Below are 143,026 nucleotides of genomic sequence, written 5' to 3'. Positions count from 1 at the left end.
TGGAGATTTTGATGTCAAAATAGCATGTATCATGATTTCCAGGTGCTGTGACTTTTCCCTATTCAAGTAATGTCCTGGCAGGGTTCTATTTTTGGTAGTGATTATTTTAATTACCTGTTCTATGGCATTTTCTTTCTCTGTATCTCACTACTTATAAAACTGCAGATTTTAAAATAAAAAATAAATGAAATATTTCCAATACTTCTAGGGTATCTGGTAGTTATTTGGGGAAAAAAAATGAAAACTTGAGATCTGTCTTCTCCTTGTACCAGAAAAGAAATTCCATCTGGTTTGAAGCTTTAAATGTTAAAGAAAAAAAAAAGAAAACTAAAGGAAAGAAAAAGTCTTTGAAAGTGATAAATTAAAACAAGGCTGAATATTTTTATAATTGACAAATCAGATGTCATGAAAGAAAAAATATTGATAAATTAAGCCTCCTAAAAATATAATTATTTGTGTGTGCTTCTGGACATCTTGCTATTCTTATACCAACGTAATTTTTTTAACAAAAAATGAGATCAGTGAATAATTATTGCTCTGCAACTTATTTTTATTCACTAGGCAATAAAATAAAGGCATCTTTCCAAATCAGTGCCTTTGTTTTAATGAATGTGTAAGTATCTCATTATATGGAAATCTATAATGTATTCTCTTTTGTATTCTTCTCTTTTGTTAATATCTTAACTAACTAGGTTATAAGAGGAACGAAGAGTAAGCCTATACCAACACTTATAACGCCTAGAGATTCTTATCAAAGGGTTTCAAAGCACCTAATCCAATGCTTTCATGACTTCCTCTACTCCAGCAAGTGGCTGGAGATAAGTGATTCTGAAAAGAAAACTGCTGAGTCATGGAGCATAAGTTTTTTACACCACCCACAGGTGGATATGAAGTTTAATATTTTTAAAAAGTAATTCAGATTCTGAAGACTATAAAGTTATAGATGTTGAAAATTACATAGTTTTGCTTTTCAGAGTGATGATAAAATGCACCATGTTAGTAGTTAACTTTTAAACGGGGAGGGAGAAGGGTAAGCTGGGACGAAGTGAGAGAGTGGCATGGACGTATCATATACTACCAAATGTAAAACAGACAGCTAGTGGGAAGCAGCCGCATAGCACAGGGAGATCAGCTTGGTGCTTTGTGACCACCTAGAGGGGTGGGATAGGGAGGGTGGGAGGGAGATGCAAGAGGGAGGAGATATGGGGATATATGCATATGATTCACTTTGTTATAAAGCAGAAACTAACACACCATTGTAAAGCAATTATACTCCAATAAAGATGTTAAAAAAATAAATAAACTTAACACACCAATACATCTCAGGTGTTGCTAACAAAAAGGAGAGGAAAAATTAGATTTCTAATTTCATGATATAAATATTGTATCTTCCAAGCAGTTTCCAAATTGTATACAAAATCAAATGTATACTTAGTTGTTTTCTTTGGTTCTCAGAAAAATTTTTCCCTACCTTCTCCTTGGCTTTTTTCCTTCCAGAAAGTTCCCTGGATGGAATTTTGCACATAGCCCAGCAGAGGGCTCTGTGTTCTGAGCCACAATCAGGCATACATAGAAGACGCTGCAGACACCAGTTAGGGAGTCAGGAATGAGGGCTCCTACCTCCCACACGCCACCCACGGGACTATCAGCTTCCAGTTACAGCTGTTCAGCGAACAACAGATGGTGTCTGCACTTCCTTATTTGACCAAGGAGGCAGAAGAAATGGTTTCTAAGAATAACTAGCAGCTCAGAAAAGTATCCCTATTATGTGAATTGCCATGCAAGTGTTTTATATTGCAGCTTTTATTCCCCTAAGATTCCTATTTTAATTTAAAAATGTATTTGAAAGATATACAGACATATAACATAAACACTCAGGAAAAATACATTAAAAAGAAATACATCACTGTGGTAAACAATGGTTATTAACGAAGAGATTATGGACGATTTTGCTACATTCTTTTTTTTCCCGGATTTTACAGTTTGTGCAGTTCTTTTGTTTTGAATACTCCATTTTCAAAACGGGAAAATATAGAAGAATGAAAAAGCAAGAGATAGGAAGTAAATAATGTTTATCAAAAAGATTCTAAACATTTGGAGCAACTTTGGGAATTCCCTGGCAGGCCAGTGGTTAGGACTCAGTGCTTTCACTGCAGGGGCCTAGGTTCAGTCCCTGGTTGGGGAGCTAAGATCCCACCATGCAGCCAAAAAAACAAAACAAAAAAACCCACAAAACAAAACAAAACCAAACCAACTGGAGCAACTTTAAGCAATCTTTACTGAAAGAGTTTTTAGAACAGTATAAAGTGGTGTACATGAAAGTGATTCATTTAGCCTTTATCTAATTGGTCATTTTTATCCTTTTAGCGAAAAAAAGTAGAAGAATATACTTATTTGAAGAAGGAATGGATCTCTTTTCCAGAAACAAAGTTTAAAAACTGCTGTTGTTTTTATCTCGATTTCAAGGAGGGGGGAAAACCCTGTCTGATGACTTTCTGTCATTAAAGTATATTTTGAATTAAAGGATCATTTACTCTTTTATTCCACAAATATTTAGATTCCTTTTATGTGCCAAGCACTTTTCACACCCTGAATTGCTCCCCCATCAAACCCACAAAAAAGGTTTGCCTCACTAATCTAGATCACAAGCCCTTGTTATCAGGAAACTAGAACTGTTACTATCTTATCCCCTCTAGGTAGGTCCCCTATCTCCCCAACTCCAACTGTGACTTAGTTAGGCCTCCTTCATTCTTAAGTTCTCCAACTATTCTTTTTTTTTAAATTGAAGTATAGTTGATTTGCAATATTTTATTAGTTTCAGGTGTACAATAGTGATTCAATATTTTTATAGATTATACTCCATTTAAAGTTATTGTAAAATAATGGCTTATTTCCCTGTGCTGTACAATATATCTTTGTTGCTTATTTATTTTATACATAGTAGTTTGTACCTCTTAATCCCCTACCCCTATCTTGTCCCTCCCCCCTTCCCTCTCCCCACTGGTAACCACTAGTTTGTTCTCTATATCTGTGAGTTTGTTTCTCTTTTGCTGTATTCATTTGTTTGTTTTATTTTTTAGATTTCACTGTCTAACTATTCTTCTGGGAGATCTTCTTCCCCCCACTGCAACTGGCTTCTGCCCTCTGGACATTGGCTTCCTCAGTATTCTTGGATGCGTGCCCTTATCAAACTCCTTGCAGATACCACCAGGTCATTTGCTGAACTGTGGGCACCAGGAAGGAAGGACCAGGAAACCCTTGAGCCAAACCTGCTGACATGGAAGTCCCATGTATGTGTAAGTGAACTGTACTTATAGAATAAGTAGGTTTGTAAGCATTCTCTAGTTCTGATATGGGGTCTTTCTTCTCTTTCCCACTATATTTTATTTTACTTTTTAAAAATCAAAGTATAGTTGATTTACAACATGTAAATCAGGTGTACAGTAAAATGATTCAGTTATATACATATATATATAGATATAGATATTTCAGATTATTTTCCATTATAGGTGATTACAAGGTATTGAATATAGTTCCCTGTGCTATACAGTAAATCCTTCTTGCTTATCTACTTTACGTATTGTAGTTTACATCCATTAACCCATACCTCCTAATTTATCCCTCCTCTTCTCCCTTTCCCTTTTTGTAACCATAAGTTTGCTTTCTATTTTACATTTTTAAATGTTTATTTTGAAATTATTTCAAACTTCACAGAAAACTTGTGAGAATAGTACAAAGAACTCTTGTATACCCTTCATCCAGATACTTCACTTGTTAACATTTTGTCCCATTTGCTTTATCCTTCTCTCTTTCCACCCCCGCCAATTGTATATATAATATTTCAGCATGATTTCCATTTACCCTTAAATTCTGTGGGACTGTAAAGAAAATATTTTCATGTTTCTGCATAGTTAGGGTTTTCTGAGAAAAGAAATTTGGGCTAAAAGACAAGACTTGGAAGCTAAAGGGTGAATAGATAGTAGGAAATCATAGGGAGAAATTTGGCATCCCAAAGGTATGTGTTTACATTTCAAAGTGAGATGAAACCCAGAGCCAGTTGTTTACGTTCCAGAGGATTCTGAAAGACTGGGACTATGGTGCAATGGGTTCTCTCTGTCTCTCTTAGAAAGGAAGTGGCTGGGCAGCTGTCTTATTCCTATATAAGCTCCAAGATTCCTAATTTTGGTGCGCCTCCCTTAGAGTCCAACCCCTGTGTTGCAGGTCTGTCCATCTGGTTCTGAATGCATTGCCCCAGAAGGGGGAAGGAATGGGGCAAAGGGAAAGTGATGTAGTTATTCTTGTAAGTAATAATAACCTGCCTGAAATCTTATATTTACTTTCAGTATAATACGAATAAATACAAATATTAAAATTTTATCAAATACTTCAGAGTGTATATCCTATTAACAAGGGCATTTTCTTACAAAAATCACAATTCTATTATTAAATTCAGGAAATTTAACATTGATACAAATATTATCTAATCTTCAGTCCTTATTCAAACTTTGCCAATTTTCCTAATAATGCCTTTTAAAGCAATTTTTTCCTGGTCCAGGATACAATCCAGAATCACACATTGCATTAATTGTCAAATTCTTTTTAGCTACTTTTTTATTTTTTATTTATTATTATTTTTTTTTTGCGGTATGCGGCCTCTCACTGTTGTGGCCTCTCCCGCTATGGAGCACAGGCTCTGGACGCGCAGGCTCAGTGGCCATGGCTCACGGGCCCAGCCGCTCCGCGGCATGTGGGATCTTCCCGGACCAGGGCACGAACCCATGTCCCCTGCATCGGCAGGCGGACTCTCAACCACTGCACCACCAGGGAAGCCCTTTAGCTACTTTTAATCTGGAACAATATATTTGTTGCAATATTAGCTTTGATCACATGGGTAAGGTGATGATTGCCAGGTTTCTCTATTATAAAGTTACTGTTTGTCTCTTCCTAATTAATAAACATCTTGTAGGGAGACACTTTGATGATGAATAGGATATTTTGTAGACTCAAAGTCCTCCCCTCCCATTTAGTATTCATTGATTACTCTTGCCTAAATCAAGAATGGTTGAAAATGATGATTTTCTAACTCTGTCATTATTTTTCTACATTTAATAATTGCTTTCTAATGTAAGGCACCTGGTATAGATTGAATGTTTGCATACCCCTAAATTCATATGTTGAAAACCTAACACCCAATGTGATTGTTTTAGGAAATGGAACCTTTAGGAGATGATTAGGTCATGAGGGTGGAGCCCTCATGAATGGAATAAAAGAGACCCCGGAGAGCTCCCTCTTCATTTCCACCGAGTGAAGACACAGAGACAAGTTGGCAGTCTGTAACTCAGAAGAAGGCCTTTACCAGAACCCAACCATGCTGGCACCCATGCTTGGACTTCCAGTCTCCAGAATGGTGTGAGATAAATTTCTGTTATTTGTAAGCCACCCAGTCTGTGGTATTTTGCTTTAGCAGCCCAAACAGGCTAAGATAACATATATATATATATATACACACATATACACACATAATATATATGTTATATAGTATGGATTCATGGATTATATATATAGTATGGATTCATGGATTCTTATTTTATTTAAATGGTTATAATCTATTACGATGAGCATCTATTTTGATGCTCATATGATCCCATATTTGCTCAAATGATCCCATATTTGGTCCATGGGAGCCTCTGCAAGCTGGCTTTTGTGTCCTTTTGACATGTCTTCATCATTGTTTGAGCACATCCTTACTTAATTGCACAACAAGATGTTTCAACTTCATTTGTTTCCCCTTCCCCGGGTTCCTTTTAATGGGGAATGAAATTTAGAAATCAAGATTTGTATGCACATTAAAGCTCTTTATTTATAATTTGTCAGTTATAATTTACATTTTCCTTTTAACAGTTAATATTGAGTATTTTTGAAGCAAATAATTTTAAATGTAAAAAAAGTTTTCTTTTTCCTATTTCATTTAATTTATATTGTGATGGAATATACATAAAATTTTGTACACTTATTTCAATTGCATTTTATTTTTATTCCTTTCGTTCATTACTATCAATACAACCAAAATTTCACAAAATCTTGATTTTAGTATTTTTGCTAAAATGAAGGAAGATAAATTATATGGAAGGTACATGTAATAATTTAAACATTTTATGTGAATTCATATTTTAGTATTCATCCAAATATCAGCTATCCATCAACAGAATACATATGGGCAATGATAATTACATTTAGTCACCTATAATATTTTGCTGAATTTCAGTCATAATAAAACTACAGCTGTTCCAACCTGTAAGAACTGGAAGACATCTCTCTCATACAACAAGAAAAAAGTTGATCAAACTGAAAATCAATGACTTTTCTTAGATCCATCAGAGAACTGAAGTCACAGGACAAACTTCCACCCCCCAAACTGGAGAGACCCATGAATACAGAGAATTCAAGTCAGTTTACCTGAAGCAGAAGCCACTGGAGCAAATAAATAATTTGTGTTTGGCCAGGGGAGGGCAAAAAGTAACCATTCAGAAATAACCCCAGAATGTTCTCCCATGAATGTTCTCCCATAATGTTAATCCCATAGCGAAGAACTACCCCACAATGGAAAAGTCTTTGCCAGAGCCTTATCCAACTTGGAGGAAGGGAAATTACCCAACTTTAGTCCCATCCAGGCTTTGTGTCTCAACTAAGGGTTGTGGGGGAGAGCTGAGAAACACTTGTGTATGTCACAGGTCAGGGGCACAGGGGCACTAAAAGACAGAGACCTAATCATATGATCATAGAATGTTTCTCTTCCTCCCACACCTAACCACCACATGAACAGCATTCCTGTTTAATAATAGTGAATTAAGCTGAAAGAACTTCGAGTCTTAGTCTCCATTTAAGAAGAAGTTTCTAGGGAAACCCAAAGGCAGCAGGAGAGGTAAAACAAGGACACTAGAGGAAATTGAAGACACTGAAACCTGAAGCTACAACAAACTGTAAACACAGCTTACTTCCTAGCCAGAGCAACATAAAACCTCACATTAAAGATGTGTCTAACTCAGTTCCTGAGTACAATTACGCATTATATCTGTACGGCTTTTAGCAAAAAAATTACAAGTCATGCTAAAAGGCAAGAAGAAACATGGTCTGAAGAGACAAAACATGCAACAGAACTAGACTCAAATATGGCATAGATTTGGAATGATCAGACCAAGAATTTAAAATAGCTCTGATAACATGCTAAGGACTCTAATGGAAAAAGTGGACAACATGCAAGGACAGATAGGTAATGTAATCAGAGAGATAAAAACTGTAGAAGGACTCAAAAGGAAATGTTAGAAATCAAAAACATTGTAATAGAAATGAATTCCTTTGACACACTGATCAGTAGACTGGACAGGACCAAGGAAAGAAGCAGTGAGCTTGAAGATATGTCAATAGAAACTTCCCAAACTGAAATGCAAAGAGGAAAAAAAAGAGTGAGAAAAACAGAACAGAATATGCAATAACTGTAGGTCGATTATGAAAGATGTAAGATAAATGTAATGGGAATATCAGAAGGAGAATAAAGAAGCTGAAGAAATATTTGAGATAATAATGGCTGAGAATTTCCCAAATTTATTGATATGAACCAGACCACAAATCCAGGAAGTTCAGAGGCTACCAAGCAGGATAAATACTCCCAAACATTTATACCTAGGCATATCATCAACCATGCAACCAAGAAGAGAGTGGAGTGAAATATTCAAAACCTCAAAAGAAAAAACCCATTAACCTAGAATTCTGTATCCAATGAAATTGTCCTTCAAAAGTGAAGGAAAAATAAACTTTATTAGGTAAACAAAAACAGAGGGAATTTGTTGCCAGTAGACTTGACTTGCAAGAAATGTCAAAAGAAATTCTTCAGAGAGATGGAAAATTATATAGGTCACAAATTTGGATATACATAAAGAAATGAAGAGCATCAGAGAAAGAATAAATGAAGTCAAAAGAAAATATTTTTCTTATTCTTATCTAATAGATAACTATTCAAAGTGATAATAGCAACAGTGTATTAGGTGATTAAAGCATGAATAATAAGTGAAAGGAATGGCAGCAATGCTATAAAGGATGGGAAGGAAAAATTGGAAATACTCTTATACGGTACCTGCACTACCTGTGAAGCACTATAGCTTTATTTGAAAGTGGACTTGGACTAGTTATAAGTGTATATTGAAAACTGTAAGGTAACCACTAAAATAAAATTTTAAAAAGATGCATAATTGATAATGTGAAGAAAGAGAGAGAATAGAATCATATAAAATGCCCAACTAAAACCAGAGAAGGCAGAAAAAAGAGGGGAATATTTTTAAAAAAGAAACAAAGAACAAGTGCAACATATACAAAAATTACAAACATGGTAGGTATTAGTCCAACTACTTCAATAATCACTTTTAGGTGAATGGTCTAAATATACCAATTAAAAGAATGTCAGAATGGATGAAAAAATCCAAGACTCCACCATATGTTGTCTAAAAGAAACTAATTTTAAATATAAAGATACATACAAATAAAAGTAAAGGGATGGAGAAAGATAAATCAAACTAACACTATTCAAAAGAAAGGTGAAGAAGCTATATTAATTTCAGTCAAAACTGACTTCAGAGCACAAAAAGTTATCAGGGACAAAGAGGGACATTACATAATGATAAAGGAGTCAATTCTGTGAGAAGATATCCTTACTGTGAATGCTCCTAAGAACAGAGCATCAAGATACATGAGGTAAAAACTGATAGAACTGCAACGAGAAATAGACAAATCCACTATTATAGTTGAGACTTTAATACCCTTTTACCAGTAATTGATCCAGCAGGCAGAAAATCAGTAAGGACATAGTTGAACATCATTAATCAACTGGATCTAATTGACATCTTAGACTACTTCATCAAGCTACAGGAGAATATACATTCTTCTCAAGCTCACATAGAACATTCACCAAGATAGACCATGTTCTGAGCTACAAAACACACCTGACCAAATTTAAAAGAACAGAAATCATACAAAGTATACTCTCAGGCTACAGCAGATTAAAATAGAAACAAATAACAGAGATAGCTAGAAAATGACAAAATATTTGCAAATTAAAAAACACACTTCTACATAACACATGGGTCAAAAAAAAGAATTCTCAAGAGAAATTTTTAAATATTTTGAATTAAATGAAAATGAAAAAACACCTTATCAAAATTTATGGGATGCTTTAAAATCAGTGCTTAGAGAGAAATTTATAACATTAAATGAATATATTAGAGAAGAATAAAGATCTAAAATCAATAATCTAAGCTTCCATCTTTAAAAACTAGAGAAAGAAAAGCAATATAAACCTAAAGCAAGTAAAAGAAAAGGAATAATAAAAATTAGAGCAGAATTCAATGAGATTGAAAACAGTAAGGCAATAGAGAAAAATGACAAAACCAAAAGCTTGTTCTTTGAAAAGATCAATAAAATGGATACATCTCTAGCCAGACTAAGAAAAAAAGAATAAAAGAAACAAATTACTAATATTAGGAATGAAAGAGGGACCATCACTACCAACCCCATGGACATTAAAAGGGTAATAAAGGAATGTTATGAATCACTCTATGCCCACAAATTTGATAACTTAGATGAAACGGACAAATCCCTTAAAAAACACAATCGGTATACCGCGCTTCCCTGGTGGCGCAGTGGTTGAGAGTCCGCCTGCCGATGCAGGGGACACGGGTTCGTGACCCGGTCCAGGAAGATCCCACATGCCGCGGAGCGGCTGGGCCCGTGAGCCATGGCCGCTGAGTCTGCACGTCCAGAGCCTGTGCTCCGCAGCGGGAGAGGCCACAACAGTGAGAGGCCCGCGTACCACAAAACAAACAAACAAACAAAATAACTCACAATCTACCAAAACTCACACTAAGTGAGATAATCTGAATAGGCTCTTTCTATTAAAGAAATTGAGTCAATAATTAATAACCCTCCAAAACAGAAAGCAGCAGGCCCAAATAGTTTCCCTGGCAAATTCCACCAAACATTTAAAGAAGAAATGACATCAATTCTCTATCATCTCTTCGGGAAAATAGAAGCAGAGGGAATACTTCCTAATTCATTCAGCGAGATAATCAGTACCCTAATACCCAAATCAAATAAAAACATTACAATAAAAGAAAACTATAGACCAATGTCTCTCATAAACATACATGCTAATACCCTCAACAAAATATTAGCAAATTGAATCCAGGAAAGAATTATACACCATGACCAAGTAGGATTTATGTCAGGTATGTAAGGCTGGTTCAATATTTGAAAATCAATTAATGTAATTCATCACATCAACAGCCTAAGAGGAAAAATCATATGACCATATTGCTAGATGCAGGAAAAGCATTTGACAAAACCCAACACTCATTCATGATAAAAGCTCTCAGCAGGATAGGAACAGAGGGGTATTTCTTCAACTTGATAAAGGACATCTACAAAAACCTACAGATAACATCATACTTAAGAGTGAGAAACTAGAACTTTCCCACTAAGATCAAGAACAAGGCAAGGATGTCCCCTCTCACTACTCTTTTTCAACTTTGTACTGGAAGTCCTAGCTAATGCAGTAAGGAAAGGAAGTAAAAGTTATACTGATTGGGAAAAATGAAATAAACTCTTTGTTCACAGATGACATGATTGTCTATGTAGAAAATCCCAAAGAATCAACAAAAAAACCCTGGAACTCATAAGCAGTTAAACAAGGTCACAGAATATAAAATTAATATATAAAAGTCAATTGCTTTTCTATGTACCAGCAATGAACAATTGGTATTTGAAATTAGAAACACAATACCATTTACATTAACATCAAAAAGTACTTAGGCATAAACCTAACAATATACAGACAGAATGTATATGAGGAAAACTACAAAACTCTGATGAAAAAATCAAAGAAAATATAAATAGATGAAGAGATATTCTGTGTTCATGGATTGGAAGAATCAATGTTGTTAAGATGTCAATTCTCTGCAACTTGATTTATAGATTCAACACAATTTTAATCAAAATCCCTGCAAGTTATTTTGTGGATATTGACAAACTGATTCGAAAGTTTATATGGAGAGGCAAAAGACCCAGAATAGCCAACACAATACTGAAGAAGAACAAAGTCAAAGACTGACTCCCAAACTTTAAGACTTAATATAAAGCTACATTAATTAAGATAGTGTGGTATCGGTGAAAGCATAGGCAAATTGGTCAATGGAACAGAATAGATAGAGATTCCAGAAGTAAACCCATACAAATATAGTCAATTGATCTTTGGAAAAGGAATAAAGGCAATTCAATGGAGAAAGGATAGTCTTTGCAACAAATAGTGCCAGAACAATTGGACATCAATAAGAAAAAAAAAATCTAGATACAGTCCTTATACCTTTCACAAAAATTAACTCAAAATGGATCTTAGACCTAAGTGTAAAATGCAAAACTATAAAACCTCGAGAAGATAACATGGGAGAAAAATCTAAGTGACCTTGGGCCTAGCAGTGAGCTTTAAAATATAATACTGAAAGCACAATCCATGAAAGAAAAAATGGAGGACTTCCCTGGTAGTCCAGTGGGTAAGACTCCACACTCCCAATGCAGGGTGCCCGGGTTTGATCCCTGGTCAGGGAAATAGATCCCACATGCATGCCACAATTAAGAAGCCCACATGCCACAACTAAAGATACCATGTGCCACAACGAAGACTGGGCACAGCCAAAAATAAATAAATAAATGAATAAATAAATAATAAATAAAATATTTTTAAAAAGAAAGAAAAAATCGTTGTTGGGCTTCATTAAAATTTAAAACTTCTGCTTTGCAAAAGACACTGTTAAGAGAATGAAGAGACAAGCCACAGACTCAGAGAAAATATTTAAAAAACACATATCTGATAAAAGACTTGTATCTAAAATATACTAACAACTCTTAAACCTCAACAATAAGAAAACAAACACCTCAGTTAAAAATGGGCAAAATACCTGAGCAGAATAAAGAACAAAGAAAATACATAGTTGACAAATAAGCATATGAGAAGATACCCAACATCATATGTTATTAGGGAATTGCAAATTAAAACAATAGTGAGACACCACTACATACCTATTAGAATGGCTAAAATCCAGAAACTGACACCATCAAATACTGGTGAGAATGCAGAACAACAGGAATGCTCATTCATTGCTAGTGGGAATGCAAAATGGTGTCACTTTGGAAGACAGTTTGGCAGTTTCTTACAAAGGTAAACATAGATTTACCATACTACCCAATTGAGTTGAAAACTTATGTCCACAGACAAAAAAATCTGCACGTGGATGTTTTTAGCATCTGTAATTCATAACTGCCAAAAACTAAAAGGAATCAAACTGTCTTTCTCTAGGTGAATAGGCAAACAAACCATAGTACATTCATATAATAGAATATGATTCAGTGATAAGAATAACTGAGCTATTAAGCCATGAAAAGACATAGATGAATTTTAAACACACATTGCCAAGTGAAAGAAGCCAGTCTGAAAGGCTACTGTATGATACCCAGTATGTGATATTTTGGAAAAGGCAAAACTACTATAGAGACAATAAAAGATCAGTGGTTGCCTAGGGTTCAGGGTAAGGGAGGAAAGGGATAAATAGGTGACACATGGGGATTTTTAGGGTGGTGAAATTACCAAGTATGATGCTATAATGCTAGATACATATCATTATGCATTTGTCAAAACCCATAAAGTTATATAATACAAAGAGTGAACCTTAATGTAAGCTATAACTTTTAGTTATACCTATGTATCAATATTGATTTATTACTTGTAACAAATGTACCACATTAATGCAAGATGTTAGTAATAGGGGAAACTTGTACCAGTGCCAGTAGGGATGTGGAGGCCATGGGTATATGAAACTCCATGCTCAACTATTCTGTAAATTTAAAACTAATTTTTTAAAAGTAAAAAACCTGTAGTTGGTCATTATGAAGTTTATTTGTCAAGATTGGAAGAGACAACATGTTTATTTAAATGTTTAGTTTGATTTATAACTTTTAAATATATATACATATATGTATATATATGAATATATATATATGTGTGTATATATATGTATACGTATGTGTGTGTGTGTGTGTGTGTGTGTATGCATTCTTGCTTTAGGACCTGCTGGAGGTGGGCTTAGATTGTGTAGATGATCATTTTGAAGAAAAGCAAGTTTGGAAGACTTGTTCCACCAGATGTCAGAATGTATATAAATTAGGGCAATGTGGTAATAGTGCAGGGATAGGCAAGCAAATAAATGAAGTTGAATGGAAAGTATAGCAGTATGTCCAATACAGACCCTTGACCTATGATCAAGGTGTTATTACAGAGCAATGGGGAAGGTAGGCCTTTTCAATAAGTGGCTCTGGGCCAATTGTGTATCTACATGGAAAAAGGCTGAAATTGGTTCCCTATTTCACACTATCCACTAAACATCAACTAACAGGGCATTATAGCTAAATAAGAAAGGCAGAACTATAAATCCTTTAATAGATAAGACATGGGGATAGCTTCATGACTTGGTGGTAAGGAATTTCTTTTTAAACAAAAACTTCAAATCACAAAACTTAAAATGAAAAGTGTGATTTATTTTACTCTATTAAATTAAGAAATTTGTTCATCAAATTATACTGTAATTAAAATAAAGAGACAAGCCACAGAATGGGAGAAAGTATTTGTAACATAGCTATGAAAGTTCTCTTATCCAGAAGGTGAAAAGAGTTTTTGCAAATCAATATAAAAATGGGCAACCCGAATGAAAAGGGTCTATACAAGCATCTCATAATTGAGGAAATTCAGATGGTATATAAACATATGAAAAAGTGTTCTATTTTACTAGTAGTAGGGAAATTGCCAATTAAAACCACAATAAGATGTTAGTACACACCCAACAGATTGTCAAGCATTTTAAAGTGTGATGGAACTGTAAAAGGTGCACATTTATAGGAAACAGCTTGGCATTATCTAATGACATTAAGGATATGTACTCTCTATGACACAGAGGTGCAAATACATGTCTGTCTGAGCCATCCCTCAGGATAGGCTGGCTGCAGTTTAATCTATACCAGTGCAGGGATTTTCCTAAATAGTTCAGTTGGTGTATATATCCTGAACCTCAGTAATCTGACCATTGAAAGCCCATTTTTAACATTCACAAGCTAATAACAATCACTAATTTTGCAATTGAAAAGACATTTTAAATGTTCATTATACAAATTAGCAAAGCTTCAAGTGTTGATCAGAGATAATATAGATGAACAACCAGAGTGAGGCCTTTCCGAACAAATACTAGCTCACTGTCCTTGCTGTGGGAATTCTCAGTTAGAACAACTTGTTGTCCTAGGTGTCAATTAAAATCAACCCACCTATGTTGGTCAAAAGGTACATACTTACAGTTATGAATAAATTCTGAGAATCTAATGAACAGCATGGTGACTATGTTAATAATACTGTATTATATACTTGAAATTTCCTAAGAGAGTAAATCTTAAATGTTCTCACTATTAAAAAAAATGCCAACTCTGTGAGGTGATACCTGTGTTAAATAGCTTGGTTGTGGTAATCATTTTGTAATGTATAGGTATATCGAATCATCAGGTTGTACATCTTAAATACATATAATTTTTATTTTGTCCATTATGCTTCAATAAAGCTAGGGGAGAAAAAACCAACCCACCAATGGTAGACACTCTGATGTGGTACCTAGATCCCCCTTCAAGCAAGGACTTGTGGACCCAGCTGCTGGGAGCACTGGGAGCGCAGTCCTCAGCCATCAGTCCCTTCAGAGAGGCTCCTTGCACAAGGCCATGCCCTCCCATGGTGGTCCCCACCCAGTCATTGACCAATGCAGGATGGGGATAGGGGCATAAAGGCCTGGCTACCTTCAGCCCAGCTTGGGAAATCACTGATGGGCCAACCTATCTCCAGAGCTTTCCTGTGTAATCAGCCAAGGCTATCTTAGGGACTGCATGTAACAACTCGACATGTCCCTCTGTCCAGTCAGGCCTCTGCACCTCCCCTCCACAGGCACTGATACCAAGAACATTCCAGAACAAACAGTCTGAACACTAAACTCCATCGTGGGGTCTGCTTGTTAAAGAGCCCCACCTGCAATACCACCTTCCTATCTTGCTGCCTATGCTGTCAGGTTTTAAAGGAAATGACAAACATTGCAACTACCAGGTCAGATGGATGAGTCTTTGGCTTCAAGGCATATGGTTTCAACAAACTTCTATATATAACATAGCTAATATTATACAGCTAGACTACACCTCAAGTTGCAAAGCTTTGGCCTACTGTGAAACGTGTGCATTTTGAAGATATAAATGGAAAAAAATCCTTTAACTCATCTTAGATTTCAACTAGTTTGTACGAATACTAAGGCACTCAGATTCTTGGATTAAACCTGAAAACCTGCCCATTAATTGGAAAAAAAAAGAAGAAGAAGAAGAAAGAAAGAAAAAGAAAAGAAAAAATCTGGTGATCTAGAAATGTAAGAATTTTATCTGAATTAAAACTTCATATTGAGGATGAAATGTTTTTTTACCATCTTAGCTTTTTTTGTTTCTTATACTTTAGTGTGACATAAATTTTAAGATTAATCTGAACAGAAATATTTGAACTCAGAGCAAAATATTTGCATCCTTTTACAACCTTGTGTTAGTTTCAGATGTATAGCAAAGTGATTCAGTTATATATATATACATATATATGTATATATATACACACATATATTCATATATATATTCTTTTTCAGATTATTTTCCATTATAGGTTATTACAAGATACAGAATATAGTTCCCTGTGCTATACAGCAGGTCCTTGTCGTTTATTTTATATATAGTAGTGTGTATCTGTTGATCCCAAACCCTTAATTTATACCTCCCAGGCCTGCATCTTTTTGAAATAGACATTTTTAGTGCAGTATAAATGACTAAGTCTCTGTTGAAATCTTTCAGCAGTGCCACTAGAGGGCCTGCACCTTAGGAAACACTTGGTATAACAGAGGTTGCTAGGTTTAGCAATTGCTGATTTTAAGAGCCTTAAAAACTTTAAGATAGAAAATAACTTGCGTGAAGAAAATGAGAAAGAGGGAGACAGAGAGAGAGAGGTAGACAGTGACAACAAAGCATTAGGTGTTGATGGGTTACAGGAAGAATCTTAGATGTCCTAGGGCCTAACAGGGCCAATACTGCTCTTCAGAATTAAGAAGTACCATTTCTCATGGGAGCCTGAACTTTTAAAGAAAAAAGGTTAAAAGAAACCCTTCTATGGCATTCTTAAAAGCTTTGACACCGTTTTTAGCATCAATTAAATTTCTTCTAGTATTACAATGCAAATTACATTATTTTAGGAGCAAGATTGGGAATAAAGGAGTGGACACAGGTTTAGAGAGCTAGGCTAGGCCCTGCTGGGAAGGGTGGGTCTAGGCCCCCTCATTCTGTCCCTGGCAATTTTAGCCCCCTCATCCTTAGGACCAGGGAGGGAAGAAAGGGAGTCTTATTCTCCTTACTTGTTCCAACTTCATGTTTACCAGCCTCTGCCTAGACTGTCTCAACCTTTGGGCACCTCACTCTACATTAATGCCTTAAGACATCTCTTTTTCCTTTTGCATTGGAAGAGGTTTCGCATGAGACAGAATGACCTTTAGACTGGAAAGTTAGGCATTATCTATAAAATTGTAAATATTTTCAAGTGAGTGTGCATTTCTGAATGCCAAGAATTGTTATTTTTCAGTGATTTCTCAAGGGAACGCTGATAAGAAGATGTTTTGAATATTTTCCTTCCATGCCCTTTGCTAACATCATCTTTGCTCACATAGTTGTTGAGAACATGAAACTGAGACAAAAATGTTGTGTAATCTAGAGGAAAGAAATGTTCCCAGATCCTTATCCTTGAATGAGAAATATGGTGTATTTAGCTTTTGGAGTTGCCATAACAAAATACCACAGACTGGGTGGCTTAAACAACAGAAATTTAATTCTCACAGTTCTGGAGGCTGGAAGTCCAAGATCAAGCTGCTCCCAAAGTAAATTTCATTCTGAGACCTCTTCTCTTGATTTGTAGGCAGCTGCCATCTCACTGTGTGCTCACCTGACCTCTTCTTTGTGAAGGGGAGGGAAGTGAGAAGGAGAGAGGGAGGAAGAGAGGGAAAGAGGGAGAGAGAAGAGAGAGAGAGGGATAGAGAGAAAGAGAGAGAGGGAGATGGAGAGAGGGAGAGAGAAAGCTCGTGAGCACTATTTGATGTCTCTTCTTTTAAGGACACTAATCCATCAGATCAGGGCTCCACCCTTATGACCTCACTTAACCGTAATTACTTCCTTAGAGGCCACATCTCTAAGTATAGCCACACTGGGGGGTTAGCCACACATGTGAATTTTGAGGGGACGCAACATTCACTCCATAACATATGGTGAAGATGCCTTCATTCTCTTCCATAAATAACGAGCTGAATGTACTGGATGTACTTGTTCCCCATAAATATATTGGTAAAATCTCTTTAAATATTAAAGCTAAAGATGGAATTCCACAGCATAGTAAAATTTTTTCAGAAGACTCAGAGAATATTCTCTCTATGCCTGAAGGTATTTATGTTTCCTATAAAATATCTGATTGACAGAAATATTGTGCTGAAGCATATTGTATACCTAGACTATTTCTATATTAAGCATTTAACTGCTAACCTAGAATTAAATCCAGGAATAACAGACAGGCCTTTTCAAGAGGAAGGATGCTGTGTGTAGCAAAACGTCTGCCACTGTGAAAAAAAAAAACAAACCCCAAAAGTTTCAGGGAAACAGCAGCTTTTAAAGAGACTTTAGCCAGAGTTATATCATTATTTTGGAAAAAGCACCTAAGGTCTTGGTTTGGGGGATTGTGTGGAGTCATTAAGAAAAGGAGCAGGCACTTCTGCTTCCAGCCAAGATGAAGTAACAGGTAACAGATATAACCTCCCATCTGAAAGAACCAAAATAAATTAAACAATATAAATGACAGTGGACAATATAAATGAAACAATGGTTTTTTAAGACACTGGATATCAGGCAATGAAGGATAATGATCCCTGAGATATGGAACATAAACAAGATGAGACCTGTGATTGCCCCAGCTTACTGCCCTGAGAGAGTTTCCATGCCCAGCAAAGTGTCAGAGAATGAGATGAAGCCCAGTAGACTCCTTGAGTTGAGAAGATCTCCTGGTTGTGATAGTGTACTACAGTTCTGCGAGATGTTACCATTGGGGGAAATTTGGAAAAGGGTACATGGACTTCTCTGTATTATTTCCTACAACTGCCTGTGAGTCTACAATTATGTCCAGATGAAGTTTTAAAAAACCTTAACTTTAAAAATAAGAGAAATAAAGGTGCTTTCAGATATAGAAAAGCTGAAAGAATTAATCACTAGTAGACCTGCAGCCTGAGAAATGTTAAAGCATGTCCTTCAGGCAGAAAGCAAATGATAACAGATGGAAATCATGACCTACACAAAGGAATGATGAGGGACTTCCCTGGTGGTCCACTGGTTAAGAGTCCGCCTTCCAATGCAGGGGATGCCGGTTCAGTCCCTGGTTGGGGAATTAAGATGCCACATGCCACGGGGCAACTAGGCCCTCATGCCACAACTACTGAGCCCACATGCCATAACTAGAGAGAAGCCTGCATGCAGCAATGAAAGATCCCGTGTGCCACAACTAAGACCCGATGCAGCCAAAAAACAAATAAATAAATTAAATATTTTAAAAACCCCAAAGGAATGATGAACACTGGCCTTGGAAACTACATATGTAAATATATAAGATTTTGTATATTTAATCTCTTTTAAAAAATTGCCTGTTTAAACAAAAATAATAATAATGCATTATGGGGTTTATAACATGTAAAAATATAATGCATGACAACAATAGTATAAGTTTCAGGAGGGTAGAAATGGAAGTATGCTATTGTAAGGTTCTTATACCATATATGAAGTGGTATATTGTAACTTGAATGTAGACTATGATAAGTTAAATATGCTTACTATGAAACCTAAAGCAACCACTAAAATAACAGTTATAGCTCATAAGTCCACAAAGGAGATAACATGGAATCATCATAAAAATATCAATCCAAAAGATGGTAAAAAAAGAGATAAAAGGGCACAAAGAACAGACGGGACAAACAGAAAATGAATAGCAGGATGATAGGCTCAAACCTAACCATATCAATAATCACACTGAACATAAATGGTCTAAACATCCAAATTAAAAGGCACAGATTGTCAGATTGGATAAAAAGGCAAGACACTACTATATGCTTCCTACAAGAAACGCTTTAAATATAAAAACAGAAATAGGTTAAAAGTAAAAGAGTGGGAACAGATACACTGTGCTAATACTAGTGAACACTAGTGGAGTGACTATATAAATATCACACAATGTTGATTCCAGAGCAAAGAATATATCACAGAAAAGGTCATTTCATAATGATAAAGTAGCCCATTAATCAAGAGGACATAACAATCCTAAACATTTATGCACCTAATAACAGTGGATCAAGATACATGAAGCAAAAACTGATTGGACTGCAAGAAGAAATAGAGATTTCAATACCCTTCTTTCAAAAGCTGATGGAACAAGTAGGCAGAAAATTAACAGGGATATAATAGATGTGAACAACACTGTATTATTCTGTTCAGACTGCCATAACAAAAAAGACTGGGTGGCTTAAATAACAGAAATTTATTTTCTCACAGTCCTGGGAGCTGGAAGTCCAAGATCAAGGTGTTGGCAGATTTGGTTTCTCCTGAGGCCTCTCTCCTTGGCTGCAGATGGCCACCTACTCACTGTGTCCTGACATGGTCTTTTCTGTGTGTGTGTGTGTGTGCTCCTGGTGACTCTCCCTCTTCTTAAAAGGACATCAGTCATACTGGATTAAGACAAACCCTTATGACCTCATTGAACTTTAATTACCTCTTTAAAGGCCCTGTCACCAGATATAGTCATGTTGGGGGTTAGGGCTTCAACATATGATTGTGGGGGAACACAATTCAGTTTATAACAACACTACTAACCAGCTTGACCAGACTGACACTTATAGAACAATCCACCCAATGACAGCAGAATATATTCTTCTCAAGTGCACATGGAACATTTACCAATATAGACCATATTTGGGGCCATAAAACAAGTTTCAATAAATTTATAAAGATTAAAGTCATACAAAGTATGTACTCTGACCAAAATGAAATTGAATTAGAAACCAATAACAGATGAATCCACTATTGTAGTTGGAGTCTTCAACACCTTTCTCTCATAAATGGACAGATGCAGCAGGCAGAAGCCAATAACAAAAAGATCCTTGGAAAATCCCCAATTATTTGGAAACTAAATAACCCATGGATCAAAGAGAAATCAAGAGAAAAATTTAAAAATCTTAGAATTTGTGGGATGCTGCTAAAGCAGTATTTAGGAGGAAATATCTATATTAGGAAAGAAGATCTCAAATCGATGAGCTTAGCTTCCACATTAAGCAACTAGAAAAAGAGGAGAAAATTAAATCCAAAGTAAGCAGAAAGAAGGAATTAATAAAGACCAAAGCAAAACTCAATGAAACAGAAAACTGAAAAACAATAGAGAAAATCAATGAAATCAAAAGCTGTCTTTTTGAGATCAATAAAATGAGGAAAATGAGGAAAAAATGAGGATGAGGAAAAAAAGGTACCACTTACCAAAATCAGGAATGAAAGAGGTGACATGACTACAGATTCTACAGACATTAAAAAAGATAATTAGGGAATATTACGAACCACTTTATGGTAATAAATTTGACAACATGGATGAACTGGGCAAATTCCTTGAAAGACACAAATTACCAAGGCTCACTCCAGAAGATAATCTGATTAGCCTTAAAGAAATTGAAATTGTAGTTTAAAATGTTTCTACAGAAAAACAAAAAACAAAAAACCTCAGGCTGTGGCTTTACTGGTGAATCTACCAAATATTAAGGAGGAAATAATAACAATTCTACACAAACTCTTCCCCAAAATTGGAGAGGTCGCAATACCTCCCAACTCATCCTATGAAGCCAGCATTATCCTCATACCAAAATCAGACAATGACATTACCAGAAAACTACAGACCAATATCCCTCAGTAATATAGATATAAAATTTCTAAACAAATTTTTGGCAAATCGAATTCCATAATATATTAACATGATAATACACTGTGACCAAGTGGGATTTATCCCAGTAATGCAGAATTGGTTTAACATTTGAAAAGCAATTAGTGTGATTCACCACAATTACCACAATGACAAAGTAAAAAAGAAAACCATATGATCATCTAAATAGATGCAGAAAAGCATTTCACAAAATCTGATACTCATTTTGACAAAACCCCCAGAAAATTAGGATAACAGGGAACTTCATAGGGTATCTGGGAAAGGGAAAGGAAAGGGAAAAAAAGGAGCAGAGCTCCTCAAGGCCATAGCCCTGGCTGGCGAAGCTGGGTACCTGCAGGCCACCAGGATTGCTAAAACATCTGTCAGTGCTGGGAATGAGCCTTCTGAAATGAAACTAGCCTTCGTATTGGATTCTTTGAGATGTTTAATCTCTCGTAATCCTGTCAGTGTCCTTGAACTTGGATCATACATCAAGTTCTGCCAAGGAACATAGATCTTTGCTTTGATACTTTATTAATATCAGTGGTGATGATAGTGATAATAGGAATAGCTAACAGCTACTGCACAGCCACTATGCATCAGGCACTGTGTAAAGTTTGATATAGATTAGTTCACAGAATCTTACAACCACCCTATGATGGAAGTATTTAAAAATATATATATTAAAGATAAGGAAACCGAGACACAGAGAAAGGAAACAATTCGTCCAAGGTCACACAGTTACATAGCAGGACATGGGGATACTCACACACTCTAACTAGACAAAAGGTCAACTCTTAAGACATTCTGGGTAACTTCAGAATTGATTTTCTCATACTACATGATGGTACACAACATGTATGTGGGCGGCCCAAAAACTATGAGGAATTTTTATATATACAAAGGACTAAATATAATACATATATAATATGAAGAATGATATAGCAAAGACCACATGTGGGTCATTTATCCAGAAATAGTGAAAATTTATTTGGGGCATATTTGTCTGAAATCTCATTTACAATGGTTTTACAAATTGAATAAAAATTTATTGAATATGTGTGAAGTAAACCAACAGATTTTAAACTTTTTTTTTCACCTTTGATGGACCTGTGGGTCAGTGTACATGTGCTTGGAATAAATATGTTAACCTTGAGAAATTTTTTACCAAATGCATTTCTGATCAAAACCAAAAGCAAACATTTCAGAATCACTTCCTTTGGGGAAATTGCTTTTTGTTTGTTTAATTAAAAATTTTAAAATAATTGCTGAACATATTGAATTGCAATCCCTACCAAAGGAGCTGGCCCAGGGAGGGCCAGAGGTGTGTGTCACTGTTCATGGCATTTCAAAGATGGTTCCACTGATCAGTTTGTAGGTTTATATTGATCCCTTTGTTTGACTATTAAATATTTTCATATTCGAGTTTTGCTTTATTTCTAAGAAATAAACATAGCCACCGAAGGATTTCCTCATCAGAGTAAACTTTAATAACAGAATTACAGGACCTGTTATTTGGTTTAATTTTTTTTTTCTTTTTTCCCCCAGCTTTATTGAGAAATAGTTGACTTTTTCTTTTTTTTTTTAACTCATCTGGTCCTTGAGTTTGGAAACTGAAAATATACAAAACCGCGCGTTTTATGAAAACATGGAAGTATCATATTTAACATATAAGGAACTTAAAAAAAATTAATTTAAAACAAAAGAACCCTGTCTGTTGGTTTAATGGTATGCTTTTCATCCATTTGGATCACAGGGATAGCAAATTCAAATTACCACCCAATGCATCTTGTAGGACAGACTTTTTAATAAGGAATATTAATGTTACAGGTAGTGTTTCGGTTCACTTGCAAATTTCCCACACTTCTGACCCCTGGGTTGTATATTAAAAATGTCTTCAAGAAATATTCAGAAATGGAAACTTCTATACTCTGCTTTAGATGGAACAATTACAGTTGCACTGGCACTCATCTAAGAGCAACATTAAAGCTGGTTTGCAGCAAGTCTCAGGCCTGCACCACCTCTCATTGGCTGGGACGGCCCAAAGACCACCTGGGCTCAGAGTGACTCCCTGCAGACCACTGCAGTGGCCTAGAGGAGCCGATAATTGAGGGCGATGAGCCAGGACTGTGGGACTCCCGGCTAAGTCTTGGTTTGTCACTCAGCAAAATGTGTATACGCAGTCCCCTCCCGCAGTCATCTCTCCTGTAATGGGTTGCTGAGCGGGAGGCAGGGTGATGGGGTTTCAGAGGTGGCGTTAACCTGGCGGCCACGGGGGCGAGCAGTGGCCTTGGGAAATGGCAGTGGCGGGTTTCAGAGGGGAGCCTCAGGCACGCAAGACTGCTGGGGTAGATCCAAGATTCCTTAAGGAGGTGTCCCTGGCTTTCATCCTTGTTCAACATTTTTTGTTAACCAAACGTTTATTCCTGGGGCTCCCTCACCTCTCTCCAGTAAGGGCAGCCTGAACCTCAATTTGCTCAGCTGTAAAATGGGTAGCCTTACAACAGCAGTCGGTGAACACTTCAGGTTTTGAATGTTTCTCAGAATTTAAAATCAACACTAACAAAAATCAACAACGAGTTTAAAATCTTTTAAAAGTTTTAGGTGGATAATTTCGAGGGTGATGTCTGAAAACCATAATCAGCTAGTTTGGGTTTTAATTTTTGTTTTAATACATGGTGCTTCTGATGATTTTAATGTGATGATGATGATTAAAAACCCAAATCCCTTTAATGGCCTTCATGGCTTGTCAGGTACCTGTGAGGTACATGGCTGAAGTCGTGTTAGTTGGGATGGGTTTTGAGTGAGTCTATGAGTCTTTGGAGAGAACGGATTGCCTTTGAGTGAGCCTCGCCCCCCCCAATCCCCCATCCCCCTGCCCCATCCTTCCTCTTCTCCACACAGCACTGTGCAGTGAGCTTACCCTGAGATTTTGCTCATCTTTTTATAAACGTTGTGCAAAGGAGTCAGAAATCTGTCTTCAAATACTGCCTAGAAATTAAAGTTTTTAATCAAATTAAATAATATTTAAATGAATTGAAATTTAAAATACACTATCCCCATCCATGAAATTATTGTTTCTCCTGGTGAGCATTTTGGAGCCCCTCACTGAGCTCCAGCTGGAGTTGTTCCTTACCCCACGTGGCGCTAAGGTGGCCGCCAGGGCTCCTGCACTGGGAGACAGGCATGCCTGGTCCAGGGATCCAATTTCAGAATAGATAATTTGTTTTTTAAATCCTCTAATCAATAAGAATTCATAAGAAATCAAGTATTCAGAATTACGTTTGAAGCCATTTTTTGCCATGCATTTAAAAAAATCAAGGTACATTTTACATACAATAAAATATGCCCATTTTCAGTATAGACTTCAATGAATCTTGACAAATGCATAGAGAACGGCCCAATCAACCTCCAAAATTCCTTCATGCTCATCCCAGTCATTCTCCCCCAAGACAACAACTAGTTTGATTTCCTTCACTACAGATTATTTTTCCTGGCTTAGAATTTCATACAAATGGAATAATTACAGTATTTCTATTTTGTGTCTGGCTTCTTTCACTCAACCTTGTGCTTATGAACTTCACAAACATATGAAGTAGTTTGTCCCTTTCATTTGCTAAGTAGTATTCCATGATCCCATTGTTGTGTTTCTTTGTCAATTCTTATGTTGTTGGACTCCTGGGATGTTTCCAGTTTTTTTGCTATCATGAAGAAAGCTAATGTGAACATTTGAGCACAAGTTTTTTGTGTGGACATATTGCGGTAGCATGCTGTGGCTGGCTCACCAGAGCCAATTTTGCAAATCTCTTCTCAACTCTGGTTCTCTGACGTCATATTAGTACACAGTTTGAAATAAGCCATGATGGGAGTATTTACACCATAGTTGACAATCACTACAAATTAGAGCTTTTTCCCCCCCGGAGAGCTGGTTGGTAAACATTTACTAGCACACCATTGGACATACGTTTTCTTATTTTTTTTTTTGGAGTAAATACCTAGGAGTGAGATTGCTGGATTGCATGATATGTCTGTTTACTTTATATGAAGCTGCCAAACTGTTTTCAAAGTGGTGTAACATTTTACACTCCCAGTAGCAACATATGAAAGTTCCAGTTGCTCCACATTCTCATGAATACGTGGTATTGTCAGTCTTTTTAATTTTAGCCATTTAATGAAGATCTGAATAGAAGAGGGGTGATGGGAAATGGAGGTTATATGGCAGCCCAGTAAGCTGTACATTTGTCTCTCTCCTTATAGACAGAGAAAGTCCTCAGTAAATACAAGTTGAAGCATGTTGAGATCCCCTCACATAATGCCCTTTCCCTGATCTTTCCCATTTCATCGCAGAGGAATGCTGAGGCTCCTAATGGGAGAAGGTAGTCACTTCAAGCACAACAGGCCGCGTTCATACTGTTGGGGAATAATTAAAAATAAAATCTTGTGCCAACCCAGTGAATTCGCTCAACAAAGGTAGAAAAGAACGAAATAGTTTTATTGTCGAATAAGCATTAAACCAGCTCGTGATGTGCATCACAAGCAATTCACTGAACAGATTTCAGAGAAGGAAAGAAACCTCATCCTTTTATATAGCCAGGCAGATACAACCCATTGCATACATGTTCTTAAGACAGATGATAACTTGCCCTCAAGAGAACTTGACAGCACCATTTACTACACACAGGTCATCTCAAATTCCCTGGTAATCGGTGTAGCTATCTGCCTTTAGGCAAAGGAAGAATAAAACACATATCTCTTTGACAAGCAGGTGACGACTTGGAACCAGCCTCCTAGGTCAAATTCCTAGGGTCGTGGAGATAGGGCACTATCTCTGCTGACGTTTACATTTCAAAGAGATGGCTCCCAGGCCCTCAAGAACAACATTCCTGAGTTGTAAAACTGGCTGGAGGCCTATTTAGCTTTTTTTTTTAAGAGTTACATATATCTTGAAGGTACGGAGAAAAAATTTACACGTTTTCTGAAGGAGATACTCCAAGAAAAGGGAGGATGGAAAGTCTCTTTCACTTGTGACACCAGGAAAACTTCAACTTTTAAAAACTTTGTGTCTACCCTACGATACTTCCACCCTCTTCCCTGAGTTATGCCCTACTCCAGGTCCACAATTTCCCCTGACCTTCTACTATTAGTCTTTCAAAATCCTTATCAACTCCATTCCTAAAGGAAGCCTCCCCAAACAGCAGGCCGCTACTCCTAGAGCCACAGCCACGGCCACACTAGAGACTCGCTGTTATCAAGGGCTATGACTACAGTCTCTTAGAATTGGAAAACTTTGCAGATATTTGGTCTGATTCTAACCCATTTCAAAGACGGTAAAACTGAGACATAGGAAAATCCCAAACGGGTACTTAGGGCGCTGGGTCACACTGGAGCAAAAAGGACGCTTAAGGATCCTCCGCCCAAATTCGGGGATCCCTAAAGTCAGCCCCAGGTGACCAAAAAAAAAAAACAAAAAAACCCACCCTGCTTGATTCCACTACGGCACGATTGGGGTTAAAACCCATGGAACGCTGGTCTCCTCCCGACTGCGCCTGCGCGAGTTAGGACGTGCGAATTTGCCCTGGACCCTGACGTTTCAGGCAGCCCCTCCTAATGCGGAACACGACCCACATTCCGCCGGTCCTGCCTTGACAGGCGTGACCCTAATCCAATAAGAATGGAGGGCTGAGTCCTCCGGAGCCAATAGCCAAAGCCCGAGGGGCGGTGGAGGCGGACTCTGTAAGGAAACAAGAAGACAGGCCCAAGATGGAGGCGGCGGCGGCTGTAGCGGCGTGACAGGTGAGGGCAGGCCCGGCAGGGTTAGGTTTCTGGAGAGACTGCTGGGCTCGGGTAGGGAGCCGGGACCGAAAGCTCAGCTCCAGGATGGCTGCGCCTGGGCCCCGATGCCCCCCGCCCGGAACCGGAGGAGTGGTTTGACCCGGGGTGAGACCATCTTCGACAACGCGGGGGGGGGTAGACTGGAATAGGGGTGCAAGGCTGCGGGGGATGGTTTCGCCCATCGCGTGTGGCAGCGCGCCTGCGCAGAGCTGGAAGGCCCTCGGTGGGCGGGGTCAGGCCGAATGGGGCTTGGGTGTCTTGTCATGTGCAGTCCCTCTTAACCTCCTTGTGGTGTCTTGTCATGTGCAGTCCCTCTTAACCTCCTTAAGGTATCTGATGACCCTTGCTTACCGACAACGGGGAATGCGTGAAGATGAAGCTCACTTCTCGCTTTCCTTATTCTGGATCAATGTCTAGCTCACTAGGAGAATGTTTGAGGATTCCCCCATTCCTCCTCTTTAACCCTCCCCAGCCTCCTTCCATTATCACCAGTAATATTACTGCGACCCTTTCATTAGTTGTCAGGGAGAATTTTGGAGCGCCCTCCGCCCCACCCGCGCTTTACCCCCATTTATCTCATCTCAACCATGTCTGGTGATGCTCCATTACCCTCCTTTCCCCCATGACAGTGTCTGGTGACACCCGTTATCCACTCTTCTACCCATTACAGTCCCTAGTGACCCCTGTTACATCTCCCCGCAGCGTAGTGTCTGCTGAGCCTCTATGAACTCCCCATCATAGTCTGGTGACTCCCATTAGCCACCTAACACAGTATCCATGAACCTACCATCATTACAGTTCAGGGCTTTGGGATGCCCACAGTGCCCTTACGAACACTGTTTGGTGCAATTCCCATTTCCCTCAAACTAAGGGCAGTATCTGATGATCCTCTGTTAGTTCCCCATCACCCTATCTGTGACTCACCCCACACCACAGCATCTGAACCCCCTTCTCCATTAGAAAGCCAGGGCAGCCTGTTCATGTCCATTACGTACCTGACAGGCCCCAGTGCAGTGCGTGCTGACTTCCCCGTTAGTCCCTAGCACGGAGACTTACGTGCTCCTGTGCCCTCCGGGACAGTGTGTGTACCTCTCACTATGTCCTACCCCCCACCCCACCCCGCCCTACGCAGTGAATCCGAGACCTTGGCACTTAAGTGTGAGACAGACAACAGGAGCGGCTGAGCAGAGGAGGAACTGGATCCCTTGGGCTGTGTGGAAATTAGGCTACAAGGGGTGACGTGGAGCTGGGAGATTGCTTCCAGACCATCATTATGGGACCTCTGAATTTTACCTCTGTCTTCTAGGAGCCCCATGGCACCTGCCCAGCCCCACCTTAGCCCGTCTTGACAAAGTCCTAGGCTCCATGGAGCCACCACGGGGCCCCCCTGCCAACGGGGCCGAGCCATCCCGGGCGGTGGGCACCGTCAAAGTGTACCTGCCCAACAAGCAACGCACGGTGGTGAGTCTGACGGGAGCAAAACTGGCAAGGGGTAGGCATGGACCCGGTTGTAAATCTTGGATCAGAAAGGTGACAAGGGCTGGGAGAGTCAGCTGGGGACTCCACTGAGAGCTGACTCCTCACATCTACACACACACAGGTGACTGTCCGGGATGGCATGAGTGTTTACGACTCATTAGACAAGGCCCTAAAGGTGCGGGGACTCAATCAGGATTGCTGTGTGGTCTACCGGCTCATCAAGGGGTAAGTGTGGCACTGCCATCTCCAACTGGGCGCGCAGCCTTCCAGCCCCTCCTCAGAGTCATGGGACTCTCCACTCTGCTGTGCAGTCTCCGTTAGTCTTCCCTTCATTCGGTGACTCCGTGAGTGCATCCAGCTTTTGTCTCATTACTTCATTAGTTTATTGGCCTGTAAGGTCAGCAGCTCATTTTCTTCTTGCACCCCAAATCCTCACCGTGCTCCGTCATGTCCTCCCGGAATTCATCTGTTTCATCTTTCACTGTTTTATCAATTTGTCAGCCCTCTCCTTCCTCTGTTTCCTTGTTCTCTGTCTGCTGTGTGGGCCTCGCTGACCTTCCATTTATTCCTGTTTTAGAGTTCCTTAACTTTTTTGTATTCAATTCACGCATTGCTTTTTATTTGTTATTTCAGTGCCTCACCAGCTGCTTTGTTGGGGGCTTGCTCAGGACTTCTAAGATTTAGTTGTTTCTTCAGTCTCATTTGCTCCTCGTCTTGTGGCTAAGAGCATGGACTCTTCGCACTGTCCTGCCACTTACAATCCCTTGTGGCTCTGGACAAGTCATTTCATCCCCCTGAGCCTCAGTTTCCCCATATGTAAAATGGGGACAAGGATAGTACTAGTTCCTAGAGTTGCTGTACTGAGAATGAAACATGCCATCTATTATTGCATGGATGGCAAGCTTGGAGGGACTTTTGGGGGGTTCCCTTCTTCCCCATGGCCCCATCCACCCTCCCACTCACTCCCTTCCATGCCTTCTGCAGTCGAAAGACAGTCACCGCCTGGGACACAGCCATTGCACCCCTGGATGGCGAGGAGCTCATTGTGGAGGTCCTCGAAGACGTCCCCCTGACCATGCACAATTTTGTGAGTGCAGGGTAGAAAGTGGGGGCAGACCGTGGGTGTGGCGGGAGGGTCCCTGACCAGGCCTCAGTCTTCTCTACTCTGTGACAGCAGGTACGGAAGACGTTCTTCAGCCTGGCCTTTTGTGACTTCTGCCTTAAGTTTCTGTTCCATGGCTTCCGCTGCCAAACCTGTGGATACAAGTTCCACCAGCATTGTTCCTCCAAGGTCCCCACAGTCTGTGTTGACATGAGTACCAACCGCCGACAGTGAGCCTGGCCTGGGGTGGGCAGGGGGATGGGGAGGACAGAGGCCCAGCCACAAGGCTCTTACAGACAGCTGACCCATGTTCCCTTGCTTTACACCCTGAATGCCCTCAAGGTTCTACCACAGTGTCCAGGATTTGTCCGGAGGCTCCAGACAGCATGAGGCTCCCTCGAACCGCCCCCTGAATGAGCCACTCACCCCTCAGGGTCCCAGGTAGGGAACGCCTTAGCTGAAGGGCTGCTGTCAGAAGAAAAAGATCTGGAGGCCTCTGTAGAGTACAAGCCATACTTAATTCATTTGTTTACTCCATGAACATTTATTTAGCACCTACAAGTGTGAGTAAGGGCATGGAGCTCTGGGGCCTTGGGTGATTCCCCTGATCTCTCTGGGCCTTAGTTTTCTCATCTGTAAAGAGCAGATAATGACCACATAGGGTTCTGGTGAGGATTAAATGAGTTAAGACATGTCCAATGCTTAGAACAAGATCTGGTATAAGATAAGTTCTTATTAATTATAATATATATCTGTATATATGCATCTAACTACTTAGTTAATTCTACCATTATAACCATGCTCAAGCCTGTCCACTTTGAAATACATATTATTTTATCGTAAATTCCCTTTCAATTTCAATGTTGAAATATATTATTGCTCTAATATATCATGTTCATATAATATGCATTTTATATATCTATATTTTATAATGTCAATATTTATATGATATATTTTTGCTATTGTATTATGTGTTATGTTGATAATATTTTCATATAATGTAGAACATCAAACATTTTTATGTAATGTATGAAATAGTAAAGTTAGAGCATTATATTATTTTTAATTATGGGTATATGTGAATAAATTATCTATGAATAGCATTTCAGGATAGTGAAGGGACCATTAAGAAATATTTTTGTAACATTATAATATATTTAGTATATATCATGTATAACAGATGTGTATGTATAACATATAACATTATTATAATATGTGTAAAGCATTGTAATTTTAATATAGATAACATACTGTATGTTATATAATACATAATATATTTGAATAGTACATATAGTTATACAATATTATATATTGCTCTTCCCCCACTATCTGCATGGCTTGCTGTCCTTCCTTTAAGTCTTTGCTCAAATGTCACTTGCTCAGAGAAGCCTTTCCTGACATCACCAGGGACACTTCCTGTCTCCTTATGTTGCTTTAGTTTTTGCTTTATTGCACCTGTCACCATTGGACATATTAAATATTCTTTGTTTTTTATTTCTCTTTTTTCCTGCTGCAGTCAGCCCCATGAGGGCAAGAACCTTTATTTGTTTTTTGTTTCTTTGGTTTTTTTTAATTTTAAAATTTTAGTACAGTTCAAATCAGCATGCGTGTAGAACCTTTATTTGTTTCGTCCACAGTTTTATTTCCACTACCTAGAGTGGTATCTGGCACATGGCAGGCACTCAGTCAATGCTTCTTGAACAAATGCATAATAGTAATGACAGTGGACGTTTACTCTGTGTGAGCTAAACACACACTTAGGACGGGGCGGGGCATGGGCGGTGGTGGCAGCTCTACTGGTTTTCTCATTCACTCGACAGTGATTTCACAGCCTTTCCCCTGCCAGCTCCTGCACCCAGCACCGCGACCCCAAGCACTTCCCCTTCCCTGCCCCGGCCAACGCCCCCCTCCAGCGCATCCGCTCCACATCCACCCCCAACGTCCACATGGTCAGCACCACGGCCCCCATGGACTCCGGCCTCATCCAGGTTGGTGTCGAGGCGGGAGGTCACAGGGGAGCACCGGGCAGAGGGGAGGGCCATTCCTGTTGTCTTCCATGTCCTCTCTCTGACGCCCAGCCCTCTTCTTCCAGCTCCCTGCCCAGAGTTTCAACACTGACGGTGAGCCCCCCGCTACCTGCACCCTGAGTCCCCCACCCCACCCCACCCGGCTCCACTCACATCCTCTCCGCAACTGCAGCTGCCGGGAATAGAGGTGGTGGCGATGGAACCCCCCGGGGGAGCCCCAGCCCAGCCAGCATGTCCTCGGGGAGGAAGTCCCCACATTCCAAGTCCCCGTCAGAGCAGCGGGAGCGGAAGTCCTTGGCCGATGACAAGAAGAAAGTGGTGAGCTCCAGGGGGCACCTTTGGTGGGGGCACTGCAGGCCGAGTGATGAGGGGTGTGGGCAGGCCCCTGAGATGCCGCCCTTGTGGCCCGCAGAAGAATCTGGGGTACCGGGACTCGGGCTATTACTGGGAGGTGCCACCCAGTGAGGTGCAGCTGCTGAAGAGGATCGGGACGGGCTCATTTGGGACCGTGTTTCGTGGGCGGTGGCACGGCGATGTGGCCGTGAAGGTGCTCAAGGTGGCCCAACCCACAGCTGAGCAGGCCCAGGCCTTCAAGAACGAGATGCAGGTGCTCAGGTGAGATTGCTCGCGCGCAGGGATGGGGGCAGGGGCGGTGGGCACCGCCTTGGTGCCTCTCTGGGTAAAGGCCGTACTGAAGGCATTTCCTGCACATCCCCTGTGTTTGTGTGGTGTTATAACCATAATGGTAAGTTTCTTCTCTATCAGAGAAGCCCCTTTCCCCTCTGGGAAGGGGTATGTTTGGAGGACTCTGGTCACATTGGTGTTTGTGTTTGTGTAAATACTGATATTAATTAATGGCTCTGCCTCCAAAATGTGGGTCTTTTCAGTTGTCTGCTGTGAAATGGGTATCACCAGTGTTACTGTGGTACTTACATCAATAGCATAATGTGAGTTAACTGCATCACCAGGCAGCCTGGCGTCCTGGCCTCTCGTCTGCTTGTTCTGCATCATTAGTATATGTTTATTGTGTTGCCTTCTTGTTATTAATTATAACAATACTGTACTTTAAAGAACAGTATTAGAACTATAATCAGAACCATAATTTAATCATTGTTTGATTAATGATTGTGGTTGCTCTACCTAATATATCATTCATACTATATTAACTCATTTGTGCTAAGAAACCCTGGCGCTCCCTTTTTGCTACCCTAGTTCCTACCACTCCTGGGGTTGCCAGTGTGGGCTTTCCCCTCTGACAAGTGGGCACAATTATGTTGCAGAGTTGACGTTATCATAATTCCTTGTGCTATTTTAATACTCATCCTCATAATGGATGCCACAGTAAGGAAATTTTCAGTCTCTGCTCCTCTCTATGAAATGGCAATGATTTGAGCGGGCTGTGAATTTGCGTTGTGTTCGTATTGAAACTATAACCTAACTGCTGTGAAGAATACTAACGCGCTGTGAGCAAAATTGCAGAGCGTTGTTGATGTTCTTTGCGTGTAAGTTACCATTGTAACTGCAGTTAATACTTCTATAAGGAATGAAAGTTTTCTTCTAAATGAGGGTGGCTCCATTCATACAGGACAGTTTCTGTCAGGTAACCTAGGTACCCAGTAGTGATAACAGCAAGGACAGTGATGTTTTCAGGGTGCTTGCTTGTGTTCAGCTGTTCTAATAAGCACCTTACAGGTTATTTACTCACATATTCCTCCCAACACCCCTGTCAGGTAGCTCACAGAATTATCACAGTTTTTCAGTTGAGGAAAATGAGGCACAGAGAAGTTAAGTGTCTTCCCTGAGATGGTACAGTGAGTACCCAGGGAAGCCTGGATTGGAACTTAGGATCTAATTTGAGTCCAAATCCCAAGCTCTTTACCTCTAAGCCTCTCATGGTTAACAGGATATAGCCACACATCACTGATATTTTTACCCAGCATTTATCAATATTATGTTGATATATCACTGATGAAGGTTGGCATTCCACTTTCTCATCTCAAATGGTCACAGGCTCAGGTCATGGTCAGGGTCAGAGGTATGGCAGGTATTGATGATTAAGACACTTCTGGTCAGTAGAGGGTGAGGGGTAATCTCTCCCTCCTGCTTTTGTTGGGAGACTTGGATGAGGAAGCCCAGGACATAAGCGCCCAGCGTGGAATCATAGCCCAGCAAACATGTCTCACAACTTCATTGAATCTGGCCATAGTCTGGCCCTGAGCCTCCTGAAAGCCAGGGTGGGAATGATGGCAGAAGGCAGCAGTGAACAGCGCCATTCCCAATGCTCAGGAAGTTGCTGTTTACCCTCCCTGCCCTGATACCTTCTGCCCTGCCTGCAGGAAGACACGTCACGTCAACATCTTGCTGTTCATGGGCTTCATGACCCGGCCGGGATTTGCTATCATCACACAGTGGTGCGAGGGCTCCAGTCTCTACCACCACCTGCACGTGGCCGACACACGCTTCGACATGGTCCAGCTCATTGATGTGGCCCGGCAGACTGCCCAGGGCATGGAGTGAGCGTCCTGGCCCGGGGACTAGGGAGGGGGCTGGGGGATCTGGGGGTGGGGAGATGAGGTAGCCCCCAGACAGTCTGACACCTGCTTGTATCCCAACAGCTACCTCCATGCCAAGAACATCATCCACCGAGATCTCAAGTCTAACAGTATCTACATGTCCCTCTCTGAGGGCTGGGCTTGGGTGGGGGGCATCAAACAGGATGAGGGCTTAGAGGGATGGCTCTTGTGGGAGGCTTTCTGGGGGCAAACAGGGAGGGGCACATGTGGCATTTCTCTTTGCCAGGTGCCAGAGCTGTGGCTGGTGAGGGGCCTTTAATGGGAGTCTCTTGGTCAGGAGTCAGGGTTTTGACTGGTTCAGGTGCTGTTCTTCAGGACTCTGGTCAGGGTCTGAGGAGCGGCAGCTGTGGAGGGCGTTAGGGGGAGCTCCTGACCAGTGTCACAGGCATGGTGAGTGTGGGTGCCATTAGAGGAGCTTCCTAGTCAGGAGTCACAGGAGGGCCAAGTGTAGGGGGCATTCATTGGAGCTCCCCACCCAAGTCAAGGTTGTGGCTAGTTTGTGTGACATTGCGGGGCTTCTGGTCAGGGTTAGAGGCATGACTGGCGTGGAGGCGTCAACGAGAGCCTCCCAGTCAGGGCGAGAAGCCTGGCTATTGGGAGTCCCTGTAGTGGCCCTTGACCCTGGTGGACATCTTCCTACACGAGGGGCTCACGGTGAAGATCGGGGACTTCGGCCTGGCCACAGTGAAGACGCGGTGGAGTGGGGCCCAGCCTTTGGAGCAGCCCTCGGGCTCTGTGCTATGGATGGTGAGTTGGGCCAGGCTGGAATGGGGGCATATAGGGACATGGGCTGCTGGGCTAGGATGTGGGAGGCCGAGTGGGGCCGGGGATGCCTGCACCCCGAGGTGTGGGTGTCTGGACTGCTCATGCTTCACCCCGTGTGGGTGGCTCTGAGTTACACCCAGTGTGGCTGGTGGGCCCTGGGCCTATGGGCCAGTCATTTGCTGACCTCCACATTCCTCCTGCCCGGTCCGGCCTATTGAAGGCAGCTGAGGTGATCCGTATGCAGGACCCGAACCCCTACAGCTTCCAGTCGGATGTCTACGCCTATGGGGTTGTGCTCTACGAGCTCATGACCGGCTCGCTGCCTTACAGCCACATTGGCAGCCGTGACCAGGTGAGCCCCATGCCTTACATCTGCTATCTCCCAGGCCAAGGGATCCCCTCAGCCTCCAAACCTCAGACCTCCACCTTTGCATAGACCAAGAACACCACACTTCCCCCAGAAACCCCAAGTTTTCTGAGCTGAGGATTCCCAGATTCCTCTGGGTCTTCCGTACCCAGAATTCCCTCCTTCACCCACATCTACTCCTCTGGGTCCTCAAAGTCCAGAATCTCCTGAATCCCTTATACCCAGAATCCCCCTAGGCCCCCAAAAGCCCAGAAGCCCTCTGGATCCCTAGACACACACAGTCCTCTGGCCTGGTTACTCAAACTCTCCAAAGTCCCCAAAGCCCAGAATCCCATTTCTCCCAGAAACAATCCCTTTGTACTTCTGGAATCCTCACAGATACCTACAACCATTCAGGCCTTAGGTATCTGTCAGACTTCAGGGCCCTTGCATCCACAGTACTCTAGGCCCCAGACATTTCTCCAGGTTCAAGGCCTGGGATCTCCCAGACCCTCAGAAACCCAGGATCCTGTAGGCTTCACGTACCAATAGTCTTTGGGTCTTGAGCACTCACAGTCGTACAGACCACGTGGACCCATAGTCCTGTAGGCCCCAGACCTCTACAGAAATACAGACTACTGAGAGCTAGAATCCTTTAGCTTCCTCCAGACCCAGAACTTCATGTTTCCCCCAGACTCAGTACTTTCTAGGCCCCTAAGCCCCCTAGAAACCTGTGGACCCATAATCATCTGGGCCCCGGACACCTACAGTCCTTGACTTCCCCCAAGCTTAAATCCTTCTGTTTTGTAAGCAGAGAATCCTTCTAAGTCCTCAGAGACCCAGAATCTTTAGATCCACAAGATACCCACAATCTTCTGGGCTCCAATACCCAGAATACCCCAGTTCTCCTAAAAGGAGCCCTCCAGGTCCCTCAAGACCCAGAATTCCCTGGGCTTCCCAGCCCAGACCCCCAGATCACCCCATTCCTGTCCCCCCTCCCAGATTATCTTTATGGTGGGCCGTGGCTATCTGTCCCCGGACCTCAGCAAAATCTCCAGCAACTGCCCCAAGGCCATGAGGCGCCTGCTGTCTGACTGCCTCAAGTTCCAGCGGGAGGAGCGGCCCCTCTTCCCCCAGGTGGGCCGAGGAGGAGGGCTGGACACCCTGGGGAGGGAGCCTCTGAGGAGAAGGACTCTGAGGTGTGAATGTGAACTGTGTTGTGTTCAAGGCTCCGAGGTGTACAATGTGTGTGAGTGTGTGCTTCCCCATTAGGCTGGGGTCTGGGGGTGTCGGGGTGCCCACGCGGATCTGGACACCCTTCCTCACCCGCCCCTGCCCCCAGATCCTGGCCACGATTGAGCTGCTGCAGCGGTCACTCCCCAAGATTGAGCGGAGTGCCTCCGAACCCTCCTTGCACCGTACCCAGGCTGATGAGTTGCCTGCCTGCCTACTCAGCGCAGCCCGCCTTGTGCCTTAGGTCCCACCCACAGCCACCAGGGAGCCAATCTCAACCTGCCACGCCAAGGAGCCCTGCCCACCAACCAATCAATGTCTGTCTCTGCCCCGTTACTGCCTCAGGATCCCCCATCCCTGCCCTGGGAGATGAGGGGGTGCCCATGTACTTTTCAAGTTCCTCTGGAATTGGGGGACCCTCGAAGACCGAGACCCCTGCCTCCTCCATAATTCGGTTTCCTCTTGGCTTTGGCGATACTTCTAAATTCGGGAGCTCCTCCATCTCCAACGGCTGGGATTTGTGGCAGGGATTCCACTCAGAACCTCTCTGGAATTTGTGCCTGATGTGCCTTCCACTGGATTTTGGGGTCCCCAGCACCCCATGTGGATTTGGGGGGTCCCCTCTGTCTCCCACCATTCAAGGACTCCCCTCTTTCTTCACCAAGAAGCACAGAATTCTGCTGGGCCTTTGCTTGTTTATTTTTCTTCCCGACTCTTCTCATGGGGTTCAGAGCCGCTGAGGGGTGAGGGTGAGTCCAGGCAAGGGTTGGAGGTTGGGGGAGGTGCGGACCACACAAACAGCGCCACTGCACGCATCACCACAGGCGGCACGATGAACGAGGACCACATATGCCAAGCACGGCACGAGAGGAGGCCACGTCAGTCACAGACACAGACATCACTGCAAAGGTGGGGAAGTGGGGGACCACTGGCCTGTGTGCAAAGGATTCTGGGAGGATGGGTGGAGTTTGCATATTTAAGACAGCTGTCAGAGGCAGGAGAGTGGGGCAGGGGTCCCTGGGGAACTGAGGGGTCCTAGCAGTGGGAGGAGCTCCCAGTGTGTTGAGTGGGGTTGGTTGGGGGGGGGTGAAGGGAAATCCTTGGGGAGCTGGGTGGGGGCAGTTGAAGAGGTGGATCTCCAGAGATGGGAGATCCATAGAAAGGGTCTCAAAGGTAGGGGTTTCTTAAGGATTTGGGAGATTTTGATGGGGAACAAGGTGTGCTTGAGAGCTCTGGTACCAGGAGTGGGGTTTTCCAGGAATTTCAGGGCTCCGGGAGGGGTTGCCTGGTGTTTGGGAGAGCTTCCAGAAAGGAAAATGCACTCTGAGGGCACCAGGAGTGGAGGTCTTCAGGGATTTGGAGGTTCTAGAACTGAGAAGTAGGTCTCAGTTTTTGAAAGGACTTGGGAATTCTAAACATGAGAACTGGATTTAGGACCGGGAGTGAGGTTTCCCCAGGGACTTGGGCATTCTGAGGAGTGAGAAGAGGGATCTTGGCGATCCAGGAGAGGGCTTCTCAAGGGATGAGATTCCAAAAGTGAGAAATAGATTCAGGGCCCAGACAGGGGTTGCCCAGGGGTTTGGGGGCTCTCAGGGTGGGGTGTCAGTCGGAGAAGAGGCTGGCGAAAGACTTCCTCAGGCTGCGGATGGTCTCAGCTTTCACCTCGTCCTGGCTAAGGCTGGGCCTGGGCGGGGCTGGCTCTGGAAGGTTGAAGGCATTGGTCAGAGACTGGGATTTGCTAGAGAGAAACAAGGTGGAGGCGTGGGAGGAAGGGGGGAGAGGAAGGGAGGAGGGGGAGAGAAACACAACGTTACCCCAGGCCCGGCCCCAGCCCTGCCCCTCTGGTCCTGGGGCTGTGCCTGTGACCCTCCCACCCCCCAGCACGGGCCTGGACCCTGGAGGGATTCTCAGGACGAATGGAGGAGCCCTGGGCCAGGCTGGGAGGACTTGGATCCAAGGTGAAGAAGCCTGGGATTGATGGGAAGAGTTCTGGGCTGAATCTTCTCTTATAATTCTAGCCTAGATTGGGAGGAGTTTGATATAAAGGTGACGATGGGCAGGGAGGTTTCCAGTGTAAGGGTGAGGAGTCCAGAAAAGGGGGTGGTGGTGCTTGGACCAAGGACAGGCTGGAAGGGGCAAATCTAAGGGGGAGCAGTTGGGTGGGGCAGGACAGACTTCTGAGCTAAGAGAGGAGGTCTGGAATGGACCAGAAGAGGCAGAGAGGATGGTGTGATTTGGGAGGAGACTGAGATGGGCTAGAAGGGAGCCTAGACTGTAGGAAAAGCATGAGGACGACTGGGAAGAGTGAAGTAACATAGGAGGACTGTGGATTGGGCCGGGAGGAGTTTGTGGGTTCGGCTGGGGGGAATCAGGTGGGGCACAAGGAGGATGGGTTTGGCAGGGAAGTACTGAAGGAGGGTCAGCAAGGCGCCTGGGGTGGGCCGAGAGGAGCTGGGCTGGGGGTCTTTCCCAGGGCCTACTGGGAGGATTCTGCACTTCAGAGGGGGTTTCTCTGGGATGGAGGGCAGGAGCCTCTGTGAACTGGGAGGGGTCTGGCCCAGACTGGAACTGGAGAGAGAGCTCTCAGGAGCCGTGTACAGGACCTGGGTCTGAGGAGCCTGGGAGCTGGGGCTGCCCTCCAGGTGCAGGAGCGCATTCTGTGAGCAGCAAGGCGAGGGCTGCTGTGGGGTCCCCTTACTTGAGCTGGGGGTGTGGGGGTCCCCCGGCAGCGGCAGTGGCAGGTGGTGGCACATCCTGGCTGGGTTTCTGGGCCAGTTGTGGCTTGGTGGGACGTCCAGCAGGGCCGGAGGCACTGGGTCGCGGCTGCTGCGTGGTGGGTGGCCCAGTGCGGGGCATGGGACCCGCCTGGCTGGCCTGGCGTGTGGGGCCGGCAGGGCCTGGGGGCTTCTGGGGTGGGCCCTGGCGCTGCTGACCACCCGGTGGAGCCCCTGAGGCCTTTGGCGGAGCCTGACCAGAGGCCGATGTCTGACGAGTAGCCTGTGGGGGGCCTGCCTGGCGCTGGGGAGAGGGGGAGGCGGGTGGGCGGGCTGCTGGAGGTGCCCCGGGGCCTCCCGCCACTGGCCGGGATTGGCGGCCTTGACCCTGGGGCAGCGGTGTGGCCTGGGACGCAGGCTGCTGGGGCGCTGATGTGGGACTCGGAAGGCGCTGGGGCAGGGGGCTGCCAGCTGGGGGTCCAAGGCCCGAAAGGTGCTGTTGGCCCTGCGGGGTCGGGCGCTGCTGCAACGGGGGTCCCTGGCGTTGGGGGCCTGGGCCCGGCTGTGGAGGGCCGCCTGAGGGACAGAGAGAAAGTGCACACGTGAGAGCAAGCAAGTGAGAGGTGGGGGGCTGCCGGCGGGGTCGGGGCCGAGGAAGCTGGCCCCTCACTTACCCTGTGGCGGGGGTCGTTGCTGAGCTGGGGGCCCCGCGGGCTGCTGGGAGGTCTGGCGGCCCAAGGGCAGGGCCCCTGGGGACGGAGTCTGCGGCAGAGGAGTGGAGCAGGAGAGGTTAAAAATAGTTACCAGCCGGTGGAGCATCAGCCAATCAGAATGACATGGGTTCCCTGTGTGCTGGGTGTTGCCGCATTTGTGGCTGAGCTGAGGGGATGGCAGGTTGTGGGGTGCGGGACTCATTCCCAGGGGAGGGGTCAGGAGGCACTCAGGGAAGTCACGGTAGCAGCTATTTATCATTTTTTAAAATAGTTGGTAACTGCTGCGACACGGGTGCGTCATGGCGATGCCCTTAGCCTTCTGATTATCAGCTCTGTGACACAGTATGACCAAGGGCTGGCCTGCCCACCACTAGCCTCCAAGGGCCAGAGCCAGGGGCCTGACCTGGCTGTGGGAGCCCCTGCCGGGAGACGCATCCCGCTGCCGCTGCCGGGGCAGGACCTGGGCCATCTTGTTGACCACAAGCTCTACGATGAGTTGCTTGTCTTCATCCTGGTGGTCACCGATGAGCGGCATGGAGGAGCCCACCACCTGGGGGAGGAGAAGGGATCCAGTGAGGAGAGAAGCAGGAAGTGCACGGGAGGGTGACGATGACGAAGTGCTGTAAGTTGGGAAAAGGTATGACTGGCGGCTGCCCAGGAAACCAGCTTCAGTATGAGAAGCACCTATTACGCAGTGTGGGGAAGGCTTGTCTTTTACAAGATACCTTACAGCTTAGGACATACTAGCAGGGGTGAGCTAATGAAGGCCTACCGGCCAAATCCGGCCCAGCACCTGTTTCTGTGCAGCCCCAGGCCCCGGAGCTAAGGATGGGTTTTACATTTTTTAATGATTGAAAAAAAAATCAAAAGATTTCATGACGTGAAAATTATATGAAATTTAAATTTCATTGTCCATAAACCAAGTTTCATGGGAACACAGCCACCCTTACTTTCTTGCCATATTGTCTGTGGCTGCTCTTGCAGATTGAGGAGCTGCAGTAGAGACTGTACGGCCCACAAAGCCTAAAATACGCACCGTCTGGCCTCGACAGAAAACGTTTGCCAATCCCTGCTTTATAGTTTGCTAGGTGCTCTGTGTTTTACAAAGAACTCTGTGGTTTACGTGGTACTTTACAGTTTACAAAGCTGTAAACTGTAAAGTTTACTTTGTAAACTTTGTAAACTTTAAAGTTTACAAAGCTCTTTGCCCTTTACAAAGGACTGTTACATATATGGTGTGTTTAGACTTTGGAAAGTGCTTTGCAAAGGGCACCACTGTTTACAAGATGCTTTACCATGTATAAAGTGCTACCATTTACCATGCACTCAGAAGTTTTAAGGTATTTTACAGTTTGCAAATTGCTTTACTGTTTACCGGGGACACTGCTGCTTATAAAGAGCTTTAGAATTTTGAAAGCGCTTTGCTTCAATAACGAGGATTTCCCAGTTTACAGAGCTCCTCTTTAAAATAATTTTATAAAGTACTTTGCTGTTCACCAAGCAGTACCTTCCTAAGGTACTTTACAGTTTACAGAATGCTTTAGTATCAACCGCCGCTCTCTATAACGTTCTTTATAGCTTACAAAGTACTTTGCTGTTGGCCAAGTACAAATTCACAGAACACTTTAAAGATTACTAAGTGCTTGGTCATTCATCAGAGTGTCTCAGTTCACAGAGGACGTTATACCTTAACAAGTGTTTTGCCCTTCAGTAAAGATGTCCAAGTTCACAGAGCAGTTTAGAATTTAGTAAGTATTTTGCCATTTGCCAGGGATGTCCTGGTTCACAAGGCACTTTACAGTTTTACATTTTGCCATTCGCTGAGGGCTTTCTAGGCCCTGGCGTGCTTCACAGTGTTGCTGCCCTGCACCTGCTCCCCCCTCTGTGCCCCCACAAAATTCTGGGGTGCTCCTACCTCAATGATGTGATCCCTTCCGTCCTTGCCATGCAGTGCTTCCACTGCGCAGATGTCCAGTCCCCCAAAGATCTCTGAGCACGTGTCCACCCACAGCTTGTACCTGCCAAGACACAAGGCAAGGCAGCCCGTCAGTGCCTGGTCTGGGTGGCCACACTTCTACCCCCCACCCCCGAGTTCAGGCCGCCCACCTGTCAGACATGGCAATCTGCTCAAGCATCGCAGAGCCGGTGTTGGTCTTCCAGTTTCCTGACACTGACGTCCTCCTGGAGAGTAAGAGGAGACAGGAGAGAGGCTTGGGGGGCCTGGGCTGCACAAAGCAGGGCAGGGGACCCCTACCCAGGCCTTCGTCTCCTTACGCACATGTAGGCCTTGTAGTTCTGCCCAATCTTCTGGACGCGCACATCGTATTTGGCATCAATGAAGGGCTCGGCAGTGGCATATGTCTTGGTCAGTGCCACGACACTTGCGATGTCCTGGAAGTCGTGCTGGTTGTCCACCTTGACCTGTGGAAGTGGGGTGGGGAGCAGGGCCCGGTCAGGAGGGGGCGGCAGTTGGGGTGCCTTAGGGCAAATGACACAGGTGAGGTGAGTGCACAGAAATTCGGTGGACACCCCAAGGCACTCAAGCATGCATTAATTCTGGGTCTCCTGGTTTTTACATGTACACACAGACACCAAATTGGGTGTCTACAACTCTGTGAACACACAAAACCCGATTTTTAGACTTGTTTACTTTAAATGGTTAAGTTGTATGGTATGTGAATTATATCTCAATAAAGCTGTGGGAAAAATTGTGTGTATATACAGTATATGCATGTGGGCACCCATACAAAATCAATTGTACACACAATATATAAACATACAGAAGCATGGACACACTCAAACATACAAATTACAAGTCTTCTTTCTATGGACATACAGACAAAATCGGATGGACAGCATACAGGACCCCAAGACCCTTGAATGTAAAAGATGGTGTAGTGTGTGTTCAACACAGAGGCCTGCCTATATACAGACACAGTGCTGGATACACTAACAAAATAACAGGACACACAAAACTGGCTGAAAATAGAAAATTGGGCCACCAAAATGTAAGAATATGAGGAAAAATACAAATAGATAAAGGACACACAATTATACAGAATTATTGTGTGCACTGAATACACAATATACTTCTAACAGGCATACCTTCTCGGAGATACTGTGGGTTCAGTTCCAGACCACCGCAATAAAGCGAAGGTCACAATAAAGCAAGTCACACAAATTTTTTGGTTTCCCAGTGCGTATAAAAGTTATGTTTATACTGTAATCTGTTAAGTGTGCAATACATCTAAGTGTCTAAGAAAAACAATGTACATACCTTAATTTAAAAATACTTTATTGCTAAAAGATGCTAACCATCATCTGACAACGCAGGGTTGTCACGAACCTTCAATTTGTAAAAAAAAAAAATGTAATATCGGGCTTCCCTGGTGGCGCAGTGGTTGAGAGTCTGCCTGCCGATGCGGGAGACACGGGTTCGTGTCCCGGTCCGGGAAGATCCCACATGCCGTGGAGCGGCTGGGCCCGTGAGCCATGGCCGCTGAGCCTGCGCGTCTGGAGCCTGTGCTCCGCAACGGGAGAGGCCGCAACAGTGAGAGGCCCGCGTACAGCAAAAAAAAAAAAAAAAAAAAAAAATGTAGTATCTGTGAAGCGCAATAAAGCGAAGTGCTATAAAACGAGGTATGCCTGTACTTATATCCGCACGATGCCAGGAACATGCATCATTTACAAGCACGCAAATACAAAGCCCACCCGGGGACTTACCTTACCCATCCCAGAGTGTGCGTGCCCCATCTTCACAACCACAGGGTACGTTGTGCTGCTGAGCTGGTAGGGTGGAAAGGGAGAGCATGGTCAGGGCAGGAGGGCTGACAGCCATGGCTGGGGGTGGTGCTGAGGGGAGCCCATCCAGTGGGAGCCACACTGAGAGCGATTTTCCCAGAAGAGGTGGGTCAGAGACAGCCAGCCACCAGCTGGGGGTCACACAATACCCCAGAGCCCAGAATTGAACCCAGAGCCCTGCCTGCCTATCCCTCCCTCCACCACCCACAAGTCCCAGACTTCCTGCCTCTGCTTTCCTGGGAAGAGGCGTGGGATAGGGGTGGGGGACTTTTCCAGAAAAGGGAAAGTTTGTTTTTACAGTGAATGGATGACAGAGAAGTGAGTGTGTGCATGTGCGTGCGTGGGGGTGTAGTGGCGAGCATGTAGCAACTGGACCCCTCAGCCAGGCCTTGTGTGTGTATCCTCCACACACATACACAACCCAGAGACACACAAACCCTCAGAACTCAGATCTACACAGCCAAACCCAGAGCTTCCCACACATGCTGAGACCCACGCGATGGAAAGATCCACCACCAACACCGGTTCCGGAGGATGCCTTGCTGTGTGGCTGCACGGAGACACTCACAGCCAGCCATCCAGCCCAGCAGCACACACTCAACACTCGTAGACACGCAATCAACACTTTTGGGCAGAGACATACACACAGCCCTCCTCCTCTCACCCAAATCCACGTAACAGAGGGACACACAACACGAAGGTTATCCATGCAACACAGAGACGAACAACCCTCAGAGGCATAGCCACAGAATGCAGAGGCACACACAACTCTGACAGGCACACACAACAAAAATGGGCACATATTCAGCACTGACAGATACACATGCAATGCTCCTAGGCATACACACAACAAACAGAAGGACCCACACCACATGGACAGGTATACACACTTCCAGGTATTCACACTTCTAGGTATTCACAAAACCACCGAGACCCACAACACAGAGACTCATACTCCTGGGCACACGCAAAGTGTATGTAGGGACGCACACACAAAAAACGTGCCTTGCCATATATACAGATGGAGAGGCGTGCACACGACCAGAGACACCCACAGCCTCCTAATTACATGGACAACACCCCGGGGTGTGTACATGCACACACACTCACATTCAGGCATGGGGATACCTCAAGTCTCCCCCAACCCTGGGTGGAGTAGAGGGGGCCTAGTTGGCCGACCCCAGCGCCACCATACACGGATGAACATGCAGGGCTTCACCCTCCCTCCTCTGTGCGGACAGGGGTGACAGGGTAGAGGATGGCATCCCCAGAGGGGCTGCTGGGGGCGGTGGTGGTTCCCAGTTCCCGACAGGCGCAGGAAGCCCGCAGGGTCAGGGTGACCAATTGGCCTTCAGGCCTCACCCTCCCTCTGCACGCCCCCCCACCCTCCTCATTTCTCAAATGACTGGCGTCAGGATGGGGCGCTGAGAGGCACTGAGTTGTTACCGGGATGCTCTGATTAGCATTCCAGGGAAACCAGGCTGAAATGGCAGGTGACGTAACACAGGCACACACACAGCTCACAGAGGTGACAGCACATCCTCAATTCCATTCGCAGCCCAGACCTGTTTTACATGGGCAGGCACAACTCCAGAAGCAGCACAAAACATACTGGGTTTGGGACTTCCCCGGTGCCGCGGTGGTTAGTCATCCGCCTGCCAATGCAGGGGACATGGGTTCAAGTCCTGTTCCGGGAAGATCCCACATTGCCGCGGAGCAACTAAGCCCCGTGTGCCACAACTACTGAGCCCACGTGCCACAACTACTGAGCCCGTGTGCCACAACTACTGAGCCTGCGTCCACAACTACTGAAGCCCGTGCGCCTAGAGCCCATGCTCCGCAACAAAAGAAGCTACCTCAATGAGAAGCCCCATGCACCGCAACGAAGTGTAGCCCCCGCTCGCTGCAACTAGAGAAAGCCCGCGCGCAGCAGCGAAAAATAATAAATAAATAATACAATTAAAAAAAAACACTAACAAAAAAACCATACTGGGCTCAGGTACACTCAAGTACACACACACACACACACACCACAGAGGGGCACACACCACCTAAAGGCACACACGCAACCCTCAGAGGCAGAGACACAGCAGGAAACTGTGTGCAAGCACACATGCACACCGCCCCCCGCCCCAAGGTTTTTAGGCTCTTTTCACAAACCTTCCTTATTTTCTCTGGACCTGAGCCTGAACACAACACTGTGTATATGTGTATGCGTGTGCCCACACATGTGTGCATGCAGTGAGCTCTGAATACTGGGATCCCCTGGCCAACCCGAGGTTTGAACCTTGGCCTCTCCTCTTCCTAAGGCCATGTTCAACCCCAGGCAGGTCACTTAACCCTCTCTGGGCCTCAGTTTCCTGATCTGTATAAAGGGTACAATCAGGCCCAAGCACTTGGTGTGTGTGGGGACTGCCAGGTGTCTGCTGTGCACACCCAGCTGGACCCTACGCCCCCCAAACCCATCCAGCTCGCCAGGTGGCCATACAGCCGGACACCCATCCATGAAACCCCACCAGTTTCAAAACCTGCACAATAACCCGGGTCCACATAACCCCTCACATGTAGACAGTGGGCAAAACTCTGTGCTGACTCAGGTTTCAAAGTCATGATGCTGCAGCAGGACTTCCCCTTTGCACCCACCACCAACTTAGCCCCTGTCTCATTCACTCTCATTCCCCACTTTCACAATCAGCTTCTCCAGATTCCTGGTTTACTTCTCTTCCCCCTTACCTGGTCCTGCCCGCCCCCCCCAAAAGAGTCACTTCTTCACTCTCCTTCCTGGGGAGATCACTTGACCCCTTTGTGTATCTCATTTTCCTCATTGGTATAATGAGAACATGAACAGTCTCTAACTCACAGATGCTGTGAGGAACACATTAGTTATTTTGGGCAAAATGCTTAGCACAGTATCTGGCACACAGGAAGCCTCCATCCTCAAAAGGTGTTGGGTACTATTATTATTATTGGTTTAATATCCCTAGGTTAGTCAATATTAATTAACAAGGAGGTAATCGGGATTGACTGACAGATAAAGTACTTCCAAAGATTTTAGAGCTGTGTTTGATGCATAGTAATAGTAAGCACTTCACAGTGCTGGCGGTAGTTTCTGTTGTGGTGGTAGTGTTGGTGGTGATGGTTGTGCTAACCACTCTGAGTTAATCAAGCTTAATTAGCAAGGGGGTAATGGGAATTGGATGAGAGAACTACACAAAGGCTTCAGGGCACAGTACACAGTAAGCGCTCCATAAGTGGCTCCTATCATCACTACCATCATCATTATTATTATTGGCCTGTCCTCCCTGACCTAACCAAGGATGTTAATCGGCCCTCAGAGCCCTTTCCCAGGACCCCAGGGAAGATTCAGGCAGCATCTGGAAGCTGGTGGACAGAGATTGCCTCACGCTGACCCCCACCAGGGGCGTGGGAGGGTTGGTGGGGAAGGGGCAGGGCAGGATGGGAGGGGATCAGTTTTCTACTGACTCACTGGCCTCTTTCACCACCATTCAACTCCCCCACCCCAATGCTCATTCATTCACCAGCAACCTCCCCGCTTGCCAGGACTGTGCCCAGCCTGGGTTAAGATCCTGGTGCCAGTTAGCCTAGGTTCAAATCCCAGCCATGCCCTGTGGTCCTGGGAAAGTTCTTCAATTCCTCTATGCCTCGTCTGGGAAATGGGAATAATACCGATAACCATATCAGAGGCTTATCGTAAGCTTTAAGTGAGATAAATTATGCCGAGTGCCGCCCGGTACACAGTTGGTGCTATATAAATGCTGACTATTTGCCTGTGTTTTGTTTTTTTTTTTTTGAGAAGGGGTAAGACCCAGGCTCTGACTCCATCCAGGCCTCCTGAATTCCAATCCCAGTTCTGCCACTTATTAACTGTGACCTTGGATAAATCACTTAACCTCTCTGTGCCTCAGTTTCCCCACCTTGTATCCTTCCTCCATTCACCTGCCCTATCTCCCTTCACTGCTTCTACTTGTTTGCTCTGCCGCTCACCGCCCCCCCCAAAACAGTAGGTGCACAAGAAATTCTTATTGAAGGAATGAACTAATTTGGGCTTTAGCCATGGGGATTTTCGGGAATGTGGGTGATCGGATAGATTTTGGAGTCTTTAGGGAATTGCACTGGGTGGAATCCGGTCTGTAAGCCCTCCGTGAGACCGCCTGGAGGGACTGGTGCCTGACGTGGAGACGGGGGAGGGGGATGGTCAGGGCAAGGCTCAGGGGGAGGGAGAGGAGGAGGGTGCATCTCCTTTTCGGCAGCCCAGGGCCCGCCCCTTGGCCTCCACGGATGGTGGGCGGATGAGTAATGCATCCAGGAAGCCTGGAGGCCTGTGGTTTCCTACCAGCTGCCACCCCGCCCCTCGCTTGGATATTTATCCTCCGCTGCTCCGGCCCTGCCGCCATCGCCGAAGACCCAGCGCCCAGAGAGGCTACACCAGAGGTAGGCAGGGGCTTGGGCGGCCCGCAGGGCCTGGAACTGGGCTGGAGCTTTCCTGCCTGATGGTACTCGGCTGCTCAGCCTGGCCAGCGGGTACCGGGAGCCTAGGCTGGTCCAGGGGAAGAGGGTGGGGGGCTGGAACTGCTCCCCCAATCCCGACACTCCAAATTCCTTTGAACCCTTGACATCCATCCTCAGCTCCCCGAAAGCCATGAGCCCCTAACATCAGATGCCTCCCAAGCTGCCAACTCCTCTAAATTCCCTCCCTGTCCCCCAGCAACCCAAACCCCTGATGCTCCCTAAACTCCCCCAGCCTCCCAAATCTCTAAACTCAAAGCTTCCTCTGAACCCAAATCCCTCAGGCACTCCCACTCCCTTAAGCCCCCAAACTCCGTCAACTCCTTAAATCCCCAACCTCCTCCAAATTCCTCAACTTCCCTCAACTCCCCCACCTCTTCCACCTCTCAATATGCACAACCCCCAAACTCCCAGCCTCCCCGAAAACTCCTCCAGCTCCCCAAAGCCCAAATTCCTCAGCCCCCCACTTTCCGACTTCTTCAACACTCTTAAATTCTCAAACTCCCCAGCCCCCTTATTCCCCAAACGCTACAGCCCCATAACTCCCCCACTCACCTAGTCCCCTAAATCCCTCAAACTCCACAACTCCTAAACTCTCCTGACTCCCTACCCCCCTAGACTCCCCTGGGCTCTCAAATCCCCAAGCACCTTAAAATCCCCAAACTCCCCAACCCGGTGTGTGTGTGGGTAGAATGGGGTGGGAGGCCTGCCCAGGTACATGGATCGGCTGAGCTGGGGGCCCTCTGAACCCTCCTCCCCACCCCCACAGAACGCACCATGGCCCCCTTTGCACCCCTGGCCTCTGGCATCCTGTTGCTGCTGTGGCTGACAGCCCCCAGCCGAGCCTGTACCTGCGTCCCACCCCACCCACAGATGGCCTTCTGCAACTCTGACCTCGGTGAGTGTATCCGCCCTACCCACACACTCTGGGCTTCGGTTTCCCTCTCAGTCCAGTGGGGTTCACAATGGTGCCTACCTCTAGAACAATTCCACTCAGCCCCACACTGACTCTGCTTTAGCCGCTCTGCCACCCTCACACTTTCTTGATTACTCAAGGCCCAATCCCACCTCAGGGCCTTTGTACTGTCTACTTCCTCTGCCTGGTATACCCGTCCCCCCAGGTATCCACATGGGGATATCCAAATGTCACCTTCTCAGGGTGGCCTTCCCTGACCACCCTGTTCAAAACTTGAGCCCCTGTCCCCTACTACTCCTGATCCCCTCACCCAGCTCTGAAGTTCCCCATCACAATACCATCTAACTTCCTATATACTTAATTATTTTGCTTGTGTTTAGTCTCTCTTCTCCTGGCTAGAATGTGAGCTCCACAAGGAACGGATTTCTGTGTTTTGTTCACTGTTATGTCCCTGACACCAAGAACAGTGCCTGGCACAGAGCAGGCACTCCAAAATATTTGTTGAGTGAACGAACACATGATGAATATGTGAAAAAAGGCTTGAAGCAGTGCTTGGCTAACAGTAGGCACCAACATACAGATGAAGCAATTAACAAATGCATAAGTCACTAGGGTGCTGTCCGGCATTCAGCAATCCCTATTTAAGTATGTGCTTTGCTAGTATTATCATTGTGATTATTCTTATTGGCTCATGCAGTCCCTTTTACTCGTTTTTTTCCCCTGTTCTCCTGCAGTCATCAGGGCCAAGTTTGTGGGGACTGCAGAAGTCAACCAGACCACCTCATACCAGCGTTACGAGATCAAGATGACCAAGGTATCCCTCCTGCCCCTTCCCCCAGCAGTTCCTAAAATCTTCCTCCCTGTCAAAATAAAAGCCTTTGGCCACTGGTTTGGCGAGGAAATTAGCTGTGATATCAGAGTGCTATACGACTTCAGGGAAGAATGTGGAGTGGGAGGATTATGTCAGTAAAAGATTCTTCCCCTCATCCATTGACAGATGTTCAAAGGGTTCAACGCCTTGGGGGATGCCTCTGACATCCGGTTCATCTACACCGCCGCCACAGAGAGCGTCTGCGGATACTCCCACAGGTCCCAGAACCGCAGTGAGGAGTTTCTCATAGCTGGTGAGGCCCCGCCCCATCGCCCTGTGCCACGCCACCCCTCCGCTGCTGCCTGGCAACTGCAAGAGGGAGGGGAGGCTCTGTGGGAATGGTCCCAGTTGAAATGGGGACCGCCCCAATTTCAGCCTATCAGAAGGCTGGGGCTTTGCCCAGCGGGGTCTGTGGTCCTGGGACACCAATCTGGCGCCACTCTGTCCCTGGCCCAGCCAATCAGAATCTGCCTGTTGACCCCCCCGCCCCCACCCACGCAGGACAACTGTTGAACGGGAACCTGTACATCACCACGTGCAGTTTCGTGGCTCCTTGGAACAGTCTGAGCTCCGCTCAGCGCCGGGGCTTCACCAAGACCTATGCTGCTGGCTGTAAGGAATGCACAGTGAGTCCCTGGACATTGCCCGCCGCCTGGAGAGTAGTCCTTGGGGTCTTCCCCAAACCATGGCTTGTTTTTGGTTCCCTCTGACTATTCCTTGTCCCTATGGCTGCTTCCCAAACCCTAGGGATGTCCTTGATCTCTCTTGCTGTTCCCTCAAATCTGAGACTGTTCCCCTGGACATTCTGCTTGTTCCTTTGCCCTGTGTCTGATACCTGGGAATCCGCTGTTTCCTGGACTTTCTGGCTGCTTCCTGTCCCTCTGACTCCCCCTTGTGACTGCTCGGCCACTCTGTTCCAAGACTGCTCCCTGATGGCCCTGAATGTCCTCTGACCCCAGTGACTATCTCTGAGCCCCACGTCTCCTTATGCTTAAGTTTCCTGCCCACCGATTGTTCCCTGTTACTGCCAGCTGTTCCCTATCCAATGGGACAGGTCCCCAGGAGACCTGCCTGACTGTTCCCGCAACACCATTCCGGGAGGCTGATCATTTCCCTGGATTGCTGTCACCTCCTCAAGCCCAATGACTGTTCCCCACAATGGGAGGGAGTGTTCTTGAGTCTGTACCCAGGTGGGGTGACACCAGGTCTCCCCAGCAGCTCCAAGTTAAAATCTGAGGAGCAGAAAGTTATCCTCTGGAGGGGAGGTAGGGGCAGGAGGAGAAGCCCTCAGAGATGTGTCTCCCTCCCCTCCTCCAGGTGTTTCCCTGTTCATCCATCCCCTGCAAACTGCAGAGTGACACTCATTGCTTGTGGACGGACCAGCTCCTCACAGGCTCTGACAAGGGCTTCCAGAGCCGCCACCTTGCCTGCCTGCCCCGGGAGCCAGGGTTGTGCACCTGGCAGTCCTTGCGGCCCCGGATGGCCTGAATCCTGCCCCCAGCAGAAGCTGAAGCCTGCACAGTGTTCACCCCCATTCCCACTCCCGCCTTTCTTTCTCCAAGACAATGCAATAAAGAACTACCACTCAGCAGGCAGTGTCCCTGTGTAGTGTCTGGGAACAAACCTATGTCAGACGACCTGGTGGGAGCACCCTGGGACCAATGCTGAGGGGGTGTGGCATGGGGTCCAGCTCCATGGGTAGCCTGGGGGCTGGCCCTACCCTCACCCAACCTTCAGTACTTCTCCCTGAAAAATGGGTCTCACAGTCCCTACCCAGAATCCTTCCGAGGTCTGTGCTAGGGTTGGAGGATGATTAATGGGTGCATTCATTCATTGGGTATTTGGGGGGGGGTCAAAACACATGAAACTCTCATAACAATAACTTCCTGTGTAAGATTACTAACAGTGATTTTAATTTCTAGACTGGCAGTGTAGTGTAGTGGTTAAGAGCCTAAACACTAGAGCCAGGTCATTTGCAGTCAAATCCTGCCCCTTCCATATACTAGCTCTGAGACCTTGGGGAGATCATATTACCTCTTTATGCCTCAGTTTCCATATCTGTAAAGTTGGTATAAAACGAATGCCTAACTCCTAGGGACAATGTAACTTTATGTGTAAAGTGCCTGGAACTGTGTTAGGCACATAGCACTTACAAGTATTAGTTAGTAGTAGTAAGATAAATGTAATTTAATGTGTAACTTTAGTAGTGATCATTTTTCTCACTAATGATTATTTACAATATTGAAAATTACATTAAATGTCAGGAATGATAATTTACAATTTGGAAATGATGTATAATATCAGTAGTAATAATTGAATGCACCCTGGAAACTTTAGTTTAACTCGTGATCCTGATAATCTCCCCCACAGATGTTACAAATATTTAATATGCTCATTTGTTTTTTCTTATTACTATGAAACTTTTACACTGCTTCCCAGTGTGCAACTCACCCCACTTAAAAATACCAACATTTAAAAAGACTTCTGAGGACAACCCCTTCCCCAGTGATAACATTCCCCACTATAAAGTCCTCACTGTGGACATATCACCACATTTATAAATCTCTATTGTTGCCAAAACTACAGGTGACAAATCTCTAAGCCCTTGGTAAATGTTTCCTTTGAAAAGTCCCCTCTCTTCATTGTACAAATACCTCTTTCACAAATATCCCACTAACAAATACCTCTGTTGAGCTACCCTCTTTATTCATAAATATCCCATTGACATATCTCCATTGAAGACCCCCCCATTGACAAATATCCCCATTCACAAATACCCAGCAGTAATCTATCACCCACTCATGGACCCCAGTGACAAATATCTCTCTTCATCATTACCTAATCCATTGGCATATCTCCTATGACCACTCAGTTGACAAATCTCTCTATTCATAAATTCCTTTCTATGACATAATTCTCATTGACAACCTCTATTGACAAATCTTCCCATGTATTCTACTGGCATATCTCCCCATTCAGACATGCCCATCAAAATGCTCTCATTGTCAATCTTCCTATTCAGAAATACCCACCATTGATATCTACCTCATTGATAAGCCCACTTTAAAACCTTTCCATTCATAAAATCCCATCCATCCATATAGCTCCTCTTGATTGACTCCCCCCATTGACACATTTCCCCATCCTTAGATATCTCTAGTTGGAAAATCTCCCTGCTGGAACAGCTCCCAATATATTACCCTATATGTTGAAACATCTCTCCACACCCCCCAATGACAGATGAAGAGGTAGATTTCTATACGAACAACCCTTCCTTTTTATCAATACTGACACCTACGTCTCACTCTCCAGCCTTGGACACTTACTATGCCAGTAGTGGTGAAATCTGAGGACCAACCCCAGTTATACTGTAGAGCGCCCACCAAAGGAAATGACTAGGGCACAAGTTCTCTCTGGATGTAGGGGTGAAGGTGGAGTTTAAAAAAGAGATTAGTTGAAAGTCTGCATGAGAAGCTGTGAGAACCCCAGACACACCCCAAATACCAATCCCCACTCCAATAGAAGGCTGAAGACATGATCTCTTATAAGAGTAAAATAGAGGGTTCAAATGGGCAGGAATGCCCAGGCCGCACCTCCCTGTTGTTGACTATTTATCCACCACTGAGCTTGGGCCTCCTGCTGAACCTCTGTGGAGAGCTACAGCTCTGATGAATGGACGTGGGGCCATTGGTACCAGAGGCCCAGTCTCAGTGTCCTTTCCCCGCCACCACACCATGGGGCCTCCCCTGACCCCAGGCCCCTGGAAAGTAGTAGTGTTAATTAAATGTTCCCTGAATCTTCTCTTGACTGGGGGTGAGCTGGGCCAGGGAAAAGTCATGCTTCAACTCCCCCCACCCCTACTGTGTCTCCAGGTCCTTGCCATGAGTTCCGACTTCCTGCTGGTCCCTGCTTTGCTCCTGGCTCTGTCCCTGACCACCCTTGGGCTGGCCCTCATACTGTTTATTGTAACTCAGACGTGGGTAAGTCTGGGTAGACCTCAGAGAAGCCTCCGACGCAGGGACTCACAGTGAGGTTCCAGAAGGGTGGATAAAGCCCCTTGAGGTGGTTGAACCTGGATGGTAGCTGCTCTGCAAACCCTTTTTTCCCAAGAGTCTTGGGGACAGGGAAAATCTTGAATGTTTGAACCCCAAGGGGTCCCCTGACACATTTCTCCCACCCTTAGTCCTTGTGGCTTAATTCCTGGGTCTTCTCACTGAGACCATGAGGCATTATGAGTTCAAGTAACCAGGGCTCCCTGCTCACCTCTTCCCTGTACCCACCTCCCCACCAAAATACAAGCCCCTACCTTGCTCTGACTGAGGGAATAGGGTGGGTCTTTGAGATCCAAAATCTAAGGATGCGATACTAAGACCCAGCCCCTCACCCCATAAATGCTCCTCAGTCCCAGTGTCCCTCTCTCTTTTCCCCCCTCACAGACAATCAACATTCTGAAAGGGGTCCTGAAACTCTGGGTCATGAAAGTACCCAAATATAAAGAGCAATGTGGTTGTATCTATCTACACACCCACCAAGAACAGTGGTGGTGACATCCATGGGGAGAAGTTTTCTTCTATCTCAGGTCAGCCAGCCTGCATGGACTCCTCATCCTCAGACTTCTGGCTCTGTCCCAGTCCTGGAACAAAGTGTCCCTCCCTGGGGCATTCTTCCACCAAATACACCCAACCTCAGGATACTGTGCTCCTGATTTCAGCCAACCACAGCAAATTCTGTCCCTGACCCATAATGCCCTGGATCTTTGGGACTGACCACCTGGGGATCACAATCTGTCTCAGCCAAATGACATCTGGTCCACACTTTACTGACCATCAGGATATGGCATCCATCTCCTCTAGGCTCTTTGAGGGTTGGGAACCTGCACTGAGTTGTGTAGCCTTGGAAGGGGCTCGGGGAGGAGTATATCAGGAAGGTATCTTGAATATCTACAGGTAAGGATGCCAGGGCCTTGAGTGTGCCCCTCAGGTATGCCTGCAGCCACAGCTCCACCCTGTTCTTTCTGCTCCCTGTTCCTGTTTGCTGGTCCCTACTTCCTCTCCTGATCTCCTTCCCCTGCTCCTTCTCTGTGTTCTATCCCTCCCCCTGCTGCTGTGCCCTCTTCTCGCTCTCTTCTTTCCTCTCTGCTCCCCACTCCTCTTTGTTTCCTCGCTGTTTGCTATTCCCTTTCATGGGTCCCTGGCTCCCCTGCCTATCCTTAGCGTCTGTGGCCCTTCTCTTCCAGGAGCAGAAGCTATGAGGAGAAGCGAGTGGAGGAGTGCCCTGCCCAACCACCCCCAGATGCCTCCCTGCCACCCCCGCAAAGCCACATACCTGAGTCCCAACCTTGCACAGTGTCCGTGGAGGGACCTCTGTTTATCTGAGCACTGGCAAGAAGAACATGAAGCCATGAACTTGGCTGCCTTCCCCGGTGACCTGATATCTGCTATTGAATCTTCCTGTACAACAGCCTCTGGCCTTGGACCCAGACTTCTCTTCAGCCACAGTGGGCTGGGGACGCTTCACCTCCTTCAACATCACAAACAAATCTAAGCCCATCAACCTCCCCCCACCACCCCCTCAAGCCTCCCAAAGACCACCAGCTTCTAACTGTGCTAGGGATCTATCTGGTTTGTGTTGTGTTTCTTGATCTGGGTGCAGAAGACAGGAGTGTGTTCACTTTGTGAAAATTCAATGAGCTGTACACTTATGATATGTCCCCTTTTCCAAACTTGTTATACCTCAATGAAATTGGCCCCTCAAAACAAAACCCCATAAGCTACAAGAATATACTGTACAGCACAGAGAATATAGCCAATATTTTATAATAACTGTAAATGGAGTATAATCAATAAAAATTGTGAATCACTATGTTCCACACCTGAAACTAATATAATATTGTAAGTCAACTATACTTCAATAACAAAATAATAAGTTAAAAAAAAGAGAGGAAAGAAAAAGAAACCCCCACCCTCTTGACATATCTCCCTCGCTCTTTACTTCAATTGCTCCCTCACTCCTGCTCTCTCTCTTTTCACACAATCCCCACATCCCTGACCCTGTTGATTCTCACCCCAAGGCACCCTCTCTTTCCTCATAGCACAGGGACCATGAATCCTGGGCCCAGAGAGGGGACTGGATCCAGAGAGACCTTGGTGTTGGACTCCACCCGTCGCATCATGAACCCTCTGCAAATATTTGCTGAGCCACAAATCACTCGGAGTGTAGGTAGCAAGGGAAGGGAAGTCCTTATTCCCATAGCACCCCACCCTCTAGGTCTGCATGACCAAGTTGATGTAAGTAGATCACCAGGCTAGGAAAGTCGGGGTGAAAAGAAGTCAAACTGTGCTTCACAAGATCTTCCCTGTGCCCCACCCCTGACTGGTGACTATTTAGACACATTGAGCTGAGTATCCCTGAGGATTCCTGGTGGTCTCCAAACTGGATGGGAGTAGATGGGGTAGGGGGGCCAGAGTCCTGATATGTGTCTTCCAGCTTCAAAGTACGGGGTGGCGCAAGACTGCTCCCACAAATCCAGGCCTAGCTTTTGCCCCTCCATGCTGCACAGTGGGGTTGGGGACAAAAGAGGAAACAGGGGAGGCAAGCTGGCCTGTGGGAAGTCTAATGCTTCTGCCACCACTCGCCACCATTACCCACCATTAACTTTGTCTTCTTCCTGGCCTCTGAAGTCCTGTTCTTTCTGTCCCTTGACAAAAATAGCCTCTGCACAGCTACAGACAGCCAGGAGGTGCATCTGCCCTACTAGATATCAGGAATTAATGAGAAAATATAGTTATTAAGACAGTACTGCACTGGAACAGGTATAGAGAAAGTGACCGACGGAGTAGAACAGAGAGTCCTGAACTTGCCCCACACATATATAGGATTTTAGGATATGACGGAGGTGGCATACCAGATCAGTGGGGAAAAAAGCGTTGCCTATAAGGAAAAGGATGAAACTGGATCCCTACCTATCTCACACTGTATGTGAAAATCAATTTCAAGGAACACATGTAATAAAGATGTTTGGAAGAGTGCTACTTGATTGCTACATTGAGAACAGTGTAATGTAAGTGAATGGATGTGATGACCCCTCTGTAATGCATGTAGAGAAGCGTTAAAGAAAACATGTAATAAAGATGTTTGTAAGAATGCTAAAAAGAAACAGAAAAAGAAAATCAACTTCAGATGGATGAAGAACTTAAATGTCAAAAACAAAGCTTGCCACTTTTATCATCTACTAAATTTCCATATGTACATGGATCTAAATCTGGGTTTTTAATTTTTCTTCTTTTACTCTGTTAGTCTATCTATTCATGTGTCAGCATCATATTGTTTAAATTAGAAAAGCTTCATAAAATGTTTGCTGGCAAATGCATTAAACTCCTTGTAGGCTGGTAGGGCTAGTCCCCTCTCATAGCTCTTCTTTTTCAGGGTTTTCCTGGCTATTCTTGCATGTTTTCTTTTCCATATGAACTCTACTATCAACTTGTCCAGCTCCAGATAACAGTTTATAGGTATATTTTGGGGGATCACATTATATTTATAAATTAAAAATAGAGACCTAAGAAGGGGAACTGACATCTGTATGATGTTAATTAATCCTATCCACAAATAAGGAATGCCTTTCCAGTTGTGTAAGTCTACCTTTGAGTCTTTCAGGAGTGTTTTAAACTTTTCCTCATATAAGTTTGCACACCCCTTGCTAAATTTATCCTGAAATACTTTATCATCTTTTTTGTTGTTACCTTAAATGGGGTTTTCTCTTCTATCTGGTTGTTTGTGTATATGAAAACTACTGATTTCTGTATGTTGACTTTATATTCTGCTATGTTATTAAGTTATTTTATTGTTTGAATTTGTTATTGGTTCTCTGGGGGATTTCCAGATATACTATCATATCATCTATTAACAGAGACATTTTTACATCCTCTTTACCCATTCTTGCATCTATAATTGCTTTGCCTAGTCTAACTGCATTGGTCTAATACCTCTAAGTATTGTACAATGTTGAAAAGGAATGGAGACAGTGGGCACCTTGCTTTGTTCCTCACCTTAGTGGAAATGCTTTCAATGTTGTCCTATTAAGTTGATAATAACTTTCAGATTGAAGTATACAAATTTGATTATGTTAAGAAGGCATGAGTTGATTTCTATTTTTGAATGATTTTATCATAATGGGTGCTGAACTTTGTTAAAGGCTTTTAAAATATCTATGGAAATGATCATATGACTTTCTCCTCAGATCTATTAATATGTTGTATTATATTAATACATTACCTATAACAAACCATCCTCGCATTCCAAGAAGGAAACTTACTTACACAGTTATGCTATCTTATTTTCTTAATTTAGTTCTGGATTTGTTTGCTAATATTTTATTTAGGATTTTTGCATTGATATTTATGATTGAAAATGGTCTATGCTTTTCTTTTTGTGTTATCAATGTTATAATTGCTTTAGAAAAATAATGTGGAAGTTTCTCTTCATTTTCTGTTCTTTGTAACAATTTATGTGGCATTGGGATTAACTGGTTTCTAACAGTTTGGTAGAATTCCCCTGTGAAACCATCTGGGCCTGATGCTTTTTTAGGGGGTAGTTCCTTAATAACTTTATTGCTTTTATGGAAATTGACCTGTTAAGCTCAAATGGGGTCGATTTTGGTAAACTGTGTTTCCCTAGAAAATTATCCATTTCCTGTAGGTTTAAAATTTTATCTGTGTATGCCTTTTATTTTAACTTTTGGAATCATGCTAACATATTACATTTAAATGCATAAAATTAAGTCAGTATAGATGGGAAAAAACCTAAAATTTAATATAAAGGGAAACAAACTATATTTGAAATAACATGAGTAATATAACCATGTTGAATGACAAAATGAACTAGACCATGTAACGTTTGAATACAGTACTTTGTATATCCTCATCTAAAGACATAAAAAGGGCAAACAAATCTCAAGTTATACCTTACTACAGTTGTTTTTCACAGTGGTACGGGTGTTGAAATTCTAAAAATACTTTCTGTGTATTGTAGGATTGAGCAAATGAGTAAATATATTGATGATGCTGGAAGCTAGGGTTCTCAATGTTAGAGAAGAGAAATATAAATATAGAAAGGGGGAAGGCTAGAAGGAACCCTATGTTGTGTCGGATTAGAATTGAAAGTATCGGGGATCCCAGCTCAAAGAGAAGAAACTCCTCCCAATTCCCTGGTCCAACTGATTGCTGGTCACCAGGATCCTGTGAGTTTCTGCCCAGAGTGAAAAAAACAGTTTTCATCAGATACACCACACTAATACTGGTAGGAATGCTTCCCTCCTGCTGTTCCAGTGACTTGCTGATCTGCGCCCTTTCTCCTTCAGTGGAGCCAACCTGCACAGTGAGACAATGTGGTGAGGCACCTCCTGTGGATAAAAGGCGTGTAAATCCAGACCCTTCTCCCTCCATTTTCCTGCGTGTGATCTTGAACCAGTCAAGGGCGACCCTCTCTCCATGACTTCTGTTCCTCTCAGGCTCACATCCCCCCGTCTCCCAGAGATGCAGGAAGGAGGAAAGTGTGTGAAGTAAACGCTGAAGAAGTCCCAGATGAAGTGACACAGCCAGGAAATTTCAGACTAACAAAACTCTGGGGGAATTTCATGACATTGGAAACACAAAGGATCCAATGTGGAAGGCTGATCCAAACTTGGCAAGGAGGATGACAATTTACAAAGCATAGAAATAATGTAGGCTCCCTGTCATCAGGTATGCCATGAAAAGAAGGCAGTCACTGCTCACACTACTGTTGATAAGTTTATTATAAAGAAATAAAACAATTTAATTCTAAAAAAAAAATAGAAAGTATCAGGGGAATTCCCTGGCAGTTCAGTGGTTAGGACTTGGCGCTTTCACTGCTGGGGGCCCAGGTTTGATCCCTGGTTGGGGAACTAAGATCCCACAAGCCGTATGGTGTAGCCAAAAAAAACCCCCAAAAAGTATCAGTATGAACACATTTCATATAATTTTATATATATGTATATATAAAATTTCATATATATATTTCATATATATATAATGAAATTTCCTAAGCTCTGCACAATGAGAGGATCTAGAAGCAAGGACATTCCAGTAGCAATGAGTACATCTAGCTCCCAGATCCTGGCTTTGAAATACCGTTATCCTAGGGTTGTGAAAGAACAAGATATGCCTGGAGGTGACGTTGGCCGAAATGCCAAGTAAGGGCCTATAAAAATCCTCTCCTCCATAAAAGCAATGAGAATATTGGTAAAAATTGCCACAATCAACTTTATCAGAACTCTGGAAACTGACCAGAGGTTTACAATAATTCAGGAAGCATTTATTGAAGAAAAAGGCTGAATCTCACTAAGAACAGTAAGTTTTGTGGCATTTGAACTTTTCCTCTTCCCATTCTCTTCTTCCCACTTCCACAACAGATTTTAAAATCAACACCCTTGCAATTCTGATGAAAACACAGCAGGCTGGCTAGCAGCCAATGGAGGAAGCAGAACAGGGTAGGAGTTCCTCCAAAGCCCCATTCCCAGAAACTATCTTTATTTGACCTGTATGGCACTTCCCCAGAAAACTCCATTCGCAGGACTTGTCTATTTGACCTGACTCAGAATTCACCTGGTGTGAATAGTTTTTCTTGGGGGTGCTTTTCAAAAATAATCAGCAGCAATTGTTTAACACAGCAGCTGTTTGAGGCAACGACTACAGTTAAGACAATCAACAAGCTGGCCAAAACTTAACAGAAAAATCTGAGTAATAAGATGTTCATAGGAGGTTTTGAAAAGTTCTGACATATTCCTAGGAATCTAGAAAGCCATAAATATGCATAATGCTGTGTGCATGCCTAGGATCTCTGGCTGACCTTGAGGCTCTGCACAAGCAGGAAGTAAAGGTTAAGGCAAAGTTGTAAACAGCCTGCCTGAACATTGAAGGCATGCCCCAACGTGCCCTCAGAGCTCATCAGCAAAGGCTGAGAGACTTACTAGATCCAAGTGTTTAAAGAAATATCTGTCCAATCATTAGTTGACCACTAAGCTAATAAAGTAGAGACTTCAATGACCATATATAACAAAGAATATAGACTTTACAGAATTAGTTCAAGAAAGTCCCTAAAAAAACCCCCAAAGAAAAACAAAAGCAAACCTTGGGGAGGAGGGGGAATCTGATTTCCAGAGTTGTCGCATTATATTATTTAAGATATTCAGTTTTCAACTAAAATTTATAAGACATGCGAAGAAACAATAAAGTATGACCCAAACACAGAAAAATAAAGCAGTCAGTAGACACTGTCCCTGAGGAAGTCCAGATGTTGGAATTAATAGACTATAAATCAACTACTTGGAAGATTTTCAAAGAACTAAAGGAAACCATGTCTAAATATCTAAATGAAAGTATAAGAATGGTGTTCTAACAAACAGAAACTATCAATAAAGAGATAAAAATTATAAAATAATAGAAATTCTGGAATTGAAAAACACAATAACTGAAATGAAAAATTCATTACAGGGGCTCAACAGTAGATTTGAGCTGGCAGAGGAAAGAATCAGTGAATTTGAAGATAGGCCGACTGAGATTATCCAATCTTAGGAGCAGAAAGAAAACAATAACCAAAATGACTGGAGCCTCAGGGGCCTGTGAAACACCACAAGCATGTCAACACACACATATTGGGAGTCCTAAAAGGAGAGAGAAAAGAGAAAAGTGAAATAAAGAATATTTGAAGGAATAATGGCTGAAAACCTCCCAAATCTGAAGAAAAAGATTAATCTGTACATCCAAGAAGCTCACTGAACTTCAAATAGGATAAACTCATAGAGATCTACATCTAGGTGCATCATAAACAAACCTATAAAAGTGAAAGACAAAGAGAGAATCTTGAAAGTAGTAAGAGAGAAGTGACTTTTCACATACAAAGGATCTTCAGTAGGACTGACAGCTGATTTCTCATCAGAAACCTTGGAGGCCAGAAGGCAGTGGGACAACTTATTCAAAGCACTGAAAGAAAAAGACTGTCAACTAAGAATTCTATATCCTTCAAAACTATATTTCAAAAATGAAGGAAAAGTTAAGACATTCACAGATAAGCAAAAACTTAGATAATCTGTCACTAGCACACTTCTCCTACAAGAAATACTAAGAGAATCCTTCAGGCTGAAATGAAATGACACTAAACAGTAACTCACATACACATGAAGAAATAAAGAGCACCTGTAAAGGTAACTACATAGATAAATATAAAAGACAGTGTGAATGCATTTTTTATTTGTAATGCTTTTTTCCTCCTATCTGATTTAAAAGATAACTGCATCAAGCAATAATTATAAGTCTATATTCATGGGCATATGATGTGTAAAAATGTAATTTGTATGACAATAATAGCACAAAGGCAGAGTGAGGGAATAGAGCTATAAAAAGGCAAAGATTTTTTTAATACTATTGAAATTAAATTGGTTTTAATTAAAATGAGAGTGGTATAAATTAAAATGTTAATTGTAATCCCCAGGGAAACTACAAAGAAAATAATTTTTTAAAAAACATGGAAAAAGAAACAACAAGAGAATTAAAATGGCACACAGGAAAATATCTATTTAACACAAAAGTATGCATTAATGGAGGAATACAGGAACACAAAAGGCATAAGAAATATAGAAAACAAATAGCAAAATTACAAGCATAAATTCTACCTTATCAGTAATTACATTAAGTGTAAATTAATTAAACACTCCAATTAATAGGCAGAGATAGGCAAAATAGATGAAAAACATGACATAATTATATGCTGTCTATAGGAGACACACTTTAGATTCAAAGATACAAATAAGTTGAAGGTAAATGAATGGAAAAAGATTTACCATGCACATAGTAACCCAAAGAAAGCTGGAATGGCTATATTAACATCAGATAAAATAGACTTTAAAACAAAAATTGTTACTAGAGATAAAAAAGGACATTTTATACTGATAAAAGGGTCATTTCATCAAGAAGATATAACAATTGTCAACATATATGCTAACAACAAAGCCCCAAATACATGAAACAAAAAAAACAGGCAGAACTGAAGGGAAGAAATAGACAGTTCAATAATAATTGTTGGGACTCTCCTGGTGGCACAGTGGTTAAGAATCTGCCTGCCAATACAGGGGACACAGGTTCAATCCCTGGTCCAGGAAGATCCCACGTGCCATGGAGCAACTAAGCTCGTGCACCACGACTACTGAGCCTGCACTCTAGAGCCCATGAGCCACAACTACTAAGCACATGCACTGCAACTACTGAAGCCCGTGTGCCTAGAGCCCGTGTTCTGCAACAAGAGAAGCCACTGCAATGAGAAGCCCACACACCACAATGAAGAGTAGCTCCCGCTCGCTGCAACTAGAGAAAGCCCATGCACAGCAACAAAGACCCAATGTAGCCAAAAAAAAAGCAAAAAAACAATAATTGTTGGAGATTTCAATACTTCACTTTAAATAATGGATAAAACAACTAGACAGAGGATAAACAAGGAAAGAGAAGACCCAAACAACACTATAAACCAACTAGACCTAACAGACATCTATAGAACATTCCATCCTACAACAGCAGCATAAATATTCTTCTCAAGTGTACATAGAACATTCTCGAGGACAGACTATATGTTAAGCCACAAAACAAATCTCAATAATGTAAAAGAGCTGAAACATACAAAGTATGTTCTCTGACCACAACTGAATGAAATTAGAAACCAATAACAGAAGGAAATTTGGGAAATTCACAAATATGTGGAAAGTAAACAACACACTCCTAAATAACCAATGGGTCAAAGAAGAACTCACCATGAAAATTAGAAGCTACTTTGAGATGAATGAAAATGAAGACAACATACAAAAATTGCTTAGAGGGAAATTTTAGCTGTAAACATCTACATTTAAAAATAAGAAAGATATCAAATCAATAACCTAATCTTCTTAAGAAACTATACAAAAAACAAAAACAAACACCAGAGAAAGCAGAAGGAAAGAAGTAATAAAGATTAGAGTGGAAATAAATGAAGTTGAGAATAGAAAAACAATAGAGAAAATCAATGAAACCAAAAGTTGGTTCTTTGAGAAGATCAACAAAATAAGCAAACTTTTAGACTAAGATTTTATTTTATTTATTTATTTATTAAACTAAGATTTTAAAACAGAGAAACTAATTACTAAAATCAGGAATGAAAGAGACATAACTACTGACCTTAAAGAAATAAAAAGGATTATAAGAGAACACTATGAACAATTCTATGCCAACAAATTAGAAAACCTAGTTGAAATGGACAAATTTCTAGGAAGACACAAACTTCCAAAACTAATTCAAGAAGAAATGGAAAATCTGAATAGACCTACAATAAGTGAAGAGATTGAATTAGTATTTAAAAAAACAAAAGAACTTCCTACAAAGAAATACCCAGGACCAGATGTCTTCACCAGTGAAGTATGCCGAACATTTAAAATAAAATTAACACTAGGGACTTTCCTGGAGGTCCAGTGGTTAAGACTCCATGCTTCCACTGCAGGGGGCGCGGGTTTGATCCCTGGTCAGGGAATTAAGATCCCACATGAGCACGGCACAGCAAAAAAATAAAAAAAATTAAAAAATTAAAAATAAAATAAACACTAATCTTTCATTAACTCTTCCTACAAATAGAAGAGGAGGGAACACTGTCCATTTCATTCTATGAGGCTACTATCACCCTGATACCAAAACCAGACAAAGACATCATAAGAAAACTACAGATCAATATCCCTTATGATTATTGATACCATAATTTTCAACAAAATACTAACTGAATCCCATAGCATATAAAAAGGATTATATGTCAGACCAAGTGGGATCTGGCCGAAGAATGCAAGTGTGACTCAATTTGCATGAAAATCAATTAATGTAATACACCATATTCATAGAATAAAGGACAAAAAGCCGTATCATATCAATAAACATAGAAAAAGCATTTGACAGAGTCCAGCATCCTTCCATGATAAAAACACTTCAACAAATAAAGAATAGAAGGGAACTTCATCAACACTTAGGTAGCAGTTAATAAATGTCAGATGCACTGTTGTAACCACTTTATGTTCATTAAATAATTTAATTCTCACATTAACTCTGTAAGGCAGGAACTATTATTAGCCATATTTTACAGATGGGAAAACTGAGGCACAGAGCATTTAACTAACATTTCTTATGTTCGGAAGCTAATAAGTTGTGGAGCTAGGATTACAATACAGAAATTCTGACTCCAGTGTCCATGTTCTTAACCATAGTCAGCTATACTGTCTCTCAGTGAATGTAAAATAATAATAATGATAAACAAACTTGGTTTCCTAAGAACTAATGATTTGATCTTCATCTGTTAGTAAACTTAATTCATAGTACTGTTGACTTATATCAGTGACCATAATTTGTAATACTTGTAAGAATTTTTAACATTAGTACCAATGTTTATTTAAGTTGGTAAAGCTGGGTCAATATTGATATTTAATTGTAATTTAATTCATAAAACTGGTGATGTTTATTTATATAAGTAAACATAATTTGTAACATTGTAAAAACCTTGTCAAATTAGTTATAAAACTTGATGGCATTGGTAATGGTGATTCAATTTCTTTTTTTTTCCAATTTCTATTTGTAACTAAAACCTGATTCATAACTGTGGTACTCATAACTTATACTAGTAAACATAACTTTAATATTAGTAATTATTTATGATATCAATTGGATGTTAACCATATTAATAATGATTTCTGTTAGTAACTGTAGGATAGCTCAAAACATAGGTACTCATAATTTATATTAGTAATCTTAATTTGTAACATTGGCAGTAATTTGTAACAGTACTTTACAATGTTTGTACTAATAGTTTAATTTCTTTTAGTAATTATAACTTAATTCACAACATAGGCACTAATCATTTATATTGATGATCTTAATTTGTAACACTGTAATAAACTGTAATCTTAGTTGTAATATTTGATGATATTAGTAATGGTAATACAATTTTTATTATTAAGTATAATATAATTCAAAACAGGGACTTATAATTTATATTAGAGCATAATTTATAATATTGATAATAATTTGTAATAATAGTTATAATCTTCAATGATACTAGTAATAATTACTCAAATTCTATTAGGAACTATAATTTAATTCATAACATTGGCACTCACAATTTTTTATCAATAACAGTAATTTGTAATACTGGTTATAATTTATAATATTAGTGATTATATTTGTGGTAAAAGTAGCCAACAATCCAATTTTCTATTTGTATACAATCTAATTTTTAACATTGCTACTGATAATTTTTATTGGCAATCCTAATTTGAAACACTATTAACATTTCTATCAGGAGGAATATTTGGTAACGTTAGTAACAATGACTTGATTTGTATATGTAACATAATCTGATGTGCATCATTTTTTTTGTCTTTATTGAATTTGTTACAATATTGCTTCTGTTTTATGTTTTGGTATTTTGGCCGTGAGGCATGTGGGATCTTAGAATTATGGAACGCTTCATGAATTTGCGTGTCATCCTTGCGCAGGGGCCATGCTAATCTTCTCTGTATTGTTCCAATTTTAGTATATGTGCTGCCGAAGTGAGCACCATAATCTGAATCATTACATTAATTCTGTTAATTTACACTAGAAATCAGTTTTTTAATACTGGTGAGAATAGATACTATAACAGGATCAATGATTTAATCACACTTGTAACTACACAGTAAATTCCTGGTAGTAATAAACCGTATCACGAAGCAACGTCACCCTCCATGTGCATGTGCTGGCTGCACTCTCTGATAGCATACCACTGGTAATACATCCATTGGCAATACTATTGCAATAGGCATGATGCTTTTCCCTCCAGCTCACTCCCTTTCCCCAGACTCACCATCTCTTTGTGATTGGGGTAGAAGGTCTGATCGATTAGAGGGAATTCCTCTGTCCCCAGTTTCTTGTGCAGTCGAACCATCTGAGCGAACTATGAGAGGCAGGAGAGACGGGTCAGCAAGTCCCTTTACCTGGAGGGAGTCTCCAAGCTGGGACTCCAAGCTTCCAAACTTCCTCCGTTCCCCCAGATCACAGTGGTTTCAAGCTCCCGCATGCATGTATGAGCTGTTCCCTCTGCCAGTAGCACCCTTCTGTCACTTACCACCCAGGGCTTGTCACAGAAGTTGTAGACAGAATGCAAAGAGTTAACGCTGGGGATTCCGGCATACTGCAGCCCAATGACCAAACTGCGGTAGTCTCCATTCCGTGCCATGCTGAAGGCATGCTGGCGGATCAGCACGAAGTCTGGTTTCAGAGACCTGGGGTGGCAAGGGTAGAGTGTAGATGGTCCTCCCAGAAGCTCCCCACCACCTTTAGAATAAAGGTCAAGTCTTGAAATCTCCACAGCTCCTAGAAACTACACGGTGGTTTCTCACCTCAGCCACATACACAAGCTGTTCCCTCCACCACATGTGCCCTTCCTACCCTTTCCTCATCTGGTGGCCCTTTCCTGCCTGCTCCTCTCCTCACCAAGGTGAGCTTGCAACTTGCCCGCTCAGCTCTCACAGCTCCCAGTCACAATCTCTCAGACTACTTCTGTCCACGAAGGATGCTGCCCAGAATAAATTCCAGCCTCAGGGCCTCTACATGGGCTATTCCCTCTGCCTGAAACGCTTCCTCCCTAGATTTCTACATGCCCCACTCCTCCACCTCCTTCAAGTCTTTCCTCAAATGTCTCTCACACTACTGGTCTACCCCCAACCAAACTGCAGACCCTTCCCCAATCCCTTCACCAATCCCTATATCCCTTTGCTGATATTTTTTCTGAGCACTTTGACATTTCCTTCTTTATTTGTTTATTGTGTGTATCCCACAGTAGAATGTAAGCTTCACGAGAGCAGAGGGGTTTTTTTGTTTGTTTTTTTTGCGGTACGCGGTCCTCTCACTGTTGCGGCCTCTCCCGTTGCGGAGCACAGGCTCCGGACGCGCAGGCTCAGCGGCCATGGCTCACGGGCCCAGCCGCTCCGCGGCATGTGGGATCTTCCCGGACCGGGGCACGAACCCGTGTCCCCTGCATCGGCAGGCGGACTCTCAACCACTGCGCCAACAGGGAAGCCCCGAGCAGAGGGTTTTTATTTTGTCTTTTTTGGGGTCTGTTTTGTTCACTGCCAGGACCTCAGTATGTACAACAGCTCCTGGCACACAATAGATACTCAATAAATATTTGTTGAATGTAAAATGCTGAGAGCAGCACCTGGCATGCAGTAGATGCTCAAGAAATGTTTGTTGAATTAATATTTGGTTGGCCAAAAAGTTCGTTTGGATTTTTCTGTAAGATGTTATGGAAGAACACGAACGAACATTTTGGCCAATCCAATAACTGAAAAGTTTGGCTTGTGGTCTTCTGGGATCCTTGGCTCTTCTCCACAAGAGAAGCTATCTCCTTACATTCTGTGCCTAAGTTCTTTTTCTAAAAATTGGAATATAATTGGCACGTTATATGTCAATTCTTCTATAAGTTTAAGGTGTATAACATGTTGATTTGATACATTTATATATTATAATATGATTGCCATTGTAGCATTAGTTAGTACCTCTACCATGTCACATAATTATTTCTTTTTTCATGGTGGGAATAATTAAGATCTGGTCTTTTAGCAGGTTTGCTGATTATGATACAATATTGTTGTCTGTATCCACCGTACTGTGGATTAGATCTCTAGAGATCTAGGATTTATTTATCTATCAGTTGCAAGTTTGTACTCTTAAACAACATCTCTCCTATTCTTCCACCCCACCCACCAGCCTCTGGCAATCACCTTTCTACTCTCTGTCTCTATTAGTTTGGCTCTTTCAGATTCCACATATAAGTGATAGCATACAGTATTCCTCTTTCTCTGTCTGATTTATCTCACTTAGCATAATGTCCTCAAGATCCATCCATGTTGTCACAAATGGCAGGATTTCCTTCTTTCTCATGGCTGAATAACATCCCATTGTGTGTGTGTGTGTGTGTGTGTGTGTATGTGTGTGTGTGTATCACTTCTTTATCCATTCATCTGTTGATGGATACTTAGGTTGGCTATTGCAATGTGCCTAAGTTCTTGCTCACAGAAGGATGGGAGGGGAGGTAGGGACTCTCCCTCAGCTCTAAGGGAGCCCTTTTGCCTCCCCCATAATACCAAGGTAACCTTTTTACACTCACCGCACAACCTTCACCCCATTCCGAAGGACTTCCATGTCCACAGAGAATCCACCATTGGCATGAGCCACGAGGTTGAGATCAGAGAATTCAGCCTGGGAAGGAAAAAAAAATCAGGGATTCATGCACATCACACAAAAAAGACCACTCAGTTTGCAGTCTGGACAGTTGACCCCCATGTCCACCTGCCCCAACTAACCTGTTCTACTTTAATGTCAATTTCTCCATGGATCTTTTTCCCTTTGAAGTATTTCGCCCTGAAGAGGAAAAGCAGAGCACATCCGTCAATGCTCCAATCTCAGGAAGACGAAACCCAGGCTGGTCCTTTGACCCCTTTGCCCCTCCAGTGCCACTAGAGAAACTATAATGTGATTTATAATTGTTGAAATACTTTGAAAAACCTAACAGTTCTTTGTGAACAATGAAGTCTGTTGTAATCCTTGTGGAGGTATGTAAATGTCAAAGGAGATTGCAAACTATAAAACAAGTTCTTAAAACACAGAGAGCAGGCATTTCCCAAAGTATGGTCTGCTTGTCACACTGCTATCTGAAAAGCTTTGCAAAACAAGGAGTGCTTTGTAAAGTGTAACATACTTTGAAATTGCATGGAGGTTTGTAAATGGTAAAGAACCTTAGGGGGTATATATATATGGAGTGTGCCCAGGTATGTGTCAGCACCTATGTCTGCTTGTGTGGCCTGAAGCATCTCTCTGTTCTCTAGCCCTTTCCCAAGGAAGAACACATTCACCACGTGTGGTTGTGCACTGAGAGGGACACAGCAGCCATGAGTGGGCAGCTGCACTAGAAAAGGAGGAGCAGATTGAAGGGTGCAGGCTGGTGGGGGTTCTACAGAAGCCAGAGTCAGCCATGATGAGGGTGAGGAGGAATGCAGCTGAGGATGAGGGGAAGCCACAGGATCGGAGAGGCGTAGGAACAGCAGTAGATACATCACGAACTGCTAAGTCACTGTCCCTGGGCCCATTCCCATATGGGCTTCTCCCCCAGGCCCAGGATTCCTTCCTGACAGACTTCTCCACAGACAGAAGCTCATCCCCAATCAGGTTTCCCATAGAAGAAGGCTGAGGGGAGGAGCCACTCCTGGGATTGCCTACATGCACACAATCAGGATCTCTGATATACACAGGACAACCGGCCCTAGTGATTTCACTGACATACCCCTAAGACCCCAAGCACAGTTATTTTCTCCTCTCTCTCCCTCTTCCCTCCTACACCCTACTCCATCACTGACACTGTCCCCTCACAGATGTTGGAAGAGAATCTCTTAGACCTGTGCATTTTTCATTTAGAAAATGATGACGATCATATGATATCGCTTATATGTGGAATCTAAAAAAATAGTACAAATGAACTTATTTACAAAACAGAAATAGACTCACAGATGTAGAAAACAAACTTATGGTTACCAGGGGGAAAGGGGGGAGGGATAAATTGGGAATTTGGGATTGACATATACACGCTACTATATATAAAATAGATAACTAGTAAGGACCTACTGTATAGCACAAGGAACTCTACTCAGTACTCTGTAATGACCTGTATGGGAAAAGAATCTAAAAAAGAGTGGATATATGTATATGTAAAACTGATTCACTTTGCTGTACACCTGAAACGAACACAACATTGTAAATCAACTATACTCCAATAAAAATTTTTTTAAAAAAAAGTAAAAAATTAGATGAATGGAAAAATAAATAAATAAAAAAGTGATATATATATATATATATATATATATATCACTTTTTGACCATATATGTAGTGGATACTGTGGTATATATATATGATATATATCACTTTTTTAAAAAACTTTTTTGACCATAAATGTAGTGGATACTGTGGTGTTCTGCTCAGATCTCCTCTTCAGGGTCAATGCACCCTGAATATCAGCTGTTGAAAGATCACAGCTGTGTCCCCTTGGGAATTGTCTTCTGTCACAGGGAACTTCCTTGGCCAAGGTTATACTTATGTACTGGCAGCCCATGGCTGATATGTGGTCTATGAGTGAGTACAAAGGCCAGCCTCTTTGCCTCAATATAGGCTGACTCTGAAGGACCATCCTAGCTCTAGAGCTCCCCCTTAGGATCAGCTGAGGCCTTGGATGCAACCGCATTGGGGACCCACTTCTCCCTCTGCTCAACCTTGCCCTCCTTACAGGTGCTGATTCCAAAGGCACTCCCCGATAAGCCTGTGCGTGCAATTCTCTGTCTCAAAATCTGTTTTCAGAGACCCCAATCTAAAACAGTGGGCCAGAGAAGTCAAACTACAAAGAAGACTCTACTGCCTTTCTGGAGCCGGGCCACCCAGCAGCCAGCAGGCAATAACGAAGCATCATTTGTGGGGGTGGAGCACAATAGTCCCTGATGTGCTGTAGCAACACAAAGCGCCCTGTGACATGTCTGTGCTGTGGTGCAAGCAGGATGCCACTTGAACCATATGATCTGGCAAACCCTATGATACTGGAGATGTCTGTAGTGAGAAAAGATGCAGTGTGGAGTTGATTCTCCTGAGTGGGAGAATTATAGTGCAGGCCTATGGGGTTTTGAAGCAGAAGTAACTTTAACTGATGGTGGACTGTAATGAGATACTAGTGGAAGGGAATGCACTAGCTGGTGAAATATTCCTGGTACTAGAGAGGTGTGAGGGAAATGGTAACCAGACTTGGGTGACTATTCGCTAAACACCCTTGATTAGCTGAAGAAAGATATGACATGCTCAGTGTGAATAATCACCAATTCAAAGCAAAATGTAAAAGGCAGAAGACCTCCTTGGCTGTACTTAAGGAAACCCCAATGTTCTGCAACCAGAGGGCAGACAGAGGAGAAGATCAGACTTAGGACTTAACTGTAAGTGTAGTCGAACTTCAGAGAAGGTTGAATTCTCAGGCCCAGTACATCTCCTATGCCATGCTCAGGGCCCTAAAAGGACAGGAGTGGAGCCCTGAGATTGTGATGGGGATATCTGGGAAGATGCGTGTAACACCTTGAACTTACAGATTCACCTGAACCCACTGGGTCTGCTGGAGTAGCCCATTCCTTGTTAGAATACAGAAACTTCCCTTTGCTTGACAATAATGCAGAGGCCTCGAACGAAGCATGTGTCTTATAAAACAATTCTTACCCCTTTCAGAATCAACTTCCCTTCCCCTCTCGGCAACCAGATCAACAAACAGGGTCAAATCCTAGCACAACCTGACTGGAGAGGTTCTAAGCTTGCAAAGGGAGGAAAGGAATGATATACAGAAGCTGAAGAATCTGGCTAACATGTATCAGCAGGAGCTGGGAAAGCATGCCTGAGACTGGATGCTGAGGACAGTGGACCAAGGGAGTGAAGCATGAACTTGGAGCACTCTCCCAGGACACAGAACTTAAAACCGTGGCAACGACTCCAGGAAATGTTGCTGATACAATTTTGGATGACTTGTGGTAGCTTGGAAAAAACAGTGGCCCACACCAAGTGAAGCAGAAATACCAGACTTCCATGGCAGATTGTGGAGGAAAGGATCAAAGGGCTCAGAGGAGCAGATGTGTTAGAGTAGATACACTACTTAAGTCTGGAAGACCAACCAGCTGACTCTATTCTATGGGAGGGCTCAGAGGATATACCCAACTTACAAAGTGAGGAATATGTTGGTGAGAGTGGCACCAGCCATGTTGAGAAGCACAGTGGACATAAGGTCATAAATGAAGTCCTGGCCCAGGTCCTGCTCACAGTGGGTACGTTGGGTCCACAGGTCCACCTAGTGGTCACTTCCCCAGCTCACAAATACATAATTGGAATGGACATATCTGTAGTTTTCAGAACCCCTACACGAGGTCCTTGGCCTGCCGGGGCAGAGCTATGGTAGTGGGGAAGTTCAAATGGATGCCTCGGAAATTATACCCACCTCCCCTGATCAAAACTGTAAATCAAAGACAATATTGTGTCTATCCTAGGGGTGATGGTGGAAATTAGTGCTCCTCTGAAAGAGCTAAAGGACGCAGGGGTGTTAGTCCCATAATATCTCCACTGAATTAACCAGTTTGGGCCCTGAGGAGGCTGGATGGATCCTAAAGAATGTAGACTACTGTGAGCTCAACCAAGTAGTAGCCTTGATTGAAGCTGCTGTACTGGTCATGCTGTCATTGCTGGAGCAAATTAAAGGATCTCAGGTACAGCAGGTGGGCACTGATTTAGTGAATGACTGCTTTTCTATCCTGATCAGAAGAGAGGATCAGAGACATTTCACACTCATATGGGACTGACCACAATATATATTGATGGTCTTGCCATAGGGCTATGTTATCTTTCTCACCCTATGTCATCATATAGTCCAAGAGGACATGGACCACCTGTACATCCCAGAGAATATCACACTGGACTACTATATCGATTACATCATATTGATTGGCCAAGATGAGCAAGAGATGGTTAGCACATTGCCTTGATAAGACACATGCACTCCAGAGGGTGGGAGATAAACCCTGAAAAGACTCAGGGTCCTGCCACATTAGTGCGATTTTTAGGGATTCAGTGGGCCAAGGTATGCCAGGACAGCCCCTCCAAATAATCGCGCAAAGCATTGCATCTTGCACCTTCCACCATGAGGAAGGCCTCTTCAGGTCCAAAGGAGAGGTCTCTTTAGGTTTTGGAGGCAGCGTATTCCACACCTGGAAATGCTGTTCCGATCCATATTTCAGGTGACACGTAAGGCTGCCAGCCCTGAGCAGGTCCAGGCTGTAGTGTGAGCAGTCTTGCCACTCAGGGCATATGATCTGACAGATCCTACAATACTGGATAGTGAGGAAAATGTAGTGTGGAGCTTATGGGATGCCTGAGTGGGAGGCCCCTGGGGTTCTGGAGCAAGGCCATGCCATCTGCAGCAGAGAATTACACCGCTTTTGAGAAACAAATCCTGGTGCAGTACTGGGCCCTGAGAGAGACAGAATGCTTGACCGTGGGGTACCAAGGAACCACGTATCCTGGTGCCTATTATGAGCTGGGTCCTGCCAGGCCCACCAAGTAATGAAGTCAGATGGGCCCAGGAGCCAGGATCGACCCCAGCAGGACCATGCAAGCTGCCTGAGCAAGTAACCCGGATGCCCGTGTCATCCACACTGTTGTGTTAGTGCCTCCCTCAGCTCACTAAGGGAACACCTTACAACCAGCAGATGAAGGAAGAAAAAGCCTAAGCTTGGTTCACAAATGGGTTGGCTTGGTACGTGGGTGGAAGCCAAAAATGGACAGTGACGATGCTATAGCCCCACTCGGAGTGGTCTTGAAAAACAGTGGCAAAGCTCCCAATGGGCAGAGCTTTGGGCTGTGCACCTGGTCATCTATTTTGTGGGGAAAGAGAAGTGACCCAAGATTCGAATACATATTCACTGATGGGCAGTGGTAAATGGCTTGGCTGATTAGACAGAGGCCTTGAATGAACAATATTGGAAGATCAGGAAGAGGAGGTCTGGGACACCGAAATGTGGGTGGACGTACGGGAGTGGAGATGAAACAGAGTGAGGATTGAAGATCTTTGTATTGTGTGTTAACACCCACCAGATAGCATCCACCCTGGAAGTGGCACTAAGCAACCAGGTAGACAGAATGACTCAGCCAAATGACGTCAGCTAGCTTCTAGAATCAGCCAGTGCTGGCAGATGGGCACACGTATGAAGTGGCAAGGGTAACAGAGGTAGAGGCAGCATGTGAGGCCTATGGCATTATTGCTGAATGACCAACCTCTGAGCACCAGAGACCAATATTGAGTCCCTGACACAGCACCATCCCTCAAGAAGACCAACCGGCCACTCCATGGCGAACTGACTACACTGGGCTCCTTCCACTCGGGAAAGAGTAATGACTGATTTTGACTGGAATATTCTGTATATGGGTTTGCCCTTCCTGACTACAGGACCTTAGCCAGCATCCCTGTCCAAGGGCTTACATAATATTTGATCCACCAGTATGGGATCCCTCATAACATTGCATCAAACTGAAGGACTCACTTTACAGCAAAGGAGGTGCAAAAGTAAGCCCACGACCATGGAATCAACTGATGACATTATATACCGCACCGCCCAGAAGCTGCTGGCCTGATAGAGTGAAAGAACAACCTGGTGTAGCCACAGCTAAGACCTAAGCTTGCAGGTGATACCGTGCAGGAATGGGATACCATCCTCCAAAACACAGTGTACACGCTAAATCTGTTGTTTGTGCTGTGCTCTTTAGAGGTAGAATACACCGGTCTGGGGGCTTGGAGGTGAAAGTAGGAGTGGCCCAGCTTACCATCAATTCCAGTGATCCACTTTTGGAATGTGTGCTTCCTGTTCACTCAGGGTTCTGCAAGGTTAGAGGTCCTGGTTTTCCAAGGGGGAACACTGCTACCAGGGGACACAGCAAGAATCCCATTACCTTCTAAGCCTTGACTGCTACCTGGACACTTCAGGCTTCTCATGCCAACGGAACGGAACACGAGTCACTGTCTTGGCAGGGGCACGTGACCCTAATCATCAGGAGGAGATAGGGCTGCTGTTACACAGTGGGGGCAGGGAGGAACACGTTTGGCCCCCAGGTGATCTGCTTGGGCATCTGTCGGTACTCCTTGCTTAACACTGATGGCAAATGGACGAGTACAGCAGCCACAGCCTGAGGGGATGGGGAGCAAGAGCTCAGGGATCCCTCAAGGATGAGGGAATGGATCACTCACCAGATAAGCCACTGAGACCAAGGAGGGGTGCTAGCCGAGGGTGAGGGGAATCTAGAATGTGAGGTAGAGGAAGGAAACAATGCATCATTTACTTATGCCACATTTATCAACTATGGCAGTGGAGGCTGTAGTTTGTCCAACTAACTGTGCTCTTTCAAGTGTCCCCCAGAAAACAAGATCAATTAGAATCCTGGAAACGCTGTTCCCAGATGGGTGAACTTACTTCTAAAAAGCAAGTGAATCTGAGCAGTCCAGGGGGTAGGCTGTACACTCCACCCAGATCTTCACACTCCTCCTTCTTGTCACATCTGTCCCCCAGCTTCTGGGAATACCTGCTGCTGAAGGCTCACAGTGCTGTCCGTCCCTGGGAACTGCCCTCTGCAGCAGGGACTCACCTTCCGCAAGATTATGCCTCCTCCCAGAGGGCAGCCTGCAGCCAATGACTGACTGATGCAGGACTACAAAAGCCTGGCCACCCCATCTCAACTGGGACAACTCTGAAGTGTCATCCCAGCTCCAGAGCTCCCCAGATGATCAGCTGGGACAACTGTTGTGAAGCATCAGAGCTCAGCCTTTCCTTCTGCCAAATCCTGCTTCCCCCACTCCTCCCCTGCAACAGGTGTTATTCCCAAGAGCTCTCTCCGATCAATCTGCACACAAATATCAGAGTCTCAGGGTCTGCTTCCAGGAAAGTCTAAGAAAAGAAGCCACAAGAAGAAATATATAACCCACCATATACATATTTACATAATAACCCATCCTATGTATGTAATATATATTATATAAGACATATAATGTACAGAAAATTTAATATAGGATGTCTTATATAACATATTGCATATTATATATTATGTGTTACATTACCTAGAATGTGTATAAATATGCATATATTAGAATGAAAGTTTCAGTAAATAATTACCTTTAGTATTTGCAATGGAGTCTGATATTTCCTATTCTATTCCATTTCATGAAGAAAAACATACACATATATATGTATTATATACTATAAACTCATTATATAACAAATGTATTAGAGAATATACATAATATATATGGTATACATTATTGATTACATTTCTTATTGGAGTAACAGTTTCAGTTTCACTAAATATTAATTGTGCTTACTATGTGCAATATACTCTTACTATTTTCATGTATCAATATTATTATTTATCATAGTTCTACTTTCATTTCATGAAGAAAATGAAATGCTGGTCACAAGCCAAGAGGTGACCCACAGCCGAAAAAACACTGGACTAAATTATCTGTAAAAAGAGGTGACAAGTCTCAACTGAGTCTGCAACTTTAAACCACACAGGACTCAAGACCCAGGAAGGAATGAGAGTGGTGAGGTTTGGTGGGAAAGGCATCAGACTGTACTTAGGTGTACAATCCATTACAGAGTTTGCACAACTCCTCCTTTATTCCAGGCTGAAATCCCTAAGCTTGCGTGGTTCTGAATGTCTGCAAGTTGGTGATGCAGAGGTCTCTGTTCCTCACACTGAACCTGGCGTACACAGGCTCTCTCCCTTTGCCCATCCCACCCCACCTATAGCAGACACTAAATAAATGGTTGCTAGGTTGACTGGAAGAAAAGACTGGAGTGGCTGCTGGGATAAAGGAGGGCTTTTGGGATACAGAAGTGGAAGGGAAGAATTGTTCACAGAATTCAGCAGATGCTCAATAAATGCTCGCTAGACAAGTTAGAAGAAAAAAGTGGAAAACACTGGAGTTGTTTGATGGAACGAAGGAAAAGGCAGCAAAGGACCTGCCTGGAGGGTCGAAGTGAAGAAGGGAAGTCAAAAGGAGGGTGGTTACCAATATACAGCAGGGGCTTCATTAAGGTTTGTTGACTTCAATAGAGCAAATTTAGCCAGGAAGATGGCATCTGTGTGAGTGGGTGTTAGTGAAGGAATTACAACACGTGTTCAATAAATGCTTTATGGATTGAGGGAGAAGAGAGTGGAGGAGTCTGCTGCAGGGAGAGGAATGTCGTTGTTTGAACGGGACACAGTAAAAGAGTGATAAATGCTTTTTGGATTAATTGGGGGAAAAGGGCAGTTGGGAAGATGGCTACTATGTGGGGGAGGGAACCTAGCCAGAAAATAGTAGGTACACATCATGAGCTTTCGGTTGTGTCGTGTGAAAGGCAGGATGGAGATTGTCGAAGGGGGAGTTAGGGCTACAGGAGGGGGAGAAGAGGCACTGAATATGGGGTTCTCAGTAGTATACAGTAAGTGTTCATTAAAAGATCGTTGGGGCTGAGTGGAGGAGAAAGTATGGAGAATACAGCTGGTGGTTGGGATTAGAAGGAAAGGGAACTGAGGAGGGTTCATCCTAGTATATAGTAGTGCTTAGTAAATGCCTCCCATACTCTTACACATGGAAAGTATGCAATAAATATCTGTAGAATGAATAAATAGAGAGAGCTCTGAATAGAGCCAAAGGCTTCTGGGTAAGGGCTCCTGGGGAGAGGGGTGACTAACCAGTAAAGAGGTGGTACTCAATAAATTCAGGCTGAAAGAGACCCCTGGAGAGAGAGCTCTTGAGACAAGGGAAGGAACTTCCAAGCTTGGCAAGAGGAAGTTGTGAATGGCTCTTATATAGTAGGTGCTCAGTAAGTGTTTATTGGCTTAAATAGAAAAAAAGGCCCTTTGGGGTATAGACTTAAGATTGGGAGAGGGAATCCTAGCGATACTGAAGGGAGTGGGAAAAGGGTAACCCTTCTAAATTTGGTTCTAGATTTATTGAAGGAAAGGACCCTGGGGAGAGGCTTTATGATTGGCACAGGTTATCCTAGGAGTAAAGAAGGGGAATCTACTTCCTACGCACGACAGGTACTGCATACGTGCTCACTGGACCCACTGGAAGAAAGGCACTTTGGGGAGGAGGTGTGACTATAGAACACACAGAAGGCACTCCATCAATGCTCACAGGAGCTATTAGAAGAAAAGGCCTTTGGGGGAAGGTGATTTAGAATCGAGCACCTGGCAGACAATGACTAAATGCTCACTGGATCCATTAAAAGAAAAGGTCTTTGGGGAAGGGGGGTGGCTAGAGATGGGCATATCATCATTGGATCCATTGGAGGAAAAGTCTTTGGGGGAAGGGGAATGGGGATACAGTAACTTGATTTATGTAAGCTTGATTCTCCATTCTTGGGAGGAAAGGCTTTTATGGAGAAGGCACAGAATCAGGCACACAGTGGGTGTGCCACAGATGCTCCAGGAGTGATTTTTTAAAAAGGTCTTTGGAAAGAAAGATTGAAATGGTGCACGCAGTAAGTGCAGATATATGATCACTATTAATTGGAGGCAAAGACCTTTATGGAGAAGGTCTAAGGTTGGGTCATGCAGATGGTGCTCAATATATACAGACTGAAGCCACTGGAGGAAAAGGCATTGGGAAAAGGGTCTGGGGTGAGGTAAACAGCAGGCACTCAATAATTGCTTGCTGAATACAATGAAAGAAAGAGCCTTTAGAGAAGGCTCACACCTTTAGATCAGGCAGTTGATAAATGCTAAGTGGGTCCACCAAAGGAAAGGTCTTTGAAGAAGTAGCTTGAGAACAGGGGATAAGGGAGGCACTCAAATGAATGCTTTCTAGATCCGTTGTAGGAAAAGGATTTGGAGCAGAGAGTCTGAAGATTAGCCCCACACAGAAGGTTCAAAAATGCTCATAGAACTCATTTGAGGAAAATATGTTTGAGGAAGGGGCTTGGGGTGGGGCATACACCAGGCACTTAATACATGCTTCCTAGATCCTTTGGAGAAATAGGCTCTTAGAGAGGGGGACTGAGTTGGGGCACACAGAAGGCATTCAATAAAGGCTCACAGGATCCATTAAAGGCAACGCTTTGGGCGAGAATCTGGGATGGGATACACAGCAGGCACTCAATCAGTGTTTAGTGAATAGTTTAAAAGGTTTTTGAGGTGAGGGCTGGGTTGCGGGCACATAGCGCACTCTGGATACATGCTCACAAGATCAGAGAAGGCCTTAGGGCAAGGACCGAGGGGGACAAGACACATATCAAGCTCTCAACGAATGTTCACAAAATTCACGTAAGCCAAAGGCCTTGAGGAAGGGCTCCCACTGAGGCACACTCCAGGTACTTGATAAATGCTCACAAGATCCATTAGAGGACAAGACCTTTGGGCACGGGTTCGGGGTGCAGGGCACATCGGGCTCTTGATTGCTCACAGGATATACTGAAGTCAAGGCTTTTGGGAAGGAGGCACACAGCAGGCGCCCGATAACTGCTCCCTGTATAGATCTAGAAGGTCTGGGTGGGGGGAGGGGGGAGGCAAGGGCGGGGCACACATGAAGCGCTTCGCATAATAATTTAAAGGAAAAGGGTTTGGGCGAGGGGGCCAGGCACGGGGCACACAAGCGGCGCTCGATAATTGCTCATGATGGAATGATCTGGGGACCCAGAACCGCGGGGGGACGTCCACAGCAGTGGCTTACCAGTCGGTGTGGGGCTCGTCGATTACCAGCAGCACCCTGGCGGCAGCGCCCCCACGGCCTGCGCCCCCAGAGCCGCCGCCCACTTGCTCGCTGAAGGTGGCGGCCGCGGCCGCCGTGGTCTGCTTGACCGCATTGGACAGTGACGAGAAGAAGCCACCGCCCCCAGAGGACCCGGGGCTAGGGGCAGCCGGAGAGGCCACGGGGGCTGCCGATGAGGCCCTCTCAGCAGTGGCGGTAGCAGGACCGGGCGTGGCTCCCGGGCTGGGGGCAGCGGGCGGCGGCGGGGGCGGCTGCGGGCGCTGCAGGTCTGTCATGTACCCATTTGGCAGATTGGCCATGAAGTTGCTGTCCGACAGGCGGCGCCGCAGGTAGTTCATGGCTGCGACGCGGGGCAGGGGGTCCTAGGAGCAGTCTGGTCAGGACCGCGGGGGCGGACCGCGCGGGGCCCAGGAGCACAGCTGTGCTCTCAGGCACGACGCGACTCTTCCGCTGCCCGCTGCAGACTGAGGCAGAGCTGAGTCGCCGCCGCCGCCGCAGCGCGGATGGTCGCGCCCGTGACCCCCTCTTTCGCGCCCCGCGTGGTGCAGTCCGGCTGGGCCGGTGGCGGCGCGGACGCGACCAAGGCGACTGGGAAGGGGAGTTTGCGGAGGAGCGGCGAGTGACGTCAGCGCGCCTTCAGGGCTGGGGTGGCGGTGGCGCGCGCCGGCAGGCGGGGGCGAAGGCACTGTCCGTGGTGCTGAAGGCGTCATTGCGCAAGCGCCACGCCGCATCCTGTCTCCCCTCCCCCGCCTCTGATTGGGGATGCGCAATTTGGGGAGTGGGGGCGGGGTGGGTGTTTGTCCGGAGGGTCCGGGTGGGTGCGTCAGGCATGCCCCCACCCCGCCTCATCCTGGTCTTCACACGCACTCGCACTCACACACAGGACCCTCCGCAAATACTCGGTTTCCAGTGTTGATATTCACCACAGGAGGCATTTGGCGGGGTGGGAAGACCCGGAGACTCAAAAGTAGAGAAATAACCCCCTCACGGCGAGGGTTGGGGGTCACATGCAGTACTCCGCGAGATCAGTTTCCCACGTCCACATAGGCTCAGCTAGGCAGAGAGATGCATGCGGGGGTGGTGTAGACAGCATCAGACAGGGGGACGTGGACACTTGTGGGGAGTACATACGCTTGCGCTGGGCGAGGGGCTGGAGGCATACAGGGAATGCCACATATGTGGAGAAACATAGACACACACAAAAGTAAGGAAACATACGGAGGCATGTGCAGAGAGAGAACACACCGATCTAGGTATCTATACAGACACACAAGCCCAGGGTAACAGTCATGGACATGCATGCATACATGCATGCAAATATGCCTAAACACGCACACAGGCACCACTCGGACACACGGAGACCCAGGGAAACTCACATGAGCATGCACACCGAGACAAAACACACCCACAGACAATCATGGACAAACCTAGATCTCCACACAGGCACATTTCCTGAAGCTCTAGCCTTGATGTGTGTTCACCTCCCCACCTCACCCCCCTACACACACACTTGGCCTATAAGTCCCCATCCGTTTGCCCTGGACACAGTCAAAAACCACGATAATAACCATCTGGCATTGTCAGTGCCCAAGGCCATCTTCCTCTGCACCAGAGAACTTTCCACAGACAGAGGCAGACCCATCCTAGGGTATGCAAACTGTAGGTGCCAAATAGTGTTTGCCACGTGAGCAAATGATCCTTGTAGGTTGGGCAGAGGTGGGCTGTGGAAGCTCCTGTAAGATCCTGACTACAATGAAAACACAAATCCATTTAAAAATAATCATTTGTTGACCGATTGTACCCAACCCTCACTACAATACTATGCGGCGGGTAATATGATTTCCATTTTACAGATGGAATCCACAAACTACAATTCATTCCCAAAGGGTCATGCTCACTTTGTGATCCATACATTTGTTATTTTCTTTTAAGAATGTGCCAGAAAGAGGTGTCAGTGTGGCTGGAACAAAGTGAGTGAGGGAGATTGTGGCAGGAGATGGGGTCAGAGAGGTTAGCAGGGACCAGATGGAGCAGGGCCTTGTGGGCCCTGGTGAGCGATAATGGTGGACCAAGTGAGGTGGAAGAAGATATGGCAAGAAGTAGGCAGATTTAGAGTCCCTTGTGCCATCAGGATTTTCAAGTGAATCATCCACTTATTCATTTATACATTCTTCATTCATTAAAGCTTTGGCCTGTTTAAACAAGGTCATGGTGTGAGGTCTGGAGTCGGAGAGCCTGGGTTCAAACTGGGCCTCCACTATACTCTTAAGAAAGTAACTTACCGGCCTCTGAAACTTGGCTTCCTCATCTGTAAAAATGATCACCCGACCCAACTCTAAGAGGGTGGGGGTGGGGGAGTGCTGTGACCTCTGCCAGGAATGTCCTTTCCTTCTCTCTCTCAAGGATCATCTTTTGCCTAGGTCTCCAGGAAGTCCCCTCTTCCCTTAGGCTCTCACAGTCCACTGTCTCTGTTCCCTCCTCCATCGCAGCCAGCTTCAGTCCACCTGCAGGCCTCTGCTTTGGCCATTCCTTCCCCCTCTCATGGATACCCTCTCTGGCATCCCATATCCCAGTGTTCCCCAAATGGGGAGCTCTCCAGAAACTGGGTATCTCCCAACATTTTGAAGTATGTGCTCCCCAGTTTTTGCTCAGTAACACAAGCAAACAAGCTCTGCTGGGCCCGTGGTGCCCTCTCTGGGGGATGGGAGCAGCTGCAGGTCTACAGATCTTTCTGGCTCCTCTGGGAGTGAGAAGTTGGGCTCCTTAGGAATCTGTCTCCAGTCTGCCTCTTCCCAGTAGCCCCATTGCCAGGTTCCTAGTACTCATGTCCCACAGTGTCATTCCCTTTCTCCAGGTGGCTCATTTTCCAGAAATTAATTTTTTTGTAGACTGTTTCGCAGAAGAATGAAGATTCCCCCGACCCCCACCCAAGGAGTGTCTCAACTCCCTGAGGCAGAGGTAAGGCTCCTCTGTACTGGCTTCATCTTCTCCAACAGGAAGGCACATACAGAAGGGGCTCCAAGAATGTGTTTCTTTGTTGTGCATTGGTGAGCAATGACTCTGAAACACACACACTTGACATATGTTCGTAATCAGTATTGTACCCATGTTTATAACTCACACATACATATTCATGCCACTTTAATGAGCATGCACACACACCCACACTCCTATAACTTACACATTGTTATGTGCACACGGTTGTAACTTCACACGCACTCCACATACACTTAATTCCTGCACAGACCCATAGGTCTGCATATCACACATTCACAGAGATATGTGCCTCATAAAGCACACATAGAGCCAAATTTCCACTTTCTTATAAACACATATTTTTCTCATACCCTGGCAGTAGCACCGGAACCCCTCACTTAGGCTCATTCCTTCCAAGATAACCGAATATCCATCGATTTCATCTTCACCCCAATCCATCAGTTGACCCATTTTACACGAGGGAAAATCGACCCAGAGAAGTGAGCGCCCTGACAGACTCCAGGTGTCACAGATTTCCCATCTGAAGCCCCCCACACAGAGGTGCCCCTCCACTCATAGGACAAAGTCCTAAACTCTGCTCCTGACATGGTGTTTCAAAAACGTCCAGCCCACTACCTATCTGTGCCTGTTTCCTCCTTGGTAAAATGAGGATAATAATATTGACCTCATATGTTCATTGTGGATTAAATGAATTCATGCTATGGAAAGTCTTAAAACACTACCAGGCACGCAGCCTGGGTTTGTTCCCTTCACTGTGGAGACACATACGGCTCTGACTCTTCTTCCCCATCCCCCATGATGTCCAGCGCTATTGTTAGTATACAGTAGGCGTTGGTAAGTGTTGAATAAAATGTTCGAATGAAAGGATCACCCATTCTAGTCTGTTCCCTTGCTTAGATGTCCTCCCCTTCTACCAGCCCTCCTCCACCCGATGCCCAGACTTAGCTCTAGTATACAGTAGATGCTAATAAGTGTTGAATGAATGAACAAATGCTAAAGGAATGTGTCTGAGTGTCTTGGGGGGCTCCTCCTGGCAGATGCTGACTCTAGCTTCTCCTTGCCCCTGTCCCAGCTCAAAGCACCTCGTAGGCACTTCCTCGGTCCGCCCCCCGCCTCGCGGGAGCTATTTGTCGCCGCTAATTGCAGCGTTGGAGCTGGGCTGTTGGGAGTGGGTGGGTGCAGGTGTTCCGCTCAGTGGGCGCCAACCCCTGCCAGGCCTCATTGCCAAATGACGCGGAATCCGCCAGCGGAGGGAGCTTTAGGAGCGGGGAGATGGAAAACAAGCACTCCGACCAATCAGAAAGTGCCTGCCAGGGAGGGTAGCCAATCAGGAAGCCCGTAATTCGTAAATCGGGACTCTGCAGAGGGACGTGCTGGGTGACCCGGAGCACTGCGGGGAAGAGGGGCAGATATCAGGGCTACAGCAGGAACGGACACTCGCCTTCACTCCTGTCACACCGTGGAAAATACTGTTTTCCACCACAGGCCACTGCGACTTTGCCTGTGCTGCGCTCTTTGGCCTAGAAGATGCCATGGCCCCACTCCTGGGGAAGAGGCTGGTTTATTGAAGTCTGAGAGGTCAGGGGGTCAGAGTGGAAGAGAGAGATGTTAGAGCTTCTCATCCTCAGGGTTCTTTGCAGGGAGGCACGTGTAGACATGGCCGTTTCTCCTCCACCACCACCTTCTGCCCTTGCAGCACATCACACAATGCCGACGGTTTCCCCCAGAAGGTCACATTCTTCTCACCCTGACCTTCGACCGTGGTAACGGTGGGCCTGGTGCGTTAGGGGCGGGGGATGAAGGCGAGAAGCTCAGGGAAGGCAAGAATGCATTCAACAAACTCTTATTGAATGCCTACTGTGTGCCCAACACTATTTATTTTTAAGCTGTGAGATATTGGGCAATTTCTTTATCTCCCCTGTACCCCAGTTTTCTTCATCTGAAAAATGGGAATACTTGTAATACCCACCTCACTGGGCTGAGTAAGTATAAATGAGTTGATTCAGGTAAAGTGCTCAGAGTCATGTCGGGTACACAATAAGTGCTCAATAAATGCTGGTAATTATTTGTTGATATGAGCTACCTTCTCTCACCTCTAAAACCTTTTACTTATTTCCCCATTGCCCACTGGAAAAATCCCAAATGCCTTGCCCTGGCATTCAAGCCTTGCTGTTAGGCACAAATCCCTGCCCCCAAGTCAATCTCTAGTTCTCTCTTCCACTTTATTCAAAGCCGCATGTCCAAAATGGTCTTTGCCTGGGTTATCTGTCCCACTAGGCAAGCTCTCCACTCACTCCCATTCTGATTCTCTCCATCAGTCCTTTCTCCATTCATTCCCTCCCTCTGTCAAGCCCTTCATGCCTCCATTCAACACCCCTAACTCATCTTCTGGACCCACTCTACACCCCGCACCCAGAGACCAGATGGCAGGCTTTCCACGAATTGGGAAGAGGCCACTTAATCTAGTAGTTTGATGCATGTGGAAATAGGGAAGGGATAAGTCAGTGTTTTAACCCTCTCCAACACCTGGGCAACCCTGGCCACCTGGAAACACTTCGGGCGGCTGATCACCTGTGTCCAGGACTCTGCTCACACAGTTTTGATGGTGGGAAAGCCTTCCCCAACCCCCTCCTGCCAGGGGAGGCCCAGTCAGCTTCCTGGACCCAGACTGAGGTGGCAGTCCCTTTTCCACACACCAACCATTTCTCAGATGCCTTCTGTCAGGGCCCAGCAGACCTGGATCCCGTGGGGGAATCCATGGGATCTGGGTTCTGTGTGTCTGCAACTGTTGTTACCCAAAAGGCCTTAGAGTGCTTTGGGGCACGGGTGACTGAGGGAATGAGAAAGTGAATGGAGGCATGAGTGACTGAACGAGCAAGTCAAAGCTTGGGTAATTGAGGGGGCAGAGCACATGGACACAGGAAGGACGGAGTGAATGGGAGAATGGCTGAGTGACTGAATGAGTCACTGAAGAGCACGGAGGCTACTGATTCTCCCCTCAACATCCTCTTTCTCAGCTTCTTCTTTAGTTTCTCCCCTCTTCCTACAGCTGGGAGATGGCACTCGGCCAGACAAGGCACCTATGGACCCAGTGGTGGAAGCCCTGGTTGGGGGTGGCCAACTCTCCCACCCTGACTGCTGACATATCAATATCAAGACCCCTTCCAAGGCACACTGCCCCCTCACTCACGAGAATTCGGGGAGCGTGGCCTTGCAGAGGCGCTGGCGGGTGCGGTTGGGGTTGGGTCCACACGGAGGCATGCACAGCCCCCAGGTACTCCACTCCGACCAGGAGCCTTTCCCTGCCAGGAGGGGAGGGGTTCCCGAGTCAGAATTAGAGGTCTTGGTGGGGTGATGAGAGAGAGGCTGCAGGGACATGCGGTCTGTGGCAGAGAGTCAGAAAGCCCCTGTCCCTGCACGGGCTGCCGCACGCTCACAGCATGGTCTCTGGGGGCACTCACAGAGGCAGCGCTGGATGTTGTAGCAGTGCCGGATATCCTGTTGTTCCCCGCTACATCGCTGTCCATTAAACTTGCGGCCCTTGCAGAGCCTGGAGCGGGTCTGCTGGCCTGGGATCTCCTGGCAGCTGATGTGTTTTATGCTCCGGCGGATGCAGGTGCTCCACTCCCCCCAGAGCTCCCACTCTCCGTTCACTGCAGAGATGGGGGCAGCTGGGCTTGCACCAAAGAAAGGAGCCAGCAAGGGTGTTCAGAGGAAGGAATGGGGGCTGGGAGACGGGGTGGGAATGATCAGATGTGGGAAAGGGGGATCAGAATTGGAACCAAGGCATCGGAGCCAGGAATGGAGGAATTAGAGACAGGAACAAGGTATTAACAGCGGGAACTGGGCAGCAGAGACGGGTGGGGGGCTTAGGCACAGAAATGGTGCATCTTGGGGTACTGACCAGGGCAGTGCACGGCCGTGTTGCAGATGTGGGTCCGGGTGGCATCACCGACACAGAAGGGGCCCCCGTGCTGGGGCACAGGGTGATCACATGTCCGTCGTTCCTGGGTCTGACCCAGGCCGCAGGTCACAGGGCAGGGGCTCACAGCACCCCATGGCCCCCAGCCACCAGCCACTGTTGGGGGAGACAGGAGTGAGGAGAAAGGCCACCTCAATCTCCCCCCTCAGCCCCTAGACCCTTGAGACGGACTGCCCCCAAACGAAGAGCTCCATGGTCACATGGTCTCAGATCGCTGTCCCTTGAAATGGCAGAGCATCTGTGCCTAAATCAAGAGCAGAGTGTCAGAGGCCTCATCCCCGAGTACCTGGGCAGGGTGGCAGGCCGGTGCAGGCCCGCTGCTCAGAGGATGACCCTGGGCAGGGATTCCCAGGAGGCTGCGTGGAGGGCTCAGGTGCAGAGCATGTGCGGCTTCGTCTCTCCTCAGATGCCTTGGGTCCATTGTGGCAGGTGCCTGAGCAGGGGCCCCAGGGGCCCCAAGCAGCCCAGGCCCCGTGTGCTGTGATGGGGTGGGGGTGGGGAGATGCCAAGTGTGGTCATGCATGCTGAAGTCCTCCCACCCTGGAAGTTCTCTGCTGTAACCCCCAGACCCACCCTGGGTGCCCACATCATTGCTCTGTGGTTGCCCTCACTCACTGGGGCAGACCTGCTCGGTGTCACAGGCCTCTGACTCCTGTGCCTCTCCTGGGCAGTGGCCCCCACACTTGGGGGTGGGGCGATCACATGCTCGACGACGAATCCGGGTCCCTTTAGAGCAGGTGACAGAGCAAGATGCCCAGGGCCCCCAGTCGGACCAACTGCCCATCTCTGTAGGAGAGAAAAGAGGGGGACAAGATGGAGGTGGTGGTGTCATTCAGGGGTCCAGGCTTCCTCATGTATCCCACATCAGCTAATCCTGTGCCCATTGTTTCTGCCACACCTGGCCCACCATCATTGCTCATCTGGACTATTGCAGTAGCCTTCACAGTGGTCCCTTTGCTTCACTACTCACCACATACAGTCTGTCGTCCTGACAGTGAGAGGGATCTGTCACAACTCAAGTCAGATCATGTTTTTCCACCATCACTACATCACTCAGAGTAAAAGCCAACATCCTCACTGTGGCCCACAGGGATAAGTCCCCCTCTGACCTCACCTGCCACCACTCTCCTTCAGCCACGCCAGCCTCCTCCTCGACCTCACAAACATGAAGCACACTCCCACCCTCAGGGCTTCTGCCCTGATAGTTCCCAGTGCCGGGTAACTGACAGCGCTCGCCCGCCTTGCTGCTCCTTCTCACCAGGACAGCACGGCTTGTCCTCACACGCCTGCAGCTGCCACTGGAGGGTCCCAGGCTCCACCTTCTGGGGGCATTGCCCGCCCCAGCCTATGCAGCGCCGGTGCCGCAGCTGGGAGCCCTCCGTGCAGGTCACTGAGCAGGGGGCCCACTCGGACCACGGTGACCATTGTGGGAGCCTGCAGAGAGAAGCACATGTCCCATCCTGGCACGCTCTGACAAGGATGGTGTATGGGACCACAGAGGGTGGGTAGGCACAGACAGGGGTGCGGGATAAACGTATGTGGAATGGAGTGATGAGAGTATCTACCTCTTCGTGATGTTGGGGAGGAGGTGGGCACACAGCAAATACTTAAATATCATTTACCTTCATGATCAGGAACCTGGAGTTACCCTTTGAAGTCCCCCAAGGACAGTGCCAGGCACGCAGTAAACAAGTACAAGGACTAAGGGCCCAGAACTGCTGTCAGAAGCCTACCAGGCCACAGCCATGCACGGTAGCAGGCAAACAGGAAGTGCATAATAAATAGGAGCCATCATCCCAATGAGCTCAGAGACCCCATCAGAAATACCCCAGGTCCAAGCCCCTGCACGGCATAATGCTAGACAGATGGGACCTGTTGACAACCAGGAGCCCAGAGCTGCCTTCAAAAATCCCCAAGCTCCCCATCCCCATGGTGTACCTGGGATATATACAGTAAAGAGTTAGAAAATATGTCTGACATACAGAGAGGGCTCAGTACACGTAAGCTGGCATCACGATTAGGAGACTAGAGTTACCCTCAGAAATCCTCTGGCTACCCCCAACCTCTGCAATGCATCTGGTATGCTGGAAGTGCTCAATGAATATGAAGTGTCGTTATAATTAGGGAGCTGCAGCTGCCCTCAGAATTGCCCAAACTCTCCCCCTCCAGCAATGTGTCTGTATACAGTAAATGCTCCGTATGAGCTGTCATCACCATCTGGGGACTTGAGCTACCTTCAGAAATACCTGAGCTGCACCCCACCCACAATGCTTCTGGTATGCAGGAAGCGCTCAATACATGTAAGCCATGGCAGTTCTCAACTCGGGATGATTTTTACCTGTCTGGAGACATTTTAGTTGTTGCAAGTTGCTACTGGCATCTAGTGGGAGGTCAGGGATGCTACAAAACATCCTGCAACGCACAGGTCAGCCCTCACAACAAAGAATTTTCTGGCCCCAAATGTCAACAGAGCCAAGGCTGAGAGACCCGGAGCCATGGTCATGATCAGGGCCTTGGAGCCACGCTTGAGAATCTCCGAGAAGGCCAGAGCCCAAGTTCTGGGTCGCCCTGCAGACAGTCCTTTCTGCCCCCCTCAAACCCCAGACTCCCCCTAACCTGCACGCCATACAGAGCTTGCTGCCGAGCTCCTGGAAGGCGTAGTCAGCATTGAGACAGCAGTCTTCCGTGCTGACACCTCCCCCAAGGAGGCCCTTGCACTTGCCCGTGGATTCTTCATACTGGGTGAAGCAGAGTACAGGGTCTGAGCCTGTAACGGGTTGGGGGAGCACGGTCAGGAGTGTGGGAGGGCCCAGGCACCCCTGGGGGCCAGCTGGGCCCCCACCCACTCACCTGTGGCTGGCAGGGTGAGCAACAGCAGCGGCAGCGGTAGCAGCAGTAACCGATGGGCCTGCGCTCGGGTGGGCATGTTGGGCACTGTACTCCTGCAGCCCCGCCAGAAAGGAGGTCCGGCTTTATGTGGGCTTATCTGATCCTAGAGTCAGTGGGAAAGAGGAACCAGGGGCAGGAGGAACTAGGAGGGTGAAGGGCAGTGGTGGTGATGGGGGATGGCGGGGAGGGGAGGGTATCGTGCAGGTCTCTTCAGCTCCGACCTCTCCCTTGCTACCTGTCCCTGAGCTTCCTCCTCTCCTCTCCCCTCCCTACTTCCTGCCTCACGCTTGGTCTGTTTTGTTTGTCACTGTGTCCCCAGCACCCCAGGCCCCACCCAGCAGCCCAGTGGCACTCAATCAATGCTCTTTGGACAAATTCTTACTGAGGGGGAAGTGGAGCCTGGAAGTTGGAAGCAAGATTGAACTCCCTCGCTGTGTGACCTTGAGCAAGTCACTTGAACCTCTGAGCCTCAGTTTCTCCACCTGTAAAATGCACGTCCTCTACCACAATGACAGGGCCAACCTCATGGGGGTGTTGAACAAGGGTGAAGTGAGCGTGGCATGCTTAGCGTGTCCCTCCTCATGGGGTGGAGTGGGCATCGAGGTAACTACTTCATCCTCCATCCTGACTTCACCACCACCCTCCTCTTTCCTAAAAGTGAGGTTCTTTGTGGTCAGCAATGTGGAGGGGAGGTCAGCACAAGGGAAGTGAGAAGGGGAAGTGGCAAGAGTATGGGGTGGAGAATTCAGAAGGACTGAACTGGGTATATCCACTGCCCCAGGGGCCAGCTGGGGACACCCTCAGGGCCCGAGGAAGGGGATGGTTGGCTTGGCCATGTTCCATCAAGTATCTTGGGTAGGTAATACCTGCCACCCTGCCCCACCCCATACACAGGGCATGTTAGGGTATGTTGCGAAGACTGGGAGTTAAGATTTTTAAAAGTCCTTAGCCCAGTGCCTGGCATACAGCAGGTGCTGTTTGTTAAATACACTGATGCAACATCTACTGAGCAACTATTGGGTGCCAGTTGTTCTGGGCGTTGGCTGGAACAGACAACAAGACAGCCCAAAATCCTGGCCCTCAAGGGATTTATGCTCTAAAAGAGGCAGACAATAAATGTCACCTCCCTCACAGAAGCCTTCCTCAGCTTTTTGTAGGGCACCTCTCATTCTCTATCCCAGTGGCTCTCAAACCTATATGTGTATCAGAATCATCTGGAAGGTTTGTTGAATCCAGATTGCCAGGCCCCACCCCAGTTTCTGATTCTGTAGGTCCGGGGTGGGGCTCAAGAATGTGAATTTCTAACAACGTCCCAGGTGACACTGATCCTGCTGGTCGGGGACCACACTTTAAGATCCATCATTCTATTTCCTGACCCTTTACTTTTCTTTGTGGATCTCATGTAGAAAAATTATTCTTCATAATCCTTCTCTTAATAATTAATTCCAATGCAGCCCATTTTCTATGCTCCACAGAGCCTTTTTTGTTTTTTTTAAGTAAGTCCTAATGAGTGAAATTCCAGAGCCTGCTTTAAAAACAGGAATCTTGGGCTTCCCTGGTGGCGCAGTGGTTGAGAGTCCGCCTGCCGATGCAGGGGACACGGGTTCGTGCCCTGGTCTGGGAGGATCCCACGTGCCGCAGAGCGGCTGGGCCCGTGAGCCATGGCCGCTGAGGCTGCGTGTCCAGAGCCTGTGCTCCGCAACGGGAGAGGCCACAACAGTGAGAGGCCTGCGTACCGCAAATAAAATAAAATAAAATAAAAACAGGAATCTTTTTAATCAACAAAAAGGAGTCTAAGAATTAGGAAGGCAATGTCTCATTTCCCCTGCATCCAAGGAGGAACACCATTCTGCAAATTAAAACAAGGTTGAAGGATTTGATTTGGTCAGGCATTAAAACAGAACTTTCTCAAGAATACTGGTCTTGCTTCATGGGTGATAAGGTGTGTTGACATTCGTATCCGTTACAGATGTACTGTTTCCTGATAACATGAGCCTGCCTTTGAAAGTGTGCTTTGAACAAAGGGGTCTTGTTATGCTTCTAGGACTTCAGACATCAGTGGTTATCCTATGAAAACAAACTCCCCAAGAAACCTGTAATTCTGGTTGGCTGCTTTATCTAATCACCTGTTGCCCTGGTAATAATGTTATAATCGATACTTCCTTTGTTCCTAAACTGTATACCTACTCACTGGATTCCCTTGGGAAGAGGACTGTCACCACTTTCATCTTCTCCTACACGTTTGGGCAATAAAATCACTGCAGAGTTCTTATTTAAACAAAGACTGAGTCGTATCTCATGTAATCATTGCAACACCACCTAATATGATGTATTTGTTTGTCTGTTGTCCTCACTAAAATGCCAGCTCCACAAAGGCAGGGATTTGTGTTTGGTTTTGTTAACTGCTGTGTCTGGAGGTCCTGGATGGGCACCAGCAAACAGTAGGTGCTCAATAAACCTCTGCTGAATGAGTAAATAAATGCAATAAACAGAGCTTTAGAGATTCTGATAAGCGTGAAGATGAATAATCTGGATTGGAGGTAAAAATGCGAGCATCACGGCAGGGAGAAGTAGTGTCTCAAGTGCCGGGACTGGACCAGACCACCTGGAGAGGGCTTGGCTCGTGAGAAGAAGGAAGGGAAGCCCAGGCAAAGCCCCGGCAAACTCCAGCATTTCACGTTTTGGAGAACTGGGAGAAGCCAGCCCAGGGGCCTGAGGAGGAAGAGGACAGATGGAAGAGGGCTTTCCCCTAGGCCTGGCACATTCCATCCATGGGCTCTCACACACGAATTCAGCCTCAGTCATTTTCTCTTTTTCTTTTTTTTACATATTTACACACACACTTCTGAATTTAGTGTCTCTCTCTACTACAGTCTCTTACGAACAAGCTTACATACATACTCAAATGCACAGCCTCTCCCAGCCACTCAGGGAGTCGTTTACTGTCATTGGCACCCAGTCTTACTATGGTCTCCTTCGGCCAAGACCACAGTTACCCTTACGGGTCAGTTTTGCACATCCACACAGAATCACGCCTTTTTTTTTTTTTTTGCGGTATGCAGGCCTCTCACTGCTGTGGCCTCTCCCGTTGCGGAGCACAGGCTCCAGACGCGCAGGCTCAGCGGCCATGGCTCACGGGCCCAGCCGCTCTGCAGCATGGGGGATCTTCCCGGACTGGGGCACGAACCCGTGTCCCCTGCATCGGCAGGCGGACTCTCAACCACTGCGCCACCAGGGAAGCCCCCAGAGTCACGCCTTTTGATAGGATGTTTCCACCGCTCACTCGGGCCGTCATTTTCTCACATACACAAATGGTTAGTGATTTATAGCCACCACTGGTCTCTCTGGAAGTTTCTCGTGCACACACCCACACCCACAATCACTCTTTCTCCCACCTCTTCACACTCACACCCATTCTGCACACCCAGAGTCACTATGGTAAGAGTTTCACACACATACACAATCGCACAGCGTCTCAGACACTTAGTCGCCTAGTCTCACGTTTCTTTGCAAGCAGCTTCCAACATGTCCAGTCCTTGCTCTACATCCTTTATAAAGTCTCTTGCAGTTTTATAGACCCACACAGTTTCTCAGACACTCTCAGTCACTCGTTTTCTCACTCTCAGTCACCTAATCAGTGTCACGGTCACTTGCCCTCACTCAGCCTCTGACATCCTGTTGTCACTAATTCACCAATGTTACTAGGCTCTCAGTAAGTCTCACACACAGAGCCTTTCATGGCCCGTCTTAGTCGTTTACACCATCATCTGCTGCATCCAGCCAGCGTATTGTGTACCCTCAGACACAATTACAGCCTCATCGGTTTCTCACACATACTGATCACATGGTCTCTATGTCTCATTTACTCTGTTCCATTTTCTCTGTCTTTCACCAGCATGTAGTCTCTGGTTTACAGTCTCTCATGAAACGTTTCACACTCTCACATGCTGCTCAGTCATCAGTTTTCTCTCCAGCGGCACTGACTTCCTTCTTTTTTACTCATCGCCTCTCACTCATAGTGAGGTGGTCTCTAGCTTACTTTCACTCACTCAGTCTCACCATCATTTTCTCTTACAGAGTCCCTGAACCTGTGGGCTAGACTGGAGTAGTAACTGCAAATCAATCTGCCACTAGGCTCAGGTATACACCCACACACGTACACACACACACACAAATTACAGCCTCTCACGCTCTTCCAGTCGCAGCCACATTTTCTCAGTCTCTCACGCAGTCTTTGCTAGTTTAGTCTCACAGGAACGGTTTTCATACACACAATTGCGTACTCTGGTGTCTTTCATCTCAGGCACCCATCTGGCCTCACAGACATTTTCTCTCATACCATCAGCCTCTCACACATGCACTCCCATTACTTTAGTTGATCCAACAGCCTTGCGTGAACAGTTTCATGCACAAGCCATCTCCCAAACGCTGAGTCACCCGCTTACTTACAGTGAAGTTCCTTACCTATGGCACGGTCCCTGACGATCTCTATGGCACTTTCGTGCTCATACAGGCTCTCACACGTTGTTTTGGTTACTCAGTCTGTTTTGCTCACCATCAGCCTGTTCAACAGTGACTGATGCGCAGTCCCCACTTCCTTCTCATAAACATTATTTCACACACACCACCAGTTTCTCGTATAGTACCTTAATCACTCACATTCAGTCTTTCAGTGGTTTTCTGCCACCCAGCCATGATTTCTCACATAGGCACAATGTCAAGTTTGTGGCTACAACTTCCACTCTCTCAACACATGGCTTCACAAACGAACGTGCGCAATCACAGCTTTCCAGAGTTTTCTCTTTTTCACACACCTGGTTGCCAATCTACAGTCTCTACCACTGTTTCGGACACACACCACTATGCTCTCTTGCTCTCACGATCAATCTCACACCCTCACCGCCTTTCACATAGTCACGCCTTTGCACACAGTTACTCCCAACGGCTTTAGGGGGAAAAAATGCTAGCAGTCTCCAGCATCACCTTTAAAAATATATATTTACAGGAACAATTCCCCATTCTCTGGGACTCTTAGAAAAAAAGATCCATTTTTGGGGAAGTAAAACAAACAGTGGAGACAGGTGTAGCACCGTCCCCCAAATCACCAACCCCCAGGTCCCCAGGCCCAGGCTGGGCCGGTGCTGACGGAAAGTGAACCCAGGAGTCCTTTGAACCCGCCCTTCTCCAGCCTGGAATTCACACAGGACAGGCTTTATGTCCCTCATTCCTCCCTCCCAACTCCAGGGACACTTAAAGGGTCCTTTGTACCCGCCCGCAGGAAATTGGGGGGCTGGGAGGGAGCTGAAAATACATGTTTGGTATCAAAAATAAACACTTGGGGGTGGCAGGAAGACCCCCCCAAATCCCTTCCTTCCCACCCACCCTATCTCAGATATAGGAAGAGATGCCTCCCTCTCCCCTATTGAAAAGCCCTGTTTAAAAATAGATTATCTATCAAAATGGCAGGGGGTGGGGGACAGGGAGACCTGGAGTACTGGTTGGAGGGGGCCCCCCAGACGGGAACCACTCCCCAAAAAAACCCTCCATTGGGAGGTAACAGGCAGGACCCCAGGAGTTTGGCAGACACAGGAATGGCTTCTCAGGGGAAGAACAACAAAAGGGGCATTCCTCCCCGGCCAAAAAAGGTGGCTGAAAACGGACAAGCTGTCTGAGAGAAAGGCCGGGGAGGTGGAAATTCCCATTCCCAAGGGTGTGAGTCTTCCTTGGCCAAAACTCCCAAAATGTTAAACAGCAAAAATTCTTCCTGGACCCTTGGGGAGGGCCAGGAATAATAAACTACAGCAATCTAGCTCTTCTACCCACACCCCAAAATGGAGACAGGGCTCCCTCAGCTCCCCAAGGGCAGCCTGAGAAATAAATAAAGAAAGTTCCTTCTCAAGCCAGACCCTGACTATCTCACCTTGGGGAAAAAATGTGGAGATGGGGGAGATGCCCTCGCCAACCGCCCCCCCCCCCAACGAAAGAGTTGGGCCAGGCTCTTCCCAGTGGCCTTCAAAAAATAAATAAATAAACCGTCCCCACCACTGCAGTAGGAGACGTGTAAGAGCGGCCACTGGGGGACTGACCAAGAAAAGAGAAGTTGTATGTTTTCTGTGGAAGGGTTACTGAGAGATCCTTTTTCCTAAGAATCCCCACCCAACCACGACCACAGCACGAGTCTGTCAGCTGAACTACGTTTCTCCTTGAGACGGCTGGCTGGAGAGAAGTTCAGGGCATGGATGGAGTGACCCCAGAAAGGGGTGGTGGTGGTGATAGTCATGGCTTCTGGGGCCCTGGGGAGAGCACCACGGGGGTTGAGAGGCCATCCACGCTGATGGAAGGGATGTGCACCTGGGCGCTGCCACTGGACGGAAACTGGGGACAAAAATAGGGAGAGGTCATGGATTGGGACCGTGCTAGGGTCTCTCACCCTTTCCGAGATGGGGGGAGCTGATCCTACCTGGAAGGAGAGCTTGGCCGGGCTACGGGGTGCAATGGGACTCAGGGTGCTCCAGAAATGAATGCTGGGGGGCAGCGAGCTGGGCGTCAGCAGCACCGGGGTCTGTGGGGAAGGGGTGGTCAGGGCACAAGTGAGCAAGAGGGCAGGTGTGGGAAAACCAAAGGAACTTGGTTCCAGCCCCGCCAGATTTCCCACTCATACTTATGAGATCACTCCTCAAAGAGCACAGGCCTAGACCATAACTACCAAGGCCATGCCCGTGACAGCTCTCCAGCTTTACACAGACAACCCCTCCTAACTCCTGAGGGCCCACCCCAGCCTCATTGGGCAAGACCACCTACAAGACCCCACCCACATGCCGCTTTCAAACCTCACCATCCCAGTAGCTCAGGGTCAACTTCCAACTCTTATCCCCCACCTGCATACCTCACAGGAAACCCGCTAAGCAAATCCCAGACCCCAAAGCCCCGCTTAGGTTCCTCAAGCTATGTTCCAACCCAGAAACAGTTCCTGCAGAAAGCCTCTCGGGCCCCCCAGTCCCTGCCCACAGAACTCCCCAGATCTGCCTTCTTTTGGGGACCCGACCCCTCGGCATTGCAGGCTCGTTCGCCTTGTAGCAATCAAGCCCCGTCTCTCCACCCTCCCACTCACTCAGAGGTAACCGTATTGGCCCTCGCAGTCAGTCTAACTCCTCCCACCACCACCCCGCCCCAATCCCATTCATTCCAGGTGCCAGCCCCGCCCCTTCAAAGGCTCTCACCAATGTGTGCGTAGGTAGCAGGGAAGGCGTCAGCGCTGGGCCTGGCGCCTGCAGACCGGAACCAGTTCCCGATCCTGGAGTCCGTTCGGGTCCCGGCCCACCCAGCAAGCTCGGGCTGAGTGGAAGCTCCAGGTCCCGGGGCTTCCGGCCCTTCTGAGGCTGGGCGTTCTCCGTGCTGGAAGTTGTGGAAGCCGCAAGGCCGCCCACCGGCGGCGCCGCAGTTTCCATAACGACTGCAGGCAGCCGGGCGGGCACGCCCTCCGCAGGAGGGGCTTCTGGCTCGGCCTTGGGCTCAAAGGGCTCCGCCTTGACGGCTTCCAGGACAAACCCCGCCTCCCCAGTGGCTGCAGCTTCTAACTCTTCCTTGGGCTCTTCCACTTTGACTTCTGGGGGCAGTGGTCGGCCCAACCCAGGCTCCATATTTGGCTCTTCGGATTTAAGGTTTGGGGCCTCGGGTGGGGTCAGGATGACCTGGAAGAGGAACAAGTGCAGAGGGGGTGCCTAAAGATTGCTGGGGTAGTGAAGCCAATTATTTCCCTTGGAAAGCAGGACCTGGTAGTGGGAGCAGGTCCTCCAACAAGACGTGGGACTTTGCCAAGGAAGTGGGGCTCCTTCTGGAGTAGGTCCTCCTATCTGGGGGCAGGGGAGGGGTGAGACACCTGATAGCGGCACAGCTGCCTTTAGGGGCGGGACACCAGGAGATACTGCCCTCATTCACGAAAGCAGTGGTTCTCAGAAATTTGCTTTATGGACCAGCAGCATACGCCTCATCTGGAAACTTGTTAAAAGTGCAAACTCTCAGACCCATCCACAGACCCACATAAACAGACATTCTGGGCGGTGGCCCCCCAAAATCTGTGGCTTAAAAAGCCCTCCACGTGCTTTCTGATGAGTGCTAAAAGTGTGAGAACCAGTGCATTAAGCAAACACATTCAGGACACCTGCTACATGTTGGGTGTACTACTAATTGTCGTGTGCTTAATTTCCTTCTTCCTTCCAAGGCTTTGCATAGCTTTCCTCCCCATCCCTTTCTCCAAGGGGACTTCTGTGTCCCTCCTTCCACTATATCTCCTTTAATAGGACGTTTATGTCTCCCCTCCTCCCAGCCCCCTCCTCACTTGGGAATTGTACATCCCTCCTCTTGCTGACTTTCCATACTCTAGTCCTTACCTGCAGAGGCAGGCCGGCCTCCTCAGCCTCCAGGCAGGCCTCCAAGGGGCTTGGACTGGTGCTCCTGCCCCCCGAGGGGGGCACTGCTGCTCCTGCAGGGGCGGTGTTGGGGAGCACTGTGGAAGGCCGAGGATGAGAGGGTGGCTGTGGCTGCGGCTGCAGGGACTGGATGGTGAAGGTGGAATAGAGGCCCGAGCGCATGTAATCATTCCGGCTGCTGCGTGCCAAGCCGCCTGGGCCTGCCACTCCTGCACCCCTGGGTGTGCCTGGCTTCCCAGATGCAGTGTCCCCGGGGATGGCGTGTACAGCTGTGGTGCCCACATTTGCCACAGTGGAGGTGACAGACACCTCAGGCTGGGGCGGGCAGTCCTCAGTGGAGCACCCCGCGACCTCGGGGTAGGACACAAACTTGTAGACGAACTTCTGGCCACTCACTTTGCGGATGATGTTCTGGGAAGGGGGAGACAGGATAGAGGGTCTTAGAAGAAAGGGCCAGGGAGGGTGTGGATGGTGAGGGGGTGAAGGGGTGTGTCTCCTATAGTGCCTTTCTTTCCTCGTGCCCCTCTCCTGTCCTTTTACATATACACCGTCCCACCTCAGTGTCTGCCTCCCCATAGGTTCCCCCTCCCAGCTTCTTTCACAGCTCACTCATCTAATTTGGGGTCTCCTCCCTTCTCTTCCAGTTTCTACCACTCTCCCCCAACCTGATTCCCCTCTCTGTATTCTCCCCCAGCTTCTCCTCCTTTTCTGTCCCCCCCCACCCATAATCCTTCCTTTAGTCTAATGCCCTTCTCCCCTCCACATCTCCTTCCTGTCCATCCCCCTCCAAGTCTCCCTCTGTCACACTCTCTTCATCTCTATCTGTCCAATTCCCCCACCCCCACCTCAGATACACAAAGCCACACCCACAGGCTCCTCTCCACACTGGGGCCCACATAGGGGAGTAGATCCAGGAGCAGGCTTTCCTTCCTGGCTCCAGAAACCAGGAGTGTCTGTGGGCTAACAGGGCCAGGCCCTGGGGCTGGCTGCCAGGACAGTTTTGGAGTCTAGTTTATGCAGTAAGACAGGAAAATGAAGTCACTGATAATAAATGTTGGAAGAGACTAAATGAATGTAGAAGAATGTGGTGATGAATTGTTAATAAACATGAATTATTACAGGATTATTTAAAGCTCTTGACACAGACGTGGAACAGGGCAAGGTCATCAGGGAGGACAGGATGAGGAGCCTCATTCTTAATACTATTGGGGAGGTTTAAGCTGAGGCAATTGGAAAATGAAGTCACTGATGGCAACTAACAAGAATTTAAAATACTGGTATAAATATTGGGAGAATCTTAAGGCTGGCTTGGGTGGGTCACAGAGCACGTTTGGGGTATTTCAGGACAGGTCTGGAGGGTCTCAGGGATATTCTGGTGGTCTCAGAGTACAGAGTGGGGCAGCCTCATTATTAATATTGTTTTGGAGGTTTGAGCTAAAGGATTAAAATATAAAAATGGAATAAATGCTATAAATGAGTTAAGGGTGTGCAGCACAGGTCCAGGGCTGTTCTGGGGGACAAGAGGTATCTGGAGGGCACTAGAGCACCCTGGGAACATCTTAAGTGTTGTTCATGTATATCACAGGGTGGGTTTGTGTTTCTCAGAAAAGGAATGAAAAGGGAGGTTCATTAATATTGTTTTGGAAGTTTCAAAGGGGGTTGAAAGGAAGGGGAATTGGATGAAGGCAGTCAAAAGGTACACACTTTCAGTTATAAGAAAAATAAGTACTAGGGATGTAATGTACAACATGATAAATATGATCCACACTGCTGTATGTTACATATGAAAGTTGTTAAGAGGGTAAATCCTAAGAGTTCTCATCACAAGATTTTTTCTTCCTTTTTCTTTTATTTTGTATCTATATGAGATGATGGACGTTCACTAAATTTATCGTGATGAACATTTCTTGCTGTATATAAGTCAAATCACTATGCTGTCACCTTAAACTTATACAGTGCTGCATGTCAATTATATCACAATAAAACTGGAAGATGAAAAATACTGTTTTGGAAGTTTCAGGTAAAGAAATAAGAAACTGACGGGACTTCCCTGGTGGTCCAGTGGTTAAGACTCCACACTCCCAATGCAGGGAGCCCAGGTTCGACCCCTGGTCAGGGAACTAGATCCCGCATGCCGCAACTAAGAGCCCGCATGCCACAACTAAAGATCCCACATGCTGCAGCTAAAGATCCCGCACGCAGCAACGAAGATCCTGCATGCCACAACTAAGACCCGGTGCAGGTTTATTAAAAATAAATAAATAAACAAATATTTTTTTTAAAAAAGAAATAAGAAACTGAAATAACTGGTATAAATATGGGGGGTATCTAGCGCTGGTTTGGGAGTCTGAAAGGATAAGATAAGGAAAATGTATAATTTTAGCTATAGGAATAAGGTGATGAAATAATTGGTATAAATATTGGAGTGGACCAGTGTTGCTCTGGGAATACAAGAGGATGGGGTGTGGAGCATGCATTATACATGTTGTTTTGGAGGTCTTAGCTAACAGAGTGAGAGATAAAAAGAATTGATAAAAACGTTGAGGGTCCTGGAGAATAAGGTAAGGAAAGGTTAGTATAATGCTGTCATGGAGGCTTTGATTCTAAGAATAAGGATATTCTAGAATTCTTATTCTGGGATAAGAGCAGATTATGAAATAACTGGGGGAACTCAGGACTGGCCCAGGATGAGGAAGAGTCATTAGTAATAGAGTTTTCAAAAGTTTTGGCCAGAGGAATAAGGCGAGAAGATGAAATGTCGTGCGGGGCACGGTGCGACAGCAGGACTTTGGGTATCTCAGAGAGAGTGGAGTGAGTAGGGGGTCAGTGTTAATGGTGCTATGAAGGTTCTAGTCGAAGCTAAAATAAAATACAATAAAACAACTGAGATAAATGCTTAGGGGCCCCCATGTTCGTGTAAGAGTACCAGAGGATAGGGTAAGAAATGGTAAATTTTAATATCGCTTCCAAAGTTAGAGCTCTATCAATTTAGGCAAGAAAGTGACATAACTGATTTAAATGTTTGGCACAGGCGAGTGGGTGGGGTTCCTGGCTCTAGTCTCAAACACCTTACCTTATCATAGTAGTACCGCAAGGCCCGGCTGAGCTTGTCATAATTCATGTTGGTCTTATTCTTGCGCAGCCCCCAGAGTCGGGCCACCTCCTCAGCATCCACCAGCTTGAACTCACCGCCATCCCGGGAGGTCCAGGAGATAATGTGGCCATTGCCTTGCTCTCTCAACAGCTGCAGCAGAAACTGCCACAGCGTCACAGAAGGGTCCATTGCTGCGCAAGCGCTCACGCCATCCCAGGGGTACCTGGAGGGCAGAAAGCTCAGAGCTGAGAGGTTGCAGACACAGGAAGGGGAAGAGGTCAGCAGGAGATGGATTCCTTTCTTGCCATCTTGCCTCCACCTCTGTCTCCAACTGCCACCACCATTCCCTGAACGCCCTCAGCCTGGCTTTGGACGACTCCTGTAATGCGATGAGACTTCTGGGGATACTAGGATAGCGTGAATGTCTTCTGCGTGTGGGACAAATGTGAACCTCTGGGGTCCAGAGGGCAGACTGTGATACGCAGAATAATGCCCCTCACCCAAAGATGTCCACATCCTAATTTCTGGAACCTGTGAGTATATTATGTTACCTGGCAAAAAGAACTTTACAGGTGAATTTAAGGTTATGGGCCTTAAGCTAGAGACTATTTGGGTGAGCTCAATCTCATCACATGAACTTTTTTTTGTGGTTACAATATACCCTTGTTGCCTATTTATTTTATACAAATCCTACAACCTCAAGGAATTGAATTCTGCCAACAACCTAAACGAACAGGAAATGAATCATCCCCTGGAGCTTCTGGAAAGGAATACAGCCCTGCCAACACCTGCATTTTAGCCTGGTGAGACCTGTGCTGGCCTTCTGACCTCCAGAACTCTAAGAGAATAATTTGTGTTTTAAGCAGTTAAAAGTTTGTTATAATTTGTTACAGCACGAATAGAAAACTAGAATAAGGCCCCTCACCTGAACATTTTCATTTGCATCTTCTACCACATCAAATATTAAGTTTTCCAGGAGGTTCCTTCTGCCAGCTCCTCGCAAAGGCTGTTAACTTCATGCTGGGTTCCCTTCCTCTGCCTAGAAGTCTTCTCCATTGTTCAGTTACCAGCCCCAAGGGCCTTGCCTTTATGAAAATTCCTGACACTGAATGTCTGCTCTCTTCTGTCTCTCTATCCCACGCTCCTCTGACCTGTCTCTGTCCCTCTGTGTTCTCCTTCTTGACAACAGCAATAATGAACATTTACTGAGTGCTAAATACATGCCAGGCATTGTACCAATCAGAGGCAATATGGCCTACTGGACAATCAGCCCCTCCAGAGCCAGACCGCCAGGGCTGGAATCCTGGTTCTGCTACTTATTAGCAGTGTGACACTGGGCATGTTCTTTAACCTCTTGTGCTCAATTTTCCCATCTGTAAAATAGGGATAATAATAATACCACCTAGCTCGTAGGGTTATCGTACAGATTAAATATACTATGCCTGGGGTATGATAAGCTCTTATGAAATATTAGTTTCTAATTTGTTCATAATTCCTTATCTGCTATGCCAAAACCTGATCTGAAACAAAATAAGGCCTTTTGTGGTCTTCACTGATCCTCACTTGGTGTGACTGTTCATACATCTATCTTGCTGCAGAAATCTGAATGTGGCTGATTACAGAGCCCACTAAGGGTGTTATGTAACATCTTGTATGTATACCTTGTCACCTTTTTAAAATCTGAAAAATTCAAAATTGTGAAACACATCTGGCCCCAAGGGTTTTAGATAAGGGCATGTAGACCTGGATTGCTATTTTTATAGCTATTGACTCATTTCTCTCTCATCACAACTTTGGGAAATAGGTACTCTTATTATCTCTAATTTACAGATGAGGAAGCGGAGGCACAAAATGTCTAAATGACATGTACAGGCCACACAGCCCTAAGTGGCAGAGCCAGGATTTGGACGCAGGCAGCCAAGTTCCAGGTGTCTGATCTTTTCAACCATTAGACTAAACTGCCCCTTGCACTGACTGCTCCCTCAGCATGTCGAGCAGAGAACAGGACCCTCCTGGCGCCCCCACCCACTCCATAACTGCTCCCTTTGCTGAGTGTGAATTGGAAATAAACATGAAGTTCCTTTTCCTTAAGGAATGAGCTTTCATCAATCAACTGTTCACCCAGCTGTTGGGACTGTTGGGTTAAGAATAAGACCTTCCAAATCGGAAGGTTTCAAAGAACCTCCCTCTATTATTTATAGCTTGAGTCTTTAATCTGTAATGAAATACAGTCTGATCCTCTTATGTCTGAGCTATTCATTCTGAAGTTCATTCTGCAGACACAATTTTAGGCAATTATGTAAGTGACAAGGCCACGAAGTGTCCAGATCAGAGTCCCATCATCAGAGACCTTGCTGGGTTTTTATTCGGAAGGCCTGTTTGTTTCAGAGGCACAAAGAGACCAGTGTGACTCCTGGTGGCGACAACAGGCAATTTTACCAGTTCCTCTTTCAGCAGCCACAGAATCTTTTACTTAAGGTGAAACCTGACGGTTGGCTTCAAGCCTCAGCAGCACATGGGGTTTTGTATTTTGTTTATTATCACATCTCCCACGTGACCCCTAATAAGAGTTCTAGTCATATGCCTCACTCAGATGTGTTTACTTCTCTTTATTTCATTCATTTAGCAAGCATTTTTGGAGGGCCTACTGTGGGCCAGGTGCTGGGGATACAGCAGTGAATACAACAGTCAAAAATCCCTGCTCTGGCGGAATTCACATTTTAGTGGGGAAGACAGACAAGAAACAAGATAAACAAGAATATGTCAGATGGTGGTAAGAGCTCCGGGGGGAAAAAAAAACAAAACGAAGCAGGGAAGGAGTTGTTATTTTTGAAAGGGTAGTCAGGGGAGGGTAGTCACGAGGAGGTGATATTTGAGGAAAGACCTAAGAGAGGTGAAGGCGTCAGGTCTGTGACAACCTGGGGAGCAGCCATCCAGGCAGAGGAAATAGTCAGGGTGAAAGGCCCTGAAGCTGGAGAGCCTGTCAGGTCAGAGGAAGGGAAAGGAGTCTGGCGTAGTCGGAGAGAAGGCAGTGACGGGAAAGTAGCAGGAGATGAGAACAGAGGGGCAGCAGAGGCCAGACTGAGTAAGGCTTTTTCGGGCCCCGGAAGAGCTTTGACATTGACTCTGAGTGAGACAGGAGCCATGAGAAGGCTGTGAATAGAGGGGTCACAGCCTGTGATTTGGATTTTAACAGGATCCCTCTGGCTCTTGTAAGAAGAACCAACTGTACGGGCTGAAGAGGCCACTGCAATAGTCCACGTAAGAGATGGTGGTGGCAGCAGTGGAACTGGTGAGAAGTGGCTGAGTTCTGGATAAAATCTGAAGACAGAGTGAACAGGATTTGTTGGCAGATAGGATGGGGGTGGGGTGGAGTGAGAGAGGTGCCAAAGGTGATTCTAGGTTTGTGGCCTGATCACCTGAGATGGCAGCACTGTGGGAGAGCAGGTTTTGAGGGGAGATCAGGAGGTCAGTTTTGGAGATGGTCAGTCTCAGAGGCCCTGTGAGATACCTACGTGTATGCCAGGAATAATACTAATCTAAAAAATAGGAACCAGTCACAGAGCCCTTACTGTGTACTGCAAACCATTTTAGTCACTTAACTCATTCAATCCTCAAACCAACACTATGGGTGGGCATTATTATTACTCTCCCGTTTTCCAGATGAGGAAATGGAGGCACAGAGAAGTAAAGTAACTTGGCTAAGGTCACATAGCTGGAATTTAGCAGAGCCAGGGTTCAAACCCAGGCAGTTTGGCACTAGGCAGTGATCCTGGACACCTTGCTCCACCAGCTCTCTATAGAGCAAAACAGAAGGGTAAGGTCCTACAGGGGGACAGGGATGCTAATTTACACAGGGTGAGCGGGGGGGCTTCCCTGAGGAAGTGACATTTAAGCAGAGATCTGAAGGAGGGGAGATGGCAAGCCATGCTGACATCTGTGGGAAGGGTGCTTCAAGCACAGGAACAGTGTGCACAAAGGCTCTGAGGTGGGCCCAAGCTTGGCATGGGCACCCTGAGTTAATCCAGTTCCCATCTCTGAAAATATGTATGTGCTGTTCTCCCTGCCAGGAGTGCCCTTCCCCCTTCCCCACACATGATGAACCCTTTATTACACACATCATCAAGTTCTGGTATCTCCCAGGCAGAATTAATTCTTCCTCTGTGTGATCCAATGTGTCGAATAACCTGTCTGTCCTTGCAAATGTGTTCTTCTCTCTGGGTCTCCAGCCTCGTACTCCTGTCCTGTTCTAGCTGTGTGACCTTGAGCGAGTTACTCAACCTCTCTGGCTCTGCTTCTGTACCTGTAAAATGGGGGATATGTCACCCTCAAAGTAAAGTATCTGCAAGATACACCTACTCTCAAAGGCCTTTGTGAGGATTAAAGGTCAGTGTATGTAAAGGACTTAGAAAAGTTATCTCTGGGACATAGCAGACACTCAAATGTTACAATTAGCTGGCGTGACACTCTTCTTCCTCCCCAGCCCCTCCCCCACAATCTTATGTATCAGCATGGCCTCACCATCTGGCTCCCACCACCTTTCTGACCTTGCCTCCTACCTCTCCCTCCACTCTGGCCTCCTTCATGGCCCTTGAACATGCCAGGCACAATCCCACCTCAGGGCCTTTGCACCGGCTGTTCCTTCTGCCTGGTACACTCTTTCCCTAGGCATTATGGCTCCCTTCCTGAACTCCTTCAGGCCTTAATTCAAGAAGCACCTTCTAAGTGAGGCCTGCCCTGTGCCTAAGATTTCAACCACCCTGATCCTCTATTCCTACCTTCCCTACTTCACTTTTCCTCCTTAGCACTTGTCTAACATACTAACTAGACTTATTTATTTATACAGTCTGCACTCTTAGCAAATGTCTGTTCCACAAAGGCAGGAATTTCTGCCTGTTTTGTTCCCTCCCATATCCCCAGAACCTAGAATGCCTGGTGCTCTGTAGGTGCTCTGTAAGTGTTTGTTGAATGAATAGTCCCAACTAACCAGCCTCTTTTAACTAGCTCTCTTATGCCCTCTTCATCTCCATCTGCCCCCTACCCTGATTTATCTGATATTATATTTTTCCATTCATTCGTGCAATAAATTCTTATCAAGTACTGGATAAGAATTTTAGGTGCTGGAGGCCCAGCAGTAAATAAGCAGACAAAAAGAGTCCCTCATGGGACTCCCATTCTAACGGGGAAAGACAATAAATATGACAAACTGGTAAAATATACAGTGTGCCTGACAGTGATAAAGGGCAAAGACACAAATAAAGCAGAGAAGGGGTCTAAGTCCTGCTGGCTGTGCAGGTTCAGATGGTCAGGGACGGGTTGACATTTGAACAGAGCCCTGAAAGGATCCACACAGAGAGGGGGGTAGAGTGTTCTGGGCAGAAAAAATAGCCAAGGGAAAGGCCTCAAGGCTGGGTCGCACCTGGTGTTTTTGAGGATGAGTTAGGAGGCCAGTGTGGCTGGAACAGAGTTGGGGGGGCGGCGCATAGGAGGTAAGGCCAGAGAAGTTACTTGTTTTATTAACTCACAGGTATTCTTTATTTACATTGGAGGGTATTCTAGTTCTGATTCCCCCATTTAACCAGTGAGGAGAGAGGTGCAGAGAGAAAGTGGTTAAGCCACTAAGGTCACATAGCTGCTGGGATCGGGGGTGGATGGGTGCTGAGACAAGGTGTGGAATGGAGACAGCTCTGCAGGCAGAGGGAACAGCAAAAACAAAAGCATGGAGATGGGAACTAATTTGGTTTTTAAGGAGTGGGGCCTCGCGTGAAGTGAGATGTAGTGAGAAAGGAAAGCCTCAAAAATTATCCTAGGGGGCTTCCCTGGTGGCGCAGTGGTTGAGAGTCCGCCTGCCGATGCAGGGGACACGGGTTCGTGCCCCGGTCCTGGAAGATCCCACATGCCGCAGAGCGGCTGGGCCCGTGAGCCATGGTCACTGAGCCTGCGCGTCCGGAGCCTGTGCTCCGCAGCGGGAGAGGCCTCAACAGTGAGAGGCCCGCGTACCGCAAAAAAAAAAAAAAAAAAGTTATCCTATGTTCTGAGGGGTAACCTAACCTGGTACCTACTGATCACCTCTGTGTAAGGTATTTAACCTCCCTATGCCAAACTTCCCTCAGTACCTAGCTCATAGGGTGGATTAAATGAGCTCATTAACATACAGCATTTTGCCTGGTACACAGTAGGTGCTCAATAAGTGTTAGCTCCTATTGGCATTATCACTATCACTAATGTATTCATTTACTGGAGGGAGGCAAGATGTCTTAGTGGTTAAGAGTGTATATGAGAGGGTGTGTTCTAGAGTAAAAAAGTCCTGGGTTCAACAAGCACACAGGCTGATCCACTATTAAGGAGCGAGGGTGGCAGGGAAGGCCACAGACTGATGCAGCACAAGGAAAGGAGGCGGGAAATAAAAGCACAGTCTGACTCTCCTGGAGGGATTACAAAGCACTGGACTCACAGGAGGGTACACTGGAGGGGTGTGAATGCAAGCACATGGGTGGCAGGAAGGCCAATGAACAGATCCACTGCAAAGTTGTGTGTGTGTGTGTGTGTGTGTGTGTGTGTGTGTGTGTGTGTGTGTAAAGGCTCACCTTATTTACTAGGGGCAAGGAGAGAAGAAAAGCACATTGACTCATGCACAATAGTGGAGAGGGAGAAAAGCCACCCCACAGACTGATTAAAAGGAGAGGGGGACAAGGCCATGGACTGGGCTACTGAAAATGGGGAGATATAAAGCACTAAACTGACCCACTAGTAAAAGGAAGGGAGAAGAAGCCCAAGGACTGGACTGACAGTCTACAAAAAAGGGAGGACAGGGCAATGGGCTGATAAGCAGGAGGACGTGAAAACAAGCATTTAGATTGATCCACTGTAAAATGGTGTGTGTGTGTGTGTGTGTTTGATAAAGCCATAGACTGATGCATTGGGGGATTGGAGGCAGGAATACAAATTCACAGATTAACTCACTGTTGCGGGGGGGGGGGTACAACGCTACGGATTGACTCACTACAGGAACAGTAGGGATGAAAAAACAAGGCCACAGACGGGGCCCCTGAAAGTTGAGGACAGGAGAATACACTCAGACGCACCTACTGTCAAGGAGGTGGACATTGCCAGAGACTGGTTCCCTATAAGCGGGGATCTGGGGCAAGACCACGGCCGAGTCTACTGTAAGGTGGGGTGGGGAGAAATTCAAGCACGCAGACCGACCCATTATAAAACAGGAAGGGGGGTTAAGCTACGGGGCAAAGGGCCAAAGGGAGGGGACAATGGCACAGGTAGGTCCACCAGCCGAGGTGGTGGTGGTGGGGAGTCGAACACCAGCAGGCCACGGGCCAAGCCACATCCCCCCGCGCGGGGGCGGGAAGGATACGTAGGGTCACGGACCGGGCCCTCCACCCTCCAGGCCCCGGGCTCACCTGTGTGTAGCGCAGCGGCGGTGTTGGCAGCTCCGGGGGGCGGGGGCTCCATGCGCGGCCCCACCGCCCCCCAGGCCCGGGTTCCGAGGCGACGGTGGTGGCGGTGGTGGCGGCGACAGCACCTAGAAGCCGCCCCTGCGTTTCCCCACTGCTCACGTGGGCCCACGAAGGAGGAGCCGAACGTTCCGCTGTTCGCTGATTGGCCAAAGTACCGTGGATCAACGGTGCGGCTTCCAGGGCTGGGGAGGCGGGCCTTGCTCCACAGAGCTATGTTGTGATTGGCCCGAGGGGAACTGATGGAACGCAGATGGCCGCCTGGGTTCCGAGGGGGCGTGCTCGGCCCCGCCGGTGCTCCACACTGATTGGTTCAAGACAGATTGATAGGCCATGGGCGACAGACAAGGTTCGGGGGATGCCTGCCTCGCACTGATTGGCCTATATGGGATTGATGGAAGACAGCCAGCGTCCGAGGATAGGGGTGGTTAGGCCCTGCTTTCTGCTGATTGGCGGCCGAGGGACTCTTAGCTGCCAGAACCCCTAACGGGGAGGTGCCAAACTCTACGCAGCTCAGCGGAAGCGGGACTTGTATAGAAGTACACAGGCGTAGCAGCCTGCAGGGAGGAGGTCTGGCCAGGGTTCTGCGTAGGCGGGCAGGGTAACTCTGTAGTGATTGGCTAGAAAAGACGAATTTAGAACCGAGCAGCTGCCAGACAAGCGAAGGAGTGTTGAGTGGCGGTAACTAAATGCCTACGGGGACGGGTCGAGCTGCGGCCAGTAATAAAGCAGTGGAATCAGGCTCTGCATCGATTGGCGGAAGCTGGACTCAACCTAGAATAGGGGCTGGACCAGCCCTAGGCCCATTGCTGGAAGCTGGAACTATTGATAATTAGAAGCTGGGGCAACGCCGAGGTTGGGCCTAGACGGGTGTGGGTGTAATTTAAGGTACCTGAGAAACGATTGGGGTGTGGGAGAAGGGTAAACCCTAGGGCCAGGAGTGAAAGGCTGCCTTGGGGAACAAACCTCCACCCTGAATCGGCCCATTCTCTAAGGTAATTGAGAGTATTGTACAGGAAAAGAAATGGAAGGGTCAGGTGGGGGCCCAGATTGTCAAGGCGATGGTATAGAGGGCAAATCGGAAAGTCAAGTGGCACATTCTGCCAGGGGACAGGATGAAGACGGGACTTCAGTGGTTTTTAAAGGTTCCACACAGACTGGATCTCTGGGCCTCCTAGTAACTTTGTGCTTTAGAAACAGGGCACTTTCGCAAACAGCAAGGGTTAAGGGGGGAAAGAAGGGCCATATGACTCAAAGACATTCAAGCTCTTTAATGTCAGGGGAGGTAGGAAGAAGTCAATGGTGAGGCTCCGGGAAATTCTGCAGGCCTTGTAGTTCTCTAAGCCCCTGAAAAAGAGAACAAAAAAGACTGAATGGAGCCTGGGTCCAGGCCCCACCCCAGGCTTGCTCAGAACTCCCTTCCCTCCGAGCCAGCTTGGCTCCAATTTGACTCCAGTTTAGGGGGAAAGATGGTACTTCCCATCTCTGGCTCTCTCTCTTCCTCAGGTCACCGCCCTAAACATTTGGAGATAGTGTCTGGGAATGGGGTGAGTTGCTCTCACCTCTAGCAACATGTGGATATGGGCCTTGATATTCATGGAGTCCTTGGTGAGGCTGTCGCTGAGCCTGGAGAAAAGAAACAAGAAAGGGCAAAGTGGGCCCCACTTATGATCATGAGGATGATGCTTCCTCATCATTTCAGGAACTACCTACATCATGGATGACTTCCACACGGCAGGTGGTAGGACATCCGATTACCTGACCTGCTCCTATGCAGAGATGCCTGGCTGCCATCTGGACGGCACAGATTCAGAGACATTTATTGAACGTCTACTCTCTGCCGGGTCGTTTTAGGTACTGGGGAGACAGCAGCAAACACAACAAACAAAAATCTCAGCATCGTGGAGCTCAAATTCTCATTAAGAAGGACAGTGATGGAATAAAACACGGAGTATGTCAGATGGTTATAAGTACAATAAAAAAAATTAAATGATAAGAGAGGATAAGGAGTGCAGGCATGGGGGCTGTAATTCTAATTAGAGTGCTTAGGGATGGCTTCACTGAGAAGCAGTTGAGTAGACTTAAAATGAAGAGGCGAATCATGTGAATACACGGAGGATGAGTGTTCCAGACACAAGGGGCAGCAAATGCAGAGGCTCTGAGGTGGGAGTGTACCTGGCATGTCTGAGGCACAGCAAAGAGGCCAGCATGGGTGGAGAAAAATAAGCGAAGGTGGGGTGTAGGAGGTAAGGTCACAGAGGGAAGTGGGGGAGACAGATCATGTAAAAGCTGCCAGGCCATGGTAAGGACTCTGGCTTTTACTCTAAGTGAGATGGGAGCCAGGGGATGATTGTGATCAGAGAAGGGATATGAAACAACTAGGGTTTAAGAGGATCCATCTGGCTGCTGTGCGGAGAACTGACTAGGGATAAGGACAGCTAGTGTGGAAGAGGAAGCCCAGTGAGGAGGCTATTGAAATAGTCCAGGTGAGAGATGCAGACTCACACCACAGCAGCAGCAGTTGAGGTGATGAGAAATGACTGGATTTGGGATATATTTTGAAGGTAGAGTCAACAGGATTTACCAAAGGAGGATGCTGGGTACGAGAGAGAGGACTTAAGAAAGACACCAAGGCCTAAGCAACTGGGAAGCTGGAGCTGCCTGAAACCACTCTGGCTCTGGACTGTTGAGTTATGTGAACTAGTCAATTCCTTATATCTATGCCAACTGGGCCCAGTCTCACCCAAAAGAATCCTAATTGATACAAAGGATCAAGGAAGGCCTTTCTGAAGAATGAGTAGGAGTTAAACAGTAAGACGGTCTTTTCCACAAAAAGTCCAAGAGGCAGGAAAGAGCTTTTTGAGGAGCTGTCAGGAGACCAGTGTTAGAAATTAAGCGAATGGTGGAAGGAAAGAAGCACAGGATAAAATCCAAGAGGTAGGAAGGGGCTAGATCATGCAGGGTCTTGATATCATGATAGGAATGTGGATTTTATTGGCTGAGCTATCTGTCAGTGTAGGAGTGTTTTAAGGAAACAAAATACTGTTAAGAAAAGTAGAAGGCAACAACATAGGATGTCAAATTGGGAAAAAATAGTATGAACCCATTTATATATCACTATCTCCCAAATTTATATTTTCAATGCAGCCCTCTCTCCCGAGTTGAGGAGTTTTAACTACATCTTCAGAAAATCTACTTCAGTGTTTAACGAGCACCTCACACTTAACAGGTCCTAGACTGAACTCCTGATCTTCCCCTCCAAATCTGCTCCTCCCTTATCTTCTCCATCTCATAAAATGGCAATTCTATCCTCCTAGTTGCTCAGCCAAAAACCTAGACTCCTCTCTTTTTCTCACACCCCACATCCAATCAAGTATTCTATTTAAAATTGCAACTGCTCCCTCGGAGGCAATGTTTCTCACCTCCAATCCTTGTTGTTCTCTGCAACATTGTCAACCTGTGACATACTACATCCTTTACTTATTTGTTTACTGTCTGTCTTCCCTGACTAGAATGTAAGCTGCGTAAGGGCAGAGATTTGGTCTGCCTTGTTTCCCGCTGTATCCTCAGGAACAAAAACAGTATGTGGCACATAGTAGGCACTCAATGTACCAGCTTAGTCTGTGAAAGGTTTCAATGCTTAAAATAAAAAAGGAGGAGAAAAGTATAAAGTTCACCAAATGCTAGTTGTAACACAAAAGGGATATGTTTAATTTATTGCTACTGATTAGTATATAAGGCAGTGTTAATAGTCATATGGTTATTCTGTTTCTTCTATAATCATGTCTGCTTATGGGTATGGATGTGTACTCCTTTCTCTGTAATCAGAAAGAATGTACACAGAGACCTGATCCTCCCACTCCTCAAAGAAACAGACTAAGAACAGGAAGGACTGATAGGCCATTTCGGTTACATAAAATAACCTGAAAGAAAGTTACTTTAAAATGTGTCCAGAATAACCAAGTATTTTAAAGAAGAGAGCGAGCTACACAGACTCAAATCTTCATCTCCTAGAAAGATTCAATTACTATGGAGTCCTACTAATTATCATAAAGTAGTAAGAGATTCACATTTCTCATCACACTAATAGACCAGGTCAGTAAATCAGAAAGACCAGACGGGGCAGGCAATGACAAATACCTCATTTTGGGGAAAGACATCAAGTTTCATAAAATTAAAACCTATTTGAAAGGCTCAGGAATCCTGTGTCATAACAAGGAAAGCTTTGTCATAAAAAATTGGATTTGGTCTAAATGGCCACCAAGTTCAGAATTGCATTGGCCTATGAAACCAGGTCCCTCGACCAAACTATTCACCAACTGGCCTGATCAGTAAGACTTAGAAATCCCAGTGGGTCTGAGGCTCATTTGGGTCTACGGACACTGAAATCCTGAAAAGGTTTGAAAAGAGAAGAATTACTGAAACCTAAGGGAGGCAACTCTGGAAGAAATGAATGTAGGAATAAAGAGAAATATAACCTAGAAGGAATCTTAGATCGGTGGGGTTCACACTTGTGAGATGTTGTTAATCTAAGTGTATTTGCTCAGCATCCCCTCACTCACTCCTTCTGAGTGAGTGAATGCTCACCATTCTCGGCAGCTCCTCCTAACATGGCAGGCACACTGGTTGCCTTGCCAGGAATGCTCTTCCCCAGAGAGCCCTATGGCTTGTTCACTCAACCAAGTGACTCAAATGTCACTTCCTCTGGGAGGCCTTCCCTAGCCACATTTCAGACCTCCCGTCCACACTCCCAATTCCCGTTCCCTGCACAGAACCTTAAACTCAACTGGAGCCCATCCTTTATCCCCACATTACCTCCCCATCACCACCAACAGAGATCTGCTTCAATCCCCACTTAAATCTATTTCCAGCATATGCTTTTAAATTCATTCAACAGAGTGCCTACTATGTGCTATGTGCTATTCTAGTGACTTGGGATATAGAGAAAATCTCTCTCTTTGCAAAGCTTATATCCTAATGCGAGGAGGCAATGAACATTGTAAAGAAGTAAATTACACAGTAAACATTAGGAGGTCATAAGTGCTAGGGAAAAAAAGAAAAAGTAGAACAAGGGAGGGGAATCAGGAGTGCCAGGGGTTGCAATTTTAAAGTTAGGTTATAGAAAGCCTCATTGAGGAAGTGACATTTAAGCAAGACTTAAATTGAATAAGGAGAAAGGAAGCAATGCAGGTACCTGGGGAAAGAGTGCTGTAGGCAGAGAGAAGAGCCCCTGCAATCACGCTGAGGTGGGATCATTTTGAGGGTGTTTAAAGAAGCCTGTGAAGGTTAGTGTGGTGAGAGCACAGTGGATGAGCAGGAAAATTAGCAGGTGAAGTCAGAGGTAATTTGTTTTATTGTTTCTGATTTATAGGCTGAGACCTCCAGGATCTGGTCAAAACTGTGCTGATGTGTAACAGTTAGTCCTTCTAGAAGGTAAGCCTTCTAGAAGGTAAGCCTTCAAGGAACCCTTTTGTCTTGTTCCCTGCTGCCTCCCCACCACCAAGCACAGAGCCTGGCACACAGCAGATGCCCAATAAATTTTTGTGTGAGTGAACAATACAAAGACCATTTATCAGTGCTTATTATGTTCTACACCTGGGACTAAGCTTTGCATCCCCATTTTACTCAGCCCTAGCTCTGAGGGGGAGGGGAGATGGGTTCCTAAGTATCATCCCAGGCAGCCATGGGGAAAGGGGGAAGAAGGGTGTGGCAAATGGTAGTGCTTTTTAGGCACTATCCTCATGCAATGGACTTACTCTGTGAGGAGACTGCTCTTACGATCAATGAACCTGAGAGCTTCTGCCAGTGTCAACTCCAGGAAAAAACCATATCCAAGGGCCACATAGATCCGTGAAGTGTCTGGGCTAAGGAAACAGTGGTTAGAGGAAGCGGGGAAGTTCTTATCACTGTTTAGCACACCACACAGTTTGAGATTTTTTTTACTCCCCTCTCCCCCACCTTCCCCAAATTGAAGCTCTGGGTGGGCAGGAATTTTGTCCTATCTTATTTACTGTCACATCTCCAGCACCTAGCAGTGTCTGGTACATAGCAAATACTCAAAAAAAATTTTTGTTGAATGAAGGAAAGGGGAAGCTGAACCCTGTGGGCTCAGAGGGGTGGGTAGACACTCACACCACTGTGTCAACGAAGAAGTTACAGCCCAAATCCACCTGCATATATAACTCCGAGTGATTAGCTTCCTGTGGGGCCGGGGAAAAAGAGGTAGGGATCAGTGGCCAAGTTTTAGGTTAGGTGACAGGTTTTGGTCTGGGGTATCTCCTCTCTTCCCCCTCCTTTGCCCACAAAAAGATGGTACCTAACCCTGGCACCTTTACCTGGAGTCGCTCAATGACATTTCTCAGTTGAAGGTATTTGGCCAGCTGCTCATATACCTTGTCGCGATGGTCCAGCACCTTTCTAATGGGACAAGAGTAAAATGGTGACCAAGAGGAAACCCTGTCTCTCTTGGAATACCTCATATCATGACCCTCTGAGACTCTCATGTCACCATGTCCTAAAGAGGTGTTTTAGTGCAGAAGTCAAGATTTGAACTCTGGGTCAGACTACTTCGGTTTGAATCCAGGCTTTCCATTTTACTAGCTGTGAGACTTTGGCAAGTGAGTAACCTTTTTGGAACTCAATTTCCCCATCTTTAAAATAGGAATAACGAGTATTACCTCACAGAGTCATTAGAAAGATTAAATGAGTTTACTAAAAAGCATTTAGAATAGTGCCTGCCAAACAAGAAGCTCTATATATGTGTTAGCTATTGTTTATTAGTATTATTTCACTCTACTCCCAATGCCTCCCTCCAATCAGGATACCCTATTCTCACCCTAGAAAAAAATTCTCCATCCTTTTTAGGATGCTCATAATCCTAGACCTGAAAACTCTACTTCCTCCTCAGATTAATAATGATAGGAATAGTAATTTTTCATACTCATTGAGCCTCTAGTATCCAAGTTAAATCCTTTACAAGGACTGAACACGCTGAAAACTCAAAACCACCACATGAGGAAGGTTGCATTAACTTCCCCATTTCACAGATGAGAAAACTGAGGCACAGAAACTCGAGGTGAGGTACAACGTGTTCACACGTAAAACGAAACGGCCAAGTCAGGATTCGAACCTGAAAACTCGCTCGTAACCCTTAACGCCATCTGAACCCGCGCATGCGCGGACACACCCTCCATTAAGACCGCCATGTCTTCCCTCTCCCGCCCACCGTCGCACCCCGGATATCGCCCCTCCTACCCCCTCGAAAGGCGCGCGGGGCCGGGTTCCGAACGCCTCACCCACCAATCAGAAGGATACGCCCTGACTTCGAACGCCCCGCTCACCACGTGCACCGCTCCAAGCGCCCCGCCCCCTATTCTGTCACTCACCTCAGGTCCCGCTGCAGTACGTCAGAGATGAAAGCCTCGTAGCGCAGCACTTTCTCCGCGGTGGCCTCCACCGCCCGCCGTTTAGGGGGCGTCGCCATGATGGGCTCCTGAGGAATGAGGAGGGGGAAGACCACGATAACCACTCAGTTTGCTCTCAAGCACAGTACATCTGCACCCTCTCAACGTTAGGAGTGGGGTCATCCGGCTCAAACTGGGGGTTCAGCCTTCTGCCCCTCCCAACTCTGGGACCCGGTCACACAGGCACACCCAAACACGGCCGTTACCTGAGAGCCGCCGGCAAAAAGAAGGGTTGGTAAGAACCTTAGCTTCCGGGTGGCGCGGGTAAATGACGTACAACGAGGGTGCTGGCCAACCAAATAACCAGGTGGTGTGGGATGGTCCTGAACGGAAGAAAACGCGTGAGAGAAGAGAAGGGCGGGGCTTTACAAAATCCGATGAGATTAAGGAAGGCTGCAGAGGGTGGGAACCGGGACTGAGCGCGGAGCCTATGAGGACAGTGCGTGGTTGGTGGGGGTGAGGTTTAATGGGATTTGGCGGGTTCCAGAGGAAGCGGGACGCGCAGGTGGAAGTAGAGAGAGTAAAGCGTTTAGTATTTAAAAGTAGGAGCTTCACAGGGAGATCAACTCGGTGCTTTGTGACCACCTAGAGGGGTGGGATTGGGGTGGGAGGGAGACGCAAGAGGGAGGAGATATGGGGATATATGTATATCTATAGCTGATTCACTTTGTTATACAGCAGAAACTAACACACCATTGTAAAGCAATTATACTCCAATAAAGGTGTTGAAAATAAATAAATAAATACATAAATAAGTCCGAGACGAGCTTCAGAAGCAGACGGGCTAAAATCGATCATGGATCTGGTCTGTAAAAAGGAAAGTACATCCTTGTATCGCCCTGGATTTTGATTTTTCACACGGGAAGTTTGGGTTTGACTCCCGATAATGGAAATGACTGTGAGCATTAAAAAAACGTTTTTAAAAGGAGACAGTTTTTCTAAAATGCACCTTTGATGACTCCAGCTCTATGGCCCGCAATCTAACTGAGGTTCAAGAAGAGATTGACAATGCACTATGTCTAATCACGTCATTTAATAGGGGCGTCAAATGGAGGGTCGCTGAAGTCCTCTGCCCAAGACAGGTTATCCTGTAGCTGAAATAGTTCCTATGTTTTTATTTAAATGTGTAAGCTTTTTATTACTTTATTTTTAAGCGCTCAAATTACCGAATGGATTTATTTCCCACGTTAAATTTTCAAATAATAGCATCTAACCCAGTAAGTCCAAGCCTGAGCCTGGAGGAGAACCTGGATGCTGGATCCCCCAAATGATATTCCCACCTTCAGGGCCTAGAGCACCCACCCCTATCAGGGAAGTCTCCCCAGATAATTTGCGGGTTTACGTGTCTTTTAAGCAAGCTTTGTTTCAAATACTCAAAACCTGAGCAAATCAAGCTTTTCTTTGCCCTTAGAACAAGATGATTGCAAAGGAAGTATTGTGAGTTAAAAAATTTTTTGGTAAATCTTCTCATGTTACATATGGTTACAATTACATTTAGTTTGATCAAAACAGACACTAGGTAGTTAGACAAATATTATCGAGTTAAGCTATACCATTTTCTTGTGAAAAAAGGTGTTACATTTATTATCTTTACTTAACATGGAGAGCACAGCGTTCTGATGAGCTGGAGATGGGTTTGTGCAAGTCTATTAACTTACATTCCCCCCAAAACATTTTTTTTCTTTTTAAAAATGTTTCCAACTTTATTTTTTACATTTCAAACCTACAGAAAAGTGGGCACTGAACACCAATATAGCCTTCACTTAGATTCACCAAATGTTAATATTTGATAGCATTTGCTTTCTCTCGTTTCAGACCACGCAATAATTGTTGACATGGCTGCATAGCATTCTGTCTTTTGGATGGCCTCAGATTTTTGATCCAGTCTTCTGTTCCTCGATGTTTGGATGTGTCCAGTTTTTTTCATTGTTATAATCCAGGATAAGATAACAGTCTTTGCTTTCAAAATTTTGTGTGCAACCATGTTTATTTTCTTGTGACAAATTTCTAGGACTGTAATTTATTGATCTAAAGGAGGTCACTGTATTGTAAAGCAAGTGTTAAGTGACAATTGTACACCTACTCCCAATAACAAACTTCCTCATCCAAGTTTTACATCGAGGTCAGCACACTGTGGCCCCCAGTTTGCTGACCCTTGTTTTCCTACTGCTTGCAAGCTAAGAATACTATTTACAATTTTTAAAGGCTTGAAAAAAAGTTAAAAGAAGAATACTTTGTGACATGTGAAAATTATATGAAATTCAAATTTTAGTGTCCAGTAGTAAAGTTTTAAACATAGCCACACTCATTCATTTACTTTGATGAAAGAAATTTTCACACATTGAGGTATGGGGAAGTCATTCTGGCTTATACATGAGTTAACCTGAATTTTATGCTTACTAAAACAAAACAGCCTGTTTGTGGCTTATCAAACTTACACTGTACATCTGTTTTAATTATTAAAGAAAAGGGCGCATTGACCAGAAGTAAAGAATATCCATGTTAATGATAAAGATTAAATGCCTCCCTTCCTGGGATGCCAATGCTGGTACTCCTTCAGTGATAGGACTCCCTTCCCCGGTGCTAAGGCCATACTGACTTGCTCTGCATGTGCTGATCTGTTTTTTTTTTTTAACTTTGAAGGAATGTAACCCTGACCTGTTTGATATTCTTTGTTCTGACAAGATATAAAACTCGGCAAGGGGGGACTTTGAAACTACAAGGTTGCAACTAGCAGCTGCTAGCAGATATTGTTTTGAAAAGGGCCCCTGGTGTCCTTGAGTTTGATACAGTTCAGAGAAAATTCAAGTTCTCAGTGGTGCAGGGATGTGTCTGAGACCAGATCCCCAACAGCTGCCCGACTCCATTTTTTGTATGTCTGAACTGTGATTACTCCATTATAATTTCAATTTGTCATCACTACAATGGCAGAGTTGAGTAGTTGCCAAAGAGACCATATGGCCTAAAAATTCTAAAGAATTTACTATCTGGCCCGTTACAGAAAAAGTTTGCCAATCCTAGCTCTACACAATCATGTCAGTCACCAATACATAGGTTGGGACTATAATAAGCACACGGGCCTCCCTGGCTTCAACTTGTGACCTCTTACTGGCTTATGGGTGGGCGTTTTCAGGCTTCTGGGAGATATGAGGCTCTTATATCTCTATTTATATTTTCTCTTCCTCTGGTCCAACCTCCTATTCCCTAACCTCCCCCAGCTCTGACTTAGAGATCTCTGCCTTTGCCTTTACCCAAGAAGAGTAAGAAATAACTGAGGCCCAGGTGAGTTATAGCTCATTTGTTCATTCACTACCTACTTTATTTTCCACTGGATATTTGGAACCTGATAAAAATACATCCCATTAAATTGAAAAGTAAAGGTAAGATCACAGAAAATATAAAGCAAGTAAAAGATTAACATCAAAGAAGATTGGGAAGTAGGTATGAAATTCACATCTGTGCATAGCTGTGAATTTTTCTCTGATCTTCCCACAGCCATAGCAAAAAGGAAATTGGGTTAGTTATGTCGATGAAAATAATCATTAAACAATCTAAATATAATAGGAATAGAAAAGAGTTTTATTTGAGCCAAATTGAGGACTCTAGCCCGGAAGGCAGTGTCTCTCAGATAACTCTGAGGAACTGCTCCGGAGAAGCTTGGTTTTATATCATGTCAGAAGAAAGAACATCAAACAAGTCAGGGATACTTCCTTCAAAGTTAAAAAAAAAGAAACAGATCAGCACGTACAGAATGAGTCAGTACAGCCTTGACACCTGGGAAGGGCGTCTTAAACATTGGAATACAACCATTGGCAACCCAGGAGGGGAGGCATTTAATTTTTATCTTTAACATGGACATTTTTTACTGCTGGTCAATGCACCCTTTTCCTTAATAATTAAAGCAGATGCACAATATAAGTTTGATAGGCCACAGGCAGTTTTAGTTAGCATAAAATTCAAGTTAACTTATGTATATGCCAGGATGACTTCCCTATACCTCAATATGTGAAAATTTCTTTTTCTTTTTTAACATCTTTATTGGAGTATAATTGCTTTACAATGTTGTGTTAGTTTCTGCTGTATAACAAAGTGAATCAGCTATATGTATACATATATCCCCACATCCCCTCCCTCTTGCGTCTCCCTCCCACACTCCCTATCCCACCCCTCTAGGTGGTCAGAAAGCACGGAGCTGATCTCCCCGTGCTATACAGCTGCTTCCCACTAGCTATCTATTTTACATTTGGTAGTGTATATATGTCAATGCTACTCTTTCACTTTGTCCCAGCTTACCCTTCCCCCTCCCCGTGTCCTCAAGTCCATTCTCTACCTCTGCGTCTTTATTCCTGTCCTGCCCCTAGGTTCAACAGAACCATTTTTTTTTTAGATTCCATATATATGTGTTAGCATACGGTATTTGTTTTTCTCTTTCTGACTTAAAACCATAATTCAAAAAGAGACGTGTACCATAATGTTCATTGCAGCACTATTTACAATAGCCAGGACATGGAAGCAAACTAAGTGTCCATCAACAGATGAATGGATAAAGAAGATGTGGCACATATATACAGTGCAATATTACTCGGCCATAAAAAGAAACAAAATTGAGTTATTTGTAGTGAGGTGGATAGACCTAGAGTCTGTCATACAGAATGAAGTAAGTCAGAATGTGAAAATTTCTTTCATCAGTTATGTGATTTGTATTGTTTATGAAGGAAAAGCATACCAGTTCATCAGCAGAAGGAAATATTTCATGGCACTCAGCAGGAAACTATAAAATTAGAACTCTCCTTCACTTCCTGCACTAAAATGAATTCCAGATGGATTAAAGATTTAAATGTAAAAATAAAACTATGAGTGTGCTAGAAGGAAATAAATGGAAGAATCTTTTATTATTCTCTCAGAGTGAAGTCCTTTCTAATCATGACATAAAATTCTCAAGTCATGAGAGAATATATTGATACATTGTGTGCATAAAATTAATGTATGCATGATTAACTTAAAAAGCCTTAAAGCCAAATGACAAATGTGAAGAAAAATTTGCAAGAGATACAATCAATGGCTAGTTTACTTAATATATAAAGAGCTCTTACAAATCAATATAAAAGGCCAATAATTTAAAAGGAACTAGACAGAGACAATTCATAGATATACAAATCACTTTTATTTATTTATAATTTTATTTATTTATTTATTTGGCTGTGCCGGGTCTTAGTTGCAGCACACGAGATCTTCAATCTTTGTTGCAGCATGCGGGACCTTTAGTTGCAGCATGCAGGATCTTTAGTTGTGGCATGCAAACTCTTAGTTGCGGCATGCATTTGGGATCTAGTTCCCTGACCAGGGATTGAACCTGAGCTCCCTGCAATTGGGAGCACAGAGCCTTAGCCACTAGACCACCAGGGAAGTCCCACAAATCACTTTTAAATACATGAAAATGTGTTCATCCTAAATCATAAAAGAGAAATGCAAGATAAAGATATGAAATGCTGTTTTTCATCTATCAGGTTGGAAAAGACCAGAAAGATTTGTAATACAGTTGACCCTTGAACAACAGGATTAGGGTTTGATCTGCATGGGTCCAATAAATATATTGGAAAATTTTTTGGAGATTTGCGACAATTTGAAAAAACTTGCAGATGAAACATGTAGCCTAGAAATATTGAAAAAATTAAGAAAAAGGTATATCATGAATGTGTAAAATATATGTAGATACTGGTCTATCCCTACACAGGCATAAGATGAGTGATATAAATATAAAATTAATAGTGTTAGTTTTCTTACTGTTTTATAACTTTGCTTTCAAAGAATAACATTACCATACAGTATTCCTCTCTCCTCTCTCTCTCTCTCTCAGTTGGAGAAACTGAGTATCAGCCTATAATCACAGGTAACTGTTGGTTTTTTAACAGTAAACTTGTTTCTAAATTGGGAGATTGGGATTGACATATACACACTACTATATATAAAATAGATAACTAATAAGAACGTACTGTATAGCACAGGGAACTCTACTCAATACTCTGTAATGGCCTATATGGGAATAGAATCTAAAAAAGAGTGGATATATGTATATGTATAACTGATTCACTTTGCTGTACAGCAGAAACTAACACAACATTGTAAATCAACTATACTCCAATAAAAATTAATTAAAAAATTTTTAAAAAGTAAAAATAAAAAAGTAACAGTGTTTCTAATATTGTATTATGAATATGACAAATACTGTATGCCATAAAAATTTTATAATGATTCATTTATTAGTGTATAGGCTAGGCTACTGTGAAACAATTGTATCAGTTATACTAGCCTATCATAAAGCAATCATATTGTGCTTCTTCACTATCAATGCATGAAACATAACTATAAATAAATATGAATATCTTTTTCACATTATCTTTTCATTTTTGATGTCTAGTGTTAGTAATACAGATAACATCTACAGTGTTCTGTTTTTAATGTTTCTTTATTTATTTGGCTGCACCGGGTCTTAGTTGTGGCGTGCGGGATCTTTAGTTGCAGCACGTGGGATCTAGTTCCCTGACTAGGGATCGAACCCAGGCCCCCTGCATTGGGAGCATGCAGTCTTAGCCACTGGACCACCAGGGAAGTCCCTACGGTGCTTTGTATCATATAAGGCAATATTGATGTAGGTACTGACAGACGATTCATCTTGTAAACAAATGATTTAAACTTATCAATAAATACAGTACAGTACTATAAATGTATTTTCTCTTTCTTATGATTTTATTAATATTTTCTTTTCTCTAGCTTACTTTATTGTAACGATACAGTATATAATACATATAACATACAAAATATGTGTTTATCAACTGTTTGCCTTATCAGTAAGGCTTCTGGTCAACAGTAGGCTATTAGTAGGTAAGTTTTAGGGAAGTCAAAAGTTATACGTGGATTCTTATGGGGAGCACCCCAAACCCTGTGTTCTTCAAGGGTCAGCTATATACTGTTGGTGTCACAGCTTAAGTTCTCTGGGAAGTAGATGCTGAGATGGAGTTAGAAGTGCAGGTTTATTGGGCAGTAACACCTGTGAAAGAAAAAGGGGGGAAGGAAGATTGGGCAGGATTGGAAGCTGTCAGACCATGATGCCAGCCTGACAAATTTGCAGCTAGCCGAACGAGGAGCTCCAGAGCAAAGATTACCTGTTAGAGGAGTCCTGCCTCACACTTTGAACCACCTCATTGCTCAGTAATTGGCTGGGGATAGTGGGACCTTGGCACTAAAGCTGAGGTGAACCGCAGCAGAGCTAACAACTGGAGACTCTCAAGTAACCATACCTCTCGAAGCTGGGCAATGAGTCCTTTCTTGAAGAGGAGTCTGACAGGCTCATCTCCACGTTGGCCGCACTTGACAGCTATGTGGGAAAGCAAATATTGTTACATGCTGTTTGGGGCGTAAACAGAGGAATATATATATATTTGAATTTTTAAATTTTGTTTATTGTAAAATATACCTAAGATAAAATTTACCATTTTAACTATTTTTAAGTGTATTTCAGTAGCATTAAGTACATTCACACTGTTCTGCAACCATCACCACCATCCATTTCCAGAACTTTTTCATCTAGAATATCTTTAACTAGTTTAAAGTACACCTAACTCTTTGATCCAGAAATTCCACTTCTAGGAATTTATCCTACAGGTATATTAGCACCATTATGTATTGAAGTACAACCAGAACATGCATGGCAGCATCGTGTGTATTAGCAAAATATTAGAAACAACCTAAATGTCCATCAATGGTGGACGGGTCTAATTAAGGTACATCTGTACAAGAGAACATGAACTATTCACCAGAAAGTTATAATCCAGGACCTGTATGTACCCAACAACATGGCCTCAAAATAATAAAGTTTACAAATAAAATTCTAAAACTTCTTTTACGATTTCTTGTAAGCCAGACAGACCACCCAGCAAAGAATTCTCTTAGTCTTTGTTTCTCTAGAAATGTATTTTGTCTTCATTAAATTTTTGAAATTTTAAAATAATTGTAGTTTCACTAGAATTTGCAGAAATATCACAGAGAGGTCCTGTGCACGTTTATCCAGTTTCCTGCAATGGTTAAATCTTACATAACTATAGTACAATATTGAACAAAGGAAACTGACATCAGTATGATGTGTGTATATAGATAGTTCTATGCTGTTTTATTACATGTGCAGATTCAATAACCTCTACAACAATCAGGATACAAAAATATTCACTCACTGAAATTATCTGCCTCATGCTACCCTTTCATAGTCACACACCACCCCTCCCTAATATCTCTTAACTCCTGGCAACCACTAATCTGTTTTCCATTTCTATAATTTCGAGAATGTTTTATAAATGGAATTATACAGTATGTGTCCTTTTGAGCTTTATTTTTTTTCTCTCAGCATAATGCCCTGGAGATCCATCCAAGTTTTGCAGGTATCAATAGCTCCTTCTTTTTGTTGATGAGTAGTATTCCATGGTATGGATGTATTACAGGGTGTTTAACCATTCACCTATTGAGGGACATTTAGGTTGTTTCCAATTTTTGTTTTTGTTTTTTAAAATTAATTTTTATTGGTGTATAGTTGCTTTACAATGTTGTGTTAGCTTCTACTGCACAGCCATACATATACATATACATATATCCCCTCCCTTTTGGATTTCCCTCCTATTTAGGACACCACAGTGCATTAAGTAGAGTTCCCTGTGCTATACAGTATGTTCCCCTCAGTTGTCTATTTTATACATATTATCAATAGTGTATATGTGTCAATCCCAGTCTCCCAATTCCTCCCATCCCATCCCTTTCCCCCTCGGTATCCATACATTTGTCCTTTACATCTGTGTCCAATTTTTGGCTATTACTAATAAGGTTGCTATGAACAATTGTGTACATATTTTTGTGTGGATTTAAGTTTTTATGTCTCTAGGTTAAATGTCCAGGAATGCTATTGTTGGGTTGCATGGTAGTAATGTTGAATTTCTTTAAGAAACTGCCAAACTATTTTCCAGAGTGGCTGTAATATTTTATAGTCCCACCAGCAATGTATGAGTGACCCAGTTTATCTGCATCTTCTATAGCATTTGGTGTTGTCACTATTTTAACAATTTTAGCCATTCTAATAGGTGTGTAGTGATATCTCATTGTGGCCTTAGTTTGCATTTCCCTGATAGCTGAAGATGTGGAACATCTTTTCCTGTGCTTGTTTGTCATTCGTATATTCTCTCTGGTGAAATGTCTTTTCACATCCTTTGCTCATTTTCTAATTGGCTTGGTTTTGTTTTTTTTAAAAAAATCTTTTGAATTTTCAGAGTTCTTTACATACTCTAGATACAAATCCTTTGTCATACATATGGTTTGCAAATATTTTCTCCAATTGTCTTTTTGTCCTCTTAATGGGGTCTTCTGTGGAGCAAAAGGTTTTAATTTTTGGAGTCCAAGTTATTGATTATTTTTCTTTTTGGATCATGCTTTTGGTGTTATATCTTCACAAGCCTAGCTCCCAAAGATTTTCTCCTATATTTTATTCTAAAAGTTTTGTAGTGTTATGTTTTACACTTAAGTTTACGATGCTTTAAAAAACAGCTTTATTGAGATATAATTCATATGCAATAAAATCCACACATTTGAAATGTACAATTCAATGGTTTTTAGTATATTCACAGAGTTGTGCAACATCACCACAATTTAATTTTCAAACATTTTCATCACCCCAAATCGAAGAATGTGCCCATTCTTCAGTCCACTCCAGCCCTAAGCAACCACAAATTTATTTCCTGTTTCTGTAGAGATGCATATTCTAGACATTTCATATAAATGGAAACATACAATATGCGAGCTTTTGTATCTGGCTTCTTTCATTTAGCATGATGTTTTCAAGGTTCATTCATTTAACATTTATTTGTATTTTATTCCTTTTTATGTAACATTTATTTGTATTTTATTTGTATTTTATTCCTTTTTATGGCTGAATAATATTCCATTGTGTGTATATACCACATTTTCCCCTATTTTGCCAGTAGAGTAAAATGTAAAGTCCTTACATCCATTTAAGTCCCTTTATCCTCCTCCTTTTATAATATTAAGTATTTCCTCTACACACATTGAAAACCACATCAAACAATATTATAATTTTTGCTTCAACCATCAAACATGATTTAGAAAACTCAAGAGAAATCAACTCTATTTTATTTACCCCTGTTTTACTCCTTCAGTTGTTCTGACTTCCATTCTGGTGCTCCAAGATTCCTTTTTTCATTACTTTTCTGTTACAAGGATTTCCTTTAGCCATACTTTCAAAGTAGGTCTGCAGGTGACAAATTCTCTAAGATATTTTCATCTGAGAATGCCTTGATTTCCCTTTTATTACTAAAGCGTATTTTTGCTGGTTAAAGACTTCTTGGTTGACATTTTTTTTACTTCATCACTTGAAAAATGTTATGCCAATTCCTTCTGGTCTCCACGTTTTCTGATGAGAGATCCACTGTCATCCAAATTGTTTTCCCACACATATAAAGTATTGTTTCTCTCTCTTTGCTTTCAAGAATTTTTGTGTTTAGTTTTTCAGAAGTTTGACAATGATATCTCCAGGCATGGGTTTCTTTAGATTTATTCTGTTTAGAGTTTGCTCAGCCTCTTGAATCTGTAGGTTTATATTTTTCACCAAATATGGCAAAATTTCGGGCATTACTTTTTCAAATACTTTTCCAGCCCTGCCCTCTTTCGCCTCTCCTTCCAGGACTTTGATGACACAAATGTTGGAGTTTATGTTCTACTGGTCCCTGAGGCTCTACTCATTGTTTTCAATCTATTTTTTCTCTGATGTTCAGATTAGGTATTTTCTATTGTTCTATTTTCGGGTTCACTGATTCTTTCCTCTGTCCTCTCCATTCTGTTTTTGAACCCATCCATTGAGCTTTTTAAATTCAGTTATTGTATTTTTCAGTTATAAAATTTCTGTTTGGGTTTTCTTTGTATCTTTTGTTTCTTTGCTTATGCTTAGATTCTCTGTTTTTTCATTTGTTTCAAGTGTGTTCGTAACTGAAGCATTTTTATGATGGCTGCTTTAAAATCCTTGTCAGATAATTCTAACATCTGTATTGTCTTGGTGTTGGCATCTGTTGTTTGTTTTTTTCATTCAACATAGGATTTTCCTCATTCTTGGTATTACGAGTGATTTTCCATTGCATCCTTCACTTGTGGGTATTATGATATGAGATACTGTGCTGACAGCAAAAAGGGAGTATTGCCTCATTACTGCCAGGTAGTGGTCAAAGTCCTAGTTCCCCCCATAGCCTCTGTTGATACCCTGGTGGGGGTACCTTATTATTGCTGGGTAGAGGTGGGAGTTAATACTACCCACTAGGCCTTTGCTGACACTGCCCTGGCTAGGAAGGGGTCAGGGTCTCATTGCTGCTTCCCACATGGCCTCCATTGACACCAGTGGGTAAGATCTTTGTTACTGCTGGGTGTGGAAGTCCAGGTTCCTTACGGAGTGTCTAGGTGTCTGGGGCATCACAAGGGGTGTAGCTTCATTACTGCAGGGTGGGAATGAAAATCTTGGCTTCCCATTCAGCCTCCTCTGAAACTACAATGACATGAATGGGCAGAGATAGTTTGCCTTCATTTTGAAGCACATATTTGATATAGAGTTATTGATTGACAGTGTTTTTCTTTCAGCACTTTAAATATTATTCTATTGCCTTCTGCCCTGCATTGTTTCTGATGACATGTCAGCTTTAATTGTATTGTGATTCCTTTTTTGTGTGATTTTTTTCTTGTCAGTTTCTAGGTTTTCTCTTTGTCTTGCAACAATTTAACTATGGTGTGTTTAGGTGTGGATCTGTTTGTGTTTTCCCTTCTTAGAGTTTGTTGAGCTTGTTGGATGAGTAGGTTAATGTTTTTCATCAAATTTAGGAAGTAAGTGGACATTATTTTTCAAATATTTTTTCCCTATTCATTCTCTTCTCTTTCTGAGACTCCTATTACAGGTATGTTTGTACACTTAATGTTGTCCTATAGGTCTCTGAGGCTCTCTTCATTTTTCTTCATTCTTTTTTTCCTGTTCTTCAAGTTAGACAACCTCTATTGATCTACAATTCACTGATTCTTTTTTCTACCAGGTCAAATCTGCTTTTGAGATCCTATACTGAAATTTTCATTTCAGTTATTGTACTTTTCAACTCCAAAATTTTCATTTGGTACCTTTAAAAATAATTATCTTTCTTCATGGATATTCTTTTTTTTTTTTTTTTTTTGCGGTATGCAGGTCTCTCACTGTTGTGGCCTCTCCCGTTGTGGAGCACAGGCTCTGGATGCGCAGGCTCAGCGGCCATGGCTCATGGGCCCAGCCGCTCCATGGCATGTGGGGTCTTCCCGGACCGGGACATGAACCCGTGTCCCCTGCATCGGCAGGCGGACTCTCAACCACTGCACCACCAGGGAAGCCCTAAACGTGATTTTTGTATGCACTGGGAAACCAAAAATTCAGGTGACTCGCTTTATTGCGATATTCATTTTATTGTGGTGGTCTGGAACTGAACTCAAGATATATCGAAGATATGACTTTAGACCTAACCACTGATTTACCAGAAATATAGGGAACAGAGGAACATGTAAAATAACACCCTGGAGTGCAATTGGAAATTCATTCCAAATACATTCATTTGGAACTTCTTCAAGACTATCTCTTTTAATCAACAAATACATGCAAGAAGGGATAAAAGAGGTAAATGAAGAGCATATAGATGAAGAAATTTAAGAAATATATCAACCAATTATAATCTATGAGCCATATGTACTTTCTGATTCAAACAATTCATTAAAATATATATGAGACAACTGGGAAAATTTGAACATTGGATACTTGCCATTAATCTGGAATTGTCAGATTTTTAGATGTGGTAATGATATTACAATAATTATTTTCAAAGGCATTCTTATTTGGGAAAGTAACATTAAAAATATTTAAGAAGAAATAATAGTATGTCTGCAATTGTCTTCAAAATAATCCGGAGGGAATAAGGCAGGGGTATAGAAGAAGGTTCACACCTTGTATTTGGCTGTTATGTCTCAAGTCATAGCAGTCCTCTCACTTCTTTAATGAAATCGATTTGGTGGAGAATTATTATTTGCCCTGTACAACGGTTCACAACCTGGATTCAGCTGACTATTTTCATCATAATGCCTTTTAAATTTTCTCCCATTCTTTGTAGTATTTCTTGTAAACATGAGCTAGATCTAGATGCTGGATTAGATTTAGCTTGAATTTTTTTTTTGTCTTGCTTCATAGGGGTGTTGTGTACTTTCTTTTTCTATTTATTTTTTTATACAGCAGGTTCTTATTAGTTATCCATTTTATACTTTTTGATGTATATATGTCAATCCCAATCTCCCAATTCATCACACCCCCCCCGCCACTTCCCCCCTTGGTGTCTATACATTTGTTCGCTACATCTGTGTCTCTATTTCTGCCCAGCAAACTGGTTCATCTGTACCATTTTTCTAGGTTCCACATATATGCGTTAATATATGATATTTATCTTTCTCTTTCTGACTTATTTCACTCTGTATGATATGCTCTAGATTCATCCACATCTCTACAAATGACCCAATTTCATTCCTTTTTTATGGCTGAGTAATATACCGTTGTATATACGTACCACATCTTTTTTTTTTTCCACATCTTCTTTATCCATTTGTCTATCAATGGGCATTTAGGTTGCTTCCATGACCTGGCTATTGTAAATAGTGCTGCAATGAACATCGGGGTGCATGTATCTTTTTGAATTATGCTTTTCTCTGGGTATGCCCAGTAGTGGGATTGCTGGGTCATATGGTAATTTTATTTTTAGTTTTTTAAGGAACCTCCATACTCTTCCCCATAGTGACTGTATCAATATACATTCCCACCAACAGTGCAAGAGGGTTCCCTTTTCTCCACACCCTCTCCAGCATTTGTTGTTTGTAGATTTTCTGATGATGCCCATTCTAACTGGTGTGGGGTGATACCTCATTGTAGTTTTGATTTGCATTTCTCTAATAATTAGTGATGTTGAGCAGCTTTTCATGTGCTTCTTGGCCATCTGTATGTCTTCTTTGGAGAAATGTCTATTTAGGTCTTCTGCCCATTTTTGGATTGGGTTGTTTGTTTCTTTAATATTGAGCTGCATGAGCTGTTTATATATTTTGGAGATTCATCCTTTCTCCATTAATTCATTTGCAAATATTTTCTCCCATTCTGAGGGTTGTCTTTTTGTCTTGTTTATGGTTTCCTTTGCTGTGTAAAAGCTTTTAAGTTTCATTAAGTCATATCTGTTTATTTTTGTTTTTATTTCCATTACTCTAGGAGGTGGATCAAAAAAGATCTTGCTGTGATTTATGTCAAAGAGTGTTCTTCTTCCTACGTTTTCCTCTAAGAGTTTTATAGTGTCCAGTCTTACATTTAGGTCTCTAATCTATTTTGACTTTATTTTTGTGTATGGTGTTAGAGAGTGTTCTAATTTTATTCTTTTACATGCAGCTGTCCAGTTTTCCCACCACCACTTATTGAAGACACTGTCTTTTCTCCATTGTATATCCTTGCCTCCTTTGTCATAGATTAGTTGACCATAGGTGTGTGGGTTTATCTCTAAGCTCTCTATCCTTTTCCATTGATCTATATTTCTGTTTTTGTGCCAGTACCCTATTATCTTGATTACTGTAACTTTGTAGCATAATATGAAGTCAGGGAGTCTGATTCCTCCAGCTCCATTTTTTCCTGTCAAGACTGCTTTGGCTATTCGGGGTCTTTTGTGTCTCCATACAAATTTTAAGATTTTTTGTTCTAGTTCTGTAAAACTGCCATTGGTAATTTTATAGGGATTGCATTGGACCTGTAGATTGCTTTGAGTAGTATAGTCATTTTCACAATATTGATTCTTCCAATCCAAGAACATGGTATATCTCTCCATCTGTTGGTATCATCTTTAATTTCTTTCATCAGTGTCTTATAGTTTTCTGCATACAGGTCTTTTGTCTCTCTAGGTAGGTTTATTCCTAGGTATTTAATTTTTTTTGTTGCAATGGTAAATGGGAGTGTTTCCTTAATTTCTCTTTCAGATTTTTCATCATAGTGTATAGGAATGCAAGAGATTTCTGTGCATTAAGTTTGTATCCTGCAACTTTACCGAATTCATTGATTAGCTCTAGTAGTCTTCTGGTAGCATCTTTAGGATTCTTTATGTATAGTATCATGTCATCTGCAAACAGTGACAGTTTTACTTCTTCTTTTCCAATTTATATTCCTGTTATTTCTTTTTCTCTCTGATCACCATGGCTAAGACTTCCAAAACTATTTTGAATAATAGTAGTGAGAGTGGACATCCTTGTCTTGTTCCTGATCTTAGAGGAAATGCTTTCAGTTTTTCACCATTGAGAGTGATGTTTGCTGTGGGTTTGTCATGTATGGACTTTATTATGTTGAGGTAGGTTCCCTCTATGCCCATTTTCTGGAGGGTTTTTATCATAAATGGGTGTTGAATTTTGTCAAAAGCTTTTTCTGCATCTATTGAGATGATCATATGGATTTTCTCCTTCAATTTTTAATATGGTGTATCCTATTGATTGATTTGCGTATACTGAAGAATCCTTGCATCCCTGGGATAAATCCCACTTGATCATTGTGTATGATCCTTTTAATGTGTTGTTGGATTCTGATTGCTAGTATTTTCTTGAGGACTTTTGCATCTATATTAATCAGTGATACTGGTCTATAATTTTCTTTTTTTGTAGTGTCTTTGTCTGTTTTTGGTATCAGCGTGATTGTGGCCTCATAGAATGAGTTTGGGAGTCTTCCTTCCTCTGCAATTATTTGGAAGAGTTTGAGAAGGATGGGTGTTAGCTCTTCTCTAAATGTTTGGTAGAATTCACCTGTGAAGCCATCTGGTCCTGGACTTTTGTTTGTTGGAAGATTTTTAATCCAGTTTCAATTTCATTACTTGTGATTGGTCTGTTCATATTTTCTATTTCTTCCGGGTTCAGTCTTGGAAGGTTATACCTTTCTAAGAATTTGTCCATTTCTTCGTGGTTGTCCATTTTATTGGCATATAGTTGTTTGTAGTAGTCTCTTAAGATGCTTTGTATTTCTGCAGTGTCAGTTGTAACTTCTCCTTTTTCATTTCTAATTTTATTGATTTATATCCTCTCCCTTTTTTTCTTGATGAGTCTGGCTAATGGTTTATCTATTTTTGTTTATCTTCTCAAAGAGCCAGATTTTACTTTTATTGATCTTTGCTATTGTTTTCTTTGTTTCTATTTCATTTATTTCTGCTCTGAACTTTATGATTTCTTTCCTTCTACTAACTTCGGGTTTTGTTTGTTCTTCTTTCTCTAGTTCTTTTAGGTGTAAGGTTAGATTGTTTGTTTGAGATTTTTCTTGTTTCTTGACGTAGGATTGTATTGCTATAAACTTCCCTCTTAGAACTGCTTTTGCTGCATCCCATAGGTTTTGGACTGTTGTGTTTTCATTGGAATTTGTCTCTAGGTATTTTTTTATTTCCCCTTTGATTTCTTCAGTGATCTCTTGGTTATTTAGCAACGTATTGTTTAGCCTCCATGTGTTTGTGTTTTTTACATTTTTTTCCCCTGTAATTGATTTCTAATCTCATAGCGTTGTGGTTAGAAAAGATGCTTGATACAATTTCAATTTTCTTAAATTTACCAAGGCTTGATTTGTGACCCAAGATGTGATCAATCCTGGAGAATGTTCCATGCGCACTTGAGAAGAAAGTGTAATCTGCTGTTTTTGGATGGAATGTCCTATAAATATCAATTTAATCTCTCTGGTCTATTGTGTCATTTAAAACTTGTGTTTCCTTATTGATTTTCTCTTTGGATGATCTGTCCATTGGTGTAAGTGAGGTGTTAAATTCCCCCACTGTTATTGTGTTACTGTCGATTTCCTCTTTCATAGATGTTAGCAGTTGCCTTATGTATTGAGGTGCTCCTATGTTGGGTGCATATATATTTATAATTGTTATATCTTCTTCTTGGATTGATCCCTTGATCATTATGTAGTGTCCTTCCTCGTCTCTTGTAACATTTTTTATTTTAAAGTCTATTTTATCTGATATGAGTATTGCTACTCCAACTTTCTTTTGATTTCCATTTGTATGGAATATCTTTTTCCATCCCCTCACTTTCAGTCTGTATGTGTCCCTAGGTCTGAAGTGGGTCTCTTGTTGACAGTATATACATGGGTCTTGTTTTTGTGTCCATTCAATGAGCCTGTGTCTTTTGGTTGGAGCATTTAATCCATTCATGTTTAAGGTAATTATCGATATGTATGTTCCTATTGCCATTTTCTTAATTGTTATGGGTTTGTTTTTGTAGGTCCTTTTCTTCTCTTGTGTTTCCCACTTAGAGAAGTTCCTTTAGCATTTGTTGTGGAGCTGGTTTGGTGGTGCTGAATTCTCTTAGCTTTTGCTTGTCTGTAAAGCTTTTGATTTCTCCATTGAATCTGAATGAGATCTTTGCCAGGTAGAGTAATCTTTGTTGTAGGTTCTTCCCTTTCATCACTTTAAGTATATCATGCCACTCCCTTCTGTCTTGTAGAGTTTCTGCTGAGAAATCAGCTGTTAACCTTATGGGAGTTCCCTTGTATGTTGTCATTTTTCCCTTGTTGGTTTCAATAATTTTTCTTTGTCTTTAATTTTTGTCAATTTGATTACTATGTGTCTCTGCATGTTTCTCCTTGGGTTTATCCTGCCTGGGACTCTCTGTGATTCCTGGACTTGGGTGGCTATTTCCTTTCCCATGTTAGGTAAGTTTTCGACTATAATCTCTTCAAATATATTCTCGGGTCCTTTCTCTCTCTCTTCTCCTTCTGAGACCCCTATAATGCGAATGCATTTAATATTGTCTCAGAGGTCTCTTAGGCTGTCTTCATTTCTTTTCATTCTTTTTTCTTTATTCTGTTCTGCAGCAGTGAATTCCACCATTCTGTCTTCCAGGTCACTTATCCATCCTTCTGCCTCAGTTATTCTGCTACTGATTCCTTCTAGTGTATTTTTCATTTTAGTTATTGTATTGTCCATCTCTGTTTGTTTGTTCTTTAATTCTTCTAGGTCTTTTTAAACATTTCTTGCATCTTCTCGATCTTTGCCACCATTCTTTTTCTGACGTCCTGGATCATCTTCACTATCATTATTCTGAATTTTTTTTCTGGAAGGTTGAGTATCTTCACTTCATTTAGTTGTTTTTCTGGGGTTTTATCTTGTTCCTTCATCTGGTACAAAGCCCTCTGCCTTTTCATCTTGTCTATCTTTCTGTGAATGTGGTTTTTGTTCCACAGGCTGCAGGATTGTAGTTTTTGCTTTTGCTGTGTGCCCTCTGGTGGATGAGGCTATCTATGTTGTGTACTTTGTATTGCCATATACTCCTGTTGACTGACAATGTCTGTCATCCTGCCTTTAATAATGCTAAGATTGGTGTGCAGATTCAGGTAGTATCAACTACGTTTTGAATTAATGCATAATTGTTTACAATATTCTGTAAGTCTTTTAAAGTGGCTGTTGTCTATATTTGGGATGCCTTTTCTCTCCTTTCTTTATTAAATCGTTTTGTGACGTGTTTGCTTTATGAAATATTTCAAAGCATCAGAATGAGCTTTTTTTCTCTAAAATAGTTTTGTTATGGATATTCTCATACATACTTTAAAGTGAAGAAAAGAATAAAATGACTTCACCTTGTACTTACCACCCAGCTTCAACAAGTATCAACCTTTTGCCAGTATTTGAACTGAGGGGTTTTTTTTATTTAACTTTTAATTCAGAATAATTTTAGATTTACAGAAAGGTTGTAAAGATAGTGTGAAGAGTTTCTGTATAACTCTCGCCCAATTTTCCCCATTATTAAGATTTTACATTTCCATGGTTTATTTGTCAAATACAGATAAACCAACAGTGATACATTGCTGTTAAGTAAAACTCCAAACTTTTTTTGGATTTCAGCTGTCTTTTCCATTAATGTTCTTTTTCTGATCTAAAATCCAATCTAGGCACCACGTTGCATTTAATTGTCATGTTTCTCCAATCTCTTCTAGTCTATGACAGTTTCTCACTCCCTCCTTGTTTTTCATGACCTTGACAGTCTTGAGGACTATTGGCCAGGTATTCTATAGAATGTCCCCCAATCTGGATATGTCTGATGTTTTTATCTTGATTAGATTTTAGTATGGATATAGAGAGGGATGAAAATAGAACGTATTTTTGGCTTGGGGACTCTTTAGACCCTCATTGCCCTGCCTCTTTACATCTCAGGCGGAGACCTAAGTTCTGCTCTCTACAGATGAAGGGGGCCAAGAACTATTTGATTACAGCATCTCCTGGTTAGGGTAAGTTGAAGTAGACCAACATCAGAAATCTCTCCTGAGATTTTGAAAAACCATGACATTCTAGTTCTTTCTAATGCTTTGGGTGTTTCAGTAACAGTTTTAAAAAAATTTTGGGCTGCGTTGGGTCTTCATTGCTGCACGTGGGCTTTCTCTAGTTGCAGTGAGTGGGGGCTACTCTTTGTTGTGGTGCTCGGACTTCTCATTGCGATGGCTTCTCTAGTTGTGCAACACAGCTCTAGGCGTGCGGGCTTCACTAGTTGCAGCACGTGGGCTCAGTAGCTGAGGCTCGTGGGCTCTGGAGTGCAGGCTCAGTAGCTGTGGTGCACAGGCTTAGTTGCTCCGCGCAGCATGTGGGATCTTCCCGGACCAGGGATCAAACGTGTCCCCTGCGTTAGCAGGCAGCTCCTTAACCACTGCGCCACCAGGGAAGTCCCCAATAACATTTTTTTGAGCAAACCAGGTCTCAATTTATAGTGCTCTATGAAATAGTTATTTACCTTTCTGCTCAGAAAGATAATTATTTATCTTATCTGGCTCAAAATCAGTCGTGCTTCTCAATACAAATACTTTTGGCTGTGTGCATGTCTTTGGCATGTTTTTCCAACAGAACTTAATATCATCCAATATATAATTTATTATTAGTTTAATCTCTGCCTTCCACCAGTAGATTGTAAATTCTCCATGTGTGCTGTGATTTGTGATTGTTCACTGATGAATCCTCAGTGCCTCAGTGTAGCAAGTTCTGAATTTAATAAATGAGCTAGTAGAGGTAAAGGCCTGAATGCAGGCAGTGGGGCCTGAAACACAGGTATTTTGCCAGCAGGAGGAGCTCCAGAACATCGGAATGGAATAGACCATTTCATTTGCTAGTAATTTATGGTGACCAGCAGAGTTCTACCCTAGTGTTTCTCCAATTCAACCATGCACCGGAAACCCCTGAGCATCTTGTTCAGGATAATGCTCATTTTTACATAGGAGGTCTGAGTTGGGGCTCAAGATTCTTCACTTATAACAGGTTCCCAGGTCATGCTGCTAGTCCACACACCACACATGAATTAGCAACATTGTATAACCATCTCCTAGTTATGTTAAGGAACCATAACATTCCCAATAATTCCAAAACTTTATGGTTCTTTTTATAGAAACGTAGTGGTTAGGAGAGTTTAGCCTTTGGAGACAGACAGACCTGCATTCAAATCCTAATTCAGCCACTTTCCCATTGGGCATGTTAATAACCCTGTCTGTCTTAGGTTAATATTCATCTTTGTGCCCAAATTTCCTCAGCTATTAAATGGGAGGAATAATATGTACTTGGCAGAATTATGAGTTAAATGGACAAATGCAGGTAAAGTTCTCAGGACAATCTCCAGCACACAGTGAGTCCTCAGTAAATGGCACTTAAAAATTAATATGAATATAGTAGAGCACTTTACATTTTAAAAGACTTTCCCATGTGTGGTCTGGTCCACTGCCATGAGATAGCTAATGATTTAGGTCGCATTACTGTTGGTTGATGATTGGTGATAATACAGGACTCCAGGTTCCACTGGATCAAGGGGGAATGAAGTTGACCTGGCCAGCTATATTCTCAAGCTGGAACTGTTAATCTCTTCCTCATGGGCAGCAAGGCCCAGAGTCCTCTTTTCTTTTTTTACTCCAGTTTTTTTTTATAAAGTTATTTATTTATTTTTGGCTGTGTTGGGTCTTCGTTGCTGCACGTGGACTCTCCCCAGTTGCGGCAAGTGGGCGTCCCACTGCAGCGGCCCCTCTCGTTTTGGAGCACTGGCTCTAGGCGCGCAGGCTTCAGTAGTTGTGGCACATGGGCTCAGTAGTTGTGCCTCACGGGCTCTAGAGCGGAGGCTCAGCAGTTGTGGCACACGGGCCTAGCCACTCCACGGCATGTGGGATCTTCCAGGACCAGGGCTCAAACCCATGTCCCCTGCATTGGCAGGCGGATTCCCAACCACTGTGCCACCAGGGAAGTCCCACTCCAGTTTTATTGATATATAGTTGACATACAGCACTATACAAGTTTAAGGTGTACAGTATAATGATTTGGCTTACATACATCATGAAATAATTACCACAATAAGTTTTTAAATTTTTTTATTGAATATAGTTGATATACATATATATATTCTTTTTCAGATTCTTTTCCATTATAGGTTATTATAAGATATTGAATATAGTTCCCTGTGCTATACAGTAGGTCCTTGTTGTTTATCTATTTTATATATAGTAGTGTGCATATGTTAATTCCAAACTCCTAATTTATCCCTCCCTCCCTTTCACCTTGGCAACCATAAGTTTGTTTTCTATGTCTGTGAGTCTATAAATACGTTCATTTGTATCATTTTTTTTAGATTCCACATATAAGTAATATCATATGATATTTGTCTTTCTCTTTCTGATTTACTTCACTTAGTATGATAATCTCTAGATCCATCCATGTCACTGCAAATGGCATTATTTCATTCTTTTTTTATGACTGAGTAGTATTTCATTGTATATATATATACCACATCTTCTTTATCCATTCATCTGTTGATGGACATTTAAGTTGTTTCCATGTCTTGGCTATTGTGAATAGTGCTGCTATGAACATTGGGGTGCATGTATCTTTTTGTATTATAGTTTTGTCCGGGTATATGCCCAGGAGTGGGATTGCTGGATCATATGGCAACTCCATTTTTAGTTTCTTGAGGAACCTCCATACTGTTCTCCATAGTGGCTGTACCAATTTACATTCCCATCAACAGTGTAGGAGGGTTCCCTTTTCTCCACACCCTCTCTGGCATTTATTATTTGTAGACTTTTTAATTACAGTCATTCTGACTGGTGTGAAGTGATACCTCATTGTAGTTTTGATTTTCACTTCTCTAATAATTAAAGATTTTGTGCATTTTTTCATGTGCCGATTGGCCGTCTGTATGTCTTCTTTGGAGAAATGTCTATTTAGGTCTTCTGCCCAGTTTTTGATTTTGGGGTGTATTTTTTGTTGTTGTTATTGAGTTCTATGAGCTGTTTGTGTATTTTGGAATTTAATCCCTTGTCAGTCGCATTGTTTGCAAATATTTTCTCCCAGTCTGTAGGTTCTTTTCACTTTGTTTATGGTTTCATTTACTGTTCAAAAGCTCTTAAGTTTTATTAGGTCCCATTTGTTTACTTTTGCCTTTATTTCCATTACTCTAACAGATGGATCCAAAAACATGTTGCTGTGATTGATTACCACAATAAGCTTAGTGAATATCTATCATTTCATATAGATACAAAATAAAAGAAAAAGAAAAAAGTTTTTTCCTTGTGATAAGAATTCAGGATTTACTCTCTTACAACTTTTTTTTTTGGCCATGTCATGTGGCTTGTAGGATCTTAGTTCCCCAACCAGTGATTGAACCTGGGCTTTTGGCAGTGAAAGCACAGAGTCCTAACCACTGGACTGCCAGGGAATTCCCAACAATTTTCATATATAACATACAGCATTGTTAATTATCTTAATCATGTTGTACATTACATCCCTAGTATTTATCATACAACTGGAAATTTGTACCTTTTGACACATTCATCCAATTCCCTCTCCCCCTGCCTGCCATCCAGAGTCCTCTTTTCTGGTGCTGGGTGAGACATGACTACCCTGAATTCTTATACCCTGACAGCAGTGTGTAACTGTGTAAGGAGAGAGGAGGAGCTCAAAATTAGTGTATGTGGAAGCATCCAGGCTTGTGACTATGAAATGTAAGAAGCCTGTATTCTCTTGATTCCACTGTCTCATTAGCCTGCCTGTCTCCTGAAAGAGACACAAGGGGAGAAAATAATGGCTCTGGGTTGATGACAAATTTTTCACAGGTGAGTAGGAATTTCATTCGTTTTCAAAAAGCAGACACCAGGTAGACATTTCTCCTTTGCCTGGCTAGGAGTTTCCTAAAACAGACTGCAGCAATAACTGCCTGGGTTCCTGATCATGTTTTGTCAGGTCTCTGGGCTGCTTGTGGGTAGGGGGGACTACACAGAAATGCTCCCATTCAACTCTTCGCCTGGGCTGACATGCCCTCCCCTGGGCATCACATTCTGCTGAGTGCTACGGTGGACACTACAGAATGAGATAAAATGTCTTTGCCTCAAGAGATCCATGTTCTCAGTGGGGAAATAATTTTTCAGTTACTGAGTGTTTTGCTCATGCCTACATTGTTCTTGGGACTCTGCTCAGTGTTGGAGAAAGAGAGGAATCAGTTTGGAGGAACTCTAGTATTAGAAATATAAGCTAAGACATGTGTTAGAGGTGCTATTAGAGTCATGAGACTGGATATGGTTGCTTTGGGAGTGAGTGTGGACACTGAGCCTTAAGGGGAGAAGACCCATCTCAATTTCCTGTGAATGTGGTCTTCATACCACAGGGCTATCACCTCATTCGTCCTCATATGAACATTAAAGGATATAGTATCTCACTAAGACAGAATCTGTATGATTTTACTAAAATCAGCAGTCTTCAGGTATATGGCTATGGACTTCCCCTGGGGAGGAGTGGAATCTGTTGGACCTCATTCAGCGTGACTTATACAGAGATGTGATGCTGAGGAACTACAGCAATCTGGTGACAGTATGCACAGATGGCATCATTCCTTTGCTTAGTCATTTATGAGGCAAGTATTTCTTAAGCATGTATTCTGTTCCAGGATGTGGGCTTGGGACTGGGAAAACACCAGTACATGAGACAAAAATGATCCTTGCCATCATGAGGCTTATTGTCTAATGACTTCCCAACGAAAATGAAGACCTGTACTTTTTACTGACTTTTTATTTCCTCCATGGTTAAAATGCTTGGGATTCCTTAAATATGTATCTAAGCTTGGGCATGAGTTTCAGATCAGAGATCCTCAGTATATTAGAAGCACAGAATGGATATTTGAGTTTGGGATCCTTTTTAAAGACTTTTATTTGATTGATGAGAGATTTGGTATGCTCATTTGCCGCTCTCACATTCACACTTGCCTATCTTTATAATCCCTGAGGGTGAAAATGTTGGCAGCTGTTTCATGGAAGGTCTTATTTTCTATACAGTCATCCCACTTCATGTACTCTTTCCCATGAATAGGACATTAACCATGCAAACTCAGCACAGAAATCCCAGAGAAAGACCTATTTATCTTCTTTAATTTTAACATTTTAGCAAATTCCCTGGCGGTTCAGTGGTTAGGGCTCTGCACTTAATATGGGCTTTTAATTTCTCTCCACTGGAGATTTCTTTCTTTCTTTTTAATTTTAAAAATAAATTTATTTATTTATTTTTGGCTTCATTGGGTCTTCATTTCTGCACGTGAGCTTTCTCTAGTGTGGCGAGCAGGGTCTACTCTTTGTTGTGTTGTGCTGGTTTCTCATTGCGGTGGCTTGTCTTGTTGCCAACCACAGGCTCTAGGCACTCGGGCTTCAGTAGTTGTGGCGCACAGGCTGACTTGCTCTGTGGCATGTGGGATCTTCCCGGACCAGGGATTGAACCCGTGTCCCCTGCATTGGCAGGCGGATTCCTAACCACTGCGCCACCAGGGAAGTCCCTCCACTGGGGATTTCTGATAATAACTTCTTTTTGTCAACATCAGTCTCAATTGTCATAGAATTATTGTTAGCAAATTAACTAAACGTCTACACCTTATCCCTGTAATTGCCAACACGTTCATATAGCCAAGGTTCTCAAAGTATGTCTTTGCTCATGATTGCATTCTTTTCCAATTAAGGGTCTGTATTTTGAATTTGGAAGAAAGCTGTATTGGCTGTACTGACTTTTTTGGACATTACATCCCCATGACTTATTTATTTTATAAGTAGAAGTTTATACCTTTTGACCCCCCATGTTGACTTTCTAAACCTTTATTCTGGTGTTTCTTTCTCCACATTTTAAATATTTGTCAAGTTTGTTTCTGATTGGGAGTTTACTTAAACACCCCGGGTCAACTTTTCAGTGGGAGATGTTTGGGGGAACAGCCATGCAATGACCTGAACTGTCATGGTAAGAGTCACAAGGGATGATTCTTTGTCCTTTACATTAAGAGAATATTGAAAAGGCCCTGAATTAGAAAAGCCATGTGTGGAAGGCTAAATAATAGCACCCCCAAAGATATCAAGGTCCTAATCCCTGGAGCCTGTGAATGTTACCTTACATGGCAAAAAAGACTTTGCAGATGTGATTAAGCTAAGGATCTTGAGACAGAGAGACTATGCTGGACTATCCAGGTGGGCCCTAAATATAATCACAAGTGTCCTTATACAAGGGAAGCTGAGAGAGTTTTGACTACAGAAGAGAAGGCAATGTGATGAGAGAATCAGGTTTTGAAGATGGAGGAAAGACCCATACTCAAGGAATACAGGTGGCCACTACAAGCTGAAAAAGGTAAGGAAACAGATTCTTTCCTCAGAGCTTCCAGAAAGAACCAGCCCTGCCAACACCTTGACATTAGGCCAGTGAAACTGATTTCAGATTTTGACCTCCAGATCTGTGAGATTAAAAATTTGTGTTGTTTTAAGCCACTAAATTTGTAGTAACTTCTTAAAGAGGCAACAGGAAACTAATATGCAATCTAAGAACTGGGAAATTCATTTAGGCAAGTGGAATTCACACAGGAGAAAGCAGTATCTCAGGAAAGATACTATAAATATTATTAACTTAGCTCAAAACATGTTTTTCACCGGGAATTCATACATACATATTTCCATTAATTTGACTCAGATATTGAGTGTTTATAAAATAATTCAGCCTTAAACAATTATCAGAAAATCTCCATATGAAGATAATGAGCATGATAGAGCCTTATTGCAGAAGAGTCACCCTTTCAACCTGAAAAAGAAAA

General features: G+C 44.3%; 6 protein-coding genes and 1 non-coding gene across 11 annotated transcripts; 2 read left to right on the top strand and 5 right to left on the bottom strand.

Moving 5' to 3' along the window:
* The first annotated feature begins 26,823 nt into the window (after positions 1–26,823).
* ARAF (A-Raf proto-oncogene, serine/threonine kinase) lies at positions 26,824–37,223 on the top strand. Of its 3 annotated transcripts, none has more exons than XM_060138835.1 (16): positions 26,824–26,974; positions 28,320–28,474; positions 28,614–28,717; positions 29,477–29,579; positions 29,670–29,824; positions 29,937–30,035; positions 31,426–31,582; positions 31,687–31,714; positions 31,794–31,939; positions 32,034–32,236; positions 33,958–34,134; positions 34,237–34,283; positions 34,823–34,941; positions 35,180–35,311; positions 36,308–36,442; positions 36,648–37,223. In XM_060138835.1, exons 2-16 carry the CDS (start codon positions 28,379–28,381, stop codon positions 36,780–36,782), a joined length of 1,836 nt encoding a protein of 611 aa, XP_059994818.1. In that variant the 5' UTR covers positions 26,824–26,974; positions 28,320–28,378; the 3' UTR covers positions 36,783–37,223. The 3 variants fall into 3 exon arrangements, with proteins under 3 accessions (XP_059994818.1, XP_059994817.1, XP_059994816.1); XM_060138834.1 differs by lacking the exon at positions 26,824–26,974 and adding an exon at positions 26,986–27,118 and having other exon boundaries at positions 31,441–31,582; XM_060138833.1 differs by lacking the exon at positions 26,824–26,974 and adding an exon at positions 26,986–27,118.
* On the bottom strand, positions 37,214–80,833 carry SYN1 (synapsin I). 2 transcript variants are annotated; one of them, XM_060138831.1, is made up of 13 exons: positions 80,457–80,833; positions 69,492–69,549; positions 69,296–69,387; positions 67,253–67,409; positions 66,992–67,081; positions 43,689–43,751; positions 42,244–42,386; positions 42,072–42,146; positions 41,881–41,983; positions 40,369–40,515; positions 39,927–40,014; positions 39,237–39,828; positions 37,214–38,276 (listed from the first exon to the last, which is right to left on the bottom strand). In XM_060138831.1, exons 1-13 carry the CDS (start codon positions 80,831–80,833, stop codon positions 38,141–38,143), a joined length of 2,121 nt encoding a protein of 706 aa, XP_059994814.1. In that variant the 3' UTR covers positions 37,214–38,140. The 2 variants fall into 2 exon arrangements, with proteins under 2 accessions (XP_059994814.1, XP_059994815.1); XM_060138832.1 differs by having other exon boundaries at positions 37,214–38,240.
* Positions 48,061–51,671, top strand: TIMP1 (TIMP metallopeptidase inhibitor 1). The gene is made up of 6 exons (XM_060137467.1): positions 48,061–48,218; positions 49,063–49,191; positions 49,944–50,023; positions 50,207–50,333; positions 50,582–50,706; positions 51,398–51,671. The coding sequence occupies exons 1-6, from the start codon at positions 48,077–48,079 to the stop codon at positions 51,566–51,568; spliced, it is 774 nt and encodes a 257-aa protein (XP_059993450.1). The 5' UTR covers positions 48,061–48,076; the 3' UTR covers positions 51,569–51,671.
* LOC132514186 (U6 spliceosomal RNA) lies at positions 66,600–66,706 on the bottom strand. The gene has a single exon (XR_009538674.1). It is a non-coding gene; the product is annotated as a U6 spliceosomal RNA (small nuclear RNA).
* Positions 80,834–84,977: 4,144 nt separating the features above from the next.
* Positions 84,978–90,439, bottom strand: CFP (complement factor properdin). Its single transcript, XM_060137718.1, has 9 exons — positions 90,325–90,439; positions 90,091–90,241; positions 88,733–88,908; positions 88,090–88,260; positions 87,761–87,952; positions 87,397–87,570; positions 86,954–87,145; positions 86,683–86,794; positions 84,978–85,267 (listed from the first exon to the last, which is right to left on the bottom strand). Exons 1-9 carry the CDS (start codon positions 90,398–90,400, stop codon positions 85,117–85,119), a joined length of 1,395 nt encoding a protein of 464 aa, XP_059993701.1. The 5' UTR covers positions 90,401–90,439; the 3' UTR covers positions 84,978–85,116.
* Positions 90,440–95,342: 4,903 nt separating this feature from the next.
* ELK1 (ETS transcription factor ELK1) lies at positions 95,343–109,469 on the bottom strand. 2 transcript variants are annotated; one of them, XM_060138262.1, is made up of 6 exons: positions 109,302–109,469; positions 101,866–102,131; positions 98,754–99,203; positions 97,584–98,054; positions 96,824–96,925; positions 95,343–96,738 (listed from the first exon to the last, which is right to left on the bottom strand). In XM_060138262.1, the coding sequence occupies exons 1-6, from the start codon at positions 109,351–109,353 to the stop codon at positions 96,640–96,642; spliced, it is 1,440 nt and encodes a 479-aa protein (XP_059994245.1). In that variant the 5' UTR covers positions 109,354–109,469; the 3' UTR covers positions 95,343–96,639. The 2 variants fall into 2 exon arrangements, with proteins under 2 accessions (XP_059994245.1, XP_059994246.1); XM_060138263.1 differs by having other exon boundaries at positions 101,866–102,109; positions 109,302–109,438.
* Positions 109,470–110,611: 1,142 nt separating this feature from the next.
* On the bottom strand, positions 110,612–117,126 carry UXT (ubiquitously expressed prefoldin like chaperone). Its single transcript, XM_060138324.1, has 7 exons — positions 117,025–117,126; positions 116,741–116,847; positions 115,691–115,772; positions 115,488–115,555; positions 115,112–115,219; positions 110,918–110,981; positions 110,612–110,702 (listed from the first exon to the last, which is right to left on the bottom strand). Exons 2-7 carry the CDS (start codon positions 116,836–116,838, stop codon positions 110,652–110,654), a joined length of 471 nt encoding a protein of 156 aa, XP_059994307.1. The 5' UTR covers positions 116,839–116,847; positions 117,025–117,126; the 3' UTR covers positions 110,612–110,651.
* Between the last annotated feature and the right edge of the window lie 25,900 nt (positions 117,127–143,026).

Source organism: Lagenorhynchus albirostris, chromosome X (assembly GCF_949774975.1).
Source record: "Lagenorhynchus albirostris chromosome X, mLagAlb1.1, whole genome shotgun sequence".
Lineage (NCBI taxonomy): Eukaryota > Metazoa > Chordata > Mammalia > Artiodactyla > Delphinidae > Lagenorhynchus > Lagenorhynchus albirostris.
This window is presented reverse-complemented; position numbering and strand designations above follow the sequence as displayed.

Coding starts and splice junctions, on each gene's coding strand:
- ARAF (XM_060138833.1), top strand. CDS start 27,079: ATGCCCCCCGCCCGGAACCGGAGGAGTGGTTTGACCCGGG. Junction 31,715..31,793: donor CCAGAGTTTCAACACTGACG/GTGAGCCCCCCG, acceptor CCGCAACTGCAG/CTGCCGGGAATAGAGGTGGT. Junction 34,284..34,822: donor CCGAGATCTCAAGTCTAACA/GTATCTACATGT, acceptor TGACCCTGGTGG/ACATCTTCCTACACGAGGGG.
- TIMP1 (XM_060137467.1), top strand. CDS start 48,077: ATGAGTAATGCATCCAGGAAGCCTGGAGGCCTGTGGTTTCCTACCAGC. Junction 49,192..49,943: donor CTTCTGCAACTCTGACCTCG/GTGAGTGTATCC, acceptor GTTCTCCTGCAG/TCATCAGGGCCAAGTTTGTG. Junction 50,334..50,581: donor TGAGGAGTTTCTCATAGCTG/GTGAGGCCCCGC, acceptor CCACCCACGCAG/GACAACTGTTGAACGGGAAC.
- SYN1 (XM_060138831.1), bottom strand. CDS start 80,833: ATGAACTACCTGCGGCGCCGCCTGTCGGACAGCAACTTCATGGCCAAT. Junction 42,147..42,243: donor CAGAACTACAAGGCCTACAT/GTGCGTAAGGAG, acceptor CTTACTCTCCAG/GAGGACGTCAGTGTCAGGAA. Junction 40,516..41,880: donor GAAGGGATCACATCATTGAG/GTAGGAGCACCC, acceptor CTCCTCCCCCAG/GTGGTGGGCTCCTCCATGCC.
- CFP (XM_060137718.1), bottom strand. CDS start 90,400: ATGCCCACCCGAGCGCAGGCCCATCGGTTACTGCTGCTACCGCTGCCG. Junction 87,571..87,760: donor CGGCCTGCCACCCTGCCCAG/GTACTCGGGGAT, acceptor CTCCCCCAACAG/TGGCTGGTGGCTGGGGGCCA. Junction 85,268..86,682: donor GCCACGCTCCCCGAATTCTC/GTGAGTGAGGGG, acceptor CTAACGCACCAG/GCCCACCGTTACCACGGTCG.
- ELK1 (XM_060138262.1), bottom strand. CDS start 109,353: ATGGAGCCCCCGCCCCCCGGAGCTGCCAACACCGCCGCTGCGCTACAC. Junction 98,055..98,753: donor AGGCCGGCCTGCCTCTGCAG/GTAAGGACTAGA, acceptor TTCCTCTTCCAG/GTCATCCTGACCCCACCCGA. Junction 96,926..97,583: donor TGCTACCTACGCACACATTG/GTGAGAGCCTTT, acceptor CCTTCCCCACAG/ACCCCGGTGCTGCTGACGCC.
- UXT (XM_060138324.1), bottom strand. CDS start 116,838: ATGGCGACGCCCCCTAAACGGCGGGCGGTGGAGGCCACCGCGGAGAAA. Junction 115,220..115,487: donor TTCTTCGTTGACACAGTGGT/GTGAGTGTCTAC, acceptor CTGTTTCCTTAG/CCCAGACACTTCACGGATCT. Junction 110,703..110,917: donor ATATCCACATGTTGCTAGAG/GTGAGAGCAACT, acceptor TCTCTTTTTCAG/GGGCTTAGAGAACTACAAGG.